We start from the raw sequence: 144179 nt of genomic DNA on the forward strand, positions 1-144179 counted from the left end.
GGATATGAATGAATGAGAATGTGATGGATATGAATGAATGTGAATGTCATGGATATGAATGAATGTGATGTGAATCGGGATAGATGTGAATGAATGAGATGTAAGGTAAAATAAATGGATGAGTTGTGAGTGAATGGATGAGTTGTGAGTGAATGTGATGTGGCCTGAATGGATGAGATGTGAATGAATGTGATGTGATGAGATGTGAATATGGGTAGATGTGAATGGATGAGATCTGATGAGATGTGAATATGGGTAGATATGAGTGGATGAGATCTGATGAGGATAAATTGAGGAAAGATGCGATGACATGAAAATGATGAGATTGGATGAGAATAGAAATACTTATGAAATGATTATTGTGGAATTAAATAATGTGGTTTGATGTGGAGCAATGTGGAAAGACGAGAGTTCGTTATGGTAGAAACTGTATTTTTGAACTGTTTTTAAATGACTGTCTCGTGTGAGGTCGTGGGAGACCTAATCTGATAAAGTTGCAACAGCTGACGGAGAGTCAATGGAGGACGTCTCGCGTAGCAAGGTCGGCCGAGGTCTTGACAAACGTCGGCTCGATTAAAATGGTGAGCTTCCAGTACAGTGGATGAGGGACCAAGGAAGCGGCCTATGAGTGAAGCGCTAGGTCACCTGTGAAGGATCCTAGAGGGTGCTGACCATACGGTGCTCGGGCTCTGGGTCGCCGACGATACCCACACGTGCGTCGTGGAAGATATTGGAACAAGGAGTAAGAGTTGTTTTCTGAATTCGGGCATGGATCTGGTTGATTGACCTTGCTGGTCCTTAATGGATGAGTCCATGGTTCTTTTATATGGATCCATTGGTTGATCTTGCTGATCTTCAACGGAGATTCCATTTTGATATGTGAATATATTGCCGGTTACTATGAGCTAGGAACTATCGAAAAGGCCCCTGAGTGGACGGGTGGTGAGCGTTCTGGTTTGCCAATGATGCCATAGGTACACCGATGAAGGAATGATTGGAAATAAAGATTCAATCGGAGATTTTGAGGATTATAATCAGTGACACAATGGTTTCATTAAATGATTGTTTTTTTAAAGACAGTTGATTCTGTGAAAAATGCAATTTCATATTGGGTGTGTAAGTGGTGTGACTAGTTTGAAGTTTGCATGAACACCCAGCTAGGGGGCCTGGGAACTCTTTTCCCTGGTACCCAGGACAAAACCTAACCAAATTCTTAATGGGATCCCATCACTACAGTGGTTGGACGATTGGCTAACCCACGGGACTGGATGGGGTTAGGCTGGACTGATGGATCCCTAAATTGAGACTCAATTCTGTTATGGTACGATAGATGAAGTAAATCCCGAACAAAAATTGTTCTATAGAAAAGAATCAACAGCTGTGCCTCTCAATGAGGAAAAAAGCGTTGGTCTCTATGATCCAAGTGCAATCTTTTCCCTGATCTGACTATGGGACTTATGGATTCGGTTAGATCAGTTCAGTTAGTTAAGACTTTTGACTACGTTGTTAGAGAAAAGTTATCCTGGAGGAATCGCTCGTGCTTTCCGGGCAAGGGAAGTTTTTTTCGGGTCAGTTTTGGAAGAACCGATGGATTAGTCTCTTATCCGGATATTCGTGGGCGAGGCCCCGAGTGTGGGACCCTGGCCCGCGCAAGAAGTGCTACTTCCGCTAGCACCCCTAAATTCGTTGCACGGTGGGGACAGTGATCTCACATCCCGCTTCTCAGCATGTATCTCACTTTTATGTATAATGCACATTTGTTATGAGGCTTAGATGCCGATGGGGTCATTATTGTGACCATTGATAATGGTTAGGAGATGGTCAGGGGTACGAGCATTAGCGGGGGCTCGGGAGCGAGAGTCCCCAAGAGAGTTACCAAGAGATACTTTGAGAGAGAGTTAGATACTATATTATATTACTACTTTGTTAGTATACACTCAATTCCCACATACAGTTGGGGCTCGATCCCCGAGGCGACGATAGAATATTTCCTCGGATACCAAGTCCATCATTAGTGGTGGGCGATGGTCGGTAGTCCGTGGGCCATGTTCTTGATACGCGGGCGGTGATCGTGTCTATTCTATGTAACTACCCTCGTTGTATACGTATCTACCACACCACCTACAATACTATATATAGACATGGTTGCCATGAGCTAAGGCATCCAATGCTTGTGAGTATCCACCCCATTCTACACTTCGTACTTCCTCCATCCAGAGTCTGTCTAGATCGCCATCTAAGCTCTACTTGAGAGCGCACGGGCGGGTAGCAACATCACTTGTACCTCTTTGGTATAATTAAAATTTTGAAATTCTCTCCAGTGTATCTATTGCATTATCTATTATGCTTTGTCCTGCTATCTCTTTCTAATGTGCCATATCCTTATATACTCTCCAATGTATCTATTGCATTGTCTATTATGCTTTGTCCTGCTATCTCTTTCTACTGTGCCATATCCTTATATACTCTTCTATACTATACTACTATACTCCTATATACATACACCTTCTTTGGGAGTTAGTGGGTTATATTAGAGGACTAGACATTGAGAGAGAGAGAGAGAGAGAGAGAGAGAGAGAGAGAGAGAGAGAGAGAGAGAGAGAGAATAGTTACAGATACTTAGAGAGAGAGTTAGAGTTAGAGTTAGAGAGTGAGTGAGAGAAAGGTAAAGAGAGTGAGAGAGAGAGAGAGAGAGAGAGAGAGAGAGAGAGAGAGAGAGAGTTACAGAGAGTTAGAGAGAGAGTTGGCCAAAAATAGAGTTAGAGAAGAGAGAGTGTTACAGAGAGTTAGAGAGAGAGTTGGCCAATTCAATTGAAATAGAGTTAGAGAAGAGAGAGTGTTACAGAGAGTTAGAGAGATAGTTGGCCAATTCAATTGAAATAGAGTTAAAGAGAGTTAAAGAGAGAGAGAGAGAGAGAGAGAGAGAGAGAGAGAGAGAGAGAGAGAGAGAGAGAGAGTTCAAAAGAGAGAGAGTTAGAGAAAGGTAAAGAAAGTGAGAGTGATATATATATATATATATATATATATATATATATATATATATATATATATATATAGAGAGAGAGAGAGAGAGAGAGAGAGAGAGAGAGAGAGAGAGAGAGAGAAATAGAAAGTTAGAGAGAGCAAGAGAGATTGAGAGAGTTGAAGAGATTGAGAGAGTTAAAGAGAGAATTAGAGAGAGAGGCAGTGTGTTAGAGAGAGTTAGCTAGTTCAAGAGAAATAGAGACAATTAAGAGAGATTGAGAGAGAGAGAGAGTTAGAGAAAGAGAGTAAGTCAGGTAGAGAGAGTTAGAGAGAGTGAGTGAGAGTGAGGTAGAGAGAGAGTTATAGAGCTAGAGAGAGAGAGTTAGTAGTATATATAGTATAGAAGAGAAGAAGAGAAGGAGGAGAGAGTTAGAGAGAGAGTTTTAGTAGGACATATAGTACTCTCTCTAACTCTTCTCTTCTTCTATAGTATAGTATAGAAGAAAAGAAGAAAGGAGCTACCACGTGGGTCCTAAATAAGATGTAGAAGATACTCCTCTTCTATACTACTATAGATCTCTCTCTCTCTTATTTGAGGGTTAGAGAGAGAGAGAGAGAGAGAGAGAGAGAGAGTTAGAGAGAGAGAGAGAGAGAGAGAGAGAGAGAGAGAGAGAGAGAGAGAGGAATAGAGAGTTAGAGAAAAGTAAAGATAGAGTAAGAGAAACCGTGAGTGTTAGAGAGAGAAAGAGAGGGAGAGATAATTATAGAGAGAGAGGATTAGAAAGAGAAAGAAAGTGAGTTAGAGAAAGGTAAAGAGAGTGAGTGTTAGAGAGAGAAAGAGAGGGAGAGATAATTATAGAGAGAGAGGATTAGAGAGAGAAAGAAAGTGAGTTAGAGAAAAGTAAAGAGAGAGTAAGGGAAACCATGAGTGCTAGAGAGAGAAAGAGAGGGAGAGATAATTATAGAGAGAGAGGATTAGAAAGAGAAAGAAAGTGAGTTAGAGAAAGGTAAAGAGAGTGAGTGTTAGAGAGAGATTTAGAGGATTAGAGGGTTAGAGAGTCAGTGTTAGAGAGAGAGATTTAGAGGATTAGAGGGTTAGAGAGTTAGAGAGAGAGAGGGGGGGGGTTTTAGAAAAAGAGTTAGAGAGAGAGGGAGTTATAGAAAGGTAAAGAGAGTTAGTGAGAGAGGGAGTTATAGAAAGTTAAAGAGAGTGAGTGTTAGAGAGAGAGATTTAGAGGATTAGAGGGTTAGAGAGTTAGAGAGAGAGAGAGAGAGGGGGGGTTTAGAAAGAGAGTTAGAGAGAGAGGGAGTTATAGAAAGGTAAAGAGAGTTAGTGAGAGAGGGAGTTATAGAAAGGTAAAGAGAGTTAGAGAGATAACGTGTGTTAGAGAGAGAAAGCAAGAAGGTAGAGAGTACTAGAGAGTATTAGAGAGAGAAAGAGAGAGAGATAGTGTTAGAGAAAGTTGGCCAGTTCGAGCGAGTAAGAGAGAGAAAGAGAGAGAAAGAGAGAGAGAGAAAGAAGGTAAAGAGTACTAGAGAGAGAAAGAGAGAGAGAGAGTGTTAGAGAAAGTTGGCCCAGTTCGAGGGAGTAAGAGAGAGAAAGAGAGAGTTAGAGAGGGTAAGTTTGAGCCAGAGAGAGTTGTCTAGTTCGAGAAAAATAGAGAGAGTAAGAGAGATTGAGAAAGTTAGAGAGAGTGATAGAGAGTGTCAGAGAGAGACAAAGTTAGAGATAGAGCGAGTCAGCGAGTTAGAGTGAGAAATAGAGGAAGTTAGAGAGAGTAGGAGAGATTGGGAGAGTTAGATAGAGAGAGAGAGAGAGAGAGAGAGAGAGAGAGAGAGAGAGAGAGAGAGGTAAAGAGAGAGTTAGAGCGTTAGAGAGAGAATTAAAGAGAAAGTTAGTGTGTGTGTGTGTGTGTGTGAGAGAGAGAGAGAGAGAGAGAGAGAGAGAGGGTTAGAGAGAGAGGGGGGTTAAGAGAGAGAGAGAGAGAGAGAGAGAGAGAGAGAGAGAGAGAGAGAGAGTTGGCCAGTTCGAGAGAGTAAGAGAAAGAGAGAGTCAGAGAGGGTTAGAGAAAGGTAGGAGAGAGATAGAGAGAGAGAGAGAGAGTTGGCCAATTCGAGAGAAATAGAGAGAGTAAGAGAGATTGAGAGAGTTGAAGAGAGAATTCGAGAGAGAGTTGAGTGTTATAGAGAGAGAGAGAGAGAGAGAGAGAGAGAGAGAGAGAGAGAGAGAGAGAGAGAGGTAAAGAGAGTAAGCTATAGAGAGTGAGTTAGAGAAAGGTAAAGAAAGTGAGTTAGAGAGAGAAAGTGAGTGTTAGAGAGAGAACAAGAGAGAGATAGTAAGAGAGCATTCGAGAGATAATAAGAGAGCATTCGAGAGATAATAAGAGAGTGTATTAGAGAGAGAGTTGGTCAATTCAAGAGAAATAGAGAGAGTGAATGTTACAGAGAGAGAGTGTGTTAGAAAGATGAATCGAGAAAAAGTGAGGGCTAGAGAGAGAGTTGGCCAGTTTTGAGAGAAATAGAGAAAGTTAGAGAGAGAGAGAGAGAGAGAGAGAGAGAGAGAGAGAGAGAGAGAGAGTTGGCAAATTCGAGAGAAATAGACAAAGTCATGGAAAGTAAGAGAGATTGAGATAGTTAGAGAGAGAGAGAATTAGAGCGAGAGAAAGAGAGTTAGAGAGAGTGTGTTAGACATCTAGAGAGAGAGAGTTGTCCAGTTCAACAGAAATAGAGAGTTAGAGAGACTAAGAGAGTTTGTGAGAGAGAGAGAGAGAGAGAGAGAGAGAGAGAGAGAGAGAGACTCGATTTGAGAGAAATAGAGAGCTAGCGAGAGTAAGAGAGATTGAGAGAGTTAAGAACAGAGAGAGCTAGAGAGAGAGAGAGAGAGAGAGAGAGAGAGAGAGAGAGAGAGAGACTCGATTTGAGAGAAATAGAGAGTTAGCGAGAGTAAGAGAGATTGAGAGAGTTAACAACAGAGAGAGCTAGAAAGAGAGAATTAGAGAGAGAGTGAGTGTTGAAGAGAGAGAGAGAGAGTATTAGAGAGAGTTGGCCAGTTCGAGATAAATAGAGATAGTTAGAGAGAGTAAGAGAGAGAGAGAGAGAGAGAGAGAGAGAGAGAGAGAGAGAGAGAGAGAGTGAGTAGAGAGAGAATGAGTGAGAGTGAGAGTAAAATAGAGTGAGTTAGAGAGAGAGAGAGAGAGAGAGAGAGCGAGAGAGTTATATTAAATGTCTTCAAAAGACCCAGTGTTGGAGAGACAGAGAGAGAGAGAGAGAGTTATATTAAATGTCTTCAAAAGACCCAGTGTTGGAGAGAGAGAGAGAGAGAGAGGTATTAACACCGGTAGAATGCAACACGAGGACATATACGACCAACGGTAGTAAGAGAGATTGAGAGAGTTGACGAGTATCGCTCCATTTGGAATAGAACCGAGCAATACAAACGAGCCATACTAAATGGTTGCCTCTATCTCCACGGAAAGTGCTTCTTTTGACATACTACGGAAAGTGCTTCCTAAAGATGTGGCCTTCTTTTTTTTACATACTAATATTACAATCTTCAATCTGCTTTTGCTACTTGGGTTTTGCAGTCTTCGAGTGTGTGCTTGTACAATAAAACATATGTCTCAGTTGGTCCAGCTCATGACCTTCTTATATGCATAGCTTATATGTACATATATAATGGAAAGCACACTTCTACAATTTAGGATCTACTGGTTCTGGTTCTCTGGTTCTGGTTCAGCCTTATCTCAAACTGCATATACATGGTGGATTCAACGGGCATGTCTACTAGATCATCGCGATTATATGTCCATATTTCTCAGAAGCAGTGGTGGCGGATTGGAGAATCGTGCTGAACTAGTAGAACACCTTCAATTGGCAGCTACCATCTAGCTTCTGATGATAATTTCAAAGAACGGTTGAGAGCTAAGGCATTTCAGATCTGTGTGCGTGTGCGCGCGCGCGCATTAAGAGGGGAAGGGATGTTCTCTCTGCTGTATGGCCTGTGGAAGTACCTCTTCAGCAAAGCAGAGTTTCATGCCCTAATTCTGGGTATAGATAAGGCCGGCAAGACGGTAAAAGGTTTTTTTTCTCTCTCAGAAAAGTGACTTTCATTAATCATACAAACGGAGATCCTTTTGGTGAGATCTCAACCAATTCGCTTCTGCGTTTTGTGTTTGTTTTCTGACGACATAGTCTCGCTCCGCATGTGCAGACCCTTTTAGAGAAGCTCAAAACGCTATACTCAGAGCTTGAAGGGCTCCCCCCTGATCGCATCGTCCCAACCGTTGGGCTCAACATTGGCCGGGCTGAGGCGTACAAATCAAAGCTTATCTTCTGGGACTTGGGCGGCCAGGTATGCCCACAAATCACGTTACCTTTTCTAGTCCATCTGTCTGTAGTTTACTGCGCTGTATGTGAGATGGGTCACTTGGGTCTTCCATAGATTGTTCTTTATTTCTCTCGAATCACTGAAAGATTCTCCAGCAGCATTGGAGGAAGCTTCTGTGCCAAACCCAGCAAAGGAGGGTAAACCACTTGCATGCACCCGCCTTCGTGTACCGTTTACAGCCAGCGATAAGCGTGGATGATCTTGCAACCTGTGAGCAGAGTGTTCAGCCCAAGCATAAAGAGGCATATGAGCACTCAAGTGCTTGCATAAAGGGGAGCAGAGAAATCATAAACATCATCGTTTTCAATCAAAGCATGGCGGCTGTGCAGGGCCAGCATTCAGCCCATAAACGTGCCAGCAGGACGGGCAGGGACAGACAAAATGCAGCTAGCAAGGGAACATCATATGTGGCCAGAACCAGTAGCAAAATGCATCAAAGCAGGCCTGCCAGAAGAGAGCGCACCATTGTGAGCATCTCCAATCAACCCGGAGACAGTCCATTTCAGCCCCATACAATCCAAACGCAGGTGTATTTGCTTGTGGTCATATTGTACATTCATTTACCCTTAAAATAAAAGAGGAAACGGTGGGGGGCCTTGAGAGGGTAATGGGACCCAATGTTGTTGAAGATCATAAGATTAACTCTGAGGTCCCACTTCTTTTTCCATCAAAGAACGCTTCCGAATTAAGACGCATGTAGCACACAGGGCATGAGGGCTCACAAAAGGCCTGCAATGTCATCAAGTGTTTCTGTAGGCCCTCTGCTGAATTTGAGATCAATGCTATGTCGTCAGCATAATGCAGAATGGATACCTACACATCACATAGTGTGGAGCCCGGCCCATCAAGTCTGTAAATAAAGTTAGAGATCTCATCTATGTAAAGGCCAAAGAGTGTCGAAGAGAGAGGGCATCCCTTCTTCACCCCTATGGTGCTAGTGATCACATTTGACATGCCTCTTGGGGCTCGGACTCTCCTTGTCTCACCGGCTCATACAATGCCATGACTCCCCCTATCATCTCCACTGGAAGGGCCAACTTCTCAAGGCATCTAAGAAGACGTGCTCGGGGTACAATATAAAAGGCCTTGCGGAAGTCCACTAAGCAGCAATATATTGATTTGCTAGAGATGAGGGCAATGGAGCCTCAGTGTTATATCTAGCCATTCTTGCTTTATGGGGGGCATTGGGACATCCTTTACGCTTGGTGCTTAGTGATTTGTCCCGTTGCTTTCTCACATAATATGTGTAGGCGTGTGGTCTTGCACTCGTCATCATATACCGACTATGTTGAGGCAGAGAACCATAGAGAGGCTTGGAGGAAGAGTGGTTTGTGGAGGGAAAACACATGCAAACTGTATCAAGCAAAAAGGCGTTGAGCTAGGTCATGAAGGTGGATAGTGGAGCAGAAAGACCAAGAGTGGAGAGTTGGGGCTTGAGATGACCTTGATAAACATTATCTAGGTCATGGTGAAAGTGGATCTGTGTAGGTGGAAATGCCAAAATGGGTTTGTTTGGGAAAGATGCATGAGAGCGAAAGACAAGTAAGTGTGACTGCCTTCATGGTTTTCTTTTTTTTGTTGGGGGGGGGCGGTCGAGGATGTGTTGGGTTAAGGTTGGGGAGCCCATCAAGTAGTCAATTGTACTAGAGCTCCCTTTATGGGGAAGACCTCATGAGGTGGACCAATTGTACATGCTGTTATATACGATGAGCCCATGTGCGGCGCCCATCTTCAAGAAAGACCTACCATAGAAGGTAGTATTATCGGAGTCCTGTGATATTCTCTGAATGTCCATGTCCTTGGACCCTAAGATCCAAGTCATGCAAGATGATGGAATCCCCTGTCAAAGTCAAACGGTTTGACTTGATTGCTCCCAGTCCATCCATCGAAGATAGGAGGAGGATGTCCCCCAACCTGGAAAACTTCATAATATCATCATATAGTGCCAAGTATGGTGATTGGACAACATATGAATCTGGCCACAAACTCGACTTGTGAGTTGGCCAATGGGTAGAAGCATGTCCATGTCACACTCGGGCGAGTGTGCACGTGACTTCCCCTCTTGCTTAACTTGGAGCACGGGTGCAAATGATGCACTACTGCTCCAACCTAGTATGAATCGTCTGGCGAACTTACTCTACCCCACACACCAATCCGAACTCCAATAACATGGCTACTAGACTTATTGTCTCCAATGATGTCTTTGCCACTGCCTACTCGAGACCTACCGGCATGGGAACTACCCCCTCTTGCTCTGGCTGCTCAGCTAGGATGGTGGACACCACTACAAAGTCGCTCATCTCATCCTCCTCAATGGATTTGGAGAGAAAATTCTGAAGTTTACTTATTGACTCCTCTTTGTCCTCGAAAACTGGAATGGACTATGGGATGGGTTGTTCTCCATCTGTCTGGATCACCTCCAAGCTTGGAAGTGTCTGCTCTTGTCACTAGCCTGGACATATGAAAGGGGTCTGGTGGACTCTAGGATGTCTAAATATTTGAAAAGTACAAGCTTTGGGAATGGGAGAATATCCTAGAATACAAAGGATCACACTCCTAAAATTTAGGAGAGTTGCCATTTTTGGCCCGACTTCGATGGAAATTTTGTTCGCGTCATTACTCCTGGAATTGAGCAAATACCAAGAGTTGTCAAAGTACCTATGACAAATGGGCAACCAGTTGGGATATTTTGAGAGAGAAAATTTATGAAAGGACCTGTCTCTTAGATTGGGACGCAAGAAAGTGGATCAAAGTGAGACAAGTGGCCTCACACTTGTTACTTCAGCTATTGTGTGGCTCTCCAATTGTCATCATAGCCTTCTCTTTCCATTTTGGCTCATGGGACGCCCAAATCTATAAATTGGAACCCTCTCTCTTCATTAGGAGGAGGCTCTCTTGCTATGCACTAGCCTCTACCACCGTCACAGGCTGCCCTAATGATGGTTGCTCTCTTTCTCTCTCTCTTGAAAGCTGCCATGAAGCTGTTGGAGACTATTTTGGAGGCTTCCATCACGAAGAAATACTGAAGGCAAGGGTATTTGATCATTTTATTATGATTTCCAGTCACCATACTTTTTTGTACCAGCCCTTGTACTTAGTGTATGTACTTGATGTACCAACCCTTGTACTTATACCAACCATTGTACTTCTTGTACCAGCATTTGTACTTGTACCGGTTGAATGGAGAGCTGAACCTTTTGTACCGACTCTATTGCATGAAGACCTGTAGTTTTTGGGGAAGAATCAGTATCCACACAGAGATATATGGATTATATTGTTGACTCGACATTTCTACAGCATGTGTTCCGACTGAACTTTATGGCTGCCTCGTGGTGGCTTTGTTATGGCATTTGTATATGGATAATCTGGCATCTCTCGTGGGGAGAGTAAGGCCCTCAAAGCTTGTACATGATATTTTCTCCTTGGGAAATAAAAAACTCCAAGGAGGGGGGGGGGGTCGGCCCATTCCGGCCTCAGCATGGTGTCTTATGTGCAACATTTACTTCGGCTATGTGGATATGTTTTTATGGTTGTGGTGAATTGCTTGAATGTTTCATTGTGTTGTACATGGTTGAGTGATACATGTCCACACTCCGCACTTCCGAGTTACATTGGTATCAGAGCATTGGCTCTTTCACACTCTTTGTGTGAAGATGATCCTGTTGGGGTATAAACACTGGCTATTAGTGTACACTATAGTTAAAGACACCTGGCCTATTCACTTGCGGTAGCAACCATGCACGAAGCTCAAAGGCAACCGATAGGGAGAAATATCATTTGGTTGACATGGTGGGTTTATGACCCTCACGTCACACGATCGAACCTGGAAAAGGAAAGCTAAGTATACTTTGAGTTTGCAAAGTTGGTGCTTTTGCTACTTATTACGAAACACTTTTGATGTTCACTAACCCTTGTATGCCTGTATAAGAAGAATGGTGTGTTGTTGTTTGCCTTGAGATGGTCTCAGGGAAACATTGTTTATGGGTCCCTTTATTGGGATGTATTATGTTTTTGGCTCCCTTTATTTGGGATGCATTGGACTTATGGAACTCATGGTTATCTCATGGATCGAGGATTTCTATTGGCAGTTGAAATGCCTGTAAAACTATTGGTGGCCAAAATGCCTATAAACTATGGGTAGCATAAATGCTTATGGAACACTAGGCTATCAAGGAGTGCGAGTGATTGTTTTATCTTATTACTTGAGCCCACCTCTCATCCAAGGTGTGTGGTCAGAGTACCAACACGGAGTGCAAGTGGTAGAGTGTACATGATGCCTGGTTAGGAGGGGACTTATGTCTACGCCAAGAGTCATGTGGACTGACACCTTGTTAGTAGAGGACTATGTCTACGCCAAGTGTCAGTAAACTGGAATCTGTTATGCTTGGAACTTGACGGCTGCTCTCAGATCTGGTGGACGTTCTACATCCGCGTGCAGTCAATCGGTCTTCTATTTCTAGGCCCGGTCTTTACATGTGTAAGCATGGAAGCTAGTGGAGAGTAGCATGCGTATGACGTGACAGTGGGAATTGGGGAACGAGTAACTGCTCCTTGGAGTTGGATTTGACTTCAAGTATGGACAGAGAGACATGATTATGATATTTAGACTTATGGAATTGTTTTGTCTCGCCTGTTTATTTGGGACATGATTTTGATATTGGTATTATGGAGACTTATTTAGTCTTGCTTGTTTATTTGGAGCATGGATTCTTTCAGTTATTTTTGGTTCTCGTCTCGCCTACTTGATGGGACATGATTATATGGCTTGAAACTTAAAGTTGCGGACAGTTTTTAAGCAGCTGGGTAGGATGTCACCAACTTGGATATTTCTCAATATGACACTGGGAATTGGGGAATGAGTAACTGCTCCTTGGAGTTGGATTCGACTTCGAGTATGAACAGAGAGACATGATTATGATATCTGGACCTATGGGATTGTTTTGTCTCGCTTGTTTATTTGGGACATGATTTTGATATTGGTATTATGGAGACTTATTTAGTCTTGCTCATTTATTTGGGGCATGGATGTGAGCCCCTGCATTGGGATGGATTATGTTTCTGGCTTCCTTTATTTGGCATGCATTGGACTTATGGAACTCATGGTTCTAGTATTTCTATTGGTGGCCGAAAGCCTGTAAAACTATTGGTGGCCGAAATGCCTATAAACTATGAGTAGCAGAAATGCTTATGGAACACCAAGCCATCAATGCTTGCGAGTGATTGTTTAATCTTATTCCTTGAGTACCAATATGGAGTGCAAGTGGTAGAGTGGACACGATGCTTGGTTAGCAAGGGGCTTATGCCTATGCCAAGGGTCATGTGGATTGACACCTTGTTGGCAGAGGACTATGTCTACGCCAATTGTCAGTAAACTGGAATTTGGTATGTTGGGGACTTGATGTCTGCGCTTAGATCCAGTGGACGTTCTACATCAACGTGCACGGTCAATCGGTCTTTTATTTCTCGGCCTGGTCTTGGCATTTGTAAGCATGGAAGCCAACGGAGAGTAGCATGCGTTTGACGTGACACTGGGGATTGGAGAACGAGTAACTGTGCCTTGGAGTTGGATTCGACTTGGATTATGGACAGAGAGACATGCTTATGATATGTGGACTTATGGGTCTGTTTTGTCTCGCCTATTTATTTGGGGCATGGATTCTTTCAGTTATCTTGGATCTCATCTCGCCTACTTGATGGGACATGATTATAAGGCTTGAAACTTAAGGTTGCGGATAACTTTTAAGAAGCTAGGCAAGATGGCACCAGCCTGGACATTTCCCAATATGAAAGGGATCTCGTGGACTCCAGGACATATAAATATTTGGAAAGTACAAGCTTTTGGAATGGGGGATTATCCTAGAGTACAAAGGATCACACTCCTAAAATTTAGGAGAGTTGCTATTTTTGGCCCGACTTCGATGGAAATTCTGTTTGCGTCATTACGTCTGGAATTGAGCAAATACCAAGAATTTCCAAAGTACCTATAACAAATGGGCTAGCAATTGGTATGGAAATTCTGTTTGCGTCATTATGTATGTCTAGAATTGAGCAAATCCAAGAGTTTCCGAAGTACCTATGACAAATGGGCTAGCAATTGGGATATTTTTAGAGAGAGAATTTATGGAAGGACCCATCTCTTCAATTGGAACATGAGGCAAGAAAGTGGTTCAAAGTGAGACAAGTGGCCTCACACTAGTCAGAAAGTGGATCAAAATGAGACAAGTTGCCTCACACTTGTCACTTCAGCTATTGTGTGGCTCTCCACTTGTCATCATGGCCTTCTTTTTCCATTTTAGCTCATGGGAGGCCCAAATCTATAAATTGGAGCCCTTTCTCTTCAAGAGGAGGTGGCTCTCCTTCTGCACACTAGCCTCTACCACCGTTATAGGTTGCCCTAACGATGGCTGCTCTCTCTCTCTCTCTTGAAGGCTATCCATGAAGTATACCGGCTGTTGGGGACTGTTTTGGAGGCTTCCATCATGAAGAAATATTGAAGGCAAGGGTATTTAATCATTTTATTATGATCTTCAGGTCTCGTACTTGTTGTACCAGCCTTGTACTTGGTGTACCAGCCATTGTACTTGCTGTACCAATCGTTGTACACCTGTTGTACCGGCCACTGTATTTGCTGTACCAACCCTTATACTTGCTGTACCGGCTGAATGGAGAGCTGAACTTGTTGTACTAACTCTATTGCATGAAGACCTGTGGTTTTTGGGGAAGAATTAGTACCCACATAGAGGTATATGGATTATATTGTTGGCGCGACATTTCTACAGCATGTGTACCGACTGAACTTTATGGTTGCCTGATGTTGGTTGTGTTATGGCATTTGTATACGGATAATCCGGCATCTCCTGTGGGGAGAGTAAGGCCCTCAAAACTTGTACATGATATTTTCTTGTTGGGAAATAAAATACTTGGGGAGGGTGGGGGGGGGGGGGGGGGGGGGGGGGGGGGGGGGGCATCCTGGTCTCAGCATGGTGGTGGTGTCTTATACGCAACATTTATTTCAGCTATGTGGATATGTTTTTATGGTTGTGGTGAATTGCTTGAATGTTTCATCGTGTACATGGTTGAATGATGCACGCCCACACTCCCCACTTCCGAGCTACATTGGTATTAGAGCATTGGTTCTTTCACACTTTTGTGTGAAGACGATCGGGTATAATTATTGGTTATTAGTGTACACTGCACATTCATCCCCAGATTCTACTCTTTTATGGTGCCCATTTGGTCCCTTTTGCATGGCCCTTGCTTGTGGGCTGGCCACCCCTTTTTCTAGTATTTTTCTAAGATTTTTCCCAGCTTTTCTGGCATTTTCCAGTCGGCCTGTCTAGTAGCTCCAGTCGGCCTGTTTTGCAGCTCCAATCGGCCAGCTTACCCCTACTATAAATAGTGGGTGCTGGCCTCTCATTGTTTATTTAGTCTTGTACATATTTTGCTCTCTCACTTATGAGACTTGTAGTGTCTCTTGCTTGGGACTGTTTTGCTTCAGTATATTCAGCATAGTTTTCTCCATATCTCTCTCTCTCTTGCACTCTCCGTTCAGCACATTCTAGTGCCACTCTGCTTCTGCTTTGTGTACTCTTTCATGGTATCATCGCTCCCGGATTAGCAACCTCTTTGCTGCCCCAGATTCAGCACTGTTTTCAGGACCCTCTCCTTTGCGTTTTCTCTCAGATTTGCAGCCCTTTGTTGCTGCGTTTTCTGGACAGCACCTACTAGTCTTTTCGCCTACAGATTGGCTTCATCAACACAGCCATCAAGTACTTGTTGACTGGCGTTTTCTTTTTCACGTGGAGATTGGCCTGTTTTTTCAGGACAGCAGCCTTCTGTGTGCTGCGTTTTACCTCCAGTGGGCTTTCCCCTTTGCAGAGGGGGTCTGTGGTGTTTCAGGCTTTGGTGGCACCCTTGGTACCTGTGGAGGACACTTCTTCTTCAGAGTTTGTGCATTTTTTGAGATTGAGCCCAAGCTTTTGTGATGGCTGCACTGTGGCGTGGATCTTTGGGATTGGCTTGTTACACCGGCCAATGCCATCCCTCCCACCCTTGCGTCCGGTGGTGCCACTCAGTCACAGATTGATATTTGGCAGTCGAATGACCGATGCATTTTCTCCTTTCTGATGTTGAACTGTTAGGATTCTGTTCTCTCTCATGTGCGTACAACAGATGCTGCACATGAAGTTTGGAACTTTTGCAAATCTCTATGAGATTAAGTCCGGGTCGGATTTTGGCGTTGGAAAAGCAACTTATGAACTTATCAGTTTCTGCCTTTCCATCTTTATCTGCTTTCATCTCGAAGATGAAAGATCTCCGGGAGGACGAGCTTGCTGTTTGTGGCAAGGACATCTCCATAGAGGACATGGCTATTCGGCTGCTCTCCAAACTTCCAGAGAGGTTTGATGCATACTTTCAGTCTCTTGTTTCTTCTCCTCGTCCTGTTCCAATTACTTGGGAGGAAGTTCTCCCCTCCGTTATGCAGATTGAGTCTCGCTTTGAGGAGCGGACTGGCTCCTCTGGTGGCCCTGATGGAGCTTTGGTAGCATGAGATAAAGGGAAGAATCAACAAAAGAAAGGAAAAGGGGATTCTGACAAGAACTCCAAGGATTCCGACAAGGATAAAGACAACAAATCTTCAAAGAATAAGGACATTGAATGTCATTATTGTGGCAAGAAGGGTCACAAGTCACCCCAATGTCACAAGAAGAAGTGTGATGAAGCAGCAAAGAACTCTTCCTCAATGGTGGTGTCTCAACCCAAGAAGGATGATGGCATTCTTCTCTTAGCAGGTACTCGGGGTATACTTGCTCTTGTGACTTCTTAGTCACGGTCTTGGATTGTTGATAGCGGTGCTACTGCTCATATGACACCCCATCGAGATTGGTTCGAGGACTTCACTGCCAGATCAGGCGAGATCACTCTTGGTGATTCTTCTTCTGTGCCACTGCATGGTCATGGCACTATCCCCATCTTCCGTTTTGACGAGGACAAGAGGTACTTCTCTGACGTTCTGTATATTCCAGATTTAGCTTTTAACCTTTTGTCAGTGAGTGCTCTTACAGCTCAGGGTGTGGAGGTGATCGTTTCTCGTTATGAGATTACCATTCGTGATAAGGTGACTGGTAGCATCTTGGCTCAGGGAGTCCAAGATAGTGGTCTCTACAAGTTGACCGCTCTGCTTTCTTCTGGTGCTTCTTCTGCTCTTTGGCATGCTCGGTTTGGCCATTTGAGCTATTAGCTTCTGCAGACAGCGAGCTTCGAAGGATGGGTTGGTTGAGGGATTACCGACCATCAAGGCTTCGTCTACTGCTTGTTCCTCTTGTTTACAAGGGAAGCAACACCGAGCCGCATTTCCGAAGGAGGCGACACATAGATCTTCGACATCACTTGCTCTCATTCATGCTGACTTATGTGGTCCTATGAGTACCGCGTCTTTGAGTAAGGCGTTGTATGAAACCGATCCCGTCAAGTGGGAAAGACTCCGTTGGACACCCACACGCTTAATAGCACAACTTTAAAACCACAAATTTGAAATGGACAACTTAAAACAACTTGAAATTTAAATGAAATGAAATGGAAAGATGGACACCAGCACTGGGGCCGGAACGGGCCGACCCCCCCCTCAATATATGATATATTTATTGGGAGTATTTAATGAATACAATGCTCCATGGGTTCCAAGAACCAGATAATGTCCATGTACATATGAAAACAGTACCAAACAAATAGTCTCGAATTTCGATGTAGAAAACTCGAAGCAGAACGACCACTAGTGTGGTCCAATCTCTACGGTCCTGTGCTTTCACTGGACTCCGCGGAGAGCGCCTCACTGGTGTTCCGAGACCACGCACAGACAGGCGCTCTCATACTAACGCCTGGCTCTCCCGATCTCAGCACCTTTGGACCGAGGTTCGCCAATATAGCTTGGACAACCCGGCACCGAACGGGTGTGGCCGTAGAGGGATGAATCCTTTAACAGATTTAAACATAAAATACTTTACTGGAATCTGAAATTCACTTACTTGTAGATGGTTGATAGAAAACCAATACTTGTGGTGTTTGTGTAGAAGATGAAGCCACCCTTGTTGAAGAAACAGTTGCCTTGTGGTGAACCACCAAGACAAGAATCACCGCAAAAGACCACCACCGCCTGCTGTGAGAGAAGGAGCACAACTTACTGGTGGTGGACAATGTTCTAGAAGCAAGAGGCCACTTGTTGGTGATGCACACGCAGCCTGTGAGTGATGGACACACAGCCGCCGCCTGGGGGAGCAATTCAGTAGTAGCCTTGGTGTGCAGTTTAGTAACGCCTGGCTGCAGTGCACAGCTGCCTGGGGGAGCAGTAGAGTTGAGGCGTGGTCTTCAGATGGTGGCAGCCGACTCTGTGTAGGCAGAGCATGTGATGGGCGCCTGGCTGGGAGGAGAAGCAGCCGCCAGCAGTCAAGGTGTAGTCGCCTGTATGTGAGGTGAGCAGCCGCCTGTAGTACAGTACAGCCAGCCGCCTGGGAGAGAGAGCAGCGTGGAGTAAACAGCCGCCTGCAACAACACTCAGCCACCTGTAGAGGCAGGCGGCGCAGCCAGCAGCAGAGGGTACTGCAGCAGTCGCCTTCAGGAAGAACATGCGCCAGAGGGAGAGATGGTCGCCGGTTGATGAATCAACGCCAGATAGAAGCGATGATGTTTTTACGCTTGATGGAGGGAGTCCTTTTTAATAAATTAATGTGGAGTTTTACTTTGGTGATACCCACGCATGCATGTGGGGGAACTAGTGGGGGTAGGTGACCATGCCCACCCCCACACTCACTTAAAAGTGGGGCTCCCCACCTTGGCCCCTAAGTGGGTGCCCACTTTTAAATAAATGTGAACACCTAACCTTATAAATTAAAGGGTTAGAATATAAAACATTAAAACAACAAGTGCGACATACTTACCACTTGTTCACATGCACCAAAACTCGTCAGAATACAGAGCAGACTTCACGACTCACTGGCAGGCGTCCCCGCTCAGTAAGTAACACGTCAAGCAGGCAAACACACAAATACATGTCATGCGAAGACAGTTTCAAACATGCAAATCATGTGTGCATGTGCAAATAGTAACATGGACATATCTCCCGTTCATGGAACAAGTACAAAATATCTGTCGGCACAAAACTGGCACGACAATAAAAACATAAAAACCTGGTCTTCCTATGGAGTGACAGTCCCATAGGTAAGACACAGTTCCAGGCACGAGTCTCCCTATGGTGTGACAGTCCCATAGGCAAAACACGGCACGAATACGGGCTCTTCCATGGCGTGACAATCCCATGGGTCGAACACAGTCCAGGTCATACACGGGTGGCACTGGTCTGGCTCCCGTCCATACGACACCATCCTGCTAACACACGGGTGGCACCAGTCTGGCTCCCGTCCATGTCAGCAAAATACTGGCCTCTTCACACGAGACACCGGCCTGGCCTCAAGTGAACGAGACGCAAAAACTGGAGATGGACCAAATGGTCGGCCAATTGGTGACATCCCCCCGGGCTTCTAAAGAGTTGACCTCAACTGAAAAGCCTCAAGATATGCCTGCAACAATTGTGGATAATTTGCAAAATAATCCTCATTTACCCACTTGGCATCAATAGGCAAATAATTCTTAAACTTCACAAGGTATCTCCTGGAAAGCTTTCCTGCAGGTAGCTTTCTCTCCTTGTGAAAAACAATCTATTCTGGCTGGAGGATCTCCTCAAGCTCTTCAATCTCTGGCGGATCTTCTGTGACAGGCTCATCAGGATCTGGCCCCACATATTTCCGAAATAGACTCACATGAAAAGCATTGTGAATCTTCCAATGACTAGGTAAAGCAAGCCTGTAGGACACTTCATTGATTTTGTGAATCACCTTGAAGGGTCCATAATAGCGAGGAGAAAGCTTAGGATGTGATCCTTCTCGTCCTGGCCTCTTCCGAAGCCTAGCCTTCTCAAATTTCAGCAATACCCAATCACCTTCTTTGACTTCCATGTCCCTTCTATGCTTGTCAGCAGCCATTTTATGCTTATCCTGAGATCTTGCAATGGCTGTCCGCACCTGACCAAAGGCAACATCTAAGTCACGAACATATTCATCAGCTGCAAAAATCTCATCTGGGTGGCAATACCACTCTGCCATAAATAATCTCAAACGGAACCTTTCCTGTGGAAGCATGGATTGTATTGTTGTAGGCAAACTCAACAAGTGGAAGATACTTCTCCCATGCACTCTTTTGATCTGCCACATAACACTTCAATAAATCCAACACGGCTGAATTTGCAGCTTCACTTTGGCCATCCGTTTGGGGATGATAAGCTGATGAAAACTCAAGTTTAGTACCCATATTATCAAACAAAGCCCTCCAAAATAGGCTTGTAGTCCTGGGATCTCTATCCCCAACAATGGATTTAGGCATACCATGATGCTTGAAAATATTAGCAAGAAAAAGCTTTACCATATGATCAGCTTTGATGGTTTTCTTGACGGGCAAGAAATGAGCTTGCTTGCTAAACCTGTCTACAATAGTCCAAATAGCATCATTCCCATGCTGGGATCTAGGCAAATCCATAATAAAATCCATCGTGATACTTTCCCAAGGTTGCGAGGGAATAGGCAATGGCTGAAGCAAACCTGGAGGCTTTTGTCTGTCAAATTTCACCTTTTGGCAAGTAATACATGCACGCACATAAGCCTCAATGTCTTTACGCATGCTTGGCCAAAAGAAGTACCTCTGAATCATGCGAGTAGTAGGCATAATTCCTCTATGACCAGCATAAGGTGGAGCGTGACATTCGTCCATAACCTTTGGACGCAAATCCTTCACCACACATAGGCAATTATCCTTCATGAGATAACCCTCGTTGATAACATAAGAGGCATGTGAATGACCAGCCATCAAATCAGTCCATATATGGCAAAAATCAGCATCCAAATGATACAAATCTCTCATAGCAGATAGATCTCCATGAGAGGCCACTGAGACTGCAGCAACATAAGGCCTCCTAGATAGTGCATCGGCCACCACATTTTTCTTTCCTGGAGTATGCACAATCTGAAAATGAAACATGGAAAGAAAATTGGCCATTCTCATCTGCTTCTCTGAAAGCTTGGTTTGAGATAGAAAGTATCTCAAGCTTTGATGATCTGTCTTGACTACAAATTCAGCCCCAAGAAGGTAGTGTTTCCAAATCTTTAAGGCGTGAATTACAGCCAAGAGCTCTTTCTCATAGATATCCATATGAAGCTCAGCATCATGCAAACGACGGCTCTCGTATGCAACTGCATGCCCTTCTTGATTTAGGACAGCTCCTATGCAATCACCACAAGCATCACATTCAACCACGAATGACTTGTGCAAGTCAGGAACAATCAATACTGGACCACATATGATCGCATGCTTGAGCTGCAAGAAAGCATCCTGTTCCTTTGAAGTCCATTTGAAAGCAATTTTCTTCTTCGTGAGATCATGTAGAGGAGTGGCAATCATAGCAAAATGCCTTATGAAACGCCTGTAATACGAACATAATCCAGAAAACTACGTACTTGATGTACGTTTTGCAATTCGGGCCAATTCCGAATGGTCTCTATCTTTGCAGGATCCATTGTAACTCCATCCTTGGATACAATATGTCCGAGATAATGAATCTCTGAAAGGAAAAACTCACTTTTCTTGGCATTGACGAAAAGTTTATGCTTCCGTAACTCTTCGAACACTGTGACCAAATGAGTTCTGTGCTCCTGCTCATTCTTGGAGAAAACCAAGATATCATCAAAGAAGACTCCTGTAAACTTGCGATGGGGTCGGAATATCCTATCCATCATACGATATAAAGTAGCAGGAGCATTGGTGAGACCAAAAGGCATTACCAAGAATTCATATAATCCGAAGGCTGTCCTGAATGCAGTCTTATGGACATCTTGTGGCACCACGCGTATCTGGTGATAACCACTCTTCAAGTCAAGTCTGCTAAAGCAAGCTGAGCCATCAAGCTTATCCAAGATATCATCAATACGTGGAATAGGAAATCTGTTCTTGATGGTAAGCTTGTTTAAAGCTCTATAGTCTACACACATACGGAATGATCCGTCCTTCTTTTGAACAAGAAGCACAGGAGAGCAGTAAGGTGAGGAACTGGGCTGAACCAAACCTTTCTCTAAAAGCTCGTTTACCTGCTTCATGATTTCTTCTTGTTGTGCAGCACTCACTCGGTATGCGGGTTTGTTAGGTGGAGAACTACCTGGCACAAGATCTATACGGTGATCTTCGGGCCTTTGGGGAGGTAATTCACCTGGCAATGAGTCAGCAAAACAGTCGTTGAATGCATTAAGAAAATTCAGCCTATCATTAGACATAGCATCCACATTTTGATGATTTGGCACAAGACTATCACGCACAAAAACCAAGTACGCTGAAAGACTCTTTTTCATTGCTTTATTAATTTGGATGTGTGATACAACTGGGATGGAATCCCCTTCTTTGCCAGCATCAATAAAATGCATGTGGCCTTTATGCATAAAAGAAATCATATTAGACTTGTAATCTTTGCGGGGCTCAAGCCTATGATGCCACGGCTTGCCCAACAATACATCACATCCATTCAGTGGAGCAACTAGGAAATGCTCATTATCAAGGTAGCCCTGGATATGGATGCGCAACTTCCCTATCAAAGGGGTAACCTGCACCTCTTTACCAATAAATGCAGCTTCGGCTTCAATCTGAGGTCCCATGTTTTCAACCTCAATACCCAATGCAGCTGCCATTTGCATAGAGATGAAATTGTCAATTGCACAGTCATCAAACATGAAGAGTGCGGGCTGATCCTTGATTTGCCCCCAAGCCTTGCAAACCATACGCTCTTTTGCATCATGACCTGCATTACCTTGCACATCAGGAACTGCATGTACATTAGCTTTGGTGTGCTTGTCCTCGTGCTTTGATTTGCGATCTGGGCATTGCCGAAACATGTGGTCTTTGCTACCGCAAGAAAAGCATTTTCCATCCTTAGCATATTGCTCTCTTTGCTCTGGGGTTAAGCCGAATTTGTTCTTCCTTGGGCCCTGTTCTTTAGATGTGTTATTTTCAGCTTTACCACCCTTGTAGGGCTCCCGGAAGTTCTTTTTAGGTGGCTGTCCACCGCTTGATCTTGAGTACCAATTGCTCCGTAGCAAGAGTAGAAGCTGTGAGTTGTTGCAACGTATGTTTCGGGTGCAATTCAATACCCGATCTATATGCAGGTTGCAATCCAGAACGAAACTTCCTCTTTCTTTCATCCTCAGTGATTTGCATAAAGGGAGTCACTTCCAGCAACACTTTCCAAAATTTGTTAACATACTGTTGCACACTTTCATTGTCTCTTTGTTCCAGCCTGTCCCACTTTTGAGTGAGAGTTTGCTCTGCATTGGGTGGCAAGAACTGAGCATAAAATCTATCCTTGAATTCCTTCCAAGTGGAGATGGGATCCTTGGTGATCTTTTCAGTGATCCACCAATGAGCAGCAGTCCCTTTCAAAAACATGCTAGCATGGCGCACCTTTGACTTTTCTGTGAAATCCTCATCGCTAAAAGCAATGTCGAACTGTGCCACAAATGCTAACACCTTAGAAGCATCATGTTCACCATGAAAGACATCAAATTTGACAGACTTATCACCTGCTTTGAATTCCTTGAGCTTCCTGGCATGAGGCTCATGGTCTTCTCTTTTTCTTTTCCCCTTATCCAATGGGGTAGCCCTATCTGCATGGGCTCCATGGGCCGTCATAGAAGCTTCATGGGGCACGGTGGCATGTGCTCCACAAACTCGAAACTCAGATGCATGTGACTTACCTGCATATGGCATTGTCTCTCCATGAGACAACTCAGAAGGCAAAATTTTTCTGGAAGTAGACCTGTCACCATGAGATACATATCTTGCATGCATGTGACTTTCATGCCCTCCATGAGCACTGGCATACATATATCTATCAGGCTTTGTGCCTTGGGGAGAAGATGCATGTCGAGAGGTGACAGTCACCTCTTCCTTTTGCATAAAAGATTTCAGCCTCTGGGATGCGGGATCTCCATGCTTCAAACGAGGTGGATTTCTGAATTTCAGCTCTCCGTCATCCCCCTCTTTGATATCACCTTTGCGAAGGAGATAGGCAAGTGCCAACTCCCTTGGTTTCTTGCCCACTTCACGAGCCATTGATTCAAAAGTTACATCAACCATAGCATCAGCCTTCCTGGCTTCAATAGCACTTTGCAGATGTGGATCTTCATGCAAGAACTTTAACTCTTGCTCTTGAGCCTGCAAAAGTTTTCTCATATGTTCCATTTCAGCCCTCATAGCATCAGGCTCTTGTTCAAGCATAACTGTCTTTCCTGGAGACAGTTGACCCTTTGATTCACTATCAAGAACCCTTTCAAGGGGCTTGTGCCTACCACGCAGGGCATCAGACCCACGAGAGGCACTAGAGGGACCCCTCGAATTAGGCACTTCCAAAGGGTTGCCTTGGCTGTCCATTGTGTTCAAAGTTTGCTAAAAGCGGGATGTCCAGTACACAGGTTCGTTTCCCCACTAGGAAGAGGGAAACAACCGTGCTCTGATACCAATGAAACCGATCCCGTCAAGTGGGAAAGACTTCGTTGGACACCCACACGCTTAATAGCACAACTTTAAAACCACAAATTTGAAATGGACAACTTAAAACAACTTGAAATTTAAATGAAATGAAATGGAAAGATGGACACCAGCACTGGGGCCGGAACGGGCCGACCCCCCCCTCAATATATGATATATTTATTGGGAGTATTTAATGAATACAATGCTCCATGGGTTCCAAGAACCAGATAATGTCCATGTACATATGAAAACAGTACCAAACAAATAGTCTCGAATTTCGATGTAGAAAACTCAAAGCAGAACGACCACTAGTGTGGTCCAATCTCTACTACTATGTACTATAACTTATGGGCTTGTACAGACTATAAGGGTGGGCATAGTGCCTTTACCCCAACAACCTCCCACTTAAAGGCAAAGTGCCCTTAAATGAAGGAAAAGAAAAAATCAGCATGTACATGATAATATACAAGGCCATATCAAGGCTGAAACTGGCCTCATCCAATGCCCATCAAGTGTCTGCAATGAGCAAACCGCTCCGGAGGCAAACTCTTTGTCAACAGATCAGCCGGGTTGTCATCCGTGTGAATCTTAACAAGCTGAATTTGCTTGTTCTCTATCACCTCTCTGATGAAGTGATACTTCACATCCACATGCTTCGTCTTTGCATGAAAAACAGGGTTCTTTGTCAACTGGATGGCACTCTGACTATCACAATGCAACAATGGAATATCCCCTGTATAGCCCAAATCAACCACTAACCGAGATAGCCATAATGCCTCCTTGCAAGCCTCTGTGGCTGCAATATACTCGGCCTCTGTAGTAGATAAGGCAGTGCACTTCTGCATCCTGGATATCCATGACACAGCACCTCCTGTGAATGTAAATACATAACCGGTAGTAGACTTCCGGTTATCTGGATGACCGGCATAATCCGAATCCGTGTAACCATGCACTAATGCATCCTGTTTGCCAAAACAAATGCACAAATCCTGTGTGCCCTTCAGGTATCTCATGACACCTTTCACGGCTTCCCAATGCTTCTTGCCAGGGTTGGCCATGTATCTAGAAACCACTCCCACTGCAAATGCAATGTCCGGCCTAGTAGCAACCATGGCATACATGAGACTACCACAAGCTGAAGCATACGGAATCTTGGCCATATCAGCCCTGTCACTATCCGACTGTGGGCTGTCCATAGCACTGAGTTTCACATATGGAGGCAAAGGAGTACTAGTCTTCTTCCCCCCGTCCATATTGAACCTCTGCAAGACTTTGCCAATGTATTCCTTCTGAGACAAATACAACACATGCTGATTTCTGTCCCAAAGTATCCGCATACCCAAGATGTGATTTGCATCACCCAAATCCTTCATATCAAAGGTTTGATGCAGCCTCTGCTTCAAGGCATCCATCTCCTTACGAGATTTCCCGGCAATCAACATATCATCAACATACAAGATGAGGATCAATAGACTGCCATCCAAAGCTTTCTTGGTGTACAAGCAGTGATCTATGTCACTTCTCCTGAATTTCTGAGATTTCATGAATGTATCAAATTTATGATACCATTCCCTTGGTGCCTGTTTGAGCCCATAAAGACTCTTTTTCAGCTTGCATACAAGCTTCTCCTTTCCACTCACTGCAGAAGCCTCTGTGGCTGCAATATACTCGGCCTCTGTAGTAGATTTTGCATCTGGTGCAACTTTGAGCCTGTAAACCCACTTGCATGGCAAAACCTTCTTGCTTGCAAGCAAATGCACCAATTTCCATGTTCCATTTTTGTGCAGAGAATCCATCTCTGACTTCATGGCACGCTCCCAAAGAGCCTTGTCTGCCCTCTGTAAAGCCTCCTTATAACATGAGGGCTCCCCACAGTCAGTGAGCATCAAGTAGTCAACCCCTGGAACAAACCTGTCAGGGGCTCTGGAGGGTCTAGTGGACCTCCGTACCCAATGACCATCATTTGCAGGTTGCTGTCCAGCCTGCATATCACCCATTGGTGGCTCCTGTTCCATGCCATAAGGCTGAAAAATCATGCCCGGTATCTCCTCTAACTGTGGTATATCCATAGGGATATCTTCTGCCATCTCTGGCTGTCCATTTGGACCATTTTCAGCACCATTTAAGGGCTGGTTTTCCTGCTGTAATGGCTGATTTACAGCCCTTTGTTGTTGTCCATGATGTCCATCATCATCAAAGATGACTCTGCCAGGCTCCTGTTGCCTTGCAGGCTCCTTATACATGCATGTTTCATCAAAAATGACATCATTGCTGCGTATGATCTTTCTATTCATGGGATCCCAAAGTCTATACCCCATTTCACCTCTGTCACCATATCCTAGGAATATGCATTTGTGAGACTTAGGATCAAGTTTGGTGCGCATTTCCCTGCGTATGTGCACGTACGCAACGCAACCAAACACTCTCAAGTGCTTGTATGACGGAGGCTTCCCTGTCCATACTTCCTCTGGCACTTTCCCACCAAGCCTCGTGTTAGGTGACCTATTTATAAGGTGAACGGCTGTCATAACAGCTTCAGTCCAAAAACCATGAGGTAATACAGCATGTGACAACATAGAACGGACCTTCTCCTGAATGGTCCTGTTCATCCTCTCTGCTGTCCCGTTTTGTGGAGGATCATAAGGAGTAGAGAGCTCCCTCTTGATGCCTTTAGCATCACAAAAGTCCTGAAACTGTTTGGACATGTACTCTCCACCATTGTCGGAACGCAAAGCTTTCAGTGTTTTGCCAGTTTGATTCTCAACAAGAGCAACAAACTTCTCAAACACTGAGAATGTATCACTCTTCAAACGAAGAGGAAAACCCACACCTTGCGTGTGGCATCATCTATAAAAGACACAAAGTATTTTGCCCCTCCCAAAGAAAGCTGAGGCATCTCACATACATCTGTATGCACAAGCTCTAACTGAGCATCTTTTTGTCCAAGAGCTTTCTTGTGGGGGCACTGTAGTTGCCTACCATATATACAATGCTCACAAAACTGAAAACTTGAAAACTTTAGAGAAGGCAAGTAACCCAAACGAGACAATTGCTCCATTCCCTTGACACTCATGTGTCCCAACCGGCTATGCCACATAGAAATTTCCGGCAGCTCGGTTGCATTTACATTAGCATGGTGACAAACACCTGCATGCATGAAGTAAAGAGTGTCCACCTTAGAGCCTCTGGCAACAACCAGTGAGCCCTTACTAATTTTCCACTTTCCACTACCAAATGTGGTAACATAATCAGCATCATCAAGCTGTCCAGTAGAAAGCAGATTCTTCTTGATCTCAGGCACATGCCTGACATCATGGAGCATAAGCTGTGAGCCATCTGAAAACACAAGCCTCACATCACCTCTGCCAAGAATTTTGCATGCATGGTTATCACCCAAATAAACCACTCCTTCATTGCCAGCAGTATACCTGACAAACAAGTCTCTGCAACCTGTGACATGAAAGGAGGCACCTGAATCAATGATCCATGAGTGCATACCATGACCACCTGTAAGAAGTGAATGGGCATCAAGTGAAGAAGTAAATAGGACCTCATCCTCACTGCCAGCTGCATGTGACACATTGATTTCTTCAATCTTGACTCCACTTTTGCCCTTTGGCTTTACATCTTTGGCTTCATCTTTCTCTTTGTCTTTGCCTTTTCCCTTTTCCTTTTGATCATTTTTCCATTTGTAGCATTGCTTTTTAATGTGTCCCTTCTTGCCACAATAATGGCATTCCAAATCCTTTTTGGAGCGAGACTTGCTCCTTCCCCTTTCTTGGCTTTTCCCCCTTTGCTGGGATCTCCCATGTGCATTCATTGCATTGGACTTTCCAACAGAGTTGTTTTTCCTGTTCATCTCTTCTTGAAGAAGAGCACCCTCAACATCTGCATATGACAGCATAGCATGCGAATTGCTAGTGGCTGTCCTGAATGTGTCCCAACTCTCTGGCAAAGTGCATAACAAAAAAGTGGCTTTGAACTCATCGTCCATCGCCAACTTTTGATTAATGACCTGGCTGACAATACCATTAAACTCATTGAGATGGGCTGTCATAGAAGCCCCTTCCTTCGTCTGAAGACCTATGAGTTTCTTCAACCAATACACTTTGCTTGAGGCACTTTGTTGGGCATACAAGTCCTGCAATCTCTGCCACATTCCCCAAGCTGTCTTCTCTTCACGAATGCTGAAAAGTAATGAGTCTGACACAGACAACATGATAGTAGATCTTGCCAGCTCATCCATATCTTCCCACTCTTCAGCAGTAAGAGAAGCGGGCATTACACCCCTTTCTTTGATAGGCTTGTGCTGCTTTTTCTGGAGCAACACATTGTAGCACTGGGTTTGCCAAATATCATAATTATGCGAGCCTTCAAGCTTCTTGATGTGAAGCAATGAAGAGCTCTCACCTGTGGTTGCCATAGCAATATGCAACCTGTCAATGCCTGACTCCCTGCAAAATGTGCAAACACTGCACCAAAAGCACACAAAGTGCTCACAGTTTTTTCTCCCAAGCTTTATCTCCCACTGCGGAAGCACAAATGCAACTTTTCTCCCACTTTATGTGATGAAATCACCAAAATCTGGTTGCTGCAGATTTTGGACAGCACCTTAAATGTGCTCTATTGCCCTTCCAAAGTACTGTACAGCAGTACCAAGTGCTCACCAATGATGTACCGAACCTGTACCGGCAAGTACAGCAACTGAAATTGAACCTTTTGGTCACTCAAAACAGTGTACAACCATGCCAAAACATGCACAAAGCTGTGCCAAATCTGTACCAGCAGGTACAATAGCAACAAATGCTCCCCTGGCTGTCCAAATGAGTGAAAATCAGACTTTTACAGTCCTGTACACTGCATACAACAGTCCCGAACAGAAATTGGGCAAAAGCCCCTTGACTGCAAGCTGATTTTTGAGGATTCAAGGCATAAATGTCTTGCCTGCTGCTTTGCCAAGCTCAACAAGCATACGAACTTGAAAAGCCCCTTGATTTAAGATCAATTTTTTGATCATACATGGTACATTGACGCACATGAAGGCATCCAGAGTGTTCACAATGCTTCCCCCTGGCCACATATACATCAAATACATGAAAGCCCCTTGATTTACAGGCACATTGAGTGCTTGTAAGGCATCAACACATTATCGACAGCATCAAATGCGATTGCCTGCATGCAAATCAACTCAATCGGCACAAAAGCCCCTTGATTTGCACTGCAATTTGTTGCAATTTTGCCCAAATGTGCGATTTCTCACATCATACAGCATGTATGAGTGCTTAATTGCACAATTACATCAAAAGCCCCAAATTTCGACATTCAATTTCCTGCAAATTGATCCTGATTGTGACCAATGTCCTGCAAATTGATCCTGATTGTGACCAATGTCACCCAATTTTGCCAATTTTGCTCAAAATTGAGCAATTCGACACCTGTATCTGCTCAATTGTTGATTGTACTTGCTCAATTGCAAATCCCAAAAAAAAATTGAGAAAAATACCTTGTAATTTTCTGATTTTTTCTCTGATTTGCAGGCGGGTTTTTGTTGTTGCAGGAAAAGAGGGGTTGATGATTGCTGCTTCTGTTCTGTGCAGGTGAGGGGGGAACACTTCTTGCTGCAGATTTGATAGATGCTTTAATCAAGCTGATGCGTTAGGACTGGTGCAGTCGTGAAGAGCAGACGGGCTGCCTTGTTGTTCGCTTGGCTGCTGCGACCCTGATGCAAGCTGCTCACGTTCGCCTGGCTGCTTGCTGTGCGCTTCGCTCGCCTAGCGCAGGTAGTTAGGAACTCCACGCTCTAGCGCCATGCCGACTTGCTCGCTTTCGAAATTCGTACGTGTGCTGCCCAGCGCTCATACGCGTTTTCGCCAGCCGAATCGCCTAGCTGCCGCCGACTCACGCTCGACGCCTATTACTTCTTCGCTCCACGCTGAAGGGCCAGCGCTGCCTTCGCCGTGTAGAGCTACCCGCTTTACCAGCTCCTTGGTACTCGTAGGCCACGCCCTTCTCCTTGACTGCGATCAGCACACGCATGCCAAACCCAGTTGCCCACACGCTCAGCACAGTTTTTGCACGCCTTGTCTGCCTGCGATTGCTGCGAGCAAGCTTCACTGTTCTATGCTTGCTATCAAGGAGAAGAGGGAAGAGGGAGGGATCACTAAGCTCTGATACCAGTTGTGTGGGAGAATTAGGGAATTAGGTCATGTGGGAGACATACACAGAGAAGCAAGGGAGAGAGAGAGAGAGTTGCCAGTTGTGTGGGAGAATTAGGGAATTAGGTCATGTGGGAGACATACACAGAGAAGCAAGGGAGAGAGAGAGAGAGTTGTGGGGATAAGTCAACTCATGAGGCATGAGTGTGTGACTCCTCTATCACACATGTATATTGCACTAGTACACATAGTGCACTTAGTACATTAAAAGTACTAAGTGTACTATGTACTATAACTTATGGGCTTGTACACACTATAAGGGTGGGCATAGTGCCTTTACCCCAACACCAGCCGCCTGGGAGAGAGAGCAGTGTGGAGTAAACAGCCACCTGCAACAACACTCAGCCACCTGTAGAGGCAGGCGGCGCAGCCAGCAACAGAGGGTACTGCAGCAGTCGCCTTCAGGAAGAACATGCGCCAGAGGGAGAGATGGTCGCCGGTTGATGAATCAACGCCAGATAGAAGCGATGATGTTTTTACGCTTGATGGAGGGAGTCCTTTTTAATAAATTAATGTGGAGTTTTACTTTGGTGATACCCACGCATGCATGTGGGGGAACTAGTGGGAGTAGGTGACCATGCCCACCCCCACACTCACTTAAAAGTGGGGCTCCCCACCTTGGCCCCTAAGTGGGTGCCCAAAGGGGGTGCCCACTTTTAAATAAATGTGAACACCTAACCTTATAAATTAAAGGGTTAGAATATAAAACATTAAAACAACAAGTGCGACATACTTACCACCTGTTCACATGCACCAAAACTCGTCAGAATACAGAGCAGACTTCACGACTCACTGGCAGGCGTCCCCGCTCAGTAAGTAACACGTCAAGCAGGCAAACACACAAATACATGTCATGCGAAAACAGTTTCAAACATGCAAATCATGTGTGCATGTGCAAATAGTAACATGGACATATCTCCCGTTCATGGAACAAGTACAAAATATCTGTCGGCACAAAACTGGCACGACAATAAAAACATAAAAACCTGGTCTTCCTATGGAGTGACAGTCCCATAGGTAAGACACAGTTCCAGGCACGAGTCTCCCTATGGTGTGACAGTCCCATAGGCAAAACACGGCACGAATACGGGCTCTTCCATGGCGTGACAATCCCATGGGTCGAACACAGTCCAGGTCATACACGGGTGGCACTGGTCTGGCTCCCGTCCATACGACACCATCCTGCTAACACACGGGTGGCACCAGTCTGGCTCCCGTCCATGTCAGCAAAATACTGGCCTCTTCACACGAGACACCGGCCTGGCCTCAAGTGAACGAGACGCAAAAACTGTAGATGGACCAAATGGTCGGCCAATTGGTGACATTGTACATGCTCGTGATGGTGGATGATTTTACAAGATATACTTGGGTTTTCTTTCTGAAGACCAAGGATGAGACTTTTCAGCACTTCTGTGATTGGAGAGCTGAGGTGGAAAAAGAGACTGGTCACTCGATCAAGGCTCTCAGGACCGACGGAGGGGGTGAGTTCACATCCCAGGAGTTTAAGCAATATTGCAAGACACATGGCATTCGGAGATAGCTTACTACATCATATACTCCATCACAGAATGGAGTTGCCGAGAGGAAGAATAGGACCATTATGGAGATGGCCCGTGCTATGCTTGAGCATTCTTCATTACCTCGACGTTTCTGGGCTGAGGCGGCTTCCACTGCTGTCTACATTCAGAACAGGTCTCCTACTGCTGCTCTTCTCGATAAAACTCCATATGAGGCTTTCCATGGTGAGAAGCCCTCCGTTGTTCATTTCTGGATATTTGGGTGTACGGCGTATGTTCATGTGCCTAAGGAGCACCGCTCCAAGTTGGACTCGAAGTCTTAGCGCATGACTTTTCTCGGATACAGCACTGTCGCCAAGGCATATCGTCTTTATGATTCTTAGCGCCCTGGTGTCGACTTCTATGAGACCTTCGCTCCGACGGCCCGGATGACTACTATTCATACCGTTCTTGCACTTGCAGGACATCATAGATGGCCCGTTTTCCAGATGGACGTCAAGTCGGCTTTCGTGAATGGAGAGCTTACACAGGAGGTTTATATTGATCAGCCGCCAGGATTTGTTGTTCCGGGCAAACAGGATCATGTGTACCGGCTGAAGAAGGCTTTATATGGTCTGAAGCAGGCTCCGCGGGCTTGGTACCAGCGGATTGATGAGTTCTTTTAGAAGCTTGGCCTGCACCTTTCTCACGCAGATTCGAACCTTTATATCCTCCTTGAGAGGGGGTTGATTGTTATCATTGTGGTCTATGTTGATGACCTCATCTTTACAGGTTCTTATCCGTTCTGTTATGGATGCTTTGGAGACAGAGTTTGAGATGATGGATCTTGGCCTCTTGCATTATGTTCTTGGCTTTGAGATTTGGCAAACCTCGAAGGGCATTTTCTTCTCTTAGCAAAAGTACACTCGGGAGATTCTCGACAGATTTCAGATGACTGGGTGCAAACCAGTATCTTCTCCTATGGATATTGGTGAGAAGCTTTCTTCACTTGATGCTTCTCCAGGGACTGATCAGGGATAGTATCGGGTTCTCGTCGGTTGTTTGGTATGGTTGACCTACTCCCGATTGGACATATGCTTCGCAGTCAGTTTATTGAGTTCCTTCTCATCCAAACCCTGTCAGCAGCATTGGCGGTGTGCTCTCAGAGTTCTTCGGTACTTGCGTGGCACTCTGAATTTTGGCATCTTTTATGGCCAAGGACGCACTCTTGTTGGATGGTCTGACTCAGACAGGGCTGGAGATCCAGATACACGGCGTTCGACCACTGGTTGTGTTTTTTCACATGGGTCTGGAGCCATTTCTTGGAGCAGTAAAAAGCAGCCTACTGCGGTGCTTTCCTCTACCGAGGCGAAGTACCGTGCAGTTTGTTATGCTGTATGTGAGGCGATATGGTTGCAGAGATTATTGGAGGAGCTCGGCTGTCCTCCTACCGGATCTACTCTTCTTTGGTGTGACAATCAAAGTTGCATCGCCATCGCTAAGAACCCTGTGTTTCATGCTCGTACAAAACACATTGAGATTCAGTATCACTATGTTCGTGAACGGGTTCTTGCTAGAGATTTGCGTTTGGAGTATTGTCCTTCCGCGGAGAATGCTGCAGATTTGTTCACCAAGCCGGTTTCTCAGGCTTCCTTGGCTCCTCATCTTCGGATTCTCGGAGTTTGTCCAGCATCTGATGCTAAGAGGGGGTGTTAGCACATTCATCCCTAGATTCTGCTCTTTTATGGTGCCCATTTGGTCCCTTTTGCATGGCCCTTGCTTGTGGGCTGGCCACCCCTTTTTCTAGTATTTTTTTGGGATTTTTCCCAGCTTTTCTGGCATTTTCCAGTCGGCCCGTCTAGTAGCTCCAATCGGTTTGTTTTGTAGCTCCAGTCGGCCAGCTTACCCCTACTATAAATAGTGGGTGTTGGCCTCTCATTGTTTATTCAGTCTTGTACATATTTTGCTCCCTCACTTATGAGACTTGCAGTGTCTCTTGCTTGGGACTGTTTTGCTTCAGTATATTCAGCATAGTTTTCTCCATATCTCTCTCTCTCTCTCTTGCACTCTCTGTTCAGCACATTCTAGTGCCACTCTGCTTCCGCTCTGTGCACTCTTTCATCACGATCCTCACGTCTTACGATTGAACCTAGAAAAGGAAAGCTAAGTATACTTTGAGTTTGCAAAGTTGGTGCTATTGCTACTTATTACAAAGTACTTTTGATGTTCAGTAACCCTTGTATGTATGTACAAGAAGAACAGTGTGTTGTTGTTTGCCTTGAGATGGTTTTAGGGAAATATTGTTTATGGGCCCCTTCGTTGGGATGGATTATGTTTTTGGCTCCCTTTATTTGGGATGCATTGGACTTATGGAACTCATGGTTATCTCATGGATTGAGGATTTCTATTGGCGGCTGAAAGGCCTGTAAAACTATTGGTGGCCAAAATGCCTATAAACTATGTGTAACAAAAATGCTTATGGAACACCAGGCTATCAATGCGTGTGAGTGATTGTTTTATCTTATTACTTGAGCCCACCTCTCATCCAAGGTGTGTGGTCAGAGTACCAACACGGAGTGCAAGTGGTAGTGTACATGATGCCTGGTTAGGAGGGGACTTATGTCTACGCCAAGAGTCATGTGGACTAACATGTTACATGCGGAAGCTCTGAGATTCTTCTTTCAGCCCTACACACCATCTAGAACCTGCTGATACAAAAACGCAGTCAGAAGGGAGAGTAGAGAAAGAGAAAAAGAAAGCTGTATTAATGTCTACTAGAGGCCGAACTCGACCTATGAGACAAATCAATGTACGACTGTCAATGTCTTCTGGATATCCAGAAAAAAAAAGGACAAAGTGAACATGAAATAAACTATGAAAGTACTGAGCTAATGGGGGGGGTGTGATGGATGGAGCACTACTGCTAGAGGCTCAGTATGCAACCTATATGCGCAGGGTATACAAGAATGCAATGCAGATCTGTCTAGCTCCAACTAGTACCATAATGGGGGTGTAATATGTGATAGAGAGAGAGAGAGAGCTGGAAATTCAGTATATCATATGGTACAAAAAGGTACATAAATCCTTGCAGCCCTTGGCTGCCTTCCATGAAAAGGTATAAACCCTATTCTAGGCCTAAATCTATGACTCAGCCCATTGCTGGCCTGAATGAACAAAACGATGAGATCAAGTGCCTTTTATAGGCCATTGGAGTGACTGGAGAACTGGCTGACTGCTGGTCTCGGCCAGCCGCCTGGACACCCAAACTTTAATGAAGTACCTGACCTGCTCTGCTGCACCCGACTCAGACTCTTCATGTTTTTCCACTTAGCCGATAGGTCCTTATGTCCTCTCCAGTCCATCCCTTGCCATAACCTGCACTTCAATGCTCCAAAATATTTGGTTCTAGTGAGTCTTTATCATGTTGCCTCTAGGAGTAGCCTTGAGATTAGCATGTACATGTGTGTGCACATGACAACCTTGTTGGTAGAGGACAATGTCTACGCCAAGTGTGAGTAAACTGGTATCTCGTATGCTGGGGACTTGATGTCTGCGCTCAGATCTAGTGGACATTCTACATTTCTTGGCCTAGTCTTCGCATGTATAAGCATGGAAGCTAGTGGAGAGTAGCATGCGTATGATGTGACGTTGGGGATCGGAAAACGAGTATGTAATATGACTACTATGCGGAAGCGTGCTTAAATGATGATTAACGCAAAGCAATAAAGATTAACGCTAATCACATGCTCATGACATAGAATAGAGAGAAGGAGAAGAGAGACTCTTTACCTAACCTACTCCTACTATATATTACTAAATGCATGAGTAATTACAATGATTGTCATAGATCCAATGTAGATCTAGACTATGAATGCTATGAATGAACGTATGCTTACTGTTCTCCACTGTGCGTTAATGGAAAACGCTGATTTGGAGATGTACTTGGCTGATCCAAACTGTTAGACTGCATGTCCTTGGTCTTGGCTCTGCAATCTGTGTCTTTGAATGATTATGAATGATCCATGACTTGCCTTTATATAGGAAAGTGATAGCAAGTTGTAATCAGGTCGGTTTTCACTTTTCAGGCCATAAAAAGTCATCAAAAATGTCATAAAATGTGTTCATATTGTGCCTATAATATGTCCCAACCATTGGTACATGTCTTGGGCACCTTTAGGGCCACCAAATTGCGAGCTTGGATATTTCCCAATATGAAAGGTGTCTGGTGGACTTCAGGACGTCTTAATATTTGGAAAGTACAAGCTTTGGGAATGTGGGATTATCCTAAAATACAAAGGATCACACTTCTAAAATTTAGGAGAGTTGCTATTTTTGGCCAGACTCCGATGGAAATTCAATTCGCGTCATATGTCTGGAATTGAGCAAATACCAAGAGTTGCCAAAGTACTTATGACAAATGGGCTACCAGTTGGGATATTTTTAGAGATAAAATTTAGTGAAGGACCCATCTCTTAGATTGGGACATGTGGCAAGAAAGTGGATCAAATTGAGACAACTGGCCTCACACTTGTCACTTCAGCTATTGTGTCGCTCTTCACTTGTCATCATAGCCTTCTCTTTCCATTTTAGCTCATGGGAGACCCAAGTCTAAAAATTGGAGCCCTCTCTCTTCAATAGGAGGAGGCTCTCTTGCTACACACTAGCCTCTACCACTGTTACAGGTTGCCCTAATGATGGCTGCTAACTCTCTCTCTCTCTGTCATGACCCTGTGAAAGTGGAACAACATGAGTGTTAGCATGGTGGTTGGTGAGTAAGATAAATATTTAATGATTCATATTTGGGTCCCCGGACAAATAGTTATATGTGTGGACAACCCCAAGTGTGAAGGGGGACCAAGGGATTTATTATTTTTAATGTTTTAACATTGGGTGGCCCCTAGGCATAAGTGGCCCTTAGGAACTTTAAAGAACATTTAAAAAAAAGGGGCCTAAGATATTTATGGAAGGGGGCAACTCCACTTTTGGAGGTACACGCCTCTCTCTTCTCTCTTGCTTTTGGGGAGAAGTCGTGCAAGCTGGCTGCGTGGAGGAGAAGGGAAACACAGCTGCGTGGAGAGTAGCCGTATAGAACCGCAGGTCGTACAGAACATGCGGCTGCAGGTTTACTGGCGGCTGGTACAGGCGGTGCTGGCGACCAGGGTACGGGTGCTGCAGGTTCAGGCGACTACTGTGCAGGTTGGCTGGCGGCTGGTATAGGCAGTAGCTGCAGGCGTAGACCTGTACGGACAGGTGCAGGCTGACAAGGACAACGCAGACCTGTACAGACAGGTGCAGGCTGACAAGGACAACTCTGTCCAGCTGGTACAGGCGCGTACAGTGCAGACCCGTATAGTTGGTACAGGCGGCGGTGTATCAAACAGGCAACGGCTACAGAAGCTGACCTGTACGGACAGGTACATGCGAGTACTGACAGCTCTGTCCAACAGGTACAGACAGGTACAGTCCAGTCCTGTACAGCTGCAGGCGGCACATCATCAGAGTACAGTCGGTGCATAAAGAGAATAGTTGCAAGTACTGTTCTGAGGTGGCTGCAAGGGGGGGGAAACAGAGTCACACGGGGACGGGGGACGGGGACGGGGACGGGGACGGGGAAGTGCCGTCCCGGGGACGGGGTCGGGAACGGCAAAAAAAAACCTCTTTTTTAAAAGCAATTTAGGAGTTGTATGCATGACATACATATAGAGACACACTTTGAACAAAATTTTACACCGAATAGACAAAAAAACAAGAGTCATTTTGAGCAAAATGCGCTAATAAAACATCGATGGCACACTGATTATGTGATTGATAGTCTGATAGATACAAAGAGATAAGTACATGCCTCATGGGCAGTGAGGGTTACAAAAAAGAGTGGGTACAAAATAGGGATACTAGATAGATCACAATAGATCATGGCCATTGGCAGTGGGCACAAAAAAGGTGAGATGGCTCAAGGCTCAAGAGTCAAGCCTCAAGCTCCTGAAGTGCTAGCCTGACGGGAGGCTTGGAAGTCGAAGTCGTCGATGCCATTTGACGCCTCCTCCTCCCCCTCAGGCTGTGGCTCCTCCTCTACCTCCTCAAGATGCTCCTGAGCTGCAGGATCCTGCTGTGCCATCTCCCATTCGGTGAAGGGATCCGCCTTCCCTGTTGCTGTCGCACATAGCATGCGCAAGTTAGCGCTCACAAAAACCAAATCACTTGCCCTTTGCACTTCAAGGCGGTTCCTCTTCTTAGAGGCAATGTGACTGTAAACGCTCCAAAGTTGCTCCAAGCAACTAGAGCTCACAGCCTGGCTAAGGATGCGAATAGCCAAGCGCTGCAACTCCGGCCCATCTGATCCGTAATCCTCCCACCAAAGAGGAGACCCAATCTTGAGGCGGTCAAGCTGTGCATCTAAACATCCAAAAGATCCCTGCCGCGTCCTGTACTGAGATAGCTGGTCTCTGATCTTCCGCCTGATGGTAGGGTCGGGCTCTAAGCGCTCCAAAATGATCCGCCATCCCCTGCTTACTTCCTTGTCGGCCTCTTGCTTTCTGCCCTGGAACTCTGGATCAACCACAAAGGCAGCCGCATGAAGAGGGGAGTAGTAGGAGTTCCACCTGGACTCACATAATGAGTGGATCTCCTCAAACTCGGCTCTGTCTGGCACAAGCTGCTGGAGTGACTCGATCATGCGATCCATGGCCTCATAGACCTTGCCGATACATGGTTCACGGCCGTCAATGACTCGTAGAAGGTGAACAATAGGCTTGACCAAGGCATCAAGTGTCTTCACCTTCTCCCACCAAGCGGCATCATCGGCGCGATCTCGGCATGTTCTCCCTGTTGCCGATTTTGACTGCGGCATGGCTGAAAATTCATCACTAAGGAAAAGCCCTCTTAGGGCTCCGCCACATGTAGACAAGCGGCCTAGCATGAGGAAGTTGTATGCAAACCTTGTCTCAGAATACTTGAGGAGGGAAAGAGTGCTCCTTTTAGAGAACTCATGTCGCAGCCTTTGGTGGTTGAGGACAAAGGATACAAGCTGGTTAGCCTCCTCAATGGTGGGTGCAATCCATGGCAAGGCACCTATGTCTTTGAGGAGGTTGTTGAGACAATGGGCCATGCAAAAAGAAACTGTGATGGATGGATACATTGACTCAATAATGCTCCCGGCTGCCCTATTTGACGCCTCTCCATCCGCCACCATGCCGACCACAAGCTCCGGCCCAATGACCTCGATCGTGGACGCCCATTCCGCGGCAAGCACATCCACCGCCTTCCCAGTGCCACTCGCATCATGTGACTCGATGAAGCACACTTTGCCCCTTGAGTAGGCCACCACTCCATGGATGGAGCGCTTGCGCGTGTCACTCCATCCGTCTATAATGAGAGAGACTCCGTTAGTCTCCCATGTTGCCTTTGTATCCGCCGCCGCCTGCTCAACGGCCAACTTCTCCCTATCAAGCAAAGTGGTGCGAATCTTTTCCGATGAAGGTGGCACATAAGAGGGGCCATATTCCCCGATCTTTGTGGCCATCTCACGGAAGTAAGGAGACCTATTTCAAGTAAGGAAAACCATGTAAATGCTTTGAAGCATGAGACATTAAAAAAAAAAAGAGTGAAGAGAATTGAGTCTCGACTCTCACTGTGCCGCTTGAAACGCAATGTGGTCGTGGTAGAAGAACCTAGCCACCGACCTATCCACCTCATCCTTCAATTTTGGGTTCCAATTCTCGTTAAGAGTGGATTGACGGCGGATGGGAATGGAGGCACCCGATGTGGATGGAGTGGACTTGAATGGTTGAGAGCTTGAAGCAAGATTTGGGTTCCTCTCCACCTCCATTCGCGTCGGTTGCTCTCGTGCTCTCACCACATCATGAGGATCAACGGCAACATGTCGCCCTCTCTTTGCCGCCTCGGCCACCTCATAAACCTTGAGCTTCTCAAGAAGCTCCGCTCGCTTCTCAGGAGTAACACGTGCGCAAAATTGCACTTGATGACCGGCCTCGTGCAAAAAGTGAGCTTGCACTTTGTTGGCGCCGCCACTTCTCTTGTAGGAACAAAGCTTGCAATTCCATGCCCTTGAACCACCGCCCACTCCACGACTAGCGTAGTGGACCTCATCCCACCATGACCATGTGTGCACCGCCGGCCTCCTTCGTGAAGAGCCCGCAACGGAAGATGTGGCGGCGGCGCCTTCACCTTGAGATGCCATGAATGATGAATAGTGTGAGAGAGAGGGAAGAAGGGTGCAAGAGAGAGAGAGAGAGAGAGAGAGAGAGAGAGAGAGAGAGAGAGAGAGAGAGAGAGAGAGAGAGAGATGGCTTGGAAGTTGGAGAGAGAGAGAGAGATGGCTTGGAGAGAGAGAGAGAGAGAGAGAGAGAGAGAGATGGCTTGGAAGTTGGAACTTGGCACAACTTGGCACAACTTGGAGAGAGATGGATTTGGAAGCTTGAGCAATGAGGCTTGAGAAACGAGTGTGGGTGCAATAGAGACTGTGCCTTTTTTTATAGCTGGAATTCTGCCCGTTTCCGCCCGTTTCTGCCCGTTTCTGGCCGTTTTTCTGCCCGTTTCTGGCCGTTGGAGACGTCCCCTCACCGCGTCCCCTGCCCGTCCCCCGTTTCGGGAACGCGTCCCCGGGACGCCTGCAGGCGTCCCCGTGTTGCACGGCGTCCCCCGCACGTCCCACGCGTCCCCGGCCGTCCCCGTCTCCGCGTCCCCGCGTCCCTACGGCCCGTCCCCGCGTCCCCGTGTGACTCTGGGGGGAAAGTACAGACAGGTACACACGTGTTGCAAGTACAGATCCGTACAGACAAGTGCACGTGTGTGATGTAGAGTTGCTGATGCAAGCAGGTGCAAGTACAGACTGGTACAGTCAATCCCTCTGGTGCAGAACTGTGCATAAGAATTGGTAAGCTCTCAACATATCTATATTTCTTTCTTTCCACTGGCTTATGTCTGCTACAGAGTTGTTTCTTCTGGCCCTTTGTGAGAGGAGGGGTATGGCAGTTTGAAGGGTGGAAACAGAGATTGGACAGTGGATTTGTATTTAGGCTGAGTTTGAAGCCATGTTCATGGAATAGCCAGATGTATGCTCAAGGCTGCCCTGTTGAATTGTCTTGGTTGATCAAAGGAAAACACAGTGTGTTGCTTTTGTGGGACACAGATCTGTATGTGAATCCTCTATGCTAAGAGGTCTTGAGGACTGCCAGATTGGACATGCAGGTTTACTTTCTTTGACTGGCTTTGTTGTGCTCAGTTATACTTTCCCTTGAATTTGAATAAAGAAATACCGGAAGGGGAGCCAAGCTTTGGGGCCAACAGGTGTCGATTTCCTTTCAGTTGTGGAGCATTCTAGCTCCTGTTAATTTGTTATTTGTTTGGACTACAATTGGAAGGGTGACTGCTAGTCTACCGCACTTTGGTTTCTACCAGAGGCCGGTTTCAAGGTTCCGTTGCCGGGACCCATCATCAACTTTCTTAAGGGGGTGAGCTCGTGGTTGTCTCGAGAAAAGCCATTGCTGAAAAATTCAGCAATATGTCAGACACAGAAGATGAATATTTTTATGATGAAGAGGAAGAGCAAGAGGCCTCTCTTGAGAGAAATGAATCTGAGGATATTCTTGCAGGAGAACAGGCTGCAGATGATGCACAATATGAGAATGTAACACAGCCAGAAAACATGCCTAGTAAAGAGGAAGATGATGCTCAGTTTAAAAATCGTTTGGCAGGTGTAATGGATGTGTTTATGCAGCTCACTCAAAGTGAGAAGTTTGCTGAATTTATGAGATCCCGTTCTGAGCCTGAAAAGAAGAAGAAGAAAGTGCGTTCTAAGAACCCACCTTAGGGCAATAGTGGTGCCTTCCCACATGATCCATCTTTTGGACAGTTTCCGAACATGCAACATACTTTTGGTGGCAACTCACAGAGTTCCTTTTTTGGACAGCTATCTATTCCACAACAGTCTATGCATCCAAGCTACTCTGGTGGTGGCTCTGTGTTCCAATCCATGATTGGGGGTTATCCTCAGGGAGGCATGGGTTTTCCAGGGAATTTTGGAGCTAGTTTTCAGCCTGGTATGCAAGGGAATATGTATGGTGGTATGCAGTCCGGAATGCAAGGAAACATGTTTGGGGGCATGCAGCTTGGAATGCAAGGAAACATGTATGGGGGCATTCAGCCCGGTATGCATAGTGGTATGTTTGGAAACATGGCTGGAATGTATGGAATGCCAGGTGTGGGAACCGGCAATATTGACCCTATGCTGGGCATGAATGCCGGGGGTAGCAATGTTGTGAAGCCACTTCCTTACGATAATCTAACGCCTATGGGTAAGGCGAAGGATTATAAGGAAGGGGGAGTTGCTGTGAAATTTGACACGTTCAGTGGGGCCAAAGATAAGCTAAAGGCACTTACCTTTTTACAGCAGTTTGATGTTGCTTTTTTTGGTGGTAATTACACACGGAATCCTCTAAGGTGAGAAAAGCTGCGACTTTTCTCAAGGGCAATGCATTGCAGTGGTGGTCCACTCTTCTTTTACAGGGCATAGCACCATCTACTTGGGTACAGTTTAAGCAGATGTTCTCTTCCGTATGGCTCACATCTACTTTTGAGGTGGATGTAATGACAGCATGGCACAAGTTGGATGCATCAAAGTGTGAAAATCTTGAGGATTATAATTAGAAGTTTTGGGAAGCTTTACTCCCAGTTACTTCTTATCGTGCAGTGCCTTTGTCTGAGCAGGTGGAGAAGTATTGTTGTGGGTTGCCCAAGGAAGTGCGTGACTATTGCATAAAGACTCGAGTAACAAATATGTCGCAGATGATAGAGAATGCTATGACGGCAAATGCGTTACTCACTGGGGTCTCATCTGGATTTAAAGGAAGTAAAAGCTCAAGCAAGAGATCTGAAAAGTTAGGGCATGCTTCGCGTGATGCAAAAGGGTCTACAGAGAAGCGGTATAAGAAGTTACCAATGCCCAAGAGAACTCCTGAGGAGAGACAGGCTTTGATGGATGCTCGAAAGTGTTTTTACTGTACAGAGGAGGGACATATGTCTTTTAATTGTCCCAAGCGTAAGTCCCAAAAGGACTCTGACACTAAAGGGGAGCCCAAGTCTAAGAAACCAAAACCTTCTGCAGGGTTAGTTCTTGATCTTGTTGGGGAACAGCCAGGTGGTGAAGAGAGTGAGTTGTGCAGGACATGGGGCAAAGTGAGAGATCAAAATGCCTTGATTTTCTTTGACACAGGTGCTAGAGCCAACTTTATTTCACCAGATTTGGCTGGCCGATTGGGAATCGGTGCAGAGGAGATGGGGCCTTTGTATGAGGCTAATATGGCTTGTCCTGGGTATGCAGAACCCGTTACTCCTATTATTGGGAAGCTCAGGCTTCATGTGGAGGAGGGTTATGTGGACAGTGAGGAGTTTTTCATCATGCCACTTGATGGATGTGATGTTTTGTTGGGTATGCCATGGTGCCATAGAGTACATGCGGTGGTGGATACATATAATAGGAAGATTACTTTGACTCATAGAGGGAAAGAACATATTTTGGATGTAAAGCTTAAAGGGGAATCTGTTCCTATTGTATCAGCTTCGGCAATTTCATCAGTAATGAAAAAGCATCTTTCTGCGTACTTGATTTTTGTAAAGGATGCAAAAGATGATGAGTCTAAATCTAATTTGTCTATGCTAGATAAAGATAGGACTGATTTCTTACGTGAGTTCCATGATTGTTTGTCATTGCCAGGAGAACTTCCTCCGGAAAGGCTAGAAGATTATGCTATTGATCTAATTATGGGTAGTACTCCACCAAATAGACCGCCGTACCGTGTTAGTGCAGCCCAACAAGAAGAAATTATGAGTCAGGTACAGGAGTTGTTGAATAAAGGGTTGATTCATCCTAGCTCATCACCCTTTTCCTCACCTGTGCTCTTAGTGCAAAAGAAAGATGGTTCTTGGCGCATGTGTATTGAATACATGGCGCTAAACAAGAATACCATCAAGAATCGATTCCCTATTCCGAGGATCGATGACATATTGGACCGCTTACAGGGCTCAACAGTTTTTAGCCGGATAGACTTGAAAAGTGGGTATCATCAGATACGTATTAGACCCGAGGATGTGCATAAGACAGCATTTCGAACCACTTTTGGGTTATATGAGTTCTTGGTTATGCCCTTTGGTTTGACAAATGCACCTGCCACATTTAACAGAATGATGGACAGGATTTTCCGGCCTCATAGAACGTTTGTGGGCACATTCTTTGATGATATGATTGTGCATTCACACACTGAGAAGGAGCATAGGAAGTATTTGGCCATTGTGTTTGAAGAACTCCGAAAGCATAGGTTGGTCATTAATGGCAAGAAGAGTGAGTTCTTCTTGGAAGAGATACACTTCTTGGGGCATATTGTGTCTAAGTATGGAGTCCGTATGGATCCTTTGAAAGTGGAAGCAATTCTTAATTGGCCAGATTTGAGGACCTTGCATGATGTACGCAGCTTTTTGGGATTATGTTCCTATTACAGGCGGTACATACGGTATTTTGCTGAGATTGCTTCGCCTCTTCATGCCTTAACAAAGAAGGCAACTCCGTTTAGATGGGCTGATCAGGAAATTACAGCCTTCAAAAAGCTTAAAGAAAAGCTTACTTCGGATCCCGTATCGGTATTACCGGATCTCCGAAAGGCTTTTGTTGTCCAATGTGATGCATGTGGAAACAGCATTGGGGCAATTCTCATGCAGGAAGGACATGTGATAGCCTATGAGAGTCGTATATTGCAGAATGCCGAGAAGCATTTACAGGTTTATGAGAAAGAGATGTTGGCTGTAATTCATGCTCTTTCTACATGGAAACACTATTTGCTTGGGATTGATTTCACTGTGCAGACAGATCATCAGACCTTGCGTTATTTCCTCACGCAAACTAAACTTTCTGAGAAGCATATGCGATGGGCCAACTTTTTGTCTATGTTCCACTTCCAGATTGTGCATGTGGAAGGCAAAAAGAATGTTGTGGCAGATGCTTTGTCACGCAAGCCACAGGTCTCAGCAGTTTCACTTGCTTATCATCATGAGCTTGATGAAACGAAAGAGCAGTATGCCCATGATGAGGACTTTGGAAGGCTCTATGATCAGATGTCTGAGAGTCAGCGGCATGATCATTATACTCTCAGAGATGGTTTTTTGTTGATGCATGGTAGACTGTGTGTTATCAGGCAATTACGACTCAAGGTTATGATTGAAATTCATGCTCCACCGTATGCGGGTCATAGAGGTATTGATGCCACGGTAAAAGCAGTCGAGACTTTCTTTTATTGGCCAACCTTGAGAAGAGATGTTGATGCTTTTGTTAGGCAATGCATCGTATGTCAGAAGGTGAAGTTTGACCGTCAAAAGATACCAGGGATACTTTAGCCTTTACCTATTCCAGATAGACCATGGGAGAGCATTGCCATGGATTTTATATTTGATCTTCCACGGACACAAATGGGGAATGATGGCATTTGGACTATCATATGCAGGTTTAGTAAGCAGGCTCATTTCATTCCCGTACGTAAGACGATCAAAGTTGATCATATGGTGAAGTTGTTCATGGCGAACATCTTCAAGTATCATGCCTTGCCTTCGTCTATCATTAGTAACCGTGATCCACGGATGACGAGTTTATTTTGGAGAGGATTGTTTGACATGGGTACAACTCTCAAGTTTTCATCTTCATTTCATCCACAAACAGATGGTCAATCGGAAGAGGCTAATTCTATAGTGTCAGATCTTCTTCAGTGTTATGTGTCAGAGCACAAGCAACAATGGGAAAAGTATCTTCCTTTGGTGGAGTTTGCATATAACAACACTGTCCATACCTCGACGGGTAAGGCGCCTTTTGAGATTATGGAAGGAGGGAAGAAGGTACCACCCATTTTGCACACAAAGGATAAGATCTTTGAGGCTGATCAGTATGTGGAGAACATGGATGAAGCTTAACGGAGAGTTAAGTTGGCACTCCAGAAAACTCAGCAAAAGCAAAAGAAAGCAACAGACCGTCACAGACGTGCATTAGAGTTTGCATTGGGTGATTGGGTTCTTTTGCGATTTGAAAAAGCTAGGCTCAAGAAGATGAAGGGTAAAGAGCGCTTATTCCCTAAGTTGAGCATGCGCTATTATGGACCTTTTCAGATATTGGAAAAGATTGGTGAGGTGGCCTATCGCTTGAAGCTACCAGATCACTGGAGGATTTTCAATGCATTTCATGTGAGTCTACTTAGACCTTTCCATGGGAATGTGCCTGAGGATGTATCCGATGAGGCTCAGCCGGAAGTTGAGGAGCGGACTCTTGTTACGGCTCATTCAGGTTCAACAGAGCATGGGTCTGGAGCATTGCCTGATGCTCAAGAGGGGGGTAGCACCTCCACTCCCTTGATACAGACAGGCTCAGATGACATCTAGAGGTCGCTTGGTGCAGCTTTTGTCTCACCCGAAGGTACTGATAGCTGACAGTACATCTGTTTATGGGACTTCTATGATATATGTGTACTAGTCACATTGGATGTTGTGGTTGTGTATGGTTCACAGTGGTATACAACTTGGACTACTACTACGCCATTGGTTTGCAGTGAATGTTGCTACATATGCATGGCATAGAGAGATTGGGACGTTGATCTTGCCATATTATACATTTCACTTTGGATATTTTGCTGTATCACCAGATTGCAATCGAGGACGCTTGCCATTTTTCAAGAGGGGGGTATGTCATGACCCTGTGAAAGTGGAACAGCATGAGTGTCAGCATGATAGTTGGTGAGCAAGATAAATATTTAATGATTCATATTTGGGTGCCCGGACAAATAGTTATATGTGTGGACAACCCCAAGTGTGAAGGGGGACCAAGGGATTTATTATTTTTAATGTTTTAACATTGGGTGGCCCCTAGGCATAAGTGGCCCTTAGGAACTTTAATGAACATTAAAAAAAAAGGGGCCTAAGATATTTATGGAAGGGGGCAACTCCACTTTTGGAGGTACACGCCTCTCTCCTCTCTCTCTCTCTCTTGCTTTTGGGGAGTAGTCGTGCAAGCTGGCTGCGTGGAGGAGAAGGGAAACAGAGCTGCGTGGAGAGTAGCCGTATAGAACTGCAGGTTGTACAGAACAGGCGGCTGCAGGTTTACTGGCGGCTGGTACAGGCGGTGTTGGCGACCAAGGTACGGGTGCTGCAGGTTCAGGCGACTACTGTGCAGGTTGGCTGGCGGCTAGTACAGGCAGTAGCTGGAGGCGTAGACCTGTACGGACAGGTGCAGGCTGACAAGGACAACTCTGTCCAGTTGGTATAGGCGGGTACAGTGCAGACCCGTATAGCTGGTACAGGCGGCGGTGTATCAAACAGGCAGCGGCTGCAGAAGTTGACCTGTATGGACAGGTACATGCGAGTACTAACAGCTCTGTCCAGCAAGTACAGACAGGTACAGTCCAGTCCTATACAGCTACAGGCGGCGCATCATCAGAGTACAATCGGTGCATAAAGAGAATAGTTGCAAGTACTGTCCTGAGGTGGCTGCAAGGGGGGGTGAAACCGGTCTATGGACACATAAAGCGGTAGTTCATTCACAAATAAGCTGGACTTGCTCAGACACACAATCACAGAATCCTCGCTCCCTCGCTCAACAACACATTGGCCCCGAAGTCCGGCGCCCCTTGCGGTATTTCTTTATTGTTAAAAAGTTGGAAAATACAAAGCACGAGTGCAACAAAGCACTCTACTTGCATCAGCTGAGTTTTACAAATTCTGGGAGAAATTTGCCAGCATAACTGCACTAAAATTGTTCCATAACATCTCAGAATGAGTCCCAACTGACAGGCTCACTTCCATAGGCATCAAGCTACCCAATGAAGTCCAAAACGCTTTCAATTTGTCCTGCATCCCACTGAAAGTCTCAAACTTTACTGCTTGACCTCCTTCTTTGTAATCCTTTTGCACCTTTTCTGCATCAGGCCTTACTGCTCTTTGTCCGCTAGGTTGAGAAAATTCAGCCACACTGACAGGTGCTGCGGGCCCCAAAGCTGGACTAAAATAAGTTTGAAATCCAGGCTGCACACCTATATTGGCATAAAGAGGGTTCACAACTTCCATAGGCATCATTCCTGGTGACCCTCTTGACATCAGTCCTGGCAAAACTGTGGGCGGCCTAGCCATGGCCTGGAAAACAGACCCACCACCAAAATAGCCAGGCTGGAAAGCAACGAATGGAGGAATGGTCGGCATGACCCTTTGCACATTACTTTCCTGGCCATTAAATGCATGTACCTGTGCCTGTGTAACATGCTGCACTGGATCAGCTGCCACTGCTGGTGTCTGCTCTACATGCTGTGGCATCCTTGGCATTTGTTCCTGTGCCCTCTCAACTGCATGCTGAGATGATTCAGCCTGGGAATCCCCTGTCCTTGACTGCAAATACCTCTTCATCCTGGGATTCTTCACCAACTGTTCAAAGGTACCAACCATGCTCAGGAACTGCGCATGAAATAAATCCTCTTGTTCCTGTTCTTCCTCTAACAAGGCTGGCTGTACTACTGGCTCCGTCCGAGCAGAGGCTGACACCTGGGCACCTGTCACCTCTATACGCTGTCTGCGAGTAGAAGAGGAACTCTCTTCGGTAGGGAGCTTACCTTTCCCTTTGTCTGTCATACTGTCAACTGAAAGTTTAAGGGAACCTGTATCCAAAGAAAGAGACCGTACTCTTTCTCACCTGTAATCAATTGTGCCTCACTATGTGTGTCTCCTGTTCACCCAATCCAATCCGTGTCCGGGCTCTTGCAAAAAAGAGGACCCTATCCCGGCAATGGAACCATGAAACCGGTCTATGGACACATAAAGCGGTAGTTCATTCACAAATAAGCTGGACTTACTCAGACACACAATCACAAAATCCTCGCTCCCTCGCTCAACAACACATTGGCCCCGAAGTCCGGTGCCCCTTGCGGTATTTCTTTATTGTTAAAAAGTTGGAAAATACAAAGCACGAGTGCAACAAAGCACTCTACTTGCATCAGCTGAGTTTTACAAATTCTGGGAGAAATTTGCCAGCATAACTGCACTAAAATTGTTCCATAACATCTCAGAATGAGTCCCAACTGACAGGCTCACTTCCATAGGCATCAAGCTACCCAATGAAGTCCAAAACATCACAATTCAGCTTGCTGTAATTTTCTGCGCAGACCTGTTTTCAGCTCTGTTTCAGTCCAAAATAACCCTTGTACTGTTGTGGAGGACTAAAGCAAAGTCCTACTGCATTTTGGCATCAACCGGGCAACATAACAGCCCAAAAACAGCACTTAAACAGTGCTGAAACAGCATTGTATTGAAGAGGTTATTACCCTCTTCCGTCCCTGCTTTGGTGTAGGAACTAACTACACCGGTTCCTGTTCAAGGAGGCAACTAGCCTTTGCATATAAGCATGAAATTCACACAACTGTACCTGATTTTATCTGATGAGAGCATTTCCATAGTCTGCAAGAGAGAGAAAGAGAGAGAGAGGCTGTGGGGAGCAAGCTCAATCCTCAATTCATGAGTTGTAGGGCAAGGGAGTGCACCACAAATGCTGGTTTTCCTGCAACAATTCACCATAATGGCTGCAAATGAGCCTCATTCAGCCCAAATTCCCACGCTTCCCTCTTCTCAATGTGGAAAATGCACATAAATTTGACACTTGGCACATTTTTAAGCCTTTTCCACATGCAATCTTCCAAGCTAAAAATCTCCTGACTGGTTCACATTCTCACAACAGTCCTTTGTCAGCTTTTGGTCCCCTTGACATTCCGCACAAACTGACGCGAACACTTTTCAATTCCAACACTGCCAAAAATAGCAGTTCCCTAGATTTTAGGGATGATGTCATCTGCATTCCTTCTGGTCTCCAGACCATCTTTGACCACTATGGTCACTTCAAAATTTGCTTAGAATTCAAGATACATTCACATTTCAGTGGCGGCCTCTTACTAGTGTAAACCGGCCTATGCTCTCATTCAGTGGCCATGTCCTGGACACTGTCATTCATCTTTCAATGCAGTTCTCAGGCTTAGCCAACCACTGGTCCAAAGTCCCACTGGTTGACCCATTCTGACATTGCAATGGCCCAAGCCCTTCCAAGAGATCCCGAGGGAAAGCAACAGCAACCAAAGAGAAAGAAAAGAAAAATATATATCTATAAAGAAATGTAAATAAGGAAAACAACTGCAAAAAGTTTCACCTCCTGGTGACAGGGAGGGAAGTACCGACAGGTACACAGGTGTTGCAAGTACAGATCCGTACAGACAAGTGCACACGTGTGATGAAGAGTTGCTGATGCAGGCAGCTGCAAGTACAGACTTGTACGGTCAATCCCTCTGGTGCAGAACTGTGCATAAAAATTGGTAAGCTCTGAACATATCTATCTATCTTTCTTTCCACTGGCTTATGTCTGCTACAAAGTTGTTTCTTCTGGCCCTTTGTGAGACGAGGGGTATGGCAGTTTGAAGGGTGGAAACAGAGATTGGACAGTGGATTTGTATTTAGGTTGAGTTTGAAGCCATGTTCATGGATTTGTATTTAGGCTGAGTTTGAAGCCATGTTCATGGAATAGCCAGATGTATGCTCAAGGCTGCCCTGTTGAATTGTCTTGGTTGATCAGAGGAAAACACAGTGTGTTGCTTTTGTGGAAGCACACACACACAAAACCCTAATAGAGAACACACACTCACAAAACCCTAATAAAGAACACACAAGGTGAGAGGCTGAAAATCTTCTTCTTCTTCACTCAACACTCAACACACCATATACAAAGATAAGAGTACACACAATATGAAAGGTACTCAACCAAATACATACAAGGGCTCTCTATAGTGTGAACCCAACTAAATGAGCTGGCGCTATAACTATGCCAGTCTCTAGAATGGCTGTCACACAACCTGTCATCCCACTGGCCGCATATCACCCAAGATCTCACCAACCATGCCAGTGGTGTAAGTGTGGGGCCTATCCCCCAGGCGGGTCATCAGTGTCCACCGCCTCACTAGACGAGCTCGATATCTCAACAAAATTAAGAAGAAGGAAAATAAGAAATATAAGAAGAAGGCCAATGACCCAAAAATGGAGAAGCTCATTACAAAAAGTATCAAGGAGTTGGGCTTAATAGCCGCAAGGAGCTTTGAAAAATCTTTTTATCAAATATGTGAAAGAACATGGCATAATACATCAGGTTTTTGGTATAACCCTAGCTTTAGGGGTACATTTCCAAAAAGAGGGAGGCAGAATGTGCAGGGGAATCAACCTGCAGCAAATCAGATTACTGCAGAAGAGTCACGTGCGAATAACCAGAATTGGTATCAACAAGGGAATTGGAGACCACAATACAATAACTAGAGGCCACCTAGGTATGATAATTTTCGACCAAGGAGTCCAAGGAGGCAAAATTTCCAACCATCTCAATGGAGAGGAAATTGGGGGAACCAGGGGCCAAGGCCACCTAGGCCACCACCACTCTAGCCCCCAAGGTAGGATTCTCGGCCCCTACACCTCAAGCAAATGTGATTATAGCTGAGGCTGTTGAAACTATGGAGAATAAGGAGGATTAGCAGCAGCAGCAGCAGGCGGAAGTTTTGTAGATAGGATGTAGAAGTGTGGCGGGGCAGAGAGTAGCTTTGATTAGAATTCCATAGCAGATGCAATGGCAATCACCATATCAAAGTCGAAGCTGAAATCCCCTTTGGACTGGACTGAACAGAGGGATATGCGAGATAGGTGGCTGAGAAGATTCAAGATGTTCAGAAGGTGGCGGGGACAAGAAGAAATCTGTGAAATGGGCAGATCAATAGAAAGAAAGTATAGAGGCAAATCCATTCTTTGAGGAGTTAATGCAAACTCCGATTAATATCACTGGGACAGAGATCTGTATGTGAATCCTCTATGCTAAGAGGTCTTGAGGGCTGCCAGATTGGACATGCAGGTTTACTTTCTTTGATTGGCTTTGTTGTACTCAGTTATACTTTCCCTTGAATTTGAATAAAGTGTTGGGGTAAAGGCGTTATGCCCACCCTTATAGTGTGTACAAGCCCATAAGTTATAGTACATAGTACACTTAGTACTTTTAATGTACTAAGTGCACTATGTGTACTAGTGCAATATACATGTGTGATAGGGGAGTCACACACTCATGCTTTTCATGAGTTGACTTATCCCCACAACTCTCTCTCTCTCTCCCTTGCTTCTCTGTGTATGTCTCCCATGAATGAACTCTAAACCCTAATTACAGGTTTCTCCCCATCAACTGGTATCAGAGCAAGGTCTTCCCTCCCTCTTCCCTCTTCCTGCCTCTGTGTGAGCTGCTGGTCGTTTTTTCTTCTGTGTGAGCCTATCAGATTCGCAGCAAGGCCTGGCTGAGGCAGCACACGACCATACTCAGGCCTGGCTGTAGCGTGGCTGGGGCAGCCACTTCTGCATACGAGCACGTGGCACAAGGCTTGGCGAAGACTAGCGCTGCTGGTGGAGATAGCGCTGGGCGTACTGGCGCTAGGCGTATTAACCACTTCAGCGTGGAGCGAAGAAGGCGCCAGGGCAAGCGTTGAGTGTTCGCAGCCAACGAAGGCTTTCATGTGTCGACAAGAGCAGCGAGCGGAAACAAACGGCGTAGGCGAGTGAAGCGAAAAGGCGTTAAACAAGTAGCGTCGGCTGGTCCAATAGGCGCCTGGTCGTATGTAGCGCTGCTACTCGGTGAAGATGCGCCTGGTCGTATGTAGCGCTGCTACTCGGTGAAGATGCCAGAAGCGACCTGATTCGCCTTCTCTGCACAACCAGCAACCAGCAACGAGTCAGCAAGAAGAGCCCCCCCCCTTTCACCTGCAAGTATCAGAAATCAACACACAAGTCAGGATCAATCAAAATCGACTCTTGCAAACCTCAAATTCAGCCCGAAAATCAGAAAATCAGAGGTATTTTGCTTCAATTTTGGGAATTTCTCATTAATTCAATTAATTGAGCAGGTACAGGTGCTTAATTGCTCAATTTTTGAGCAAAATTGGCAAAATTGGGTGACATTGGTCACATCCCACGTCAATTGGCAGGAAATCGGTGACATTGGTCACATTTGCAGTCAATTGGCAGTAAATTGGGCATTGAAATTTGGGGCTTTTGATGTAATTGTGCAATTAAGCACTCATACATGCTGTATGATGTGAAAAATCGCACATTTGGGCATATTTGCAGCAAATTGCAGTGCAAATCAAGGGGCTTTTGTGCCGATTTGGTCGATTTGCATGCAGGCGATCGCATTTGATGCTGTGGTTAATGTGCTGATGCCTTACAAGCACTCAATGTGCCTGTAAATCAAGGGGCTTTCATGTATTTGATGTATATGTGGCCAGGGGGAAGCATCGTGAACACTCTGGATGCCTTTATGTGCGTCAATGTACCATGTATGATCAGAAATTGATCTCAAATCAAGGGGCTTTTCAAGTTTGTATGCCTGTTGAGCTTGGCAAAGCAGCAGGCAAGCCATTTATGCCTTGAATCCTCAAAAATCAGCTTGCAGTCAAGGGGCTTTTTGCCCAATTTCTGTTCGGGACTGTTTTATGCAGTGTACAGGACTGTAAAAGTCTGATTTTCACTCATTTGGACAGCCAGGAGAGCATTTATTGCTATTGTACCTGCTGGTACAGATTTGGCACAGCTTTGTGCATGTTTTGACATGGCTGTACACTGTTTTGAGTGATCAAAAGGTTCAAATTCAGCTGCTGAAATTGCCGGTACAGGTTTGGTACATCATTTGTAAGCACTTAGTACTGCTGTACAGTACTTTGGAAGGGCAAAAGAGCACATTCAAGGTGCTGTCCAAAATCTGCAGCAACCAGATTTTGGTGTTTTCATCACAAAAAGTGGGAGAAAAGTTGCATTCTTGCTTCCGCAGTGGGAGATAAAGCTTGGGAGAACATTTGTAAGCACTTTGTGTGCTTTGGGTGCAGTGTTTGCACATTTGCAGGGAGTCAGGCATTACAGGTTGTATTTTGCTATGGCAACCACAGGTGAGAGCTCTTCATTGCTTCACATCAAGAAGCTTGAAGGCTCGCATAATTATGATATTTGGCAAACCCAGTGCTACAATGTGTTGCTTCAGAAAAAGCAACATAAGCCTATCAAAGAAAGGGGTGTAATGCCCGCTTCTCTTACAGCTGAAGAGTGGGAAGATATGGATGAGCTGGCAAGATCTACTATCATGTTGTCTGTGTCAGACTCATTACTTTTCAGCATTCGTGAAGAGAAGACAGCTTGGGGAATGTGGCAGAGATTGCAGGACTTGTATGCCCAACAAAGTGCCTCAAGCAAAGTGTATTGGTTGAAGAAACTCATAGGTCTTCAGATGAAGGAAGGGGCTTCTATGACAGCCCATCTCAATGAGTTTAATGGTATTGTTAGCCAGGTCATCAATCAAAAGTTGGCGATGGACGATGAGTTCAAAGCCACTTTTTTGTTATGCACTTTGCCAGAGAGTTGGGACACATTTAGGACAGCCACTAGCAATTCGAATGCTATGCTGTCATATGCAGATGTTGAGGGTGCTCTTCTTCAAGAAGAGATGAACAGGAAAAACAACTCTGTTGGCAAGTCTAATGCAATGAATGCACGTGGGAGATCCCAGCAAAGGGGGAAAAGCCAAGAAAGGGGAAGGAGCAAGTCTCGCTCCAAAAAGGATTTGGAATGCCATTATTGTGGCAAGAAGGGACACATCAAAAAGCAATGCTACAAATGGAAAAATGATCAAAAGGAAAAGGGAAAAGGCAAAGACAAAGAGAAGGATGAAGCCAAAGATGTAAAGCCAAAGGGCAAAAGTGGAGTCAAGATCGAAGAAATCAATGTGTCACATGCAGGTGGCAGTGAGGATGAGGTCCTCTTTACGTCTTCACTTGATGCCCATTCACTTCTTACAGGTGGTCATGGTATGCACTCATGGATCATTGATTCAGGTGCCTCCTTTCATGTCACAGGTTGCAGAGACTTGTTTGTCAGGTACACTGCTGGCAATGAAGGAGTGGTTTATTTGGGTGATAACCATGCATGCAAAATTCTTGGCAGAGGTGACGTGAGGCTTGTATTTTCAGATGGCTCACAGCTTATGCTCCATGATGTCAGGCATGTGCCTGAGATCAAGAAGAATCTGCTTTCTACTGGACAGCTTGATGATGCTGATTATGTTACCACATTTGGTAGTGGAAAGTGGAAGATTAGTAAGGGCTCACTGGTTGTTGCCAGAGGCTCTAAGGTGGACACTCTTTACTTTATGCATGCAGGTGTTTGTCACCATGCTAATGTAAATGCAACCGAGCTGCCGGAAATTTCTATGTGGCATAGCCGGTTGGGACACATGAGTGTCAAAGGAATGGAGCAATTGTCTCGTTTGGGTTACTTGCCTTCTCTAAAGTTTTCAAGTTTTCAATTTTGTGAGCATTGTATATATGGTAGGCAACTACAGTGCCCCCACAAGAAAGCTCTTGGACAGAAAGATGCTCAGTTAGAGCTTGTGCATACAGATGTATGTGAGATGCCTCAGCTTTCTTTGGGAGGGGCAAAATATTTTGTGTCTTTTATTGATGATGCCACACGCAAGGTGTGGGTTTATCCTCTTCGTTTGAAGAGTGATACATTCTCAGTGTTTGAGAAGTTTGTTGCTCTTGTTGAGAATCAAACTGGCAAAACACTGAAGGCTTTGCGTTCCGACAATGGTGGAGAGTATACGTCCAAACAGTTTCAGGACTTTTGTGATGCTAAAGGCATCAAGAGGGAGCTCTCTACTCCTTATGATCCTCCACAAAACGGGACAGCAGAGAGGATGAACAGGACCATACAGGAGAAGGTCCGTTCTATGTTGTCACATGCTGCATTACCTCATGGTTTTTGGGCTGAAGCTGTTATGACAGCCGTTCACCTTATAAACAGGTCACCTAACACGAGGCTTGGTGGGAAAGTGCCAGAAGAAGTATGGACAGGGAAGCCTCCGTCATACAAGCACTTGAGAGTGTTTGGTTGCGTTGCGTACGTGCACATACGCAGGGAAATGCGCACCAAACTTGATCCTAAGTCTCACAAATGCATATTCCTAGGATATGGTGACAGAGGTGAAATGGGGTATAGACTTTGGGATCCCATGAATAGAAAGATCATACGCAGCAATGATGTCATTTTTGATGAAACATGCATGTATAAGGAGCCTGCAAGGCAACAGGAGCCTGGCAGAGTCATCTTTGATGATGATGGACATCATGGACAACAACAAAGGGCTGTAAATCAGCCATTACAGCAGGAAAACCAGCCCTTAAATGGTGCTGAAAATGGTCCAAATGGACAGCCAGATATGGCAGAAAATATCCCTATGGATATACCACAGTTGGATGATATACCGGGCATGATATTTCAGCCTTATGGCATGGAACAGGAGCCACCAATGGGTGATATGCAGGCTGGACAGCAACCTGCAAATGATGGTCATTGGGTACGGAGGTCCACTAGACCCTCCAGAGTCCCTGACAGGTTTGTTCCAGGGGTTGACTACTTGATGCTCACTGACTGTGGGGAGCCCTCATGTTATAAAGAGGCTTTACAGAGGGCAGACAAAGCTCTATGGGAGCGTGCCATGAAGTCAGAGATGGATTCTCTGCACAAAAATGGAACTTGGAAATTGGTGCCTTTGCCTGCAGGCAAGAAGGTTTTGCCATGCAAGTGGGTATACAGGCTCAAAGTTGCATCAGATGCAAAGCCAAGATACAAAGCCAGGTTAGTGGCTAAGGGCTTCAAGCAGGAATATGGTGTGGACTTTGATGAGATCTTCTCTCCAGTGGTCAAAATGACCACACTTAGAGCTGTGTTGGCTTTGGTTGCGCATGATGATCTGGACTTGATTCAGATGGATGTGAAGACTGCTTTTCTTCACGGTGATCTCCATGAGGAGATATATATGCAGCAGCCAGAGGGTTATGCAGAGAATGGAAAGGAGAAGCTTGTATGCAAGCTGAAAAAGAGTCTTTATGGGCTCAAACAGGCACCAAGAGAATGGTATCATAAATTTGATACATTCATGAAATCTCAGAAATTCAGGAGAAGTGACATAGATCACTGCTTGTACACCAAGAAAGCTTTGGATGGCAGTCTCTTGATTCTCATTTTGTATGTTGATGATATGTTGATTGCCGGGAAATCTCGTAAAGAGATGGATGCTTTGAAGAAGAGGCTGCATGAAACCTTTGATATGAAGGATTTGGGTGATGCAAATCACATCTTGGGTATGCGGATACTTCGGGACAGAAATCAGCATGTGTTGTATTTGTCTCAGAAAGAATACATTGGCAAGGTCTTGCAGAGGTTCAATATGGACGGGGGGAAGAAAGCTAGTACTCCTTTGCCTCCATATGTGAAACTCAGTGCTATGGACAGCCCACAGTCAGATAGAGACAGGGCTGATATGGCCAAGATTCCGTATGCTTCAGCTTGTGGCAGTCTCATGTATGCCATGGTTGCTACTAGGCCGGACATTGCATTTGCAGTGGGAGTGGTTTCTAGATACATGGCCAACCCTGGCAAGAAGCATTGGGAAGCAGTGAAAGGTGTCATGAGATACCTGAAGGGCACACAGGATTTGTGCATTTGCTTTGGCAAACAGGATGCATTAGTGCATGGTTACACGGATTCGGATTATGCCGGTCATCCAGATAACCGGAAGTCTACTACCGGTTATGTGTTTACATTCACAGGAGGTGCTGTGTCATGGATATCCAGGATGCAGAAGTGCACTGCCTTATCTACTACAGAGGCCGAGTATATTGCAGCCACAGAGGCTTGCAAGGAGGCATTATGGCTATCTCGGTTAGTGGTTGATTTGGGTTATACAGGGGATATTCCATTGTTGCATTGTGACAGTCAGAGTGCCATTCAGTTGGCAAAGAACCCTGTTTTTCATGCAAAGACGAAGCATGTGGATGTGAAGTATCACTTCATCAGAGAGGTGATAGAGAACAAGCAAATACAGCTTGTTAAGATTCACACGGATGACAACCCGGCTGATCTGTTGACGAAGAGTTTGCCTCCGGAGCGGTTTGCTCATTGCAGACACTTGATGGGCATTGGATGAGGCCATTTTCAGCCTTGATATGGCCTTGTATATTATCATGTACATGCTGATTTTTTCTTTTCCTTTACTTAAGGGCACTTTGCCTTTAAGTGGGAGGTTGTTGGGGTAAAGGCGTTATGCCCACCCTTATAGTGTGTACAAGCCCATAAGTTATAGTACATAGTACACTTAGTACTTTTAATGTACTAAGTGCACTATGTGTACTAGTGCAATATACATGTGTGATAGGGGAGTTACACACTCATGCTTTTCATGAGTTGACTTATCCCCACAACTCTCTCTCTCTCTCCCTTGCTTCTCTGTGTATGTCTCCCATGAATGAACTCTAAACCCTAATTACAGGTTTCTCCCCATCATAAAGAAATACCGGAAGGAGCGCCAAGCTTTGGGGCCAACAGGTGTCGATTTCCTTTCAGTTCTGGAGCATTCTAGCTCCTGTTAATTTGTTATTTGTTTGGACTACAATTGGAAGGGTGACTGCTAGTCTACCGCACTTTGGTTTCTACCAGAGGCCGGTTTCACTCTCTCTCTCTTGAAGACTGCCCATGAAGTATACTGGTTGTTGGGGATTGTTTTGGAGTCTTCCATCGCGAAGAAATACTGAAGGCAAGGATATTTAATCATTTTATTATGATTTCCAGCCATTGTACTTATTGTATCAGCCCTTGTACTTAGTGCACTAGCCACTGTACTTGTTGTATCAGCCCTTGTACTTGCTGTACTGGCTGAATGGAGAGCTGAACTTGTTGTACCAACTTTATTGCATGAAGACCCGTGTTTTTTGGGGAAGAATCAGTACCCACACAGAGGTATATGGATTATATTATTGGCTCGGCATTTCTACAGCATGTGTACTGGCTGAACTTTATGGCTGCGTCATGTTGGGTGTGTCATGGCATTTGTAAATGGATAATCTGGCATCTCTCGTGGGGAGAGTAAGGCCCTCAAAGCTTGTACATGATATTTTCTCCTTGGGAAATCTTATGTGCAATATTTATTTCAGCTATGTGGATATGTTTTTATGGTTGTGGTGAATTGCTTGAATGTTTCATCGTGTCCATGGTCGAGTGATGCACGCCCACACTCCGCGCTTCCAAGTTACAGCTCCTTGCGCTCATCTTCCATGATCTGCTCCTTACTTGGGAACTCTGTGTTGCATGCGTGGAAGCCTTGCTCTACCGATCCACAACCCTAAGCTTGATTAAGAGCATTGATGCTGATTAAACATGATTTAAGATAGAGGAGAGAGGAGAAGAGATAGATTGGTGTCAGGGTTTTTTGTATTTTAATATGGTACAAAAAGGTTGCATAAATGCTTGTACATGCCTTAGGCCTTTGTTCAGCCCCATACGGGTGACCCTAGCCCCTTCTACATATCTTCTAATGATGAATGATGAATATGACTTGCTGAAAATGACTTGGCAATGGCTGATGCTTATATATTATACTAGGAAGCTGGTCGGCCAGATGCTTGGACCTGAAATGGGCATTTAATTGCCTTTAATGATGCGCTTACTATCCTATGTGTTTTCCCCTCTTTAATGCTGTCCAAAATCGGCTGCCATGCAAGCTGTTGCTTGCTGCTTGCTGCATGGGACCTTCTGTTGCCTGTCGATGGGTCCCTTGCCCTCCTAGGTATGATGATGATGATTATGACGATGATGATATGCTGCTACAGATGATGTTGATGATGCGATGAAGATGTAGTGCTGATGATAATGATATGACCTCTGCCAATGATACTTATGCTACTGTTGTCCTAATACTGACTTAACTGATCAGGGATTAATGATGTTCATGCCAAAGATTAGCCATGGTACGGGCGTGCACGTGACACTCTGTCATCAATGCCACTTCCTCTCTTGAAAGCTTTTTGGCATTGTTGGACACTCCCTTCTGTTGAGCTTCATCTATGGATGGACTTACCACTGTATGTGCTCTATGCATGGATGTTTAGAAACTTGGCAAGCAAAGTGTGCATGTTTTGACACCTCTCCTTCTTCCACTCAAGGAGAAACTCGTTTTTTGCTTGCCGCTTGCTGCATGGGACCTTCTGTTGCCTGTCGATAGGGTCCCTTGCCCTCCTAGGTATGATGATGATGATTATGACGATGATGATATGCTGCTACAGATGATGTTGATGATGATGCGATGAAGATGTACTGCTGATGATAATGATATGACTTCTGCCAATGATACTTATGCTACTACTATCCTAATGCTGACTTAACTGATCAGGGATTAATGATGTTCATGCCGAAGATTAGCCATGGCACAGGCGTGCACGTGACACTGTGTCTTCGATGCCACTTCCTGTCTTGAAAGCTTTCCAGAATCCTTGGACTTACCACTGTATGTGCTCTATGCATGCATGTTTAGACACTTGGCAAGCAAAGTGTGCATGTTTTGACACCTCTCCTTCTTCCACTCAAGGAGAAACTCGTTTTTGCTTTTCCTTGTCTCTCTCCTCTTTCATCTACTTGCTGCCAAGACCGTTTTGAAGCCTCCCCATTGCCTCTACATGCTATTTGGCATGTTTTCACGCGAGAAAACCCTGATTTTCAGAAACCCTAATTGCTCTACAAGCTCCCCAGTGCCTTGGAAGCTATTTTGGGTAATTTCGTTGTGTAAAGTGTTCTCCAGGAGGTGCCTGGTGTTAGAATTTTGTGCATCTCAATATGTGGGATCTGGCTCTTTTATTGGCACACACTTGTATCTCACATTTATGTAGGTCGTGGGCTGCTGCTAGCCAGCTCTTGGCCTTCCTATATAAAGGGTCTCTCTCCCACTTGTATCCACTTAATCCCAACGCAGATGTTCTGAAGCCCATCTGCTAGCTGCTTCAACCCCTTGTAAATATCATGCTATTTTAATAGAACTTGATCATTGCCTACTCTCTCCCTCTCTTTGACTCTCTCTACTTTTGTCTATATGATGATCGCTTCCGCCTTTGCATACTTTCACATGGTATTTGATGTGTAAATCCTAGCTCTCCGCCTCTCGGTGACCCCTTCCCTCCCTCATCTGTGTTTTTTTGGAGCAAGAAGTGCTGCTGTGTTTTTCAACATGTGGCTGTGTTTTTTTCCTTCTCTGAAGTGTCTTCCACATCAGTGCTTCTTCTGTGGGCTATCCATGCCTCAAAGCTTCTGGCTAAGTTCAAGGGGCAAGCTGCACATGGCTGCGTTTTCTTTTGGAGGCTGTGTTTTCTGCTGTATCGCCTCTTCTTCATCAAGGTTTTCTCTTCTGGTGCTCTTGCCCTGTGTTTTCCTCGCAGAGTCCAGGTGCAATCTAGGGGGGGGCACTATGAGCTACAGACGGACTGTTAGAATTTTGTGCATCTTAGTATGCGGGATCTGGCTCTTTTATCGGCACACATTTGTATTTTCTCACATTTATGTAGGTCATGGGCTGTTGTCAGCCAACTTCATGGCAGATGGCCAGCTCTTGGCCTTCCTATATAAAGGGCGGCTGTCCCACTTATTGTATCCACTTAATCCCAGCGCATATGTTATGAAGCCCATCTGCCGGTTGCTTCAACCCCTTGTAAATCTCATGCTATGATAATAGAACTTGATCATTGTCCTCTCTCTCCCTCTCTTTGACTCTCTCTACTTTTGTCTATATGATGATCACTTTCGCCTTGGTATACTTCCACACCTGGTACCTGATTAATTACTTTTTTGCTGAAATTTCAGTTTTTCACGTATAAAATTGTTCTATTTGAAGACCATGGATAGCTCCATGGGTGCATCTAGGGTTACGGGCATAGCTAGAAGGGTTTAGAGTGTGTCTTACAAGTGTTTGGCTTGGCCAAAAGCCTTGGTGAGCATCTAACCCTCTAGAGCCATGTTGTCTCTAATGGACTCTTCTTTTGCCTTGGGCTTGGGGCGGTGGTATTGTTTTCTTTGATTTCATTCATGAAATTTGGAGTTTGGTGCATGGCACCCCATATCTTGTACCTTGTATCACTGTTTTAAAATATAGTTATTCCTAAGGAGGGGGGGTGTTCCGGTCCTAGTGTGGAGTACCGTGTCATTTATGTGTTGATTTGTTATCCAAAGTTATTCTCATTAATGGTTATTTAATCCCAAGATTAGGGCTCATTAATCCACTGCAGAAGCCCGTGTTCACTCCTAGTACTACGGCTATGAGTTTTCCTACAAATCCCCCTCGTAGTGATAGTGTGAATATGTACAAGGTAATAGATCACTCTCCAAATGGGAGTAAGCTCAAAGCTTTGCGGAAAGATTTAAACTTCTCTCTAGGCAATGCCTTAGTAAATAGATATGCACTGTTTTCATGTATAGAACAATAAATCAAACGGATCTCCCCTGCATGTAGCCTCTCTTTGACATAGTGATAATGTGTAGAACAAGAAACCAAACTGATCTCCCCTGCATGTAGCCGCTCTTTGACATAGTGATAATGTATCTCTATGTGCTTGGTGGGAGCATGGAAGTCTGGATTGTGTGCTACAGCCATAGCACTCTGACTATCAGTGAGAATGGGAGTGGGTGTCTGTTGTTGACTCCCTCGAAGATCTCCCATCAATCTCCTCAGTCATACACACTCAACTGTAGTAGTGAAAGCTGTCTTGTACTCAACTTTTGATGGTGGTCATCCTGGAAGTAGGTGTTGCTCTCTTTGGGTCTTTTGTTAGCCTTTGAAAACCTTTCTTCTTCTTCTTCTTCTTCTTCTTCTTCTTCGACCCCCCCGTCGGCCACGAACACCTCATCAACTCTAGATCCAGGACATGCTCCACCGCCATCGAGCTACCTTTCCACGTGACATAGCTGAGGGAGACCTCTCGGCCATACTCGTCAGCCCCATGCTTGACATTTTGGAGAGTGGTATACCATCTACTCGGAGCTGAGGTTGCTCCCATGTTTTTATGTTCTCAGTATTCCATGACGAGTTTCCATGGACAGTTTTGTATCACCCCAGTGAGATAGCTATATTTATGTTTTCATTCTGTTTTATTTTCCATTCCATGATGAGATATGCCATGGACATTATTGTATCACTTTGGTCTCATAGGCCCATTGGGTCTTTAGTAGACGCTTAATATATCTTTCTTTCTTTCGTTCGTTCTCTCTCTCTCTCTCTCTCTCTCTCTCTCTCATGAGTCTAATGTCTGTTGGTTCTTTATTTTCCATACTCTTATTGAATGTTTGGTGCCATGACAGCTAGGCTTGCGTGCAATCTGGGAGAAATATTTCGAAGAGGCCCACGCCGTGATATATGTTGTCGATGCCGCTTGCCAGTCAAGATTTGAGGACGCTAAGTCTGCCTTGGGTATATTTGCTTTGTTTACAACTGTGAAAGATGTCTAGGATGTCGATAAATTTGCCTCACTACTAGACGTTTGAATTTAGCAAGTACTTCTTAAGGTGACATTTGGAATGTGAACACTTTCACTATGCACTGCAGAGAAGGTGCTCAGGCACAAGGACTTACAAGGGGCCCCGGTTTTAATATTTGCAAACAAGCAGGTATTACATTCTATCCATGAATAGTCGATTAGTCCTGGAAAATCAAGTGTTACGATTTGTCTTATAGATCTTGGGTGGAAGCTGGATGGGTGACATCGTCGGCCTATGGATTGGCTTGGCATGTATTAACATTTTCAATCCTATTTTGTATTTGAAAATCATTTGGACAAAGTGTTTCCTTATTACTTGTTTAGATATGATGTAGAAATAGCCCATGTGTACACGTTTGATTGGCAGTTCCAATTTGAAGGAGTACAGTAGGTGGATTGCTCATATTAGTCTTGACGATGGGTAGAAAAAGGGTGTCCGAATTCTCTAGGTGAGACTTTTTCTCGTTGGTAGGGGCCCATGCACACATTTATGCATATTGCTTGAAGTGTTTCTTATGTGCAGTTGATGCAACAGAGTCAAGAGTTTTGGGGTGCACTCAATACTCCCTAAATTAATTTGGCAAGGGTTTTGAGTCACAGTAAAAGTGATTTTTTGTTGCATCTATGCACAGTAAGGCTTTCTGTTGTGTGGATCAAACTGTGGCTTGACTAAATAATTGATCCTTTAAAACACCATCCGATGAGATGCATGTGATGTCTACTAACTAGCTTAGAGATGCTACCAGTAGCAGAGAGGAAAGACAGCAAGCAGGTGTATTAGTTCGTAGGCTGAAGGACAAGTTTGGTTGGGAACATCAAGGTCTGGCATACAAATTAGAGCTGACATTCTTACAGTTGAATGGCTGCAGAAAGGCTAACACAAGCTTGTTACAGTTTGCTGGGATATGTGACTGTCTTTGGATCCATTGACCTTGTGTGAAGGCGATGCGGGGCTTTTAGGAAAGAGTTCAGCTTAACTTTCAATGTGTTTGAAAGATCTAGCTTCATTAATGAGGCCCAACTCTGATTTGTTAGTTTGTCATGTGATTGATGGCACATGAGTTTGCATCGGAGGTGACTTGAAGATTTGGCTGCTTTGCGGTCCCAAGTTGTACACGCCTTAGAGCAGGAAGACCAAGGAGCTTCCAGACAAGTACCAAATTGCAACTTCAGAAGGATCTACTCAAGCAAAAACCATCATTACACACAGGTACACTTTCATCATGACCTAGGTTAGTATACCAAGATAACATCCATCACTGTCTCTGTGACCCTTATGCACCACTCAGTGCACTCACTTCTCACTTCTCAACTCACCACAATCGTACATAAATCAGCCAAAGCCTTTTTCCCTTGTACACTGCCGCTCCACAGCTAAACCTCCATGTGGATCCATGCCTCAACAGTTGGTACAATGATGAGTGTCGGGCTACTTACCTTCACCTCTTGCAAGAGCAAGCAGTGGGACAAACTACAACTTTTGATTATCGTGCTATTTCTCTCTTGCATTCTTACGGTTTTGCTGGGCATTGCCTACTCGTGGTGACTTGTTACAGATTTGCTGTGTTGTCATGGCCAATAGTAATAATGACCTCTTTGGCATGCTATCTCAAGAGGACAAGCTCAATGGGGATAACTACCCTATGTGGGCTTATATGATGCGTCATGTATTGGTTGCCAAGAATGTATGGCTATATGAAGATGGCACTAAGGAGCGTCCTCTAGCACCTGCTCCAGGTGAAGTGATTCCCGCTCACCCTCTTGCAGGTCCACCTCCTCGTTCTCCTCCTACCCAAGCAGCAGCGTACTTGGTATGCTAGTGATGCTCAGGCCCATGCGTTGATTGCTCTCTTGTGCCACAGGCATATCATTCCGCACATTCGTTCTTGCACCACTGCAAGAGTGCTTGGGATACCTTGGCGGCGTTATATTCAGGTCGCAATGAGGCTCGTGTAGCTTACCTTCGGGGCAAGCTTGAGACTGACCGCCGCAAGGTGACTCTATTGATCAGTACCTTAACGCATGTGAAAGACCTACGAGAGTAGCTCATTAACATTGGTGAGGTCTTGACAGATGGCTATCTTGTTCAGACAGTTTTGCGTAATTTGCCCGATTCTTATCAGACATTTGGCACCACTCTACGGTTGTTGGCTGGCAATGCACCTAATGCGGTCACTTTTGACAACCTTGTGACTCTCTTGCTCAGCAATCCCGTTCCAATAGGAACAACATGATGTTTGTTGAGTTAGCAATGGCTGCTCCCTTTGGTGGGAATCGATCTGGGCCTAAACCTAGCCCATGGTTGTTTCCGTACGACGTACGACGGCATACCGTACCGAATACCGTACGGTATACCGTACGGTATGATACCGTACATACTCGTACGGATTCGTACGGGTTTTTTCAAGGAAAAAAGGTTTTTTTTTCGAAATTTTTTAATTTTTTTGGTAGGTAATGTTCTTTCTTTTGCTTATCTATGGCTGTTTGAGCTTCCTCTGTACTATGATGCTTCCCTCCTTTCTAAAATACTCTATATCTAGACTTGGAAATACCTAAGTTTATAAGTATTTTTTTAAAACACCGTATTTTATCGTACGATAAGAATTTTTTTAATATCGTACCGTATTTTTCCGTACGGTATCGTATCGTACGAACCATACGGTATCGTACCTGACAACTTATGAGGTCCTAGCCCATTGGATCTGTTGGAAGGTTGGCGATTTTGAGCGTGTGATCTATGGCTAGAAGGTGCCTTGGATTCCCATAAGTGGAAGCATGGGAAGTTGAAGAGCCATATATAGGCTAGAGTGGCACCTTGTCATAATCATCTCCTCCGGCCGGTGTTTTGGGAGGCAGCTCACCGAGAGATGGGAGCTCGGTGGAGGAATGCTGCAGTGCCCGTTGGGAGTGTTCGTGGTGCTCGATGGTGATGCGTCTCCTACGTGCGTTAGTCTTCCGTTGCGCATTCTGACATGGTATCAGAGCCCAGGCGTGTGTGGTCCTGGGTGGCTCAAGCGTGTGTGGTCCTGGGGGAGACTCCCTCACGCCTCGGTGGCTTGCGGAGCTCGAATCGAGGGAGGGTGTTGGAAGGTTGGCGATTTCGAGCGTGTGATCTATGGCTAGAAGGTGCCTTGGATTATCCCATAAGTGGAAGCATGGGAAGTTGAAGAGCTCGAATTGAGGGAGGGTGTTGGAAGGTTGGCGATTTCGAGCGTGTGATCTATGGCTAGAAGGTGCCTTGGATTATCCCATAAGTGGAAGCATGGGAAGTTGAAGAGCCATATATAGGCTAGAGTGGCACCTTGTCATAATCATCTCCTCCGGCCGGTGTTTTGGGAGGCAGCTCACCGAGAGATGGGAGCCTGGTGGAGGGATGCTACAGTGCCCGTTGGGGGTGTTCGTGGTGCTCGATGGTGATGCGTCTCCTACGTGCGTTAGTCTTCCGGTGCGCATTCTGACAGGATCCTCCCAAGACAGAGGACAAGCTTGAGAAAAAAAAGCGCTGTAATTATTGCAGAAAAATAGGGCACACCATAGAGGAATGCAGGAAGCGTATTGAGAGTGAAAAAAAGACGAAGCTGGCATCTTCTTCCGCAAGTGTAGGCCAATTTGGCTACGCATGTATCAGCCTTGACCATTACATCTTCATCACCTGCAGAGATGTCTTCTGATTTCGTTACTTTTGATGACTATGCTCTATAGTCCGTACTTCTTGGTATGCATTGTCTAGCAGATGCATTTCAGGGGGGGGATTTTACTTGCCCACATGCAGTTGGTGATACCTCATGGTCACTTATGCTTGTTGACTCTTATGCTTGTCTATGCTAGACGTTTTCTCTCATGTGATGTCTACTGGAGATGCCTTTTATGCTGTTTTCCCTTGCAGCGGGATTGTTTCTACAGTGTTGACATTGTCACTTTCTCACATGTGATGTTTACTGGGAGTGCCTTCTACACACTTGGCCAGTGTTGGCTTGCCCTCATGGTTTTGACATGTCACATGTATATTATTCATTGTGGGATTATGCATCTTTACACTTGCCATACATGCCACTGATCATGGCATCGCTGAGAGTTTACCCATCCTCTCATAGCATTGGCTGATGCCCGTCCCGAGCCCCCGCTTTTTCTCTTGATTTTCAGCTTTTTCCATTGCTGAATTTTTACTTTTATCAACCCTACCGTTGCTGATTTTCCCTCATCAGATCCTCCATTGATGAGTTTCTATCTTGCAGCTTACATTGCATGTCTCACAGGCATGACTGCTAGATCCTGCTGCCTTTACACATGCGTATATCTGCTACCTCTTCTTATGCTTATCACTGATGCAGTTACAGAGCTATGCTTTGCTCTCTTGTTGTCATTGATGTGGATTACATACAGTTCAACTTGGCATTTGGATGCTTGCCTTAAGGGGGGTATTATGTGATGCCTCTTGATTTGATGCAGTTGATGTCCACATGATCTTTGACATGCATTTCAGGTGATGCATTTATGTACTACTGTGCTCTAGCATTAGCACTATGACATTGGGGATTCTCCTTTTCCCCATCATATAGTGCTTGTTTTTCCCATTGGCACTACAGTTCATCTTTGCCATCGTGATCTCTCTGGATCACTCTTACTGTGGAGCATAGTGCAAGGCAGCATTCATAGCTTTATCACCCTGCTACCTATTCACACCGTTCACTTGAGGGGGGGTTTGTTTGTCATGTCCACTCCCGGCTAGTTTAGGTGTGAACCTAGCTTACTCATGGGCACTTTTTCTCTATGATTGAACACATGTTTTTTCCCCGTGTGAACCATGCTTAGTTCCGTACGTCGTACGGATCAGACCGTACGTGCGATTCGTACCGTACGGTACCGTACATATCCATACGATCAAGAATGATTTTTCCCTGTTTTTGCCCGTTGGAAGTAGCCGTTTTTCTGCCCGTTTTTTCTGACCGTTTTCTGCCCGTTTTTTTGGCTGTTTTCCTTTCATCTCTCCTGAGTCCTATAATAAAAGATTCAAGGACCAAGCCTCTCCTCCATCTACTCCAAGCCTCTCCTCCACCACCCTCCATCTACTCCAAGCGGCAAGCCTCTCCTCCACCCTCCTCCAAGCTCCTTCCATCCCACTTGAGCCTCTACTCCAAGTTCGCTTCCTCCAAGCTCTTCCCATAGTTCATCTTCTCTACGCTCTCTCCTCTACTCCACGCTTTAGCCCTTCTCTTATCCATCATGCCTCGGGAGAAGCATGAGGCTTTTGATTTGCATTGCCTAAATGTGGAGAAGGACACCAAGAAGTCCAACTCCCATCATTGGACATGCCGATATTGCGGCAAGTCATACACCAGTGGTGCAACAAGGCTTCTCCAGCACCTTTCAAAGATTGGGGGACAAGTTGCCCCATGCAAGGAGATTCCGCAAAGCATTGCCGATGACACATTTCGTGGAAGATGAGCGGCGGCTCAAATTCAAGTAGAGGAGCATCATCAACACACGCACCGACACCACCACTAGCACCACCATCGGCACATGATGAAGCGGCCACCGGCTCTTTCATTGGTGTATCCTCCACTGCCACTTCCACGGATTCACGGTCCGCCTCCGCACCGGGCAAAAGGCAAAGGGTGGTGGAGCGTGAAGGGATGCAACCCTCTCTCCACCAAGTCACGGGTAGTGCTCTCTTGGCCCCTATGGGTGGCTCTAAGCCTACCCCATGCCCATGCAAGAGCCTTAGGCTCTGTCTTGGGTAGCCCTATGGGCTGGACCCCTTTTCTACATGCAAATCCTACATGCTTCTAAAAATGTCCAGCATCTGGTTGCAAACCAGATACACAAATCATCTGACATAATTCCAGAGGGAGACTCACAATATGGACTGGCACTGCTTCATGTGCAGGACAATGCACACCTGACCTCGGACGTGTAGAGTGAAACCCTGGTTGACTCGTCCCAGACTAGGCTGGAAGCCTAGCGGGGCGTGGAGTGACAGACTCAACTATGTGTCCAAGAGATAAGATATATAGAGAGAGAGGGGAGAGAGAAGGGAATAGGGATGTGGCACAATACACCACATTGAGTGGTGAACATGTCCCACTCCCTTAATTTATTCAAGAACAATCCACGGGCACGTTGGCCAGGATCAATACAATCAATGAATACAAAACAAACAGATATGCCGATGTAGGATATCCAAGTCGATGTCGATGCCTATGTCTAGGCACGAGATCTTTGATGCCAAGCACACCACAGGGATGACCCACAAGAAACTCTCACCGGGCTAGTACCAACTCCAATATCCAAATCCAAATCCAATGAATCCAAGTCCAATGAATGCAAATCCAATGAACCCAAGTCCAAGTTCATATCCAAGTCCAAGTCTAGGTTCTAGTCCAAGTTCAAGTCTAAATCCAAATCCAAGTTCCCATGAGTAATCTCCACAGCTCCTACAGTCTTGTAGATGAAGAAAACCATGGAAAATCTCTTTCTGGCAAGAAAACTAATATAAAACCTATTTTAATGGTTTTCGAGGCGATAAAAACCTCCACAAGAAGTTTTTAGGGTTTTTGGAGGAGTTTTAGGATTTCAAGCCATACAACTTTGCACATGTTCGTACAGTTCCGCACGACTATACAGATCCGTACAGTCTTACAAACAGGTGATGACGTGGCATAGCAGTTGATGGAGGCACTTTGAATTAGCGGACAACGATGAAAAATTCCATGATTTGGTTCATGATCAAGTAGATGATGATGGAGAAGATGATCTCCGCGCTTCAACGAAGATGGCAACACGATGAAGAGGTTCTTCTTCAACTTGATGCTCAAGACAGGCTCATGCTTCTTTTATACTTGGGGAAGCCTTGCTTTTTGCCAAAAAGTGATGCTTTTGCTTTGTTTTTGCCTTTTACTTTGCTTTTGGTCTTTTTAATAGTAAAATATTACTCACTTTAGACAAAAGTTTTTTTTTTTCCCGAGAAAAGATCCTTTCATTAGTTATATAAAAACGCCCGTAGGGCTACAAAAGATCTCTCCTGCTCATAAGAGAAACAGAGCAGTGAATACAGCATGGCAGCCCGGGAGACTCTCCCTAGGTGCTGCAAAATACAAGCATCAGTACAAAGGACTAAGAGGCTAAATCATACAATAGGGGGGGGGGGGAAGAGCCAAACAGGTGGCCTGTAGTGCCAACGGGGGGATCCCGTGTGTAAGGTGTAGAAGGGGCCACAACGCCAAGTGGTGTGAAAGGCCTGGCGCCGCAAGATCGCCTCATCCGAGTCTCCCCGGATGCGGTCGTACTGTCCTCGCAGGGTGTGGATCAACTCCTGCCAAATCCCCCGTACAGTCTCTGCTGGTGGCTCCAATCTCCCCTCAAAGGCCGTAAAGCACCGGGCCCTCCAGGTGAACCAGATGGTGAGGCTGCTGAGGAGCTCCCATCGTAAATCCCGCTCCTGTGTCCAGTTGGCGGACGAGAAATCTGGTGCCGGAACCAGGCGAGGCTGGCCCCTAATAAATCTGATGGCCTGACTGCCCTGCTCCATCTCATAGCCAATAGCAGGCCCTGACGAAGTCGACCAAGCAGCGGCACCCCACGTAAACATACCCTCTGGAGAGAGGGGAGCCAGAATACGCAGCATCCGCAGCCAAATCTGCTGCGCCTGAGGGCAATCCCAAAGGCAGTGTCTCTGTGTCTCCATAGGGTGGCCGCATCGGACGCAAGCCGCCGGAAGACCGCTGTAAACAAGCCAAGTGCCAACTGCTGAGCCCCTGTGGGCGACCAGCCACTGAAAAGTCGAGATCCTGCGGGCCTGTCGACTAGCCCAGAGCGGAGTCCAAAAATCCTCCAGGAACTCCTGTGAGAGTCCCTGTAGCCGCCAACGCCCCGCTGCCGCCGCTGGAGAGACCGTCCTCCTCGCCGTCAAAATATGCCGCCCCAGCCGAACAGTATACTGGAAAAAGGTAATCTCTGTGGCCTCAGATAAGGATCGTGCCACTCGTACTCCCCGGGGTCCCACTGTAGCCGGGCCAAGGGGCGCGCTGCATATGCCCATATGCGCCAATCCGGGAGCACATCAGCAGGATCGGGGTCTATATGCCACTTCCGAGAAGCGGCGGCCACTACCCGAATCCTCTGAAAGGTGCACTCTGCAACCAAAGGCGACTCCACCTCCACTCGCTGGAGTCTGCCTTCATCCTGAATCTCATAGTAGAGGCAACTGCCATCCTCAGTGCAAGCTCTGACAGCAATCAGGATCTCCAACTGTGTAAAGGCTCCCATCCACCGTGGGGTCACTGGCTCGAGAGGCGTGAACCACTCCTCCGTGAGTGCCTCTTGAATATCATCTCTCATAATCAACCCCCCTCTGAAGTGACTCAGCCTCTCCACCTGGATCTCCTCTGGGAGACTGCAGAAGGCCTGCCAGTCTCCAAAACTACGAGCTGGGCCTGACGCTAAAGGCCCCCAGGCTAAACGAGGCCGAGAACCCAGCATATGACCCTGCTCTGTGCGAACCGCAGGGCTCCAGATGAGCGGCTGTCTGGCCCGCTCCTCAACACAAGAAGGAGGTCGCTGAGAGAACCCCGGTCTCAGCAGCTCCCAAGCTCTCAGGATACTCAAAGCAAATCTGTCCTCCCATCCTCTACTGAGGCCTGTCCTCCTCATCTCTATGAAGATCCAGCGAATCTCTGGTGCCCAAGTGCCCCCTGCTGGGGGCGCCCGAGCCTGCAGCCGCTGCAAGAGGAGCTCTTTCCAAGGCTCAGCGCCTGGAAGCAACCCCCAAACAATAAGCGTCCCCAATAAGGCTCTGCTCTGATCGACTGGATCTATAATGCCCAAACCTCCCTGAGCCAGCGGAAGTGTAATAACTGCCCATGCAACCTTTGCCCGAGCTGGCTGACCGTCCCGCCCAGACCACAGAAAGTTCCTGATCAGCCTCTGTACCTGGCTGATGCAAGAGCTCGAGAAGATCCAGCAAGACGTAATGTACCACATGGTCGCTAACAGCACCTGATTTGCCACCACCACCCTCCCAGCCAAGGATAGTCGAGCTGTACTCCAATACAAAAGCTTCTTCCGAATGCTCAGAAGAAGCGGGGCAATCTGCTGCTCAGGTGACAAATCTAGGCCAATCTGGCATCCCAAATACCGCACTGCTGTGCCTGGAGGAATCCATCTAAAACCGGGGTCCGGGCTCCATGCCGGAGTGGGAGCACTACTGATCCAAAAGGCCACTGTCTTGCGCCAATTGATCAATGCTCCCGAAGCTGCACTAAAAATCTGGAGCGACTGCTCTGCCCGAAGAAGATTGGCCTCTTGGCCATGCAAAAATAAGCCCGTGTCGTCTGCAAACTCAGCATCAAGCAAGTCCTCCCCCCGGACTGGGAGCTGAAGTCCTCTCAAACCAACCTCCTCTGCCGTCAAATACATGCTCATAGCCTCCGCAAAGAAGAGAAAAAGAAAGGGGGCGAGGGGACACCCCTGACGGACTGATCTGGTCAGCTCAAAACTCGGCCCCCGTCCTCCTGCAATCAACACCTAGCTGCGAGCTGTGGAATACAGAGACGCCACCCCTCTGATCCATCCTGGCTCAAAGCCCAGGCGAAGCATAGTGCCCTCTAAGAAACCCCAATCAACTCTATCGTATGCCTTCTCAAAATCGAGAAGCATCACGACCAAGTCCTCGCCAAGAAATCTAGCTCTGGCCGTCGCCTCCCAGAAAGTAAAGATGTTGTCAAGGATACTGCGCTCCTTGACAAATCCTGTCTGAGTAGCATGAATCAACTCCCCCAGGAAGGGCTGGATCCTCAAACTCAAGGCCTTTGCTAAGACCTTGTAGACAGTATTGAGGATCGTAATAGGCCTCCAATGCCGAATATCATCTGATACTCCCTCCCCCTTGGGGATAAGATAGATCAAGCCCTCTGAAAAGCTCTGCGGCATCATCCCAGTGTCCAAAACATGCTGAAAGCCCCTGCGGAGGCCTGGCCCCAAAAGGTCCCAATAGCGCATAAAAAAGGCCGGCGTCAGTCCGTCCTCCCCTGGGCAACTATGTCGCGGCAGGACCCTCAAGGCCTCGGCAAGCTCAATCTCTGAAAGAGGCGCACCAAGAACTGAACGCATACGATCTGTGACCCTCCTCTGCGCATGGGCCCACACAGTCTGTCTGCAAGCATCTCTGTCCTCAGTGGCTGGCTCCGCTGAAAGCAAGTCTCTATAAAATGCAGTGGCAATGGCTCTGATCTCCCCGGGCTCAGTAGCTACCGAACCATCCGGTCTACCAAGCTGACGGACTCCTGCCCGAGCATGGCGGGGTCCAGTGATCTCAAAAAACTCACCAGTCACTCTATCACCAAGTTGCGTCCACTGAGAGGCCTGACGACGATAGTAAAACTCATGTCTCTGCTCCTCTGCCTCTCTAACCTCCTGGCGTGCCTGGCTCAGCTGGGACGCCAACCACTCACATGCCGGCTGCTGCTCCTGGAGGCGCGGCTGCGTCTCAACCGATGCTCCCTCTCGCGAATCTCTCCCAGCCGTGTCAAAGCTGCAACGTGCAGAAAAGAGCTAAGCTCGATGAGTCCCTGGGCACACTGGCCTGCTGCATCCTGGTCAGAGCATTGACTATCATGCCAGATCCTCTCAATGTCCTCAGCGAGACTGGGATCTGTAAGTACCCTCTCTGGGATCCTCAACTGCAAGCTGGGCTCCCGTGTCCTCTCCTCCCATGTCAGGATAACTGGCGCATGATCTGAAAATGAGGTGCCAGCGAGAATGCCGACGGAGCCCCCTCGCTCCCCTAACCAGTCGCCCACATAAAAGCGATCAATCCGTGATAGATTAGTCCCTCCGTGTCGGCGATCCGACCGAGAGAAACTAAGACTGTCCTGAGAACGGGAGAAAGCCCCATGCTGCCATGCATCAGTGATCCTCAGTGTCATGCAAAACCGGTCCCAAGCTGCAAGCTCCGTGCCGTGCACTGTAACATGACTGCCTCCCACCCTATCGGCCGGGTCCTCAAGCATGTTGAAGTCTCCCCCGACACACCAATGTGCGGCCTCTGGCAATGCATCCGTAACCTGGGTCCAGAACTCTGCTCTGGCACTAGCATGATTAGGCGCATAGACGTTGAGCACGCCCAATAGCTCATCATGCATCCTCAGAATGACATACTGTGCTCTACCAGGCACAATGATCCCTCGATCCACAATGGCCTGCCGCCATACATCTGCAATGACCATGCAAACTCCTCCCTGTCCACCCAAAGGACCAAACCCTGCAGACCAAAAGGTATCCCATCTACCAGGCATCACCGAACCATATCTCCGGATCCTGCTCTCACCCAAGTGGTGCTCCTGCATCATCAAAATATCAATGCTGCCACCAACCAGGCATCTCTGAAGCTCCTGCCTCAAGCAACCTCGATAGCGTATAAAATGTGATCCGCCCAGGCCCTGTACATTCCATGAGATGATCCTCATGGATGACCTGCTGAGGTAGATGCTGTCTCAGCCGTGCGGCGGGCCTTCGCAAGCGGCTTGGATGGAGAGTAGTCCCCATCCGAGCGGCTGCGAATCTGCCCACCCGGTGTACTGCAAGAATCCCGGATCAGGCGCCAGTGGCTGTGGCCCATGGCGACTGCCTCCCGCTCTGACAGAGCAACCTCGTGTATACATACATGTCCAGGGTCGCGTGCTAAGTCTGCCACTATACGCACGACCAAATGACGAATCCCTGAGGCATCCACACTCCCGGGATCCAAGAAAAAATGAGCCAACTCCCAGAGCCGGCCTATCACATCTGTCACCTCCAGGTCGCTCACATGATGAGAAAACTCAACTGCCTGAGTCTTCAAAGTGCTAATAGCGAGCTCTAGAGTCCACTCCTGGTCGCAAGGGCCACAGAGAGGGAATGAGAAGGCCACTGCTGAATCAAGTGCCTCCTCCCTGCGGGCCGGAGGTATCACTACATGAACTCGGATGGGTGCTGGCTCATGGGGGCCCTCTGCTCCAAAAAGCCGAGTGAAGGCGTAACCGAGAGCCTCCGATCGCTGTCTAACACCGACGCGACTCAGCCGACTGCGGATAGATGATATCCGTGAAGCCCGGATCGGCATGGTAGGTCTCCTCTGTGGTGCTCGAGCGAGGTCGGTGCTCAGCGCCCTCCGGACTGCAGGCAAGCGCCAGGGGACTGCCAGGGTCTCCCGGGAAGGCGAGGCGGGTGGGGGGGGAGGAGGGGGGGGCGAGGGGGGCGGAGAGGGAGCCGCTGCCGAGACCGGAGCGGGGGCGGGAGGAGGCGAAGGTGGAAGCGAGGCAGTGGGAGGGGATGGGGGTGGGGGTGGGGGGGGTGAAGGAGGGGGTGCTGGCATCTCCTGGTCCTCAGTCGCTGCAGGGGTCTCCTCCTGGAGGGGAGCAAAGCTGTTCCTCACGGGAACCCAGTGAGGCTGAGACTGTGGCTGCTGCTGCAGCGGTCTCTGTGCGTGCTGCTGTGACTGTCTCCCTCGGCGGCGCCCTTGTCCAGGCTGCCACTCCGAGGTCTCTGTGGCCTGAGCAGGTGTCCCGGAGGCAGCCTGCCGTGCCGCATCTGTGGGCGGGCCATCAGGGGCCTGCTGTTGTGGTGAGGGTCGAGGTCTCCTGCGAGGGCAGGCCTTGGCCAGATGGCCGACCTGCGTGCATATGAAGCACTGGTTCGGGAGCCCCGAGAACTCCACTCTCTGATCAATCCATCCCCCCCCTATCCTAGGTAGCTGAATGACCTTAGGAAGGGAGGAGATGTCAGACACCAAAACTCTGACGGAGGGTAGCCCAGCTGCTCTGGCCACCACTGAAGCTACTGTGGGGCCAGTCTCGAGTACCGAGCCCACCAATGCTCCTAGCCGAGAGAGAAGCGGAAGATACTCCCGGCGGAGTCCAGGGAAGCAAACTGTAACATGAAAAAGGCGCTCTCCCTGCTCAGCCGCTGCTGGATCAAAGCCATGCTGCCAAGGTCTGAAGAAAGCCCGAGCACCCCTGATGTCAAGGGGACTCATGGCAAGGACCTTGGCCACACTCTGGGCGGTCTCGAACTCGATCTGATAATGTCCCCGGCCCAGAAGCTGTACGTCCAGGATCTTGCCCACATCTGCAAGAAGGCGGGCCTGGAGAAGATCCCGGATCTCCCCTCTACTGGGCGAGTGCCGACTATACGGCAGATGGTGGAATGGGCCTGAAGGCGTTCCACCTCTGCGGTGAGGCTCGCTTCCTCTTCCGGCGAAAGAGAAAGCCTGATGGGGGTGTCCTCGGGGGCGGGCGAGGGGGCTGCGGATGAGTCCCTCTGAGGCGAGGCGGGAGGAGTCTCCATCAGAGTCTGAAGCTCAGGCGTAGGCGAGGCGAAAGCGGAAATCCTGCAAGAAACGGGCTGCACACAGAGAGGCGGAAGACCGGAGGAAAAAAGAAAAGCAAAACCCCCTGGGGGGCGGAAGTCAGCACGAAAAGGGGGGGGGGTAAAAATGGCGAAGGAGAAGCCGGGGGGGGGGGGGGGGGGGGGGGGCAGCTGCGCGAATGAGGGGCGGGGAGGAGAATGTAGGCGGAGGGGGGGTCGGGGCGATGCAGAGGTGAGATGGGCGCGAAGAAGGGGATGGGGCGAGAAGGCGAGGAGGTGAGGAGGGAGGGGGCGAGAGGGCGAGGAGGGTGCGCAGCAGCGAGGGAGGGGGGGCGTAGCAGTGAAGCAGGCGAAGGGGGGGAAGAAAGAAAGGCGGCGGGCAGAGCAACGAGGGAGGGGGGCGCAGGAACTACAGCAGGCGGGGGGGGGGCAAGAGCAAGCGCAATGGCGGGGGGGGGGGGGGGGGGGGGCGCTGGTGTGCAGGTCGCGCAGGCAGGGACGGGGCGCAGCTTCAGCGAGCGTCAATCTCCTCTAGCTGTATTTATTATTTAGACAAAAGTTTTTGTTTTGCTTTTCTAGCTTCAGGGCCAGTTTCCACTCTAGGTCTTGCACCTTCTTATTCAGATATGTCTACATGGCATTCGAGTGCGGGATGCACGTGACAGACAATGTCCACCGAATGCAACTTGTTGTATGGTTGCCAACTAGCCCACTAATGATTGTAAACCTGCAAATGTATTGAAAAAGCAGAGTAGTGTAGAGATAGAGATTTTACATTGTGAAGTTTTCGTCTTTGTTGCAGCTAGTTGATATTGTGCTAATTCTTTCTATCTTTAGTGGTGCATTTGCCCTATCAACTACTTATTTGTTGTACTAATTCTTTCTATTTGCTACTTCCCTTAGTGCTAGGCTTCATTATGGCTGAGTCTGCCCTGCATCTCCGGAGGTTTGATAGAAACTCAGTAGGAAGGCCTTTGTGTGAATATATGCTCTTGTGTGTGTGTGTGTGTGTGTGTGTGTGGAGCATAGTAGCAACGGAACGGGAACGGGAACGGAACGAAAGCACCACCAGGGGAACGGGAACGAGAAAAAGGGGGAACGGGAACGAGGGGGAACGGAAACAGGGAACGACCTAGATAATTCCTAGAAATGACGATAAATCTTAACATACAATGCTCATTTATATAACCAAATCAGAGACACACTAAAGTCTAGTGCACCATAATTTGCATGGCTAGATACTAACACTGAATAGATCTCACAAGTCAAAATAAATTAGCCCACATCATACATGACATAAGTGACAAAAAGCACAAAATGTGGCCCACATGGCACAGCCTAGATAAAAGAAACAATCCAAGTCCAAAGTCCAAGCCTCAAGGTGACATGCACATTGCAAATAGTAAGGAGATATCATGCATGGCTACTGCCAGTGATACCATCAAGGAGACTATCATCTATGTCATCCAAGAAAGCCATATCATCAAGACCCACATCTGCAGCATCCAAATCTTCAATCCCATCCTGACCAGGATCTGCAAGTCCATGTGTCTCCTCATCATCCGAGGACTCCTCATCAAGCAATATAAACTTCTCTGGTTTGGGAGATGCCATATCACCAAGCAAGCGCAAATTAGCACTTACAAAAATCAAGTCATTGACTTGTTTTGTCCCAAATTTGTTCCTCTTCTTGGATGCAACATGGCCGAACACACTCCATAGCTGCTCAATCGGAGAGGAGCTTGCACCTTGAGACAAGATCCTTACTGCCAATGATTGAAGCTGTGGTGTACGAGCCCCATAATCCTCCCACCATAAAGCAGCCCCTATCTTAAACCTATCTCTCTGTGCATCAGCCGATCCAAACCTTCCCAACTTGCTGCGATAAAATCCAAGTTGGTCTTTCACCAACCTTCGTTTATCTGCATCACGAACCTGCCTAGAAAGCACTGTCTCCCAACCATCCATCACCTCATCATCGGCCTCTTGTCCACATCCTTGGAACTCGGGATCCAAGACATACGCTGCAGCATGCATAGGAGAATGATAACCATTCCATTGTGCTTCACATAATTCTCGAACCTCTGCATATTTCTCATCAGACAAGCCCATTTCCCCTATTTTCTCGATCATTCGGTCAGCCCCCTCATAAACCTTGCCAATGCATGGCTCCCGTCCATCTGCAATCCGCATCAAGCGCATGATCGGCTTCATCATAGCATTGATAGTATTGACTTCATCCCAAAATGTGAAGTCTTGTATGGTTCTTGCAACCTCTATGCCGGTTCTTGAGCGAGAAAGTGCCCATCCCATCCACTCATTGCATACAACCAACTGCTTCAAAGGCAATTGCACTTTGGATAACCTCTTCATCATGAGAAAGTTATAACCAAAGCGTGTCTCTGAGTACTTCAAGAGATCCTTTTTGGCCGATCTCTTGCGGAATTCATTCAAAATAAACTGATGGTTTTGAATGAAGCTTATTATCTCCTTGCCTTTTTGAATGTGTGGATCAACCCATGGCAAGCTGCCAACATCCTTCAATAAGTTGCTCAAACAATGAGCAAAGCATGGACTGAATGTGATATGCGGATACCTGTCTTCAAGCTTAAGACCAGCTGCTCTATTTGTTGCCTCACCATCAGCTAAGAACTGAATAACATTCTCTGATCCAACTTTCTCAATACCTTCGGCCCACTCTTCCACAAGCTGATCTGCAGTTTTTCCAGTCCCAGAAGCATCATGTGAGGAAATGAATTGCATTCTTCCTCGAGAATAAGCAACCATGCCATGAATGGACCTTTTTCGAGTGTCACTCCAACCATCTGCAATAAGTGACACACCATTCTTTGCCCAACTTTCATGCACAGACTCTAAAGCACATTCAATAGCAGCTTTCTCCTTTTGCAACAAGGTGGTGCGTATGGTCTCATATGAAGGAGGCTTGTATGTTGGGCCATACCGTGCAATCTCCTGGACCATTTCAATGAAATATGGAGACCTGGCAACATTGAATGCTACATGATCATGATAAAAGAACCTTGCAACAGCTGCATCTACCCTCTCTTTCTTGCGGGGATCCCAAGGTGCTCCCAAGGTTTGCTGCTTGCCGGAACTTGCACCCATAGACTGCGAATCTTGGGAAAATGCAAAACTCCCAAGTCCTCCATACTGTTGTCCATCTCCCAAGTGTACATCTTCCCCTTGTCTACTGAAGTAAGATGCATCAATTGCCGGTTTCTTTCGTGCACATGCTTTCTCCTCTTCACTTGGGTACTTTGCCAAAAGCTCTCTACGCATTTCAGGTGTTGTCCCTGGGCATTTGTTCACTTGTGCTTTTTCATTGTTCACATGGCATAGATGTGCTCTCACACGGTTTGCTCCTCCTGACTTCTCTTTGTTACATTGCTTGCATTTCCATCGTGTTGCACCTCCCTTAGATGAATACCTTTCTAGCCTTTCAACCTCGTCCCACCAAGTAGCATTCGAAGCCGATCGCTTTGAACCCGAGTAAGCCATGATGTCTGCAAATTCGGGCAAAAAGTTGAATAGGCTTTCAAAGTTAACCATTACAGAGAAATGGGTCCTTTTTTTTCTTCTGTTTAATGGGGAGAGACTGTGCACTGTGTAGTGTGCAATCCAGATTGTGATTCACCATAGGTAATTTTTAAAACACCAAAAGTTCAAAGTTCAAACAAAAAAAGAGAGAGAGAAGAAAGAGAAAAGCTTCTTGCTGCCTTGCCTTTTAGATGAATGTAGTCACTGTGTGTACAGTGTACACTGGAAGTCTGCACAGTGCAAGGGCTGGGGGCCTGGCTGCCAGTGGCTGGGGCGACTGTACTATGTAGTACAGAATGTCAGAACAGCTGCTGTACGGGCAGGACAGTACGGGCTGTGCAGTGTGGACTCGTGGAGTCGTGGACAGCAACGGCGGGTACAGGCATGAACTCCGAAAAGCGACGGGCGGCGAAAGGCGTACGGGACTGGTGCGAATTTTCGAAAAGCGCCTGGCGCAAGGCTTACGGGCTTCAATTTTTTTTTTTAAAATCCACGTCATCTGCACGTTCCCACGTGCAAGAACGGCAAGCTGGCGTTCCCTCGCCCGTTCCATCTCCCGTTCGACCAACGTTCCCTGCCGTTCCACCTTTTTTCGACCACCTCAACGTTCCACCATTCGTTTCCAGCGTTCCACTGGTCCACGCGATGGGAGAACGCGTTCCACCGTTCCCAATGGGGGGAAACGGGGTTCCCCTGCTACTATGGTGTGGAGTGCGTGTGTGAGAGTATATCTTGATACAGAGTTCTACACCCACTATTGGGCACTGATGACGTTAGTGGGGATGTCGTAGTATCCAGTCCATACTATGCATAATGGAGTTGGTAGTTATATAGTCTTGTGGGTTGACTACCATGAGTATATAACATGCACGTTCCTAAAAGGTGGTTTTGGGCATGTTCCTGGATTCATCTAGGTATATATATATATATATATATATTTTATCTGGTGATGTCGAGGTGCCGATGTAGAAGCCCCCGCCGACAATGTGTAAAGGGTCAATGCCAAGGTGCACGCGCAGAAGATTAAAAAAGAAAGTGTGCATATGGTCATGGGTTCAAGAATCTCCGGGTTTGGTCTGTAGTCGCATAGGAAGTAGATATTCGCCTGTGGGGTCCCGGTAAGGCCCTAAGGGGTTGAGCTCAGTCCATTGCCACCTACCTACCTTCGTCCCCCCTTCCCCCCTTTTTTCCCGTCCTTGAGGGCTGAGCTGAGCAGTCGTGGTGGTGTCGTGGGCTGGGATGGGCAACAGTGGTTCTCCGGGCACTAGTGTTGCCAGATAGGCTGAGAGTGGGGGAGACAAAGGTGATGTGCACTGGGAGCCATGGAAGGAGTTTGAAACCGAATCTGACAGTGCAGAGGGTGTGGGGAGCGAGAGCGGGGTAGATAGAGGCGATGCGCACTGGGAGCCACGGAAGGAGTTTGAAACCAAATTTGGCCGGGAGTAGAACCTGCTTTGATACCAAATGTTGGGGCTAGGGTTTCAAGCAGCATCTACACACACACACACACACACACACACACACACACGAGTGCGCACACACACGTGAACTCAGGAGAGAGAGAGAGAGAGAGAGAGAGAGAGAGAGAGAGAGAGAGAGAGAGAGAGAGAGAGAGAGAGAGAGAGAGAGAGAGAGAGAGAGAGAGAAATGAAATGATATATTAATGTCTCTAAGAGGCCATAGTGGCCTATGAGACCAAAATTGAGAGTACATCTGAAGTTGGTGTCTCATCAAAGAGAACAACTAAACGAGACTAAAAAGTACAATAAACTGATTGTCCTACAGTTATAAGAACAGAATTGTAAGACTCCGAGATGATACTGAATAGAAAATACTGGAAAATACTGAAAAATGTATATCAGGTAGATCCATGTATGCTGATCAGTTGAAGTGTTGCCCTCTCCTTAGATCAAGTATCTCCGCCATGGGGCTGTCTAGAATGGAGAGGTCGTAGAAGCGAGGTAGGCGCCTCCGATGCCGAGCAATAATGGCTCTGATCTGGTGATGGTGAGGATGCCGTGGTCGGGATCCTGGTGGGCGTGGCCGACGAGCACGACATAAGATAACTGCTCTATCAGTGGTGACTCCCTGCTGGGAGCGTGGTCGGTGCCCTAATGGCCCAATGGAGGAGGTATCAGGAGGTGTGTGGGCTAGGTTGCTGGTGCTGGTGCTGGTGCTGGTGCTGGTGCCGAAGAAATCTGTCAAGGTCCTCTGTCTAGGTACATCATGGCTGGGCCTCCTGTCTGCCAAGAGGGTCTCTCTGTGTCTCCTGAGCTCAAGTAGAAACAATCCCAAGAACAATCCCCCGATGAAGAGAGAGAGAGAGAGAGAGAGGCACACAACTCGATGTAGATTATGTGATAATGAAATGAGTGACAAGTACAAAAGATAAGGACACCCAATAAGTGGATAAGAGGATGTTCACATGCATGGGGAAAAAAACTCCTAAAGAGGGAAAAAGTGCCCCAGCGGCTGGTCCTAAGTGAGTTCACACACATCGCTACTTTGTACCGGATCTTGTGTATATAGTAGAGTTTATACGGCTTCTCTCTCTCTACACTTGACTTGAGGGTTTGCTGTTTTTTGGTGCTGATTGGAGATTTCGTGTGCTGTTCGAGGCTTGGAGATCGGATAGAAGGTGGCCATCACCGTTGGACAGCCACCTTGCATAATGTTTGCAGCCTCTTCTTCATTTTTTTCCCACCCACTCTCCCTTCACAAGACCTTGTGAACCCTTTGGATGGCAGATTTACTTGAGATGGCTAAGAAGCACTTGAAGATCCCTACTTTCCCCACATTCCTGGTGGATCGACAGGTGGACCGGACCAACTACGGCATCTGGAAGGTAATGATGGAGTCTTATGGCTTGGCTGATTTCATTGTGGTTGTGTTCCACGGCCAAAGTTGGAGGACGGGCAGCATTTGCCCTCTACTCGGAAAGAACGGGAGGCTCAGGCACAGTTGTGGGATCGTGTCAGTGCCCGTATGCGTTCTTTCATCTTCCTTAATTGCACACCACAGGTGATTAATCATATCAAACATATGACGCTGGCCAGAGGGATTTGGCAGCATTTGGCTTCTTTGTATAACAGGATATCACCCATGAAGCGAATTTTCTTGGAAGTGCAGATGCGGGTGATGAATCCTGCAAAGTCTTCGACGATGCGGGAGCACATCAACAAGTTGTAGGCTCTTCAACAGGAGGTTCTTCAAGCTGGGAAGGAGATATCTTCAGAGGACATGGCCATCACTTTGCTGTCTCATTTGACCTCTCAGTATTCAACTTTTTACTCCTCTTTGATCACTAGTGGAGGCTCAGCACAATCACATGGGAGGAGCTTGTGCCTATGGTCTTGGTCCAAGAAGAGCGTTTTACGAACCCTCCACAGGACGGAGGTTCTGAGGCCTTGACTGGCCACCGTAGTAAGGGCAAAGGGAACAGGAGAATTCTTCTGAGCAGGAGCCCGACTTGGATCGTGACGCCTTGAAGGCAGAGATGACGTGTAACAATTGTGGCGAGAAAGGCCACTATTGGAGGAAATGTCCTAAGCGAAGTACCGAGAAGGTTGCAGATTCCTCAGCAGTTACTGTGAAGACTCCGGCTTTTGTGCACTTGGAGATTATGGACATAGATGCTTCATCTTTTTCGAGCAGGGAGGCGGTTGGATTGCTAGGGACACTCAGGACTGGATTCTAGACAGTGGTGCTTCCAGGCACATGACTCCTTCTTGAGAGTTATTATAGTATCTTAGAAGGCACGTGGTCACATCTTGATTGGTGACAATCCACTATCCCTATTCACAGTGAGGGCAGGCTAGAGATCGTTCCGGATGGCAGAGGGGGAAAGCATTTCTCCCAGGTTCTTTATGTCCCATCTCTTGGTCACTGGTTGACGCATGTAAGAGGAATATACCTATGGGTTATGTTGAAGCTATCGTCTTCCAGTCCCCCTCTGCACCATTGGCCCAAAGAAGATAGAAATAATGATTGCTCCGTGGAGATAACATCGGTCCATTTGGTCGTATGTACAGCTGCAACATGGTACTCCTCCATCGCAATGCGAGTGACGACCATAGAAACTTGTTGAAAGTTGTCCTCTGGGAATCAGAAAGTGCCCGGGTACGGTAATCATGATCCTCGAAATCACCTCTCGGGACCAAAACTCCAAGTTTAGGGCCTTGTCCTCCTGTCCGCTGATACGGATAACCATGTCCCATCTCAAGCATTGATCGCAAAATGATCTGCCAACTTTCATCGCCCAATCCTCGTTGACGGTCAACGTGTGAACACTCCACCAAGATCCAATTGTTAATGTCAACTTGGACATGCCATGCTAGTAACAAAGCAGTGCCACTTTCTCGAGTTCCAAACCCTTGACTGATACATGGGAGAACCATTATGTTTAAGAATTGCCCGGACACACCGTCCAAGGACACACAAGCATCAATTCGCCTGGTGAAGAAGATGCAAAGCTGGTTGCAAGGGTGGGAAAACAAGCTAAGGATGTGGGCCAGAAAAAACTTTGATTTGAAGAATTGGATTCCAGAAGAAAATGCACGCTCCCTCTTCCTTGACACCTTCCTGCTCGCTTCCTCTTCCTCTCGTAGTGCCTGCTAGTCGCCAAAGCATGCATGCATATGTTGCCTGATGCTTCTGGTTGCAGCCTGCTACACTGTGCTACGCCGCTTGCCGCTTGCCGCTTTGCTACTGCACGCGAGAACAACAGCCACTTGATAAGAGAGAAAGGAGAGGCAAAGGTGCGTTTTCTGTTAACAAAACAAAAATGAAGGGTCGATGAGGGCGCCGCCCTTCTTGCCCTGCGCACCACCTGCCTTTGCGGCCCCTGAAATCTATCTTCTAGCCCTGGTGCTATGGGCTTCTTACCCAGCTCACCATGACCAGCAGCGCCGCTGCCCAAGCTGCTCACTTTGCCTTGATGCTGCGCTGCTTGTGCTGTCGCTGTGGGCTGTCCGCGCTCTTGCTTGGCTTTGCTGCCGATGCTGTGCCGCCTCGCTACTACACAGCTTCGTGGCTGCCAACTCTCACCGCGCTGCTGTTGATTGCCTTGCTTCAAGCTTGAAAACGCGAGCGTTTTGGCCAAGTTCCCACACTAGCACTATGTGGCATCTCCTCCTTCCTTTTGCTGTCAGGCTGGTTCATGCGATGAAGAGGTCACAATGCATCGGCTGTCATACAAAAAACGCAAGTCGTGCCCCGCCTCTTTGCAACCACAAGGTAGCTCTAAATCTACTCCTCCTCTTCGACTTCTCTGCGTTGCAAACGTCCGAGAATCAATCAAGCCTAAGCTCTGGTACCATGTCAGAAATGACCATGCGGAAGCACAATAGACAATGCAAGGAAAATGAGAGAGAGAGAGAGAGATGTGGGCAAACAATGCTTGACTCGATTAGCAATGAGTAGGTGAGATACAATGGTGGGCAGGGGTCACTTATATAGTCACAAATGGGAATTGCCCCACCCAACAAGATTGGAGGACAAAATAATAAAATGTCAAAATAGACAAAATATCCCATATGAGATGCATAATTCTAACACGTCATGATGTCACGTGCATCCCGCACTTGGATGCCACGTAGACATTTCTGTACAGAAGGTGCAAGATGTGGGATGGTGAACTGGTCCCATGTGAGCCCAGTCCGGGACGAGTCAGCCAGGGATCCATCTCAGTCGTCCGAGGTCAGGTGTGCATTGTCCTGCACATGAGTCCAAGGTCAGGTGTGCACTGTCCTGCACATGAAACAGTGCCAGTCCGCGCTGTGAGTCTCCCTCTAGAATGATGTCAGTGGTTCTGTGTATCTGGTATGGTACTGGATGCCAGATCGTTGAGTAGATAGTGGTTAGGACAAGGGGCCATCCCATAGGACTACCCCGGATTTGAGTGGGGGCATGGGAATGGTGTAGAACCACCCCCTTGAGGGCCAGGAAGGCCTAGGCTGAACCCACCAGCCATGGAGGGGCTGTAGGACAGCCCTAGGGCAAGCTAAAGGCAAAATTCAGGAGAAAACAGCCTTTGCATGGCTGTAGGGCAGGTATGGGGCAGCCCATACAGGCTGCCCAGCCCTCTTGAGGTTTGTGTTGGGGTAAAGGCATAATGCCCACCCTTATAGTGTGTACAAGCCCATAAGTTATAGTACATAGTACACTTAGTACTTTTAATGTACTAAGTGCACTATGTGTACTAGTGCAATATACATGTGTGATAGGGGAGTCACACACTCATGCCTCATGAGTTGACTTATCCCCACAACTCTCTCTCTCTCTCTCTCCCTTGTGCTTCTCTGTGTATGTCTCCTACATTAACCTAACCCTAATTCTCCCATCAACTGGTATCAGAGCTTTGGTCACCAGGTTCTCCTCCCTCTTTTGCTCTGCTGGCCGCCCCCCCTTTGTGCTGGTCGCCTGCTCTTGGGCCTTTTGATTCCTGGTCGCCCTGCTCCTTGCAGCACAGAAGGGGCTGGCCAACCAGCTGCCCCAGCCAGCATACGTGGCTGCCCACGCAGCCCAATAAGGGCTACCACGAAGGCGATTGCAGCTGGGAGCGATGGCGTAAAGATACGCAAGCGAAGTCGTCAGGCGAGTGTGGTAACAAACACGTGAAGGAGTCGGCTGGCCACCTAGGCGAGTGGCGAAGGAAGCAGCCGTAAGCGTGGAAGGTCGCAGGCTGGGTGTGAACGAAGGCACACGAGCGAAGAATCGTTGGGCGGAGCCCGTCTTGTAGCTTGGCACTAGGCGAGCGAAGCGCACAGTAGCAATACGAAGCACAAGGCTTGAGCGAAGGCGAATACAAGGCGACGCCTGGCCAGTAGCGAAGGGAGCCCGTCGACGTGATTGGCGTCTCTAGTCCACCGACGAAGGGGTCTCCATTCAGAGGCTCGATCACTTGGTACTTCTCCTGAGCGCGGATAGCAACTGGCCTGGCAGCGATCTTCTTGGGCAGAGCCGCTCCAAACCCGAGACCTGTGCCAAAGAAAGCGTTGTTGAGGGGACGGCTAGCTACCCTGGAGGAGGAGGTGGTCTCACGGCACTGTCTCGAGCTGTGGAAGCCATGGCCGGACCCTTTGAGCGGCTGATTGGGCAGCTTATGGAGGATGATCCCCCCGTAGCAAATCACAAGAGCACTCTTTCTGCACCAACAATCTGCAGCAGCAAGAATTGCCCCCATCTCCTGCAACAGCCTGTAAATTGAAGAAAAATCAGAAATTACAAGGTATTTTCCTCAATTTTTTTTTGGGATTTGCAATTGAGCAAGTACAATCAACAATTGAGCAGATACAGGTGTCAAATTGCTCAATTTTGAGCAAAATTGGCAAAATTGGGTGACATTGGTCACAATCAGGATCAATTTGCAGGACATTGGTCACAATCAGGATCAATTTGCAGGAAATTGGATGTCGAAATTTGGGGCTTTTGATGTAATTGTGCAATTAAGCACTCATACATGCTGTATGATGTGAAAAATTGCACATTTGGGCAAAATTGCAGCAAATTGCAGCAAATTGCAGTGCAAATCAAGGGGCTTTTGTGCCGATTTGGTTGATTTGCATGCAGGCAATCGTATTTGATGCTGTGGATAATGTGCTGATGCCTTACAAGCACTCAATGTGCCTGTAAATCAAGGGGCTTTCATGTATATGATGTATATGTGGCCAGGGGGAAGCATCGTGAACACTCTGGATGCCTTCATGTGCGTCAATGTACCATGTATGATCAGAAATTGATCTCAAATCAAGGGGCTTTTCAAGTTCGTATGCTTGTTGAGCTTGGCAAAGCAGCAGGCAAGACTTTTATGCCTTGAATCCTCAAAAATCAGCTTGCAGTCAAGGGGCTTTTGCCCAATTTCTGTTCGGGACTGTTGTATGCAGTGTACGGGACTGTAAAAGTCTGATTTTCACTCATTTGCACAGCCAGGAGAGCATTTATTGCTATTGTACCTGCTGGTACAGATTTGGCACAGCTTTGTGCATGTTTTGGCATGGCTGTACACTGTTTTGAGTGACCAAAAGGTTCAATTTCAGCTGCTGAAATTGCCGGTACAGGTTTGGTACATCATTTGTAAGCACTTGGTACTGCTGTACAGTACTTTGGAAGGGCAAAAGAGCACATTTAAGGTGCTGTCCAAAATCTGCAGCAACCAGATTTTGGTGTTTTCATCACATAAAGTGGGAGAAAAGTTGCATTTGTGCTTCCGCAGTGGGAGATAAAGCTTGGGAGAACAACTGTGAGCACTTTGTGTGCTTTTGGTGCAGTGTTTGCACATTTTGCAGGGAGTCAGGCATTGACAGGTTGCATTTTGCTATGGCAACCACAGGTGAGAGCTCTTCATTGCTTCACATCAAGAAGCTTGAAGGCTCGCATAATTATGATATTTGGCAAACCCAGTGCTACAATGTGTTGCTCCAGAAAAAGCAGCACAAGCCTATCAAAGAAAGGGGTGTGATGCCCGCTTCTCTTACTGCTGAAGAGTGGAAAGATATGGATGAGCTGGCAAGATCTACTATCATGTTGTCTGTGTCAGACTCATTACTTTTCAGCATTCGTGAAGAGAAGACAGCTTGGGGAATGTGGCAGAGATTGCAGGACTTGTATGCCCAACAAAGTGCCTCAAGCAAAGTGTATTGGTTGAAGAAACTCATAGGCCTTCAGATGAAGGAAGGGGCGTCTATGACAGCCCATCTAAATGAGTTTAATGGTATTGTCAGCCAGGTCATTAATCAAAAGTTGGCAATGGACGATGAGTTCAAAGCCACTTTTTTGTTATGCACTTTGCCAGAGAGTTGGGACACATTCAGGATAGCCACTAGCAATTCGAATGCTATGCTGTCATATGCAGATGTTGAGGGTGCTCTTCTTCAAGAAGAGATGAACAGGAAAAACAACTCTGTTGGAAAGTCCAATGCAATGAATGCACGTGGGAGATCCCAGCAAAGGGGGAAAAGCCAAGAAAGGGGAAGGAGCAAGTCTCGCTCCAAAAAGGATTTGGAATGCCATTATTGTGGCAAGAAGGGACACATTAAAAAGCAATGCTACAAATGGAAAAATGATCAAAAAGAAAAGGGAAAAGGCAAAGACAAAGACAAGGATGAAGCCAAAGATGTAAAGCCGAAGGGCAAAAGTGGAGTCAAGATTGAAGAAATCAATGTGTCACATGCAGGTGGCAGTGAGGATGAGGTCCTATTTACTTCTTCACTTGATGCCCATTCACTTCTTACAGGTGGTCATGGTATGCACTCATGGATCATTGATTCAGGTGCCTCCTTTCATGTCACAGGTTGCAGAGACTTGTTTGTCAGGTATACTGCTGGCAATGAAGGAGTGGTTTATTTGGGTGATAACCATGCATGCAAAATTCTTGGCAGAGGTGATGTGAGGCTTGTATTTTCAGATGGCTCACAGCTTATGCTCCATGATGTCAGGCATGTGCCTGAGATCAAAAAGAATCTGCTTTCTACTGGACAGCTTGATGATGCTGATTATGTTACCACATTTGGTAGTGGAAAGTGGAAAATTAGTAAGGGCTCACTGGTTGTTGCCAGAGGCTCTAAGGTGGACACTCTTTACTTTATGCATGCAGGTGTTTGTCACCATGCTAATGTAAATGCAACCGAGCTGCCGGAAATCTATGTGGCATAGCCGGTTGGGACACATGAGTGTCAAAGGAATGGAGCAATTGTCTCGTTTGGGTTACTTGCCTTCTCTAAAGTTTTCAAGTTTTCAGTTTTGTGAGCATTGTATATATGGTAGGCAACTACAGTGCCCCCACAAGAAAGCTCTTGGACAGAAAGATGCTCAGTTAGAGCTTGTGCATACAGATGTATGTGAGATGCCTCAGCTTTCTTTGGGAGGGGCAAAATACTTTGTGTCTTTTATTGATGATGCCACACGCAAGGTGTGGGTTTATCCTCTTCGTTTGAAGAGTGATACATTCTCAGTGTTTGAGAAGTTTGTTGCTCTTGTTGAGAATCAAACTGGCAAAACACTGAAGGCTTTGCGTTCCGACAATGGTGGAGAGTACATGTCCAAACAGTTTCAGGACTTTTGTGATGCTAAAGGCATCAAGAGGGAGCTCTCTACTCCTTATGATCCTCCACAAAACGGGACAGCAGAGAGGATGAACAGGACCATACAGGAGAAGGTCCGTTACTCCTTATGATCCTCCACAAAACGGGACAGCAGAGAGGATGAACAGGACCATACAGGAGAAGGTCCGTTCTATGTTGTCACATGCTGCATTACCTCATGGTTTTTGGGCTGAAGCTGTTATGACAGCCGTTCACCTTATAAACAGGTCACCTAACACGAGGCTTGGTGGGAAAGTGCCAGAGGAAGTATGGACAGGGAAGCCTCTGTCATACAAGCACTTGAGAGTGTTTGGTTGCGTTGCGTACGTGCACATACGCAGGGAAATGCGCACCAAACTTGATCCTAAGTCTCACAAATGCATATTCCTAGGATATGGTGACAGAGGTGAAATGGGGTATAGACTTTGGGATCCCATGAATAGAAAGATCATACGCAGCAATGATGTCATTTTTGATGAAACATGCATGTATAAGGAGCCTGCAAGGCAACAGGAGCCTGGCAGAGTCATCTTTGATGATGATGGACATCATGGACAACAACAAAGGGCTGTAAATCAGCCATTACAGCAGGAAAACCAGCCCTTAAATGGTGCTGAAAATGGTCCAAATGGACAGCCAGATATGGCAGAAGATATCCCTATGGATATACCACAGTTGGAGGAGATACCGGGCATGATATTTCAGCCTTATGGCATGGAACAGGAGCCACCAATGGGTGATATGCAGGCTGGACAGCAACCTGCAAATGATGGTCATTGGGTACGGAGGTCCACAAGACCCTCCAGAGCCCCTGACAGGTTTGTTCCAGGGGTTGACTACTTGATGCTTACTGACTGTGGAGAGCCCTCATGTTACAAAGAGGCTTTACAGAGGGCAAACAAGGCTCTATGGGAGCGTGCCATGAAGTCAGAGATGGATTCTCTGCATAAAAATGAAACATGGAAGTTGGTGCATTTGCCTGCAGGCAAGAAAGTTTTGCCATGCAAGTGGGTATACAGGCTCAAAGTTGCACCAGATGCAAAGCCAAGATACAAAGCCAGGTTAGTGGCTAAGGGCTTCAAGCAGGAATATGGTGTGGACTTTGATGAGATCTTCTCTCCAGTGGTCAAAATGACCACACTTAGAGCTGTGTTGGCTTTGGTTGCGCATGATGATCTGGACTTGATTCAGATGGATGTGAAGACTGCTTTTCTTCACGGTGATCTCCATGAGGAGATATATATGCAGCAGCCAGAGGGTTATGCAGTGAGTGGAAAGGAGAAGCTTGTATGCAAGCTGAAAAAGAGTCTTTATGGGCTCAAACAGGCACCAAGAGAATGGTATCATAAATTTGATACATTCATGAAATCTCAGAAATTCAGGAGAAGTGACATAGATCACTGCTTATACACCAAGAAAGCTTTGGATGGCAGTCTATTGATTCTCATTTTGTATGTTGATGATATGTGATGGGGAGAAACCTGGCAATTAGGGTTTAGAGTTCATTCATGGGAGACATACACAGAGAAGCAAGGGAGAGAGAGAGAGAGAGTTGTGGGGATAAGTCAACTCATGAAAAGCATGAGTGTGTGACTCCCCTATCACACATGTATATTGCACTAGTACACATAGTGCACTTAGTACATTAAAAGTACTAAGTGTACTATGTACTATAACTTATGGGCTTGTACACACTATAAGGGTGGGCATAACGCCTTTACCCCAACAACCTCCCACTTAAAGGCAAAGTGCCCTTAAGTAAAGGAAAAGAAAAAATCAGCATGTACATGATAATATACAAGGCCATATCAAGGCTGAAAATGGCCTCATCCAATGCCCATCAAGTGTCTGCAATGAGCAAACCGCTCCGGAGGCAAACTCTTCGTCAACAGATCAGCCGGGTTGTCATCCGTATGAATCTTAACAAGCTGAATTTGCTTGTTCTCTATCACCTCTCTGATGAAGTGATACTTCACATCCACATGCTTCGTCTTTGCATGAAAGACAGGGTTCTTTGCCAACTGGATGGCACTCTGACTGTCACAATGCAACAATGGAATATCCCCTGTATAATTCAAATCAACCACTAACCGAGATAGCCATAATGCCTCCTTGCAAGCCTCTGTGGCTGCAATATACTCGGCCTCTGTAGTAGATAAGGCTGTGCACTTCTGCATCCTGGATATCCATGACACAGCACCTCCTGTGAATGTAAACACATAACCGGTAGTAGACTTCCGGTTATCTGGATGACCGGCATAATCCGAATCCGTGTAACCATGCACTAATGCATCCTGTTTGCCAAAGCAAATGCACAAATCCTGTGTGCCCTTCAGGTATCTCATGACACCTTTCACTGCTTCCCAATGCTTCTTGCCAGGGTTGGCCATGTATCTAGAAACCACTCCCACTGCAAATGCAATGTCTGGCCTAGTAGCAACCATGGCATACATGAGACTGCCACAAGCTGAAGCATACGGAATCTTGGCCATATCAGCCCTGTCTCTATCTGACTGTGGGCTGTCCATAGCACTGAGTTTCACATATGGAGGCAAAGGAGTACTAGCTTTCTTCCCCCCGTCCATATTGAACCTCTGCAAGACCTTGCCAATGTATTCCTTCTGAGACAAATACAACACATGCTGATTTCTGTCCCGAAGTATCCGCATACCCAAGATGTGATTTGCATCACCCAAATCCTTCATATCAAAGGTTTGATGCAGCCTCTGCTTCAAAGCATCCATCTCTTTACGAGATTTTCCGGCAATCAACATATCATCAACATACAAAATGAGAATCAAGAGACTGCCATCCAAAGCTTTCTTGGTGTACAAGCAGTGATCTATGTCACTTCTCCTGAATTTCTGTGATTTCATGAATGTATCAAATTTATGATACCATTCTCTTGGTGCCTGTTTGAGCCCATAAAGACTCTTTTTCAGCTTGCATACAAGCTTCTCCTTTCCACTCTCTGCATAACCCTCTGGCTGCTGCATATATATCTCCTCATGGAGATCACCGTGAAGAAAAGCAGTCTTCACATCCATCTGAATCAAGTCCAGATCATCATGCGCAACCAAAGCCAACACAGCTCTAAGTGTGGTCATTTTGACCACTGGAGAGAAGATCTCATCAAAGTCCACACCATATTCCTGCTTGAAGCCCTTAGCCACTAACCTGGCTTTGTATCTTGGCTTTGCATCTGATGCAACTTTGAGCCTGTATACCCACTTGCATGGCAAAACCTTCTTGCCTGCAGGCAAAGGCACCAACTTCCATGTTCCATTTTTATGCAGAGAATCCATCTCTGACTTCATGGCACGCTCCCATAGAGCTTTGTCTGCCCTCTGTAAAGCCTCCTTATAACATGAGGGCTCCCCACAGTCAGTGAGCATCAAGTAGTCAACCCCTGGAACAAACCTGTCAGGGGCTCTGGAGGGTCTAGTGGACCTCCGTACCCAATGACCATCATTTGCAGGTTGCTGTCCAGCCTGCATATCACCCATTGGTGGCTCCTGTTCCATGCCATAAGGCTGAAATATCATGCCCGGTATCTCCTCTAACTGTGGTATATCCATAGGGATATCTTCTGCCATCTCTGGCTGTCCATTTGGACCATTTTCAGCACCATTTAAGGGCTGGTTTTCCTGCTGTAATGGCTGATTTACAGCCCTTTGTTGTTGTCCATGATGTCCATCATCATCAAAGATGACTCTGCCAGGCTCCTGTTGCCTTGCAGGCTCCTTATACATGCATGTTTCATCAAAAATGACATCATTGCTGCGTATGATCTTTCTATTTATGGGATCCCAAAGTCTATACCCCATTTCACCTCTGTCACCATATCCTAGGAATATGCATTTGTGAGACTTAGGATCAAGTTTGGTGCGCATTTCCCTGCGTATGTGCACGTACGCAACGCAACCAAACACTCTCAAGTGCTTGTATGACGGAGGCTTCCCTGTCCATACTTCTTCTGGCACTTTCCCACCAAGCCTCGTGTTAGGTGACCTGTTTATAAGGTGAACGGCTGTCATAACAGCTTCAGCCCAAAAACCATGAGGTAATGCAGCATGTGACAACATAGAACGGACCTTTTCCTGTATGGTCCTGTTCATCCTCTCTGCTGTCCCGTTTTGTGGAGGATCATAAGGAGTAGAGAGCTCCCTTTTGATGCCTTTAGCATCACAAAAGTCCTGAAACTGTTTGGACGTATACTCTCCACCATTGTCGGAACGCAAAGCCTTCAGTGTTTTGCCAGTTTGATTCTCAACAAGAGCAACAAACTTCTCAAACACTGAGAATGTATCACTCTTCAAACGAAGAGGATAAACCCACACCTTGCGTGTGGCATCATCAATAAAAGACACAAAATATTTTGCCCCTCCCAAAGAAAGCTGAGGCATCTCACATACATCTGTATGCACAAGCTCTAACTGAGCATCTTTCTGTCCAAGAGCTTTCTTGTGGGGGCACTGTAGTTGCCTACCATATATACAATGCTCACAAAACTGAAAACTTGAAAACTTTAGAGAAGGCAAGTAACCCAAACAAGACAATTGCTCCATTCCTTTGACACTCATGTGTCCCAACCGGCTATGCCACATAGAAATTTCCGGCAGCTCGGTTGCATTTACATTAGCATGGTGACAAACACCTGCATGCATAAAGTAAAGAGTGTCCACCTTAGAGCCTCTGGCAACAACCAGTGAGCCCTTACTAATTTTCCACTTTCCACTACCAAATGTGGTAACATAATCAGCATCATCAAGCTGTCCAGTAGAAAGCAGATTCTTTTTGATCTCAGGCACATGCCTGACATCATGGAGCATAAGCTGTGAGCCATCTGAAAATACAAGCCTCACATCACCTCTGCCAAGAATTTTGCATGCATGGTTATCACCCAAATAAACCACTCCTTCATTGCCAGCAGTATACCTGACAAACAAGTCTCTGCAACCTGTGACATGAAAGGAGGCACCTGAATCAATGATCCATGAGTGCATACCATGACCACCTGTAAGAAGTGAATGGGCATCAAGTGAAGAAGTAAATAGGACCTCATCCTCACTGCCACCTGCATGTGACACATTGATTTCTTCAATCTTGACTCCACTTTTGCCCTTCGGCTTTACATCTTTGGCTTCATCCTTGTCTTTGTCTTTGCCTTTTCCCTTTTCTTTTTGATCATTTTTCCATTTGTAGCATTGCTTTTTAATGTGTCCCTTCTTGCCACAATAATGGCATTCCAAATCCTTTTTGGAGCGAGACTTGCTCCTTCCCCTTTCTTGGCTTTTCCCCCTTTGCTGGGATCTCCCACGTGCATTCATTGCATTGGACTTTCCAACAGAGTTGTTTTTCCTGTTCATCTCTTCTTGAAGAAGAGCACCCTCAACATCTGCATATGACAGCATAGCATTCGAATTGCTAGTGGCTATCCTGAATGTGTCCCAACTCTCTGGCAAAGTGCATAACAAAAAAGTGGCTTTGAACTCATCGTCCATTGCCAACTTTTGATTAATGACCTGGCTGACAATACCATTAAACTCATTTAGATGGGCTGTCATAGACGCCCCTTCCTTCATCTGAAGGCCTATGAGTTTCTTCAACCAATACACTTTGCTTGAGGCACTTTGTTGGGCATACAAGTCCTGCAATCTCTGCCACATTCCCCAAGCTGTCTTCTCTTCACGAATGCTGAAAAGTAATGAGTCTGACACAGACAACATGATAGTAGATCTTGCCAGCTCATCCATATCTTTCCACTCTTCAGCAGTAAGAGAAGCGGGCATCACACCCCTTTCTTTGATAGGCTTGTGCTGCTTTTTCTGGAGCAACACATTGTAGCACTGGGTTTGCCAAATATCATAATTATGCGAGCCTTCAAGCTTCTTGATGTGAAGCAATGAAGAGCTCTCACCTGTGGTTGCCATAGCAAAATGCAACCTGTCAATGCCTGACTCCCTGCAAAATGTGCAAACACTGCACCAAAAGCACACAAAGTGCTCACAGTTGTTCTCCCAAGCTTTATCTCCCACTGCGGAAGCACAAATGCAACTTTTCTCCCACTTTATGTGATGAAAACACCAAAATCTGGTTGCTGCAGATTTTGGACAGCACCTTAAATGTGCTCTTTTGCCCTTCCAAAGTACTGTACAGCAGTACCAAGTGCTTACAAATGATGTACCAAACCTGTACCGGCAATTTCAGCAGCTGAAATTGAACCTTTTGGTCACTCAAAACAGTGTACAGCCATGCCAAAACATGCACAAAGCTGTGCCAAATCTGTACCAGCAGGTACAATAGCAATAAATGCTCTCCTGGCTGTGCAAATGAGTGAAAATCAGACTTTTACAGTCCCGTACACTGCATACAACAGTCCCGAACAGAAATTGGGCAAAAGCCCCTTGACTGCAAGCTGATTTTTGAGGATTCAAGGCATAAAAGTCTTGCCTGCTGCTTTGCCAAGCTCAACAAGCATACGAACTTGAAAAGCCCCTTGATTTGAGATCAATTTCTGATCATACATGGTACATTGACGCACATGAAGGCATCCAGAGTGTTCACGATGCTTCCCCCTGGCCACATATACATCATATACATGAAAGCCCCTTGATTTACAGGCACATTGAGTGCTTGTAAGGCATCAGCACATTATCCACAGCATCAAATACGATTGCCTGCATGCAAATCAACCAAATCGGCACAAAAGCCCCTTGATTTGCACTGCAATTTGCTGCAATTTTGCCCAAATGTGCAATTTCTCACATCATACAGCATGTATGAGTGCTTAATTGCACAATTACATCAAAAGCCCCAAATTTCGACATCCAATTTCCTGCAAATTGATCCTGATTTGACCAATTTCCTGCAAATTTATGCTGATTGTGACCAATGTCACCCAATTTTGCCAATTTTGCTCAAAAATTGAGCAATTGGGCACCTGTACCTGCTCAATTGCTTGAATTGATAAGAAATTCGCAAAAAATTGAAGGCAAATACCTCTGAAATTTTTGATTTTTCTGATTTGCAGGCGAATTTGGTGCTGATGCTACTGAAAATGTGTGCAGATGAACTGCAGCTGGTTGGAGCTTCTATACACAGAAGCGTAAGTTGATTCGCCTATCTACATATGGTGCGGAGCAGCACAACCAGGACGTGAACTCGCTGGGGCTGATATCGGCACAGAAGACGGCAGAGTACCAGTTGATGGGGATAAGTCAACTCATGAAAAGCATGAGTGTGTGAAAGGGAGAGAGAGAGAGAGAGTTGTGGGGATAAGTCAACTCATGAAAAGCATGAGTGTGTGACTCCCCTATCACACATGTATATTGCACTAGTACACATAGTGCACTTAGTACATTAAAAGTACTAAGTGTACTATGTACTATAACTTATGGGCTTGTACACACTATAAGGGTGGGCATAACGCCTTTACCCCAACAGATATGTTGATTGCCGGGAAATCTCGTAAGGAGATGGATGCCTTGAAGCAGAGGCTGCATCAAACCTTTGATATGAAGGATTTGGGTGATGCAAATCACATCTTGGGTATGCGGATACTTCGGGACAAAAATCAGCATGTGTTGTATTTGTCTCAGAAGGAATACATTGGCAAAGTCTTGCAGAGGTTCAATATGGACGGGGGGAAGAAGACTAGTACTCCTTTGCCTCCATATGTGAAACTCAGTGCTATGGACAGCCCACAGTCAGATAGAGACAGGGCTGATATGGCCAAGATTCCGTATGCTTCAGCTTGTGGCAGTCTCATGTATGCCATGGTTGCTACTAGGCCGGACATTGCATTTGCAGTGGGAGTGGTTTCTAGATACATGGCCAACCCTGGCAAGAAGCATTGGGAAGCAGTGAAAGGTGTCATGAGATACCTGAAGGGCACACAGGATTTGTGTATTTGTTTTGGCAAACAGGATGCATTAGTGCATGGTTACACGGATTCGGATTATGCCGGTCATCCAGATAACCGGAAGTCTACTACCGGTTATGTATTTACATTCACAGGAGGTGCTGTGTCATGGATATCCAGGATGCAGAAGTGCACTGCCTTATCTACTACAGAGGCCGAGTATATTGCAGCCACAGAGGCTTGCAAGGAGGCATTATGGCTATCTCGGTTAGTGGTTGATTTGGGCTATACAGGGGATATTCCATTGTTGCATTGTGACAGTCAGAGTGCCATCCAGTTGGCAAAGAACCCTGTCTTTCATGCAAAGACGAAGCATGTGGATGTGAAGTATCACTTCATCAGAGAGGTGATAGAGAACAAGCAAATTCAGCTTGTTAAGATTCATACAGATGACAACCCGGCTGATCTGTTGACAAAGAGTTTGCCTCCGGAGCGGTTTGCTCATTGCAGACACTTGATGGGCATTGGATGAGGCCAGTGTCAGCCTTGATATGGCCTTGTATATTATCATGTACATGCTGATTTTTCTTTTCCTTCATTTAAGGGCACTTTGCCTTTAAGTGGGAGGTTGTTGGGGTAAAGGCATAATGCCCACCCTTATAGTGTGTACAAGCCCATAAGTTATAGTACATAGTACACTTAGTACTTTTAATGTACTAAGTGCACTATGTGTACTAGTGCAATATACATGTGTGATAGGGGAGTCACACACTCATGCCTCATGAGTTGACTTATCCCCACAACTCTCTCTCTCTCTCTCTCCCTTGTGCTTCTCTGTGTATGTCTCCTACATTAACCTAACCCTAATTCTCCCATCAGTTTGCAAAAGCTGTGCCCAGCCCTTTAGAATTAGGCGCATCACTTTCAACCTGATAGGGAAAAAAGCAGCATTTTTTGGGATTTAATCCAGCATTTATTGCTGAATTTCTGGTCGTGGGAGCATTTAATGCTGGCCGACTGCTGTAGTTGAGCTAGTATATGTAGGATGGCCCATAATCCCATTCATTCATCTCATTATTCACCAAGAGCTCAAGCAAATCAAGGGCTAGACAAGCCAAGGGAATTGCTAAGCAAAGGGGTGGAGAACTGAAGGTCAAGGGCAGGGATATTTCAGCCAAGGATTGCGTTCCGGAAAGGAATTGCATTTTCCTGCTATGGCGAGCTTTGACGACGAGAGAGACCAAGAACCATGGGACCAGAGTGCACCAGGCAGCCCAGCTAGGGCACCAGGCTTGAGTGTCACAGACATGTTCCAGCAGATGATGGGAGCAATTCAGAACAGACAGCCAAGTTGGATGAGCAGAAGGCGCAGATCTTGGCTCTGGAGGAGCGTACCCGCTCTCCAGCGTCGCGTTTTCCATCTCCTCCTTCCTCTCCTTCCGTATCCCAGATTCCAGATCCTCGTCACAGGGACCCTCTTGCGGGGTCACAGCCGCAGCCAAGCCTCTACACCATCCATGGTGGGGGCCCTACAAAGGGTAATTGGGACCCAATACTGTGTCCTCTCCACCTCTCCCTCTCTCTCTCTATTTTCTGCACTTCTCCTTTCAGTTTGTGCGTTAATTTCCGTCGCGAAAAGAGTGCTGAATTCTGAGTATTGAAGTTGCCGATTCTTCTCCGAAGCTTCCGCATATTACACATGACTACTTGAATGTGGATATGCTGCGGCGGCAGGCTTTCTGGGACTAGATGGTGGATGGCTTGCTAGATGTTGGTAGCAAGCAGGGACATTCCAATTCTTGCGTTCGTCAATCAGAGGAACCTTTACAGGTGAACTATGCTTTGATGTCTCGTATCATTCAAGACAAAGAGCCTACTGCAGTTGAGGAAGCTCTTTCCCAGGGGACTTGTAGGAAAGCTATGCAAGTGGTAGATGGTGACTTGCAGGCATAGTTGCAAACATTCTCGTTTGCAAGGGTATGCAAATGTTTGCAAAGAATGCAACAAACTGGCGATTGCAGAGGCTTGCATTCTTTACTTCTTCCCGACATCTTTCCAATGTTTAAAAGCGGGTGTTTGGCCAATATTTGGGTTCTTGTAAGGGCAATGTGTAAAAAATTGAGATTTCAAGATGTTGTCTCAAGCCTCATTTTTATTTTCAGCTTGTAAGTGCTGACTTTAAATCTTAGTTTGTGTTCTCGTTTCTTCTCCCATAATTAATAATTTGGGCATAAGTTTCATGATTTTATGCATACATAATAAGGTCACGAATGCAATCTTGCCAAGGTTTGAAGCATTCTTTAGCATACTTGTATGCGAATGCGTGAATGCAAAGAATGCTTATAGGAGGAGGCGTCTGTTGAACAGCCTCCAGGCTTTGAGGTTCTAGTTTTAGAGGGAATGGTTTACAGGTTTCGGAAGGCCTTGTATGGTCTTCAGCAAGTTCCCAGGACTTGGCATACCAAAGTTATAGTTAATGATCCTTGTGAGCAGGTTGATGCCTCCTTGTATCGGAAGCGGTTTGGTTCATTGATTTGGTTGCTAAACACCAGATTGGACTTGAGATTCCCAGTGGAGCTGTTGAGCTCATTCATGCAGACACTTTTGAAGACTCATTGGGCCGCAGGATTGGGGATCTTGCGGTATCTGCAAGGTACGAAGGATCTTGGACTCTTCTATGACACTAGAGGGGGAACGACGGATGGAGTCAGACTCCAAGGTTGGAGTGACTCAGATTGGGGAGATCCAGACACAAGGAGATCTACATCAGGCTATGGATTTACCCTTGGCTCAGGAGCTATTTCATGGTGCAACAAGAGGCAGTCAACTTTTGCCTTGTCGTCTACAAAGGTAGAGTATTGGGCTGTTTGCGAGGTGGTGAGGTTGTAGAGGTTACTTGGCGAGATTGGGTTTCCACTAGCGGAACCCATGGTCATCCAGAGTCACACTGTGTTTGTTAGAAGATTTTGGCTGATGACATCTTGGTAGAGTTTTGTTCGACGGAGGGGACCTCTTCACTAAGTCTCTACCTTAGGCGATGCTCCGGCAGCACTCCAGCTCACTGGGGTTGGTTCCACATCCAGGAGTTGAGAGGGGGTGTTAGAAGTCATCTCCTATCTGTACATATTGCTCAGTGAGGGTCTTTGTTGTGGGTGTGCCTTCCCAGAAGCTTTTCCCATGTTTCCCCATTTTTCCGTGTTTTTTTCCCTATTTTTCTGGTCGTGGGGGCAGTCTTGTGCTGGCCGACCCACTCTGTGCTGGCCGACTGGTGTTTTTGTCCTGGCCGACTGGTGATTTGCTGGCTGACTGATTATTTCCCAGTCGTGGACACTTTGGCAGGCTGTCGGCTGTTTTAGGGCTGGCCGACCAGCACTGTAGGGTGGTATAAATACCACCCTTGCCCCCCACACCTATTTTGTACCGAATCTTGTGTATATAGCAGAGTTTATACAGCTTCTCTCTCTCTCTACACTTCCGCGTTTTGTTCTCCACAACAGTTGTCTCATTTTTTCCGCTGTGCATTCCAACAACACCATGCTAAATGTACTAGAATAATAAGGTTATGTGTTCTCAACCACAAGTAGAAAGTATAAGAGATATTTTTCTGCATACAGGACTTGCCAGAGGCTCTTTCTGCGGATGAGTTAGCAAGCTGTTTTGAATTGAGAGAATTGAACGATCGTCCCCATCTTTTCCAGTCTATCTCAGCATATGATGGGTATAAGCATCATGGATTGCAAGTGATTTGAATCTGTTGTTGCACAGATGGGCATCTGTCTTTTTCTGCACCGTATTTTACTTTGCAATTGACACTTGCTTTTGCATCTCCCACTCCAGGTCTGGTATCAGAGATGGAGTGTTGTGGTTGGTAGAAGCCATGAGGAAGAGCAAGCGCACAGAAATGCTCAGGCAGCATGCAGATGCTGTAGTAGCTGCTTAAGTGAGTTTCCACTTATTTTGTGAGTTTGCTTTAAGGTCTGTACTATCAGATGGTGCAATGCATAAGCAAAATTTTAAAGTTATGCTTGGTCTGGTTTTTTCTAATAGTAGTCACCATCCATGACTTTTGAAGACCCTATACGACTAAATACTAGATCTTTGTATTGGGAAAATGACTGACTTGAGGGAAGTTGGGTGGATTTGTATAGATTTGACACCATATACGAGGCGATTTATTACGAGTACGATGGGGAAATCCATTGGAAAAGCAACATTCTTGTGATTTTCTGGGATGTGTTGTGTGTGTTGTTATTTGTCTGAAAAAACAAAAAAAAAAAACCTTCATTCATCTTGTTTTGCTTGCTCAAAAGCAGCAGTCTTACATTTTTGTGGGATTTGTGTTGTGTGTTGTTATTTCTATGAAAAAACAAAAAAAAAAGGCCTTCATTCATCTTGTTTTATTTGCTCAATTCTTGCTTTTGTAAAGGTTATTTGATAGCTCATTTAACCAAAATTAGAGGCTTGATGATGATTTTTTTTCTCTCGGCACGGTTGCGAATGGGTGAAGTGAAAAATTATTAATATGCATGTGTTTTAGCTAAGCCATGCGTGACTTAGGTGTGAATTAACTAATTTGCATGTGGATTAATAGTCAATTTCTTTAAAAAAATCCTCGATGAATCAATGAAATTTTTATATGTGGTAGACAAGGCTTAATCTTTATGTGGATTAACTAATCTACATGTGACTTAACTATTCTGCATGAGGTTTAGTCTTTCACTAATCGACATGTGACTTAACTAATTTGTGTGTGGTTTAACTAATGTGCTTGACTTGGCAACCACTAATCCACATGTGACTTAACTAATCTCTGCGTAACTTAGCAACTACTAATCCATGTGTTGTTCAATTAATCTTCAATTAATCCATGCTTTGTTTAATTAATCTTCAATTAATCCATGCTTGTACAATAAACGACGATGTCCAATTATCATACCAATCTAGTAGAGACTTTATTCTTTTGATAAGTACTTAAGGAAGTACTCAAATCCTTCATTGTCAAGGCTTTAGTAGTGGTGAGGCACATCAATATTGAGCCAAGAGGAGAGAGCCAATGTAGGGGATGGGCTTAGTACCAATGCCTCCTAGGGTGTCATTGGGAGAAGTTCAAGAAGTTCATGTATCACAGTTAGATCCCACTATAGGCACGCCATGGAAATTCAGGCTTAGCTAATGTGCACTTGATGGCATACTATTCTGTCCAACCAAGTAATACCCCTACACCAACAATTGATATGTTGAAGATGGCACATGAAATGAAAAGGGGGGTGGCCATCAAGGCCCAATGCTAGTAGAGCTAAGCCCATGATATCTCAAAGCTTTTGACCAAATTTGATGGATATGGTGATCTAGTTCAAGACTTGCAAATGTTTAAATAGATCTATGAAGCCTTTGGGCACCTGGATGATGTAGCTAAAGTGTTCAAGCTTTAGTGTAAGTCTTGACGTGAAGGATAGCCAATGGTTCAGGTCTATGAAACTAGAAAAGAAGATTGGTTATCCAACTCTTTGAATTACATTTAGTATCGATTTTGTGCTATTTGGTGGTAGTTACAAAGCCATTAACATTACATGTATGAAATATTTGAACTCAAGGTGTGAGCAGTAAGAAAAGGTGTTGCAAACAAGCCATAAGATTAGATGATAACATGAAGGGAAGAGAAGCCAAGAAGTCAACGTCTAGTATCCCATCAACTACATCGAAAGTACCATTAGACTACAATCCCTAGAAAAAAAGAACACTAGTCCACGATAGATAGTATAGGAGCTAAGGACTTCATTGTTGAATCAATAGACCCAATGATTGAGCAGAATGCAGAGGAGAGGGTGATCTTGAATTCCTTGTAAAGCGAGCAGACATACATAAGAGTAGACACACACACAAGAGATAGATGACTGAATTTTCTTCTATTCTCTTCTCTTATCTATAACCATAACATAAAGATAAGAGCACATACTATAAGGGAAAGTACTCCCCTACTAAAACATACAAAGGTCGATCCATAGTAGTGTGAAACCGACTATATGATTTGGCACTATAACTATGCAATGATAAGCGAAAGTGGCTATCACACAATCTGTAAACCATTGGCGGTATATCATGTGTGATTGCGGACATTGACATTTGGCATAAACACATTGGACATGTAAATATTCAAAGGCTAAAGAATGTACAGGTCCAAAGTATTGTTACAAGTTTTTCAAAGCTTAAAGTGGATAGAATGTACAGATTATGTGGAGCATGCCAATTGGGCAAGCATGCTAAGCATGCATTTCCACATAATAAGTCAAAGACCTTTGGATATGGTGTATTATGATATTGTGGTGCATTTTGATATTTAGGGACAAGAAGAGCTCACAAGTAATCTATTGCAAGGGAATTATTGATTGTCCATTGCTTACTATAAAAAATGACATATACAAGTAACTAGTTTTCACACTAGGTCGACCAAAATTAAAAATGATCCAATCTCTATTACTAGACTTTAGCAAGTATATGCACATATAAGTGTGTTTGAATGGGAGATGGTGAAGACTGACGACCTCGCCTGCGAGCTCCGCTTCTCCCCCCCCCCCCCCCCCCCCCCCCCCCGCTGCTTCTCGCCATCGCGCCCCCCTCTCCCCCCCGCCAGTCCACCGCTTTCTCCTCCGTCCTCTCCCCCGCCTCCTTCATTGCGCCCCTCTTCGCCATCTCTCCCCCGCCTTCTGCCTCGCGTCCTCCCCCGCCTTCGCTCCCCCGCCTCCCTCCTCGTTTCCGCCTTCTTTTCCCCCGCCTTCTCTTCCTTCGCCACCTTCCACGCTGCCTTCCCCGCCATTCCCCCCGCCGCTTGCTTCCTTCCCCCGTCATCTTTTCCTCCGCCTCTCTAACCCCTTCGCCTCCTTCTCCCCCGCCTCTCTTCTCTCCCCCGCCACCTCTCCCCCCTCCGCCTTCTCCTCCGCGGCGCTTCTCTTCCCCTCCGCCTTCTCCCTCTCCCCCCTTCCGTCTCGCCCCTCCGCCCACCGCTAACTCCTCCCCGCTTCAGTTTCCCCCCACCCCCCCCCCCGCCCTCGCTATCCTGTAGCCCTCCGCCTCTCTTTTTCCTTGCAGGGCTGTGTCCCTCCCGTTGGTGACCCCGGTCTCTGGCCTTTTCCCTCTGGAGGACTCCATGGAAGCTGCTCCGACTAACCCTGCCGATTTCGGTCTCCGTCTGGAGTTCACAGATGAAGATCTTCAGTTGTTTGTTTCCACAGTTTCCGCTCTTGAGGCCTCCTCCTTGGTCTGCAAGATAGTGGGTAGCCGTCCGATGCGGAGAGAGCTTCGCGACCTTCTGCAAGGCAGCCTTGTTGGCGTGCCCGCCAAGATCGTCAGCGTAGATTTTTTGGGACGTGGCTACTACCAGGTGGATTTCGAGTCCCCACAGGCAGCTCAGATGGTGCTGGCTCGGAGCCCCATTGCCCTCCGCTCATCCCGGGCGTTCCTGGCGCGATGGACTCATGGTTTCGACCCCGCTTCTGACCCGCTAGCAGGCGCGACAGGTTTCCCCGTCACTATCTGCTTTCCTGGACTCCGTAGGGAGTACTTGCCCCTCTTGTCATCCATTGGCAAGGCGTTCGGGCAGGTGGTGGAGACGCCTCAGACAGCGGCTTCAGTGATTGCTCGGGCAGCAGGACTCCCGGCCATTCGGGTTGTGGTTCCGTCACCGGAGTCCCTCCCGAAGACGATCCTTCTCCCTTGTCTTTCTGGAGGACATATGATACAGCGCGTGGAGTATTCGTGCCTCCTCGGCCAGTGTTACACATGTCGGGAGATGGGCCATCTCGCACGCGCCTATCCCCGCAAGGGGGTTCATCCTTCACGCTATGCCGCCTCTGGACGCCCTGCAGGAGACCCGAGGGGTGGCCATCCACCTCAGAGACCGGACATCCCTGGCTCGCCACAGCAGGCGCCATCATCTGACGAGCAGGCCCCGGCGGAGGATGCCGCGCAGTCCCAGGAGGCTGGCGGATGGCAGGAGGTTCGCCGGCGGAAACGCCCGTCCCGCAGGGACCGTCGCAGACGCCAGCAGGCAGCACAGGCTGGCGGACAGGTTGGCGGACAGGCGACTCCGGTTGGCGTACAGGCACCTACCCGCACTTATGCTCCTGTCAGGGATAGGCGGCCAGCAGGTCCCACCCCGATGGACGAGGATTCAGACTCAGTGCCCGTTGAGGCTGCTGGTGGAGCCTCCACGTGGAGACCCCGCTCCCGCCTCCCCTCGCGGGGGGCCCCGCCCCCTCCTTGGAGCAGATTCCTGAGGATCCCGGGCCGCACTCTTCGACCCCCGGCTCCCCTTCCCCTCACCCGGACAGCACTCCTTCCACCCCCCCCTCTCCCCCCCAGCCCCCCCTCCCGCCTCCCCCGGCGGCCCCCCCTGACACCTATCCTCTGGCAGATGCCTCTCCATCCTCTCCTCGCTCTCCCCCCTCCTTGCCGCGAGCCCCCATCCCTCCCTCGGCCTCTCCAGGATACTTCGCCAAACCACCCACTGCCCCGGGGCAGCGCAGCTGGGTAGGCCAAAGCTCAGTCCAGCGGCTGTTCCACCGCCACTCCGGGCCGGTGGAGATGGCGATCCTTGCTTCGCCCGCGGGGGCCTCCCCTGGGGGGCCCCCGCGAGTGATGGGGCTACCAGTGGATTACGGTTTTTTCAGGTGCCTCCAGCTGGATGCTGGCCCGTTCGAGACACTGGTCGCGCCCTTGCGAGTTTGCGTGGTGTGCCATCCTTCTCGTTCTCCCTCAGTGGTGAGCAGCATGGTGGCTTTCTCCTTTCCTCTCAGTGTTGCCCCAGACACAGCATGGGATTGCAACGCTGTAGAGGAAGTTTTGCGTGATCAGATACTGGAGTTTTCTCACCACTTCAGTGACTTGGGGCTCACGGACCTATTGCAGACCCGATTACACTCAGCCCGCATGAGGTTTGGTATAGGAGACTGGCGGGCGGATCCGGTCCACACCTCAGTTGAGGCGGTGCTTCTGATTCTCCTCCATGCCGCCCGAGGGTGCAGCCTACCTTTAGATACATTTATGCAGAGGATTGGTCTCACGCCTATGCCCTGGACAGGGCGAAGGCGGAGTGGGGCTGGACACAGAGACAGGTCACCCTCTTTTTGGAGAGACTCCGCACCCGGACAGACAGTGATTATTCTCCCTCCAAGCCGGCGCCCAAGACTCACAGAGTGGAGGGCAGATCATCCGGGCCGGCTGAGAGGGGTGAGCCAGTGGAGGCTGCTTCACTTGCCATAGCTCATCCATGAGGATCCTCTCATGGAACATCCAGGGTCTCGGTGGACATCGCTGCTACATTGGTCGGGGCAGACTTCGCCAGGAGATCCAGAGGGCTCTCGTTGGAGGACCCATAGATATCCTTTTCATCCAGGAGCACCACCTTTCTGCCGGGCGTACCCGCACCTGCGGGAAGATCTTGCCAGGCAGGAGTCACACTTTTTGGTCACCGGCATATGGCTCCCAGGGGAACCAGGGTGGAGTATGCATCTCAGTCAGCGAGCAGCTTCTATCCGAGGTTGTGGACTCTGGCATTCTGGTCCAGGGTCGTGCGTAGTGGATCATCCTTCGGGTTGGGGAAGACCGCATTGGCTTCCTCAACTTCTACGCCCCTAATGGGGCGACCGGGAGAGCCGAGTTCTGGAGCACCATTAGGCAGTCCCTCCCCTTGGCAGACCACTGGTGCCTCGAAGGGGATTGCAACATGCTGGAGGATGCAGAGGATAGGTTGGGGGGCAGCCAGGAGACCATTCATGGGCCGGAGCTCGCTGCCTGGGAGGAACTAGTGCTACAAGTGAGAGGCCAGGATCCGTGGACTCTCCAGGAGTTTGGCAGGTTGCAGGGGAGTCTATCTTTCTCGCGCTCGGATAGACGGGCCTCAGGAGTTAACCTTTCCCGCATCGACAGGTTTTACATTGATGAGTGGGCCTGTGATAGAGGTGGCACAGTGGGCATACTTGCAGGCTCCTCGTTTTCAGACCACTTTCCAGTGCTTCTCCAGATCGAGGACCCCACGAGAGGAGAGCAGGGCCAGAGCGTCCGGATTCCAGATTGTCTCATAGAGGAGCCCGAGATTGCGATCAGAGTTGAGCAGGTCTGGCAGGAGCTGCAGTTCAGGAGAGGATCGGCAGCCAGCGATCTTGCCAGTGGCTTGCAGGAGATCAGCCAGATGCTCAGACAGGCTGCCTTGGACCGGCTGGAGGCCTTCAGAGAGCAGGAGAAGAGCCTACGGAGGAGTCTAGCGTCCCTCCAGAGACTCCAGGAGAGGGATCCTACGAGCCCTTGGATCTCAGAGCAGATGGAGTCAGCTCGCACTGAGATCAGATCCATCGAGGAGAGGAGGGTGGAGTTCCGATTCCATGCTCGGGCTTCTTTTTGGACACAGGCTGGAGACAGAGTGACTCGAGATTTCTTTGAGGCGACAGGGCCTCGCTTCAGACGAGAGGGTCTCAGGCGTCTTCGGCAGGCTGATGGCCAGGTTGTGGTGGATCCCCCCAGGGTTCGGGCTATAGCCACAGATTTTTTCAGGGATCTTCTCTCTGCTGAGCCAGCAGATGACAGGGTGAGAGAGGCTCGGGAGGCAGTCTGGAGCTTCACGAGACCGGTTGTGCCGGCCCATTTGCAGCACTCCCTTCTCCCCCTTCTCGGATACGGAACTGGAGGAGGCTCTTGAGGCATTACCTCGGGGCAAATGCCCAGGAGAGGACGGTCTTTCGGTGGCTTTCTTCCAGAGGTACTGGGGCCTCTTACATAGGGGCTTCAGATTGGCATTCCAGGAGATTATGGAGTCAGGAGTCATGCTGGACAGCATGGCAGAGGGGTTGATCCACTTGATCCCCAAAGAGGGAGGAGACAGACTGGAGATTAGACAGTGGAGACCGATCACCTTGCTAGGCACGGCCTACAAGGTCCTAGCTAAGGCGATCAGCAGGCGGCTTCAGCCTCACCTTCCGGACATCATCCACTCCACGCAGACAGGCTTCATCCAGGATAGGAGCATTCTGGATAACAATTTCTCTTTCTGGGAGGCTATGGCTCTGGCTAGATTTCGACAGGAGGATCTGGCAGTGCTCCTTCTCGACTTCGAGAAGGCATATGATTGGGTGGACTGGGCCTTCTTGGAAGGCACTATGGAGAGGATGGGCTTCCCCCCTCAGTGGATCCGTGGGGTCTCTGCACTCTACACATCGGCTCATAGCCAGGTGCTGATACAGGGCGTGCACGGAGAGAGGTTCCAGCTCTCGCGCTCGGTGCGGCAGGGGTGCCCCTTGGCGCCCTTTCTTTTTCTTTTTGTGGCGGAGGCCATGAGCACTTTTTTGACAGCACAGGATACAGGTTTGCGGGGCCTCCAGCTTCCCATCCGCACCTCGGAGGAGCTCCTAGACTCGGAGTTTGCGGATGACACTGCTGTCTATCTTCAGGGAGGTGAGGAGAACCTCCGCCGCTTCGCCTTAGCCATGGACAGGTTTTGCAGAGCTTCGGGCGCTTTGATCAACTGGCACAAGTCGTGTGGGTTGTGGGTCAGCTCTATGCCCCCCCCGACTTGGAGGCCAGTTGACGGTTTTCAGTGGCTGCCCCCCGGCACTACAGTGCATTATTTGGGATGCTATGTGGGCATTGACATATCTCCGGAGCAGCAGATAGCCCCCCTTCTTCTGAGCATTCGAAAGAAGCTTCTGTATTGGAGTACCGCTCGTTTATCTCTGGCTGGCCGAGTAGTTGTGGCCAACCAGGTTCTGCTTGCTACTATGTGGTACATCACTTCTTGCTGGGCCTTCTCTCGGGCGTGCATTGGCCAGGTGCAGAGGCTCATCAGGAACTTTCTTTGGTCCGGTGGCGACGGGCGGCCCGCCAGGGCCAAGGTGGCATGGGCGGTGATCACTCAGCCGAGGGAGAGAGGCGGCCTGGGCATTGTTGATCCTATTTGCCAAAGCCGAGCATTGCTTGGCAAGTTGGTAGTTCGTGGCCTCCTGCCAGGCGCTGAGCCGTGGAAGGAGTTTCTTGTTTCCAGGATGCTCAGCTGCACCCCTTCTCTTAGCGGCCCCTGGACCCCCAGCATCAGGTGGATCTTTACAGAGCAGCGATCCAGAGGAGTGGGCCTTGGCTTCGAGGAGCGTTTTGCAGCTAGCCTTCTGAGGGCCTGGGCGCATCTGAGGCCGTCACTCTTCCAGACTCCCCCGGGCACGGATGAGGAGCGCCTGAGGCAGCCTTTGATCTGGAACCCCTTGATTCGTCTCCCCACCAGTGGCCATATGGTTGGATCGCGGTCTCACGTGTCGTGGGGCCCGCTGAGCTCTGGCCCAGCCCAGTCCCTAGACGACTGGATAGGTTTTCAGCAGCTGCCTCTAGAGGCTCAGGAGAGGAGACTCAGTGGGATGAGGGGCAGAGAGTTGATGAGACAGGACATTGAGGCGACCATCCCCCGGGAGTGGCGGACCCCAGTACAGGACCCTCCACCTCCACAGTGGATGGATGTCTTTACTCGGCATGAGATCCTTCTAGCGGTCTGCGGCACAGCGGAGAGAGTCGCCCCACTCACTTTCGAGGTGGGAGAGGGTGGCCAGCTTCAGAGGACACGACTAGATTTGGATGGGCTCTAGGGATGTATTCTTCAGAGGGTGCGGGTGGTCGGCTTTCATCAGAGACAGTGGTATGTAGACCCCTCACCGGCCTCGATAGGGGAGGACTGTTCTTGGAGATTATGGGCTTGGGACAGCAGGCCTCTTATTCGCCTTCAGTGGGATCCAGGTGAGTGGTTTTGGCGAGATCCCTACTTGGCCCCTACCAGCCCAGGCATCCCCTTTTTTCAGTACACAGCGAGGCTGGGGCGGCGGATTCAGAGACACAGGATAGCGAGCACCCCGGCGGCGGCCGAGCATTGGCGGCGACAGGGGCTCTCCCCTGCCTTTCTTAGGGACTTCTGGCAGCGCCTTTGGGCCAGCTTCCGGCCCCGGAAGGTGACGCTGTTTCTCTGGCTCACAGCGCATAGAGGACTGGCTGTGGGGGCTTGGCTAGCTTTCGGCAGTCACCCAGCGTCCTGCCCTCGGTGCAGCCATGCACAGGAGTCGCAGCGGCACTGCTTATGGGATTGCCCACAGGCACAGCAGGTCTGGCAGCGCGCTCTCAGGATGGTTTTTGCAGGCTCACCAAGTGAGATGCTGGTGACGTGGGGTGCGGTGGCTTGGGCCGCGGACATCAGCCCGGCCCTTGGATATGAGGACGTCCCTGGCAGTGCGACCATCCAGGTCTCTGACAGGGCGATGGCGGTGGTTCCGACGCCAGACTTCTCTTCGGCAGCACCTCAGGAGGGGGTTGGGCACAGATGGGAGATGATCAGCAGCATGACGGCTTGGCACATTTGGAGAGCCCGATGCAGGGAGGCCGTTGACCGCCAGGCGACTCCACCGGCGGAGGTCATACAGGCCCTCTGGGGGGACATCATTCACACCTTGAGGACACTGGTGGGGGAAACTCCAGGGCGACTCGGATCGCATGAGAGGGCACCGCAAGGCTTTCCTCCGCACTTGGCAGCCTGGCCCTTTCCTCACCGCGAGGGGTGAGGATGTCACTTGGCACTACAGGCCTCCAGTTTGGCTTTTCTCACCTCCCACATGTACTACTAGGTAGCCCTCCCCAGAGAGCGGCCAGCCACGGGGGTGGAGCTCAGGAGTTCACTGTGTTTTTATCCCTCCTTGCGAGGTGAGCTTTGTAGCCTTATGGCGTTTTCTCATTAACTAATAGAAGGATCTTTTCTCCGGAAAAAAAAAGTGTGTTTGAATGAGTAAGATGGCAAAGTGCCTTACAATAGGTCGGGCAATTGAAATATGTTAACATGCGGAGTGGTTAACATACATATAGATATCGTACCAAGTATAAACAATGCATCCATATTATACTTGATAGATGGTAGTATACATGTAGATGCTTAGTAGCAAAAGAAACTAACGATTGAACATAGATTAGATGAAGACACTAAAGAATGAACAGAGGTTAGATGAAGAAACCAAGTAAGATACATACATGGTGCATATTGAGTAAGAAACTAATGTTTGAACATAGATTAGATGAAGTCACTAAAGAATAAATAGAGATTAGATGGAGAAACCAAGTAAGATACATACATGGTACATATTGAACGATCAAACCATATATACACAAAAGAGACGATGCAAGTCAACATACATGGCATATATACATAATATATATCATATATAGAGATGAGACAATGCAAGTCAACATGCATGGCAAATATACATAATATATATGTAGATGGTAATATACATGTCAATGCATAGTATGCATGGTAACATACATAGCAATTATGCATAATCCAGTAAGAAACTAAAGAGATTGATTTTACCTCATAGCCACTGAGAAGATCTTTCGCCTTTCTAGGTAGATACTTTGATTGTCGAATATAAAGGTGTCTCTGAGAAAATCCATGCGCATTAACATATTAACCACCATCAATTAATGATGAAGTTTTGTTTTGATCATGGAAAAAGAAGGTCCAATTTTCAAGACTGCAAGAGACTAGGGTTGGCCATTCAAAGCATGGAGTGACAACATGGGTGTGGGTCACCATCCTAGGGTAATAGCCAAGAAGGTCATGAAAGCATGGGCATAAGCACCAAGAAGACATGAATGTCTGTAGAGTGAGTATCATCAAAAGGGTACAATGTCCATAAGTCCTATGCCTAATATAGCCCAAGGCCCCCAGAAGTACACATGTAAATGTCCCTAAGCCCAAGTGCCTAGACCCATTTCCCATGTGCATGTGCACCTAAACCTACTTCATTAGAAACCATCCCCTCCTATAATGATTTCCTCCTCGAAATCGAAGGGTGGTTGTGCCCAAAGAAAAGACATATACAAGTGGCTATGTACAAAAGCCAAAAATCACATCCATGACTGTATGTTGATGTAGTTAAAGACCCATACATGAATAATATGACTCCTTGGGTCAAATGGATAGGATAAAGGGCTCCTGTTTGATGACGAGGCTATCTATGCAACCACGTGGATCGAAAGGAAATCCGAGGCATGCAAAATCCAAGGCAATGGTCCCATGATAATCTGGTGCAAGTGGAGAGGATAAGAAACCACTGTCAATGACGAAGCTAGTCGAGTATCCTCCAGGATCAAAGGGATATGTATAGTATACATCCCAAACCGTCGTAGATGAAATGGTAGTAGCTCCTGGATCAAAAGGAAATCTCGACTCCAAAGAGATAGTAGCTCTAGGATCGAAAGGAAAACTCATAAGCCCATCCTCAGTCACGACGACCACAGTGTGAATCTGGCATGAAAGGTATCCATCGGAGAGGCTCGAAATTCAGAATGTCAAATGGTTGTGGCACAAAAGAATCATCGTGTAGGCCAAGATTAGAATATGTCATAGATGAATCTGAATGTCGAGCCACATATCCAAAAACTATGCTCCTCAAATGGCAAAGAATGTATCCAAAGGAAAATGTCCAGGCTTCAAAGAACATAGGCTCATGTCGACATCCGTAGGAGCCAAAAGAACATATCTCAATGTTGGCCTCATGTAGAGTCAGATATGAACTCATGCCACATATGTAGCACCACTCGAAAAGTCGAAGGCATGATCCACCATATCAATGTATGTATGAGTATGATCCGACCCATGCACAATATCTCCATGTGCAAGACACTATATGTGTGTGTTCCTCTAAGATAAAAGCTGGATCCTCATAAAGATCATCATCACTAAGTACTGACAAAGTGTCTACGCAAGAGAGATAAGTGGTATCAGCCAACTCACTGTCAATGGAATCTCCAAGGCCACTAAGGTCATCCCCAAAGGTATAGACAAACTCTATCACTGGTGTCCCTATATGACCTAAATCCCATGATAGATCAATCTCCAATGACACTGGATCTAAGAAAATACCTAGATCAAATGTAAATCTCTCGAGGTCAATGTCATAGGATATGCCAAAAATATGATCAATATGCACATTCCTATGATGCCTCACCTCCATGAACTCATCACTACTCTCATGCTGCACTATCCCTAACTGCTCAATCACAACAACTCGATCCACCTGAATGCTGCCTGGAATGCTATGAAAACTAGGAGTAGTGGTTGTATCCGAAATCTCTCCACATGTAACAAATCTAGAGGAGTAGCCCAACACATCTAATACTAGAACCTTGGGTCTATGCTCCTCATGGTCTATGATGTGCTCAACGACATGTGAAGTGTCAATCCCATGTGTAACTAGGGATGTATGACTAGCCAAATGATCATGACTAGTCAAATCCCCATCAAGATCATGGAATGCATCATTGTGGTCATCTAATGTATCTCTATGATCACTAGGAATAGAGATAGGTAGCTCTATGATGCTCGTAATGTTCACTGTGCTTGCACCATCTCTGCCCTCGAGATCATGTCCACATGATCTAACTCACACACATCACCCTCGCTATCACTATCACATACACCATCATCATGTGCATATGTGTCAGTGGCATCAAGTGCATGTGTATCACTATCATCATGTGTATGTGTGTGTGATACATCAATATCATCATGTGTGTGTGTACAATACAATGAATGAGTCGGTCTAAGTAAATGAGAATCAATGAGATGATGGGTAGTCGATGTCGTGGGTGAGTCGTAGAAGCTGTCAAGGCCCATGCGAACACCACTATGATAGCAACGAAAGTGGCAGCATGCTCGATCCATGTTCTCCAAAGATCCAAACCTGTCATGCCATAACTCAAAAAATGTATCCCATGAATGATCACTATGATCATCATCACCCATATAATCATCTGTAGTCATGGTTATCATCATCACTATCCACATCATTACCCATTGAATGCATATCATAATGATACCTATCTTCAGGTATATAGTCATCACCCATATAATCATCTGTAGTCATGGTTATCATCATCACTATCCACATCATTACCCATTGAATGCATATCATAATGATACCTATCTTCAGGTATATAGTCATCTCTACTCACAAATGTAGGGTACTCAATCAAGTCTCCACATTATTCATCCCATGCAAGCAATGCTGAACCATCCCTGTAAAGATAATCACATAGATCCTCAACAAAATCACCATATATAGAACGTCTGGACCATCAGGCATAGACATCCCCCTCATCAAATAAGTGTCTAAACTGGCTAGGCAACAACATCTCAAGCTCAAACATCCATAAGTGACATGAATATGATGTGTCATCATAGCATGATGTCGGTGAAGAAGGATCTAGAGATCGAAGCCGCGATGTGCCAAATGTATGTATGAACGCGACAAATGATATGCATCTTCTCACATGAAATGGCAAATCAAGATAATAGGCATAGAGCCAGAATAATAGGGTATGAGCAGATGCCGCACGATCAGCGTCTGAGATGAAGTCATAGTGATGTCGATGACGATGATGGTGGGTAGCACGACGATCGTAGGCACGGTAGAGGGAGTAATGGATCCCCATGTCGTAATGTGCTCAAGAATGTCACACCACGTGTGAAAAAGCACCACCCAATGATGTGAAAAGAAACCAAAAAATGTGCATGTGAACAAAAACCATAACGCTCCAATGCATGTGAACAATCTCAAAGCAATTGGTAAACATATGCCAAAAAATGTGCATGTGAACAAAAACCATAACGCTCCAATGCATGTGAACAATCTCAAAGCAATTGGTAAACATATGCCAACAACACATTGCATGTGAACACCTTAAACAATGCATGCAAGTGGCCAACTAACACACTCAAGAACACCCAAAATGCTCCAAGACGCATGAACACTCGCTATCCAAGCACAAATCCATCCCAATGGTCGAAATAAGAACACAATGTAATCAACATGTGAACACCTCCAAGATGATAAAATCAAACACCAACTACCCAAATGTGAAACACATGTGCATCAACGTGCCTAGAACTTGTAGGAGTATGTGTGAAATGCGGTGGATAGTAAATGGCCACAAGCAATGGACGAATGGGTGGACAAAATGTGAAAAGGGATAAATATGTAGATATGGACAAAACGAAACCCTAGATTTTAAGTTCTCCCCAAAACTTTTTATCTTTTTATCTTCACGACTGTCTTCTTGTCTGCTAAACGCTGGTGGCCAAAAAATCTTCTTCCTCACCTCTCTCTCGCCGAGCCTTCATAAGGCGATGAAGCTAGTCAATGCCTGTTGCGAAGCCTTGCAATGGATGTAGCTTGACATGTAATGAAAGACGTTTGTACTTGAGATAGAAATGGCTGTCGACTGTGATGCGTATGTAGAAAAAAAGGAAAACAGCTGTTGGCGGTCGTTGCTGTCGAGGTGCTTTGCATACTCAACACGGTTGTTGTGAGATTCAGACACTGCATGTTGATGATATTGCGATGTGTTGCATTATTGCTGATGACATTGCACGATGCTTCGTGTCGATGTTTTTGGTGTTGCAGTTGTGTCTCAGCTGTGTCCGTTGGTTTCGTAGCCCCTTGTTTTCAAGAGAGCTGTGGCCGTTGGTTTCATAGCTGTCGCCTTCTTCTTTTCAAGCGGCTGGTGTCGGACTGTGGGCGCTCTTGTAAGTCACACCCGAGCTCTTGGTGTCGTTGCCTTTCAACGGTTCTTTCTTTCTACTAAGATTTTCACTCGATGGAAGGTGCCTGTTATTCTTGACGTTTGTATTGTGATAACTCTAATTACTTGGATGCTTTATGGCAGCTCAATGTTTACTCTCTTAAGTGTGATTAAGCCGATTTGTGACGCTGAGGCGATGAAGCGATGAATTTAAAGGCAAAATAGCTCGCTGATGGCTCGCTGTGCCGACCCTTTATTTCGCTTAGCCAAAGTGACAACCACAGTATATGCTTTACATTAGCACACTGATGCGAAAAAATGATGATGTGCCAGCAGTGATGCATAGCCGAGGAAAAACGAAGAAAGAAATGATGAAGTTAAGCATGCGTTGACTGTGTTGATGATGCGTTTACTAGTGCCAGTGAAACACTGTTGTTGTGTCTCGTGAGCTTAACCTTATTAAGGCTTCCTAAGACTTCAGGAAAATCTTGGATACAGACACTTTTAAGCACGTAAATAGCTACCAAATCCAGACTCTTATAGACGACCTTCTGTGCTTAGCTGAGCCTTGCAGATCAAGGCGGTGATGCTGTTTTGTAGCCAGCTTTACTAGTCCTGAGAAGTGATAAAGTGTCAATGCACTGTCTGAGGCTCACGAGCTTCCGGCAAACCGCTTTGGAGTTAGCACTCCCTTCGAGTAAGCTGCAGCTGATGACTGTTGAGTAAGCTGAGAGGTGTGTGCTGAGCCTAAAGCAATGAAGCTCAAATGCTAGTAGGTTGGCTAGACCAACGATCAAGCGCAAACGATGTCTAACAAGCTGCATTGATGTGCATCAGCTTCGATGATATATGTGTTGTAGTAGAAACGCCTATCTGATGTGAGTTTCAATGTATCAAGAACCTTGAGTTGCTGTGAATATTGTTGTATATATGTTGTTATTGCGTTTGGTCTACTTTAACTCCATGCAAGGCTTTAACTCTGTCCAAATCATTTCCCATGTAGACCGTCTAGGAGGTATACTAGAAGCTCCAAAAGCGATGGCTAGCTCCTAGACGCTCCAATGGCCCTTCAACTCCTCTCTTCCTTGATAACCGTGTGAATGTGTCAACTGTATATGATCTTGTATATGATCTTGAAATTTGCATCGAGATTGTACACTCTTTCTTGAAAATGTATCATTTATGCACACTAATTTTAAAATGTGTCAACTGTATATGATCTTGTATATGATCTTGAAATTTGCATCGAGATTGTACACTCTTTCTTGAAAATGTATCAAATTTTTGCACAACAATCTCAAAACTTTGCACACAGAAATTTGTAATATCTTATACAACAATATGAATATTTTTTACAATATTTTAAAAATTTTACACAACATTCAAGATTTTTTGCACAACTCGATTCTTGCAATGTTTCTTCCAAGAACTCAAGATATGAGAATCTAGGGTTTTTTCTTAAAGAAAAAAGAGCTTTAAAGATTAATATTTAAAATTGTAAGTTTTCTAAGCAAGATAATACAAGAAAATCTCTCAATATTGGTTGCTTAAATTTTTTAAATCTTAATTTTAAAAATCAAGATCAAGAAGTTAAAGAAATCAAAATCTTAAAGTGGATTAGTATTTTTTAAAAAATATTTAATAAAAATTTAAAAATGATTAATAAAATTTTGCATTAGTAATCTTCCAAATAAAAAATTAGTAATTTGAAATTTGTATAAAAGTTAATTTTAAAAATGATTAAAACTAATCAAGATTTTAAAAAAAATTAGATTAACAGTAATTCAAAAATAATTCTTATTAATCAAGATCAAGAAAAAGCATTTTGAAAGGTGAATTAAATACAATTCGAAAATGATTCACAAAAAACTTTTTAAGCAAGATTCTAAGTCAAGGACTCTAATCTTAGGGATCTAAGGCAAGGGCTTGGATACCAATGCAAGAGACTAGGGTTGATCACTCAATGGAGTGACAACATGAGTGGGAGTCACCATCTTAGGGTAATAGCCAAGAAGGCCATGAAAGCTTGGGCATGAGTACTAAGTAGACAACATAATCAAAAGGGTACAATGTCTATGAGTCCTATGCTTAATATAGTCCAAGGTCTCCAAAAGTATACATGTAAATGTCCTTAAGCCCAAGTGCTTAGATCCCATTTTCTATGTGCATGTGCACCCAAACCTACTTCATTACAAAGACATACTAAGAAATCCTTAAAGGAAAGTAGTTTTAAGATCCTCAAGAATGGACTAAGGATTCTTAGAAGAAGTTTGATGTGAAGTGTAGCTAGACCATGAAACTTGGAAGCTTATATCCTAAAGTTGAAAATCATCTTTGTAAGAAAAAGACCTTAGACAAGATTAATTGAATTTGGAAAGATCCTTAAGAAGGGAAGATTCTTGAAAAGACCTTGCTCCTAAAGTTGGAAATCATCTTTGTAAGAAAAAGACCTAAGACAAGATTAATTGAATTTGGAAAGATCCTTAAGAAGGGAAGATCCTTAAAAAGACCTTGCCACGATATGTTACAATGGTTAGAGCAATTCGACTTGTTCAGAGTTTCTACTAGAGAGCTTTGATGTCTCGTCAAGCTTGCGATGTTTTACTCTTCTTCGGAATGGTATTATGATATGTTTTGATTGTAATACTGCTTATTTATTGGGAATATTTCATTCATGTGTTGCATATGTTTGCTTGTGTGTGGCATGTGAAGGTACCACACATATTTGGTCGTCTCCAATGCCACAGGAAAGGTGTAGATGTACTACCAATGTCATGGGAGAATTGCTGAACCACTATTAAGAGCACATAAGAGCTCATCAAGCAACCAATATACCATGGCGTTGACTATAATACATGGTCATGGTACATCACTTACCTCATGAATGCTCGGATGTCTTGATCCTCATAGAAAGCGTCGTTGATGGAGCATGTGAGAGCTTGACCTCCACGTTGCTGTCGAGCACAAGAGAAGTTCCACCCTTCTCGCAGCTCAACCTCTCACTCATGTTGTTGGATATTTCGGAGTTATTCTCAAGAGAAGTTCCACCCTTCTCGCAGCTCAACCTCTCACTCATGTTGTTGGATATTTCGGAGTTAGTCTGGAGTCTAATGGCTTTTATGGTATGAAAACCCTCTTATTTAGAGTCAAAACTTGGTGCCAATAAAAGCATGTACTTGGGTCATTCATTCTATATACAATGAGTACCATTCAAGTTGTGCAATCTCTCTCATACTTGAGCGCTCTCTCTCTCTCTCTCTCTCTCTCTCTATTTCACACACTCCACTACGATGTGAATATTTCATCCTCAATAGCTCCATGTGATCCTGTGGATGCCAACATAGTATCAGAGCTCGGGTTGTGTTTTTTTTCTCCTATGATTATACCTAGGGTTTTTCTGATATGATCTTCACCTAGAGTTTTTCTTGTTTTGTTGCTTGTATTGAGCTATCACTCATGCGAACGAGGGCGTGTCATCATCTCTGCTGCTTGTTGTTGTGTTAATCTTTTCATGTTTTTGCTATTGTTGTTGTTCTCTGATCTGAGCCACCATCTTCAACAAGGTCTGCGTTTTGATGCTACGACCACCATCTTCACCACCGACTATTGATTAGACTGCTGCGTTCCTTGCACATTCTCCCCCATTCTGATGCTTGTCTTCTCATGTTCCATCTTATGGGTGAGCAGCCGGTTTAGCGGCCACCATTCCTACTCAAGCTGCAACACTGGGCTGAGTACTACAAAGCTCCCCGCAATCTCCTCATCAACCTAGCTTACCTCTCCATCCACCATCTGGCTAGGCCTAGGACTTGTTCTACGATGTTCGCTGGGCTTGGGACTTGTTCCACATAGAAAGAGAACCCTAAGCCACAATTCAACTTCCCATGGTTCACCCCTCCTATGTTCTAGAACCCATGTACGGAGGAAAGCATGCTGGCTTAAATGCATTGCATTCATGGACAAATATGATTAGGTACTAGATCCTGCCATAATTTCCACCATCAGCTTCTTTAACCTTCTCATCGCCCTTTTGGTAGAGTTCCCCCTAGTGGAATCACTACCATGAAGGAGCCCAAGGCCTCTCCTTTGACATCAACAAAGGCCCTATCCTTAAGCAAGTTTTTTGGCTACTACAAACGCATCCAGTGGATGTCTTCCTGACTCCAACCTTCAAAGATATTATGGAGAATGTCTTTGGGACAAGCTACAAATCTTTTCATCACTCCCCCTAGTACCCCAAATCATGGTATGATTTTTTTCGCAACTCGAGGCGTTCCTTGCAACGCCTCGACCCAGGCCTTTGACCATAGATATATTAGATGTGCTTAGGCATGATATAAAGAAGGGCCAAGAAAGATATTTGGCTTTTGTTCCTCATAAAAACCACTTGGATGCTTGTTTTCATGCATGTGTTTTGCCTCAATATCTTCTTCCTCTATGAGAAGTGCATCACCTATTATTACTGCTTCATTGAACACGTCTATCTTGCTTGGACCTTAGGTCTCTTTAGCATGGCAATGACGTCGCAAAAAGATCTTCAGTGCTCACATATGCTCAAGCGGAAGTTAATCTTAAACTTCAGGATTTCCTTTGTTATATACCTTTTGGTTTCACATGATGTTTGAGTCAAGGGTTCTCTACTTGAGTAGTCCCCCAAAATTTGAGTTATTTATCTTGTTGGACTGTTTTGAATTTTGTAACACCTTATTTCAATAAAAGGCTCGTCTCCATCATACCCTTTTTGCCCCTGCTTTAGGCGAGGGGGGTTGTTTTGGTATGCCAATGCATGTTGTCTTTGTCACCCGAGGCAAGACTTACCTCTAAGTCTTTCACCAAGACCATGCTTGTTAAGTCTTTGAGCCATGCTTGTTGAGCCTTTGAGTCTTTTGTGCCACGCTCATCACTAGCCTCTAAGGCACGTTTACTGGCCAAATGCTAGTAGGTTGGCTAGACCAACGATGAAGCCCAAACGATGTCTAACAAGCTGCACTGATGTGCATCAGCTTTGATGATATATGTGTTGTAGTAGAAACGCCTATCTGATGTGAGTTTCAATGCATCAAGAACCTTGAATTGCTATGAATATTGTAGTATATAGAGTTGTTATTGCGCTTGGTCTACTCTAACTCCATGCAGGGCTTTAACTCCACCCGAATCAATTTCCATGTAGACCGTCTAGGAGGTATACTAGAAGCTCCAAATGCGATGGCTAGCTCCTAGAAGCTCGAATGGCCCTTCAACTCCTCTCTTCCTTGATAACCATGTGAATGTTTTGCATTTACTAGAGTTCTTAGCACTGAATGTTTTGCATTTACAAGAGTTCTTAGCACTGAATGTTTTGCATTTACAAGAGTTCTTTGCACTCACAAATTGGTCATTAAGTCTTTTGCTTGCAACACGTTGTTGTGACCGTGTGCTTGTTGAGCTGTATGATGGTAGGGGCCAGTGTAACACACGATCTACTCTGTTTTGTTCTTTATCAGTTGAATGCACAATGCTAGAATGCACAAGCATTGTGCATTCTTGTTTGATGAACTCCATAAGGCTATGATGTTTTGTCTCTTTGCTCACTCATCTTGTCCATGATGATGTTCTACTAGAGCTAGAAACTCAAGGTTGTATGATGGCAAGAACTAAGTTGCAAATTGTTTGTCTTCTTAATCAAACTTTGCCTTATTGCTTGGATATCTTCACAATTAAGAAACCTTGTATGCAAGTTAGGAGGACCCTGTGGTGTATGGGGGGTACACTAGCTCACACTAGTGGACTGGGTTCAATTTCCAGTAGCGCCATACTTGCAAACATGTGTCAATCAATAACTTTTTGAATTTTTGCACTTGAAATTGTTAAGCTCATACACTTTTGTAGTAGCTAGTTATCAAAATGCTTTTTGCATAGTGTTGATATTCAGATTTGTAATAAAACAATATACTATACATTTCTTGATGAAAATGTGTTAAAATGTTGTAATCCAGGATATGTGCTCACAAACAATGTTTTCTAAACACTTTTCTTGCTTCTTTTACTTTTAATACATCAAGATTTATATATGTCTGTAGATTTGTACTACTCTAATGGCTTGTAATCTTTGTCTTTCTTCTTTGCAACGAGAAAGTATCAAGATTAGAAAAGAATCACTTATTGTTTTATTTTTGCATCAAGATTTGATTTCATCACAATAAACTTTGCATAATTTGTAAATTGCTCTATTTTGTATTGTAGATTTGTACCAATTCTTGAAAATTTGTATCAACTGTATATGATCTTGAAATTTGCATCGATATTTTACACACTTTCTTGAAAATGTATCAAATTTATTCATACTTTTTTGAAAATGTATCAAATTTTCGTACAACAATCTCAAAACTTTGCACACAAAAATCTATAATATCCTGTACAAGGCCATGAAAGCTTGGGCATGAGTACCAAGAAGACAACATAATCAAAAGGGTACAATGTCTATGAGTCCTATGCCTAATATAGCCCAAGGTCTCTAAAAGTACACATGTAAATGTCCTTAAGCTCAAGTGCTTAGATCCCATTTTTCATGTGCATGTGCACCCAAACCTACTTCATTACAAAGACATATACTAAGAAACCCTTAAAGGAAAGTAGTTTTAAGACCCTCAAGAATGGACTAAGGATTCTTGGAAGAATTTTTGATATGAAGTGTAGCTAGACCATGAAACTTGGAAGCTTATGTCCTAAAGTTGGAAATCATCTTTGTAAGAAAAAGACCTTAGACAAGATTAATTGAATTTGGAAAGATCCTTAAGAAGGGAAGATTCTTGAAAAGACCTTGCCCCTAAAGTTGGAAATCATCTTTGTAAGAAAAAGACCTTAGACAAGATTAATTGAATTTGGAAAGATCCTTAAGAAGGGAAGATTCTTAAAAAGACCTTGCCACGATATGCTACAATGGTTAGAGGAATTCGACTTGTTCAGAGTTTCTACTAGAGAGCTTTGATGTCTCGTCAAGCTTGCGATGTTTTACTCTTCTTCGGAATGGTATTATTATATGTTTTGATTGTAATATTGCCTATTTATTGGGAATATTTTATTCATGTGTTGCATATGTTTGCTTGTGTGTGGCATGTGAAGGTACCACACATATTTGGTCGTCTCTAATGCCACAGGAAAGGTGTAGATGTACTACCAATGTCATGGGAGAATTGCTGAACCACTATTAAGAGCACATAAGAGCTCATCAAGCAACCAATATACCATGGCGTTACCTATAATGCATGGTCATGGTACATCACTTACCTCATGAATGCTAGGATGTCTTGATCCTCGTAGAAAGCGTCGTTGATGGAGCATGTGAGAGCTTGACCTCCACGTTGCTGTCGAGCACAAGAGAAGTTTCACCTTTCTCGCAGCTCAACCTCTCACTCATGTTGTTGGATATTTCGGAGTTAGTCTCAAGAGAAGTTCCACCCTTCTCGCAGCTCAACCTCTCACTCATGTTGTTGGATATTTCGGAGTTAGTCTGGAGTCTAATGGCTTTTATGGTATGAAAACCCTCTTATTTAGAGTCAAAACTTGGTGCCAATAAAAGCATGTACTTGGGTCATTCATTCTATATACAATGAGTACCATTCAAGTTGCGCAATCTCTCTCATACTTGAGCGCTCTCTCTCTCTCTCTCTCTCTCTCTCTCTCTCTCTCTCTATTTCACACACTCCACTATGATGTGAATATTTCATCCTCCATAGCTCCATGTGTGATCCTGTGGTGGATGCCAACATAGTATCAGAGCTCGGGTTGTATTTTTTTTCTCCTATGATATATACCTTGAGTTTTTCTGATATGATCTTTACCTAGAGTTTTGCTTGTTTTGTTGCTTGTGTTGAGCTATCACTCATGCGAACGAGGGCGTGTCATCATCTCTGCTGCTTGTTGTTGTGTCAATCTTTTCGTGTTTTTGCTATTGCTGCTGTTCTCTGATCTGAGCCACCATCTTCAACAAGGTCTGTATTTTGATGCTACGACCACCATCTTCACCACCGACTATTGATCAGACTGATGCGTTCCTTGCACATTCTCCCCCATTCTGATGCTTGCCTCCTCATGTTCCATCTTATGGGTGAGCAGCCAGTTTGGCGGCCACCATTCCTACTCAAGCTGTAACACTGGGCTGAGTACTGCAAAGCTCCCCGCAATCTCCTCATCAACCTAGCTTACCTCCCCATCCACCATCTCGCTAGGCCTAGGACTTGTTCTACGATGTTCGCTGGGCTTGGGACTTGTTCCACATAGAAAGAGAACCCTAAGCCACAATTCAACTTCCCATGGTTCACCCCCCCTATGTCCTAGAACCCATGTACGGAGGAAAGCATGCTGGCTTAAATGCATTGCATTCATGGACAAATATGATTAGGTACTGGATCCTGCCATAATTTCCACCATCAGCTTCTTTAGCCTTATCACCGCCCTTTTGGCAGAGTTCCCCCTAGTGGAATCACTACCATGAAGGAGCCCAAGGCCTCTCCTTTGACATCAACAAAGGCCCTACCCTTAAGCAACTTTTTGGCTACTACAAACGCATCCAGTGGATGTCTTCCTGACTCCAACCTTCAAAGATATTATGGAGAATGCCTTTGGGACAAGCTACAAATCTTTTCATCACTCCCCCTAGTACCCCAAATCATAGTATGATTTTGTCCGCAACTCGAGGCGTTCCTTGCAACGCCTCGACCCAGGCCTTTGACCATAGATATATTAGATGTGCTTAGGCATGATATAAAGAAGGGCCAAGAAAGATATTTGGCTTTTGTTCCTCATAAAAACCACTTTGATGCTTGTTTTCATGCATGTGTTTTGCCTCAATAACTTCTTCATCTATGAGAAGTGCATCACCTATCATTACTGCTTCATTGAACACGTCTATCTTGCTTGGACGTTAGGTCTCTTTAGCATGGCAATGACGTCGCAAAAAGATCTTCACTGCTCACATATGCTCAAGCGGAAGTTAATCTTAAACTCTAGGATTTCCTATGTTATATACCTTTTGGTTTCCCATGATGTTTGAGTCAAGGGTTCTCTACTTGAGTAGTCCCCCAAAATTTGAGTTATCGATCTTGTTGGACTGTTTTGAATTTTGTAACACCTTATTTCTATAAAAGGCTCATCTCCATCATACCCTTTTTGCCCCTGTTTTAGGCGAGGGGGGTTGTTTTGGTATGCCAATGCATGTTGTCTTTGTCAACCGAGGCAAGACTTACCTCTAAGTCTTTCACCAAGACCATGCTTGTTAAGTCTCTGAGCCATGCTTGTTGAGCCTTTGAGCCTTTTGTGCCACGCTCATCACTAGCCTCTAAGCCACGTTTACTGGCCAAATGCTAGTAGGTTGGCTAGACCAATGATGAAGCCCAAACGATGTCTAACAAGCTGCACTCATGTGCATCAGCTTTGATGATATATGTGTTGTAGTAGAAACGCCTATCTGATGTGAGTTTCAATGCATCAAGAACCTTGAATTGCTGTGAATATTGTAGTATATAGAGTTGTTATTGCGCTTGGTCTACTTTAACTCCATGTAGGGCTTTAACTCCACCCGAATCAATTTCCATGTAGACCGTCTAGGAGGTATACTAGAAGCTCCAAATGCGATGGCTAGCTCCTAGAAGCTCCAATGGCCCTTCAACTCCTCTATTCCTTGTTGATAACCGTGTGAATGTTTTGCATTTACTAGAGTTATTAGCACTGAATGTTTTGCATTTACAAGAGTTCTTTGCACTCACAAATTGGTCATTAAGTCTTTTGCTTGCAACATGTTGTTGTGACCGTGTGCTTGTTGAGCTGTATGATGGTAGGGACCAGTGTAACACACGATCTACTCTGTTTTGTTCTTCATCAGTTGAATGCACAATGCTAGAATGCGCAAGCATTGTGCATTCTTGTTTGATGAACTCCACAAGGCTATGATGTTTTGTCTCTTTGCTCACTCATCTTGTCCATGATGATGTTCTACTAGAGCTAGAAACTCAAGGTTGTATGCTGGCAAGAACTTAGTTGCAAATTGTTTGTCTTCTTAATCAAACTTTGCCTTATTGCTTGGATATCTTCACAATTAAGAAACCTTGTATGCAAGTTAGGAGGACCCTGTGGTGTATGGGGGGTACACTAGCTCACACTAGTGGACTGGGTTCAATTCCGAGTAGGGCCATACTTGCAAACATGTGTCAATCAATAACTTTTTGAATTTTTGCACTTGAAATTGTTAAGCTCATACACTTTTGCAGTAGCTAGTTATCAAAATGCTTTTTGCATAGTGTTGATATTCGGATTTGTAATAAAACAATATACTATACATTTCTTGATGAAAATGTGTTAAAATGTTGTAATCCAGGATATGTGCTCACAAACAATGTTTTCTAAACACTTTTCTTGCTTCTTTTACTTTTAATACATCAAGATTTATATATGTCTGTAGATTTGTACTACTCTAATGGCTTGTAATCTTTGTCTTTCTTCTTTGCAACAAGAAAGTATCAAGATTAGAAAAGAATCACTTATTGTTTTATTTTTGCATCAAGATTTGATTTCAACACAATAAACTTTGCATAATTTGTAAATTGCTCTATTTTGTATTGTAGATTTGTACCAATCCTTGAAAATTTGTATCAATTGTATATGATCTTGAAATTTGCATCCATATTTTACACACTTTCTTGAAAATGTATCAAATTTATTCATACTTTTTTGAGAATGTATCAAATTTCTATACAACAATCTCAAAACTTTGCACACAGAAATCTATAATATCCTGTAGTACAAGGCCATGAAAGCTTGGGCATGAGTACCAAGAAGACAACATAATCAAAAGGGTACAATGTCTATGAGCCCTACGCCTAATAAAGCCCAAGGTCTCTAAAAGTACACATGTAAATGTCCTTAAGCTCAAGTGCTTAGATTCCATTTTTTATGTGCATGTGCATCCAAACCTACTTCATTACAAAGATATATACTAAGAAACCCTTAAAGGAAAGTAGTTTTAAGACCCTCAAGAATGGACTAAGGATTCTTGGAAGAATTTTTCATGTGAAGTGTAGCTAGACCATGAAACTTGGAAGCTTATGTCCTAAAGTTGGAACTCATCTTTGTAAGAAAAAGACCTTAGACAAGATTAATTGAATTTGGAAAGATCCTTAAGACGGGAAGATTCTTAAAAAGACCTTGCCACGATATGTTACAATGGTTAGAGGAATTCGACTTGTTCAGAGTTTCTACTAGAGAGCTTTGATGTCTCGTCAAGCTTGCGATGTTTTACTCTTCTTCGGAATGGTATTATGATATGTTTTGATTGCAATACTGCCTATTTATTGGGAATATTGTATTCATGTGTTACATATGTTTGCTTGTGTGTGGCATGTGAAGGTACCACATATATTTGGTTGTCTCTAATGCCACAGGAAAGGTGTAGATGTACTACCAATGTCATGGGAGAATTGCTGAATCACTATTAAGAGTACATAAGAGCTCATCAAGCAACCAATATACCATGGCGTTACCTATAATGCATGGTTATGGTACATCACTTACCGCATGAATGCTCGGATATCTTGATCCTCGTAGAAAGTGTCGTTGATGGAGCACGTGAGAGCTTGACCTCCACGTTGCTGTCGAGCACAAGAGAAGTTCCACCCTTCTCACAGCTCAACCTCTCACTCATGTTGTTGGATATTTCGGAGTTAGTCTGGAGTCTAATGGCTTTTATGGTATGAAAACCCTCTTATTTAGAGTCAAAACTTGGTGCCAATAAAAGCATGTACTTGGGTCATTCATTCTATATACAATGAGTACCATTCAAGTTGTGCAATCTCTCTCTCATACTTGAGCTCTCTCTCTCTCTCTCTCTCTCTCTCTCTCTCTATTTCACACACTCCACTATGATGTGAATATTTCATCCTCCATAGCTCCATGTGTGATCCTGTGGTGGATGCCAACATAGTATCAGAGCTCGGGTTGTGTTTTTTTTCTCCTATGATATATGCCTAGAGTTTTTCTGATATGATCTTTACCTAGAGTTTTTCTTGTTTTTTTGCTTGTGTTGAGCTATTACTCATGCGAACGAGGGCATGTCATCATCTCTGCTGCTTGTTGTTGTGTCAATCTTTTCGTGTTTTTGCTATTACTGCTGTTCTCTGATCTGAGCCACCATCTTCAACAAGGTCTGCATTTTGATGCTACGACCACCATCTTCACCACCGAGTATTGATCAGACTGCTGCATTCCTTGCACAACTCGAGGCGTTCCTTGCAACGCCTCGACCCAAGCCTTTGACCATAGATATATTAGATGTGCTTAGGCATGATATAAAGAAGGGCCAAAAAAGATATTTGGCTTTTGTTCCTTTCATAAAAACCAGTTTGATGCTTGTTTTCATGCATGTGTTTTGCCTCAATAACTTCTTCATCTATCAGCAGTGCATCACTGATCATTACTTCTTCATTGAACACGTCTATCTTGCTTGGACCTTAGGTCTCTTTAGCATGGCAATGACGTCGGAAAAAGATCTTCACTGCTCACATATGCTCAAGCGGAAGTTAATCTTAAACTTCAGGATTTCCTTTGTTATATACCTTTTGGTTTCCCATGATGTTTGAGTCAAGGGTTCTCTACTTGAGTAGTCCCCCAAAATTTGAGTTATCTATGTTGTTGGACTGTTTTGAATTTTGTAACACCTTATTTCTATAAAAGGCTCATCTCCATCATACCCTTTTTGCCCCTGCTTTAGGTGAGGGGGGTTGTTTTGGTATGCCAATGCATGTTGTCTTTGTCACCCGAGGCAAGACTTACCTCTAAGTCTTTCACCAAGACCATGCTTGTTAAGTCTCTGAGCCATGCTTGTTGAGCCTTTGAGCCTTTTGTGCTACGCTCATCACTAGCCTCTAAGCCACGTTTACTGGCCAAATGCTAGTAGGTTGGCTAGACCAACGATAAAGCCCAAACGATGTCTAACAAGCTGCACTGATGTGCATCAGCTGTGATGATATATGTGTTGTAGTAGAAACGCCTATCTGATGTGAGTTTCAATGCATCAAGAACCATGAATTGCTGTGAATATTGTAGTATATAGAGTTGTTATTGCGCTTGGTCTACTTTAACTCCATGCAGGGCTTTAACTCCACCCGAATCAATTTCCATGTAGACCGTCTAGGAGGTATACTAGAAGCTCCAAATGCGATGGCTAGCTCCTAGAAGCTCCAAATGAGATGGCTAGCTTCTAGAAGCTCCAATGGCCCTTCAACTCCTCTCTTCCTTGATAACCATGTGAATGTTTTGCATTTACTAGAGTTCTGAGCACTGAATGTTTTGCATTTACAAGAGTTCTTTGCACTCACAAATTGGTCATTAAGTCTTTTGCTTGCAACATGTTGTTGTGACCGTGTGCTTGTTGAGCTGTATGATGGTAGGGACCAGTGTAACACACGATCTACTTTGTTTTGTTCTTCATGAGTTGAATGCACAATGCTAGAATGCGCAAGCATTGTGCATTCTTGTTTGATGAACTCCACAAGGCTATGATGTTTTGTCTCTTTGCTCACTCATCTTGTCCATGATGATGTTCTACTAGAGCTAGAAACTCAAGGTTGTATGATGGCAAGAACTAAGTTGCAAATTGTTTGTCTTCTTAATCAAACTTTGCCTTATTGCTTGGATATCTTCACAATTAAGAAACCTTGTATGCAAGTTAGGAGGACCCTGTGGTTGATGGGGGGTACACTAGCTCACACTAGTGGACTGGGTTCAATTCCGAGTAGGGCCATACTTGCAAACATGTGTCAATCAATAACTTTTTGAATTTTTGCACTTGAAATTGTTAAGCTCATACACTTTTGTAGTAGCTAGCCATCAAAATGCTTTTTGCATAGTGTTGATATTCGGATTTGTAATAAAACAATATACTATACATTTCTTGATGAAAATGTGTTAAAATGTTGTAATCCAGGATATGTGCTCACAAACAATGTTTTCTAAACACTTTTCTTGCTTCTTTTACTTTTAATACATCAAGATTTATATATGTCTGTAGATTTGTACTACTCTAATGGCTTGTAATCTTTGTCTTTCTTCTTTGCAACAAGAAAGTATCAAGATTAGAAAAGAATCACTTATTGTTTTATTTTTGTATCAAGATTTGATTTCAACACAATAAACTTTGCATAATTTGTAAATTGCTCTATTTTGTATTGTAGATTTGTACCAATCCTTGAAAATTTGTATCAACTGTATATGATCTTGAAATTTGCATCCATATTTTACACACTTTCTTGAAAATGTATCAAATTTATTCATACTTTTTTGAGAATGTATCAAATTTTTGTACAACAATCTCAAAACTTTGCACACAGAAATCTATAATATCCTATAGTACAAGGCCATGAAAGCTTGGGCATGAGTACCAAGAAGACAACATAATCAAAAGGGTACAATGTCTATGAGCCCTATGCCTAATATAGCCCAAGGTCTCTAAAAGTACACATGTAAATGTCCTTAAGCTCAAGTGCTTAGATCCCATTTTTCATGTGCATGTGCACCCAAACCTACTTCATTACAAAGACATATACTAAGAAACCCTTAAAGGAAAGTAGTTTCAAGATCCTCAAGAATGGACTAAGGATTCTTGGAAGAATTTTTGATGTGAAGTGTAGCTAGACCATGAAACTTGGAAGCTTATGTCCTAAAGTTGAAAATCATCTTTGTAAGAAAAAGACCTTAGACAAGATTAATTGAATTTGGAAAGATCCTTAAGAAGGAAAGATTCTTAAAAAGAACTTGCCACGATATGTTACAATGGTTAGAGGAATTCGACTTGTTCAGAGTTTCTACTAGAGAGCTTTGATGTCTCGTCAAGCTTGCGATGTTTTACTCTTCTTCGGAATGGTATTATGATATGTTTTGATTGCAATACTGCCTATTTATTGGGAATATTGTATTCATGTGTTACATATGTTTGCTTGTGTGTGGCATGTGAAGGTACCACACATATTTGGTTGTCTCTAGTGCCACACGAAAGGTGTAGATGTACTACCCATGTCATGGGAGAATTGCTGAACCACTATTAAGAGCACATAAGAGCTCATCAAGCAACCAATATACCATGGCGTTACCTATAATGCATGGTTATGGTACATCACTTACCGCATGAATGCTCGGATATCTTGATCCTCGTAGAAATCGTCGTTGATGGAGCATGTGAGAGCTTGACCTCCACGTTGCTGTCGAGCACAAGAGAAGTTCCACCCTTCTCGCAGCTCAACCTCTCACTCATGTTGCTGGATATTTCGGAGTTAGTCTGGAGTCTAATGGCTTTTATGGTATGAAAACCCTCTTATTTAGAGTCAAAACTTGGTGCCAATAAAAGCATGTACTTGGGTCATTCATTCTATATACAATGAGTACCATTCAAGTTGTGCAATCTCTCTCTCATACTTGAGCTCTCTCTCTCTATATTTCACACACTCCACTATGATGTGAATATTTCATCCTCCATAGCTCCATGTGTGATCCTGTGGATGCCAACATAGTATCAGAGCTCGGGTTGTGTTTTTTTTCTCCTATGATATATACCTAGAGTTTTTCTGATATGATCTTTACCTAGAGTTTTTCTTGTTTTTTTGCTTGTGTTGAGCTATCACTCATGCGAACGAGGGCATGTCATCATCTCTGCTGCTGTGCTTGTTGTTGTGTCAATCTTTTTGTGTTTTTGCTATTACTGCTGTTCTCTGATCTGAGCCACCATCTTCAACAAGGTCTGTGTTTTGATGCTACGACCACCATCTTCACCACCGACTATTGATACTGCTGCGTTCCTTGCACAACTCGAGGCGTTCCTTGCAACGCCTCGACCCAGGCCTTTGACCATAGATATATTATATGTGCTTAGGCATGATATAAAGAAGGGCCAAGAAAGATATTTGGCTTTTGTTCCTTTCATAAAAACCACTTTGATGCTTGTTTTCATGCATGTGTTTTGTCTCAATAACTTCTTCATCTATGAGAAGTGCATCACCGATCATTACTGCTTCATTGAACACGTCTATCTTGCTTGGACCTTAGGTCTCTTTAGCATGGTAATGACGTTGCAAAAAGATCTTCACTCCTCACATATGCTCAAGCGGAAGTTAATCTTAAACTTCAGGATTTCCTTTGTTATATACCTTTTGGTTTCCCATGATGTTTGAGTCAAGGGTTCTCTACTTGAGTAGTCCCCCAAAATTTGAGTTATCTATCTTGTTGGACTGTTTTGAATTTTGTAACACCTTATTTCTATAAAAGGCTCGTCTCCATCATACCCTTTTTGCCCCTCTGCTTTAGGCGAGGGGGGTTGTTTTGGTATGCCAATGCATGTTGTCTTTGTCACCCGAGGCAAGACTTACCTCTAAGTCTTTCACCAAGACCATGCTTGTTAAGTCTCTGAGCCATGCCTGTTAAGCCTTTGAGCCTTTTGTGCCACGCTCATCACTAGCCTCTAAGCCACGTTTACTGGCCAAATGCTAGTAGATTGGCTAGACCAACGATGAAGCCCAAACGATGTCTAACAAGCTGCACTGATGTGCATCAGCTTTGATGATATATGTGTTGTAGTAGAAACGCCTATCTGATGTGAGTTTCAATGCATCAAGAACCTTGAATTGCTGTGAATATTGTAGTATATAGAGTTGTTATTGCGCTTGGTCTACTTTAACTCCATGCAGGGCTTTAACTCCACCCGAATCAATTTCCATGTAGACCATCTAGGAGGTATACTAGAAGCTCCAAATGCGATGGCTAGCTCCTAGAAGCTCCAAATGAGATGGCCAACTCCTAGAAGCTCCAATGGCCCTTCAACTCCTCTCTTCCTTGTTGATAACCATGTGAATGTTTTGCATTTACTAGAGTTATTAGCACTGAATGTTTTGCATTTACAAGAGTTCTTTGCACTCACAAATTGGTCATCAAGTCTTTTGCTTGCAACATGTTGTTGTGACTGTGTGCTTGATGAGCTGTATGATGGTAGGGACCAGTGTAACACACGATCTACTCTGTTTTGTTCTTCATCAGTTGAATGCACAATGCTAGAATGCGCAAGCATTGTGCATTCTTGTTTGATGAACTCCACAAGGCTATGATGTTTTGTCTCTTTGCTCACTCATCTTGTCCATGATGATGTTCTACTAGAGCTAGAAACTCAAGGTTGTATGATGGCAAGAACTAAGTTGCAAATTGTTTGTCTTCTTAATCAAACTTTGCCTTATTGCTTGGATATCTTCACAATTAAGAAACCTTGTATGCAAGTTAGGAGGACCCTGTGGTGTATGGGGGGTACACTAGCTCACACTAGTGGACTGGGTTCAATTCCCAGTAGGGCCATACTTGCAAACATGTGTCAATCAATAACTTTTTGAATTTTTGAACTTGAAATTGTTAAGCTCATACACTTTTGCAGTGGCTAGTCATCAAAATGCTTTTTGCATAGTGTTGATATTCGGATTTGTAATAAAACAATATACTATACATTTCTTGATGAAAATGTGTTAAAATGTTGTAATCCAGGATATGTGCTCACAAACAATGTTTTCTAAACACTTTTCTTGCTTCTTTTACTTTTAATACATCAAGATTTATATATGTCTGTAGATTTGTACTACTCTAATGGCTTGTAATCTTTGTCTTTCTTCTTTGCAAAACGAGAAAGTATCAAGATTAGAAAAGAATCACTTATTGTTTTATTTTTGCATCAAGATTTGATTTCAACACAATAAACTTTGCATAATTTGTAAATTGCTCTATTTTGTATTGTAGATTTGTACCAATCCTTGAAAATTTGTATCAACTGTATATGATCTTGAAATTTGCATCCATATTTTACACACTTTCTTGAAAATGTATCAAATTTATTCATACTTTTTTGAGAATGTATCAAATTTCTGTACAACAATCTCAAAACTTTGCACACAGAAATCTATAATATCCTGTAGTACAAGGCCATGAAAGCTTGGGCATGAGTACCAAGAAGACAACATAATCAAAAGGGTACAATGTCTATGAGCCCTACGCCTAATAAAGCCCAAGGTCTCTAAAAGTACACATGTAAATGTCCTTAAGCTCAAGTGCTTAGATTCCATTTTTCATGTGCATGTGCATCCAAACCTACTTCATTACAAAGATATATACTAAGAAACCCTTAAAGGAAAGTAGTTTTAAGACCCTCAAGAATGGACTAAGGATTCTTGGAAGAATTTTTGATGTGAAGTGTAGCTAGACCATGAAACTTGGAAGCTTATGTCCTAAAGTTGGAAATCATCTTTGTAAGAAAAAGACCTTAGACAAGATTAATTGAATTTGGAAAGATCCTTAAGACGGGAAGATTCTTAAAAAGACCTTGCCACGATATGTTACAATGGTTAGAGGAATTCGACTTGTTTAGAGTTTCTACTAGAGAGCTTTGATGTCTCGTCAAGCTTGCGATGTTTTACTCTTCTTCGGAATGGTATTATGATATGTTTTGATTGCAATACTGCCTATTTATTGGGAATATTGTATTCATGTGTTACATATGTTTGCTTGTGTGTGGCATGTGAAGGTACCACACATATTTGGTTGTCTCTAATGCCACAGGAAAGGTGTAGATGTACTATCCATGTCATGGGAGAATTGCTGAACCACTATTAAGAGCACATAAGAGCTCATCAAGCAACCAATATACCATGGCATTACCTATAATGCATGGTTATGGTACATCACTTACCGCATGAATGCTCGGATATCTTGATCCTCGTAGAAAGCGTCGTTGATGGAGCATGTGAGAGCTTGACCTCCACGTTGCTGTCGAGCACAAGAGAAGTTCCACCCTTCTCGCAGCTCAACCTCTCACTCATGTTGTTGGATATTTCGGAGTTAGTCTGGAGGCTAATGGCTTTTATGGTATGAAAACCCTCTTATTTAGAGTCAAAACTTGGTGCCAATAAAAGCATGTACTTGGGTCATTCATTCTATATACAATGAGTACCATTCAAGTTGTGCAATCTCTCTCTCATACTTGAGCTCTCTCTCTCTCTCTCTCTCTATTTCACACACTCCACTATGATGTGAATATTTCATCCTCCATAGCTCCATGTGTGATCCTGTGGATGCCAACATAGTATCAGAGCTCGGGTTGTGTTTTTTTTCTCCTATGATATATACCTAGAGTTTTTCTGATATGATCTTTACCTAGAGTTTTTCTTGTTTTTTTGCTTGTGTTGAGCTATCACTCATGTGAACGAGGGCATGTCATCATCTCTGCTGCTTGTTGTTGTGTCAATCTTTTCGTGTTTTTGCTATTATTGCTGTTCTCTGATCTGAGCCACCATCTTCAACAAGGTCTGCGTTTTGATGCTACGACCACCATCTTCACCACCGACTATTGATCAGACTACTGCGTTCCTTGCACAACTCGAGGCGTTCCTTGCAACGCCTCGACCCAGGCCTTTGACCATAGATATATTAGATGTGCTTAGGCATGATATAAAGAAGGGCCAAGAAAGATATTTGGCTTTTGTTCCTTTCATAAAAACCACTTTGATGCTTGTTTTCATGCATGTGTTTTGCCTCAATAACTTCTTCATCTATGAGAAGTGCATCACCGATCTTCATTACTGCTTCATTGAACACGTCTATCTTGCTTGGACCTTAGGTCTCTTTAGCATGGCAATGATGTCGCAAAAAGATCTTCACTGCTCACATATGCTCAAGCGGAAGTTAATCTTAAACTTCAGGATTTCCTTTGTTATATACCTTTTGGTTTCCCATGATGTTTGAGTCAAGGGTTCTCTACTTGAGTAGTCCCCCAAAATTTGAGTTATCTATCTTGTTGGACTGTTTTGAATTTTGTAACACCTTATTTCTATAAAAGGCTCATCTCCATCATACCCTTTTTGCCCCTGCTTTAGGCGAGGGGGGTTGTTTTGGTATGCCAATGCATGTTGTCTTTGTCACCCGAGGCAAGACTTACCTCTAAGTCTTTCACCAAGACCATGCTTGTTAAGTCTCTGAGCCATGCTTGTTGAGCCTTTGAGCCTTTTGTGCCACGCTCATCACTAGTCTCTAAGCCACGTTTACTGGCCAAATGCTAGTAGGTTGGCTAGACCAACGATGAAGCCCAAACGATGTCTAACAAGCTGCACTGATGTGCATCAGCTTTGATGATATATGTGTTGTAGTAGAAACGCCTATCTGATGTGAGTTTCAATGCATCAAGAACCTTGAATTGCTGTGAATATTGTAGTATATAGAGTTGTTATTGCGCTTGGTCTACTTTAACTCCATGCAGGGCTTTAACTCCACCCGAATCAATTTCCATGTAGACCGTCTAGGAGGTATACTAGAAGCTCCAAATGCGATGGCTAGCTCCTAGAAGCTCCAAATGAGATGGCTAGCTCCTAGAAGCTCCAATGGCCCTTCAACTCCTCTCTTCCTTGTTGATAACCGTGTGAATGTTTTGCATTTACTAGAGTTCTTAGCACTGAATGTTTTGCATTTACAAGAGTTCTTTGCACTCACAAATTGGTCATTAAGTCTTTTGCTTGCAACATGTTGTTGTGACCGTGTGCTTGTTGAGCTGTATGATGGTAGGGACCAGTGTAACACACGATCTACTATGTTTTGTTCTTCATGAGTTGAATGCACAATCCTAGAATGCGCAAGCATTGTGCATTCTTGTTTGATGAACTCCACAAGGCTATGATGTTTTGTCTCTTTGCTCACTCATCTTGTCCATGATGATGTTCTACTAGAGCTAGAAACTCAAGGTTGTATGATGGCAAGAACTAAGTTGCAAATTGTTTGTCTTCTTAATCAAACTTTGCCTTATTGCTTGGATATCTTCACAATTAAGAAACCTTGTATGCAAGTCAGGAGGACCCTGTGGTGTTTGGGGGGTACACTAGCTCACACTAGTGGACTGGGTTCAATTCCCAGTAGGACCATACTTGCAAACATGTGTCAATCAATAACTTTTTGAATTTTTGCACTTGAAATTGTTAAGCTCATACACTTTTGCAGTGGCTAGTCATCAAAATGCCTTTTGCATAGTGTTGATATTCGGATTTGTAATAAAACAATATACTATACATTTCTTGATGAAAATGTGTTAAAATGTTGTAATCCAGGATATGTGCTCACAAACAATGTTTTCTAAACACTTTTCTTGCTTCTTTTACTTTCAATACATCAAGATTTATATATGTCTGTAGATTTGTACTACTCTAATGGCTTGTAACCTTTGTCTTTCTTCTTTGTAACAAGAAAGTATCAAGATTAGAAAAGAATCACTTATTGTTTTATTTTTGCATCAAGATTTGATTTCAACACAATAAACTTTGCATAATTTGTAAATTGCTCTATTTTGTATTGTAGATTTGTACCAATCCTTGAAAATTTGTATCAACTGTATATGATCTTGAAATTTGCATCGATATTTTACACACTTTCTTGAAAATGTATCAAATTTATTTATACTTTTTTGAAAATGTATCAAATTTTTGTACAACAATCTCAAAACTTTGCACACAGAAATCTATAATATCCTATAGTACAAGGCCATGAAAGCTTGGGCATGAGTACCAAGAAGACAACATAATCAAAAGGGTACAATGTCTATGAGCCCTATGCCTAATATAGCCCAAGGTCTCTAAAAGTACACATGTAAATGTCCTTAAGCTCAAGTTCTTAGATCCCATTTTTCATGTGCATGTGCACCCAAACCTACTTCATTACAAAGACATATACTAAGAAACCCTTAAAGGACAGTAGTTTTAAGACCCTCAAGAATGGACTAAGGATTCTTGGAAGAATTTTTGATTTGAAGTGTAGCTAGACCATGAAACTTGGAAGCTTATGTCCTAAAGTTGGAAATCATTTTGTAAGAAAAAGACCTTAGACAAGATTAATTGAATTTGGAAAGATCCTTAAGACGGGAAAATTCTTAAAAAGACCTTGCCACGATATGTTACAATGGTTAGAGGAATTCGACTTGTTCAGAGTTTCTACTAGAGAGCTTTGATGTCTCGTCAAGCTTGCGATGTTTTACTCTTCTTCGGAATGGTATTATGATATGTTTTGATTGCAATACTACCTATTTATTGGGAATATTGTATTCATGTGTTACATATGTTTGCTTGTGTGTGGCCTGTGAAGGTACCACACATATTTGGTTGTCTCTAATGCCACAGGAGAGGTGTAGATGTACTACCAACGTCATGGGAGAATTGCTGAACCACTATTAAGAGCACATAAGAGCTCATCAAGCAACCAATATACCATGGCATTACCTATAATGCATGGTTATGGTACATCACTTACCGCATGAATGCTCGGATATCTTGATCCTCGTAGAAAGCGTCGTTGATGGAGCATGTGAGAGCTTGACCTCCACGTTGCTGTCGAGCACAAGAGAAGTTCCACCCTTCTCGCAGCTCAACCTCTAACTCATGTTGTTGGATATTTCGGAGTTAGTCTAGAGTCTAATGGCTTTTATGGTATGAAAACCCTCTTATTTAGAGTCAAAACTTGGTGCCAATAAAAGCATGTACTTGGGTCATTCATTCTATATACAATGAGTACCATTCAAGTTGTGCAATCTCTCTCTCATACTTGAGCTCTCTCTCTCTCTCTCTCTATTTCACACACTCCACTATGATGTGAATATTTCATCCTCCATAGCTCCATGTGTGATCCTGTGGATGCCAACATAGTATCAGAGCTCGGGTTGTGTTTTTTTCTCCTATGATATATACCTAGAGTTTTTTTGATATGATCTTTACCTAGAGTTTTTCTTGTTTTTTTGCTTGTGTTGAGCTATCACTCATGCGAACGAGGGCATGTCATCATCTCTGCTGCTTGTTGTTGTGTCAATCTTTTCGTGTTTTTGCTATTGCTGCTGTTCTCTGATCTGAGCCACCATCTTCAACAAGGTCTATGTTTTGATGCTACGACCACCATCTTCACCACCGACTATTGATCAGACTGCTGCGTTCGTTGCACAACTCGAGGCGTTCCTTGCAACGCCTCGACCCAGGCCTTTGACCATAGAAATATTAGATGTGCTTAGGCATGATATAAAGAAGGGCCAAGAAAGATATTTGGCTTTTGTTCCTTTCATAAAAACCACTTTGATGCTTGTTTTCATGCATGTGTTTTGCCTCAATAACTTCTTCATCTATGAGAAGTGCATCACCGATCTTCATTACTGCTTCATTGAACACGTCTATCTTGCTTGGACCTTAGGTCTCTTTAGCATGGCAATGACGTCACAGAAAGATCTTCACTAATCACATATGCTCAAGCGGAAGTTAATCTTAAACTTCAGGATTTCCTTTGTTATATACCTTTTGGATTCCCATGATGTTTGAGTCAAGGGTTCTCTACTTGAGTAGTCCCCCAAAATTTGAGTTATCTATCTTGTTGGACTGTTTTAAATTTTGTAACACCTTATTTCTATAAAAGGCTCATCTCCATCATACCCTTTTTGCCCCTGCTTTAGGCGAGGGGGGTTGTTTTGGTATGCCAATGCATGTTGTCTTTGTCACCCGAGGCAAGACTTACCTCTAAGTCTTTCACCAAGACCATGCTTGTTAAGTCTCTGAGCCATGCTTGTTGAGCCTTTGAGCCTTTTGTGCCACGCTCATCACTAGCCTCTAAGCCATGTTTACTGGCCAAATGCTAGTAGGTTGGCTAGACCAACGATGAAGCCCAAACGATGTCTAACAAGCTGCACTGATGTGCATCAGCTTTGATGATATATGTGTTGTAGTAGAAACGCCTATCTGATGTGAGTTTCAATGCATCAAGAACCTTGAATTGCTGTGAATATTGTAGTATATAGAGTTGTTATTGCGCTTGGTCTACTTTAACTCCATGCAGGGCTTTAACTCCACCCGAATCAATTTCCATGTAGACCGTCTAGGAGGTATACTAGAAGCTCCAAATGCGATGGCTAGCTCCTAGAAGCTCCAAATGAGATGGCTAGCTCCTAGAAGCTCCAATGGCCCTTCAACTCCTCTCTTCCTTGTTGATAACCGTGTGAATGTTTTGCATTTACTAGAGTTCTTAGCACTGAATGTTTTGCATTTACAAGAGTTCTTTGCACTCACAAATTGGTCATTAAGTCTTTTGCTTGCAACATGTTGTTGTGACCGTGTGCTTGTTGAGCTGTATGATGGTAGGGACCAGTGTAACACACGATCTACTATGTTCTCTGATTTGAGCCACCATCTTCAACAAGGTCTGCGTTTTGATGCTACGACCACCATCTTCACCACCGACTATTGATCAGACTACTGCGTTCCTTGCACAACTCGAGGCGTTCCTTGCAAATCCTCGACCCAGGCCTTTGACCATAGATATATTAGATGTGCTTAGGCATGATATAAAGAAGGGCCAAGAAAGATATTTGGCTTTTGTTCCTTTCATAAAAACCACTTTGATGCTTGTTTTCATGCATGTGTTTTGCCTCAATAACTTCTTCATCTATGAGAAGTGCATCACCGATCATTACTGCTTCATTGAACACGTCTATCTTGCTTGGACCTTAGGTCTCTTTAGCATGGCAATGATGTCGCAAAAAGATCTTCACTGCTCACATATGCTCAAGCGGAAGTTAATCTTAAACTTCAGGATTTCCTTTGTTATATACCTTTTGGTTTCCCATGATGTTTGAGTCAAGGGTTCTCTACTTGAGTAGTCCCCCAAAATTTGAGTTATCTATCTTGTTGGACTGTTTTGAATTTTGTAACACGTTATTTCTATAAGAGGCTCGTCTCCATCATACCCTTTTTGCCCCTGCTTTAGGCGAGGGGGGTTGTTTTGGTATGCCAATGCATGTTGTCTTTGTCACCCGAGGCAAGACTTACCTCTAAGTCTTTCACCAAGACCATGCTTGTTAAGTCTCTGAGCCATGCTTGTTGAGCCTTTGAGCCTTTTGTACCACCCTCATCACTAGCCTCTAAGGCACGTTTACTGGCCAAATGCTAGTAGGTTGGCTAGACCAACAATGAAGCCCAAACGATGTCTAACAAGCTGCACTGATGTGCATCAGCTTTGATGATATATGTGTTGTAGTAGAAACACCTATCTGATGTGAGTTTCAATGCATCAAGAACCTTGAATTGCTGTGAATATTGTAGTATATAGAGTTGTTATTGCGCTTGGTCTACTTTAACTCCATGCAGGGCTTTAACTCCATCCGAATCAATTTCCATGTAGACCGTCTAGGAGGTATACTAGAAGCTCCAAATGCGATGGCTAGCTCCTAGAAGCTCCAAATGAGATGGCTAGCTTCTAGAAGCTCCAATGGCCCTTCAACTCCTCTCTTCCTTGATAACCATGTGAATGTTTTGCATTTACTAGAGTTCTTAGCACTGAATGTTTTGCATTTACAAGAGTTCTTTGCACTCACAAATTGGTCATTAAGTCTTTTGCTTGCAACATGTTGTTGTGATCGTGTGCTTGTTGAGCTGTATGATGGTAGGGACCAGTGTAACACATGATCTACTCTGTTTTGTTCTTCATGAGTTGAATGCACAATGCTAGAATGCATAAGCATTGTGCATTCTTGTTTGATGAACTCCATAAGGCTATGATGTTTTGTCTCTTTGCTCACTCATCTTGTCCATGATGATGTTCTACTAGAGCTAGAAACTCAAGGTTGTATGATAGCAAGAACTAAGTTGCAAATTGTTTGTCTTCTTAATCAAACTTTGCCTTATTGCTTGGATATCTTCAGAATTAAGAAACCTTGTATGCAAGTTAGGAGGACCCTGTGGTGTATGGGGGGTACACTAGCTCACACTAGTGGACTGGGTTCAATTCCGAGTAGGGCCATACTTGCAAACATGTGTCAATCAATAACTTTTTGAATTTTTGCACTTGAAATTGTTAAGCTCATACACTTTTGCAGTAGCTAGTCATCAAAATGCTTTTTGCATAGTGTTGATATTCGGATTTGTAATAAAACAATATACTATACATTTCTTGATGAAAATGTGTTAAAATGTTGTAATCCAGGATATGTGCTCACAAACAATGTTTTCTAAACACTTTTCTTGCTTCTTTTACTTTTAATATATCAAGATTTATATATGTCTGTAGATCTGTATTACTCTAATGGCTTGTAATCTTTGTCTTTCTTCTTTGCAACGAGAAAGTATCAAGATTAGAAAAGAATCACTTATTGTTTTATTTTTGCATCAAGATTTGATTTCAACACAATAAACTTTGCATAATTTGTAAATTGCTCTATTTTGTATTGTAGATTTGTACCAATCCTTGAAAATTTGTATCAACTGTATATGATCTTAAAATTTGCATCGATATTTTACACACTTTCTTGAAAATGTATCAAATTTATTCATACTTTTTTGAAAATGTATCAAATTTTTGTACAACAATCTCAAAACTTTGCACACAGAAATCTATAATATCCTGTAGTACAAGGCCATGAAAGCTTGGGCATGAGTACCAAGAAGACAACATAATCAAAAGGGTACAATGTCTATGAGCCCTATGCCTAATATAGCCCAAGGTCTCTAAAAGTACACATGTAAATGTCCTTAAGCTCAAGTGCTTAGATCCCATTTTTCATGTGCATGTGCACCCAAACCTACTTCATTACAAAGACATATACTAAGAAACCCTTAAAGGAAAGTAGTTTTAAGACCCTCAAGAATGGACTAAGGATTCTTGGAAGAATTTTTGATGTGAAGTGTAGCTAGACCATGAAACTTGGAAGCTTATGTCCTAAAGTTGGAAATCATCTATGTAAGTTGGAAATCATCTTTGTAAGAAAAAGACCTTAGACAAGATTAATTGAATTTGGAAAGATCCTTAAGACAGGAAGATTCTTAAAAAGACCTTGCCACGATATGTTACAATGGTTAGAGGAATTCGACTTGTTCAGAGTTTCTACTAGAGAGATTTGATGTCTCGTCAAGCTTGCGATGTTTTACTCTTCTTTGGAATGGTATTATGATATGTTTTGATTGCAATATTGCCTATTTATTGGGAATATTGTATTCATGTCTTACATATGTTTGCTTGTGTGTGGCATGTGAAGGTACCACATATATTTGGTTGTCTCTAATGCCACAGGAAAGGTGTAGATGTACTACCAATGTCATGGGAAAATTGCTGAACCACTATTAAGAGCACATAAGAGCTCATCAAGCAACCAATATACCATGGCGTTACCTATAATGCATGGTTATGGTACATCACTTACCGCATGAATGCTCGGATATCTTGATCCTCGTAGAAAGCGTCGTTGATGGAGCATGTGAGAGCTTGACCTCCACGTTGCTGTCGAGCACAAGAGAAGTTCCACCCTTCTCGCAGCTCAACCTCTCACTCATGTTGTTGGATATTTCGGAGTTAGTCTGGAGTCTAATGGCTTTTATGGTATGAAAACCCTCTTATTTAGAGTCAAAACTTGGTGCCAATAAAAGCATGTACTTGGGTCATTCATTCTATATACAATGAGTACCATTCAAGTTGTGCAATCTCTCTCTCATACTTGAGCTCTCTCTCTCTCTCTCTCTCTCTCTCTCTCTCTCTCTATTTC

The 144179-nt window shown here is 45.2% G+C and overlaps 2 protein-coding genes and 1 long non-coding RNA gene across 5 annotated transcripts; 2 read left to right on the forward strand and 1 right to left on the reverse strand.

The window, feature by feature from the left end:
• The first annotated feature begins 6539 nt into the window (after nucleotides 1–6539).
• LOC147630368 (uncharacterized) lies at nucleotides 6540–102392 on the forward strand. 2 transcript variants are annotated; one of them, XM_086810238.1, is made up of 7 exons: nucleotides 6540–7034; nucleotides 7175–7315; nucleotides 62985–63093; nucleotides 63229–63290; nucleotides 101617–101720; nucleotides 101840–101942; nucleotides 102151–102392. In XM_086810238.1, exons 1-6 carry the CDS (start codon nucleotides 6942–6944, stop codon nucleotides 101940–101942), a joined length of 612 nt encoding a protein of 203 aa, XP_086666364.1. In that variant the 5' UTR covers nucleotides 6540–6941; the 3' UTR covers nucleotides 102151–102392. The 2 variants fall into 2 exon arrangements, with proteins under 2 accessions (XP_086666364.1, XP_086666363.1); XM_086810237.1 differs by having other exon boundaries at nucleotides 6541–7034; nucleotides 101840–102392.
• LOC147630369 (uncharacterized) lies at nucleotides 37449–38925 on the reverse strand. The gene has a single exon (XM_086810236.1). It carries the CDS (start codon nucleotides 38863–38865, stop codon nucleotides 37648–37650), a length of 1218 nt encoding a protein of 405 aa, XP_086666362.1. The 5' UTR covers nucleotides 38866–38925; the 3' UTR covers nucleotides 37449–37647.
• Nucleotides 102393–116102: 13710 nt separating the features above from the next.
• Nucleotides 116103–119437, forward strand: LOC147630370 (uncharacterized). Of its 2 annotated transcripts, none has more exons than XR_015267605.1 (3): nucleotides 116103–116353; nucleotides 116479–116600; nucleotides 119309–119437. It is a non-coding gene; the product is annotated as an uncharacterized LOC147630370 (long non-coding RNA). The 2 variants fall into 2 exon arrangements; XR_015267606.1 differs by lacking the exon at nucleotides 119309–119437 and adding an exon at nucleotides 116741–117460.
• Nucleotides 119438–144179: the final 24742 nt, after the last annotated feature.

This window comes from Cibotium barometz, chromosome 16, assembly GCF_041138505.1.
Source record: "Cibotium barometz isolate CiBa-2024 chromosome 16, ASM4113850v1, whole genome shotgun sequence".
Lineage (NCBI taxonomy): Eukaryota > Viridiplantae > Streptophyta > Polypodiopsida > Cyatheales > Cibotiaceae > Cibotium > Cibotium barometz.

Coding starts and splice junctions, on each gene's coding strand:
- LOC147630368 (XM_086810238.1), top strand. CDS start 6,942: ATGTTCTCTCTGCTGTATGGCCTGTGGAAGTACCTCTTCAGCAAAGCA. Junction 63,094..63,228: donor GGACGCTAAGTCTGCCTTGG/GTATATTTGCTT, acceptor TATGCACTGCAG/AGAAGGTGCTCAGGCACAAG. Junction 101,721..101,839: donor TCTATCTCAGCATATGATGG/GTATAAGCATCA, acceptor CTCCCACTCCAG/GTCTGGTATCAGAGATGGAG.
- LOC147630369 (XM_086810236.1), bottom strand. CDS start 38,865: ATGGTGGCGGATGGAGAGGCGTCAAATAGGGCAGCCGGGAGCATTATT.